The following is a 112500-nucleotide window of genomic DNA, read 5'->3' as shown; positions in this document are numbered from 1 at the left end:
TGCTTTTCAAGTCATTGCACCACTTTTGTGGAACACCCCCATTAGCGCTGCAATCTGTGGAATCCTGTCATTCTTTTAAAAGCCAGCTTAAAACATGCTTTCAAGACAGGCTTTTAATGAATGGCATCAGTGATCATTATTGTATCTATTATCATGTGTGTGGCCATGTCTTTCTGTCCTGTTTCAGCTTGTTGCAATCTGTTCTTACTTGATATTGTTAGCTACTGTGTTGCTTTTTGCTTTTAATTCTGTGAAGCACCTTGTGATTTTGTATCTGTGAAAGGTGCTATACAAATAAACTTTACTTACTTACTTACTTTTTGGAGTGCCATCCTTGAGTGATTCTATGATACTGAAAGAGGACGCGGTCTAATCAACAGTCTTTTCTGACTTCTACTGCAATGCATGGGGTTTAATTTTTAAAAAGAACTCCTCCTCTGGTTCTGTTGGAGCCGGGACCTCCAGGAGGCGAGTCTGGAGCGGGACAAAGGGACACTGTGGCAGTTTGCTGCTGTCTACGGTTTGCTTTTTTTATTTGTTTTTGTTGCTTGACAATCCCATTTTACTGCAATAAAAGTGATTGGAATGAGGTGAACAGACTGTAATTGTTATTTTATTAGATAAAGCAGATGATGTATATATATTTTTATTGCAGATTGTAACAAAGTTTTCCATTGGGGACATAATTAATAGTTAATAATAATCAAGTTACGGTCAGTGTGTGTTAAAGAGGCACTATGCAATTTGTTGTACATTGTTTCATGTACAATTGTCCGGTTTGTGATGCACATTAAAGAATCTGATAAGCTTTCACGTAAATTCTGTGAATAAATACATAATTCCTGCTTTTTGCCTTTGTATCAGTATTTTTTCTTCTTCAGTTACACAGATATTGTGACGTATTGTAGATGACATTTCTCACAATATATTGATTATCGCAGATATCGTGTATCGTTATCGAGGGCCAAATCCGTGAGTTACTTCATCATCCCACCCCTAGTCTACGGTTTCAGGAACATCAAGACCCTGGTCCACCGCATGAGGAAGGGGCGCGTGGCGTACCAACTAGTCGCGGTGCCATCCTGCCCTATTAGTGACATTCTAATTAATTTTCCATTTATCTAACCTTTACTCAACCCAGTGATCCCATTGGGGATTGTACACCTGAAAGAGTTAAATAACCTTCCATCCCTCTGCCGTGTCTCTCCTCAGGCTGTGTTCAGGCTGAGAAGGAGGTGGCAGGTCAGGTGGACAAGGTCCTGGTTCATAAGATGGAGCTCTTATTTGCAGCTATTAGAGCTAATTAAACAGACTATCTGAATGTATGGGAGGCTACTGTGTTCCAAATGAAAATGTGCAACATGGAAACACACTGTCCTAATCATATTGCCTTAAAGGCCATATCTGTAATCTAAACGTTAATAAATGTTAACCGCCAGAAGAAAAAGAAAAAATATGAGCAGAGAAATGCTTTCATTCTCTAGTCGATAGAGGACTAACATTACCATAGACAACAGAATTTATTTTTAAATTGGTCTGGATAATGTTTGTTTAGGCATTGGTAATGTTTGTAAAATCTTTGTTTGTAAACATCCCTATTACCTGATTACATGTGATGAGAAAACACATCCTTCAAATCAAACTATTCAAAGTTATAACCTTTTTTTGTTTTTTAGGAGGGGGTCATGGCTGAAGTAGCATTGAATTAGTGATTACCTCTTCCTCTCGGTGTCGAGACTGAAAACACCTGTTCTCCTGTCTGCATCTTACCTGTACAACTGTATAGGTTAAAGTAATGTCACATCGTACCTGTACAGCTATATAGGTTAAAGTAATGTCACATCTTACCTGTGCAACGGTATAGGTTAAAGTAATGTTATCTTAGCTGTACAACTATATAGGTTAAAGTAATGTCACCTGTACAACTATATAGGTTAAAGTAATGTCACATCGTACCTGTACAACTATATAGGTTAAAGTAATGTTACATCTTAGCTGTACAACTATATAGATTAAAGTACGGTAGTCACATCTTACCTGTGCAACTGTATAGGTTAAATAAAGTAACGTCATCTTACCTGTGCAACAGTATAGGTTAAAGTGATGTCACATCTTACCTGTGCAACTGTATAGGTTAAATAAAGTAATGTCATCTTACCTGTGCAACGGTATAGGTTAAAGTGATGTCACATCTTACCTGTGCAACTGTATAGGTTAAATAAAGTAATGTCATCTTACCTGTGCAACGGTATAGGTTAAAGTAATGTCACGTCTTACCTGTGCAACTGTATAGGTTAAAGTAATGTCACGTCTTACCTGTGCAACGGTATAGGTTAACACATGATGATACCACACCACTTTTACATGTTTTTATGTGTCTATGTGATGTGTTGTGATGTCACATGTCTTTACGATGTCTGTATGATGCATGTCTGAACACTTCGTTCCCCTCCCCCCTACAAGGACCTCAATGGAAATAAGCTCTGAGATGTTTTGTGTCTATCCTTGGCAGTATTCCAGACTGTGCTTCTGTCACATGTTACGTCAAAATAAAATCAATTAATCAAGGAAGTATGTGAATATACAACACATCATGGTAAAATAAATAAATAAAGCTGGATTGGGAAATCAACCATAATATGTAAACATGGAGGAATGTACCTACTGAACGTTTTGTTTCAGATTTGTACATTGTTGTATATATATATATATATATATATATATATATATATACAACAATGTACAAATCTGAAACATATATATTGTTTTTTTTATAAACATATAACAGGGATATTACCCTAGTACATATATTTATACATAGACGTTGTGCAAAAAAGCTCATGTTACATCTATAAATAATTGTTTTGTATACAGGTCCAACACATAATATGTCCATAATCTATCATTATTACACTAAAGCAATGTCATAGAGCTTAAAAACAATTGAAAAGGAAATAATGCACATTTTGACTAGTTGGTTATTTTATTCTTTCAGCATTTGAATGGATGGCTTAGCTGCAGGAGGAGTGGGAGACGTGCTGCTGCTGAGTCAACATGAACCAGGAAGTGAAATCTTCAGCAGCGCCACCCACTGATAACGCGTTTGCGAATAACCTGTTGACTATTACAACCACGCAAGTATATTATCTTTGGTGTATTTGCCATATTTCAATTCATAAATATTTGCTGAAACTTCAAGTAATGGCGCGCCCCATTTGTGCGCGCGTATCTGCATTATATATGGAGCTAAGACTATTTCCTGGAACTACCAACACAGTTAATACCTACAGTCTGCTAAGTGTTCAAATAAATCGCATTGTACACGAATAGCTGCTTAAACGTTTTACTAATTAGAACTCGGTGCACCTCAGTCAGATTTGAATTTACAAGCAATGCAAATAACTATTCTGTTCCAGTTAATAGTCCCGTTCAAAGTATAACTGGATGCTAGCCAGCTATAGCGTTAGCATGATGCATATTTCTCCCATTACAGAACCAGTGGGCTTTCTATGGAGCAGAGAAGCAGCTGGATGTTGACAGGCGCCACTGTAGCTTGTGTCGCCGCGATCTATGTGCCCTGCGTGCAGAAAGCCGTCCCCGGAGGCGATTCAGGTTGGTGCTTGTTGTTACTGTAGCTACTGTAAGCTAACGTTACGTGGTTTCCATGAGCCATGTGGCTTTGTTATGGACCGGAGAGCCAATCATGTGGCGCAATTACAATACTGGTGCTGTCCATGGTCCTGTTCTATTTAGGAGCGTACCGGTGTTGTGCAACCTGAAATTAATGTTGTAAAAATGTATTGTTCTGACAGCCATAATTTCTTTTGATTGCAAACAGCGCTTGACATGTAATGGGTCATGGGACATGGGTCATTCACTATGAATTGAAAATGGGGGACCCTGATGTAAACAAGACAAACGTCTTTCTCTGGTCTGCACCCGCTTAACAATTGTATGTATTGAGCCGTACTGTATTGTACCCATTCTGCAATCTGTTAAATAAAATGTTCATTCATTCATTCATTCATTCACTTTGAGTGTTGACTGATTGATTTCCCATAGAGCCGAATGGAAGTAGTCTCTAGGTAGCTATTACTCAGTTCACACACCAATACCCTGTGATTTTGAGCTATCCATTTCTAACTATGGCCAGGAAACTGAACGCAGGCTCTTAGGTATTACCATACCTTTGAGAACATTCATGATTGACCTTATAGTAGAAATGCATTTTATTAGTTGACTAGTAGGAGTATACACACATTGTTTAAAGTTAGTTCAGACAAGGGTCTCTTTTGAAATGTAAAGTTGTAGTAGTGTGTTCGTCAGGCAGAAGTGTCTCTGCCTGCTGATGAGGACTTGGTGTCAGCCAGGAGGATTAGTGACACATACTGGAAGGGGAACTTGTCTGGTCTTAATTGTCAAAACCACCCCATCAATATTCAAATAATTTGTGACGCCCAGAACCACCTTCTTAACGTGGTTAAGGTATATTATATTACAGGTATATATATATATGGTGTTGTGGCGATAAGAAAATGGCGAGCCAGAGACGTAGTTTGAGTCGAGGTATTTTCTCTTATCACTACACATAGCATTTACAATAACAACAACCCCTCAACCCGGAACCGGAAGTGGTATTTCCCCTTTCCCCTAAACAGTAAACCCCGCTCTTAAAGGCACAAGCCCACCTTAGTGAATGTCTCTTACATATGGGTCACCACAGTGTATATACAGCATCATTGTACATTATCATACAGAATATCATGTGGAAAGCCAACATTGGTGGTGCACCGGCCAGTAAACGCAGACTGTTGCAAGGAGTAGAACATAAGCGTGACATCTTATTTAGTAGTGTCAATACGGGGTACAAGGCCACCCAAAAAAATAGAGGGACGAGATAACGGGTGAGGTTAATGTGGTGTAGTCTGGAGAGGGGTGCACAGTGGCTGAAGTGAAAAAGAAATGGGATGATGTGAAATCGGAGGCCAAAAAAAAGATCACAAGACACAGGAGAGAGATGCTGGCCACTGGAGGAGGAACAGCGGGCTCAGGGCTGTCTGAGGTAGACCAGCACATCAGGCCATCATGGGCACCACAGCAGTTGCCAGTGTGCCAGCTGCTGCGTCCAAACACATCCAGTGTCTTTTCAGCAAAGTAAAACGTTCCTACATCCTGAACGATAGATAATTGATGTTGAATGGGCCATAGTAATGTCAATTTAGCAATACAATTTAAAAAGTTATAGCCCTGCAAAGAAGGTGAACATCTCCATAGACAAATAGAGCTGGCAGAGGATGGTTTAGCATGGGTACAATGCCCGGCGGAGAATGGGTTAAGAAGGTGGTTCTGGGCGTCGCAAATTATTTGAATGTTTTTTCTTTTTTTTTTGATTTTTCTCCCATCCCACCCTTCCTGATTGTTGCGCACTTTCCCCTACTGTTGGTCCGAGAGGCCGGAGACTGTCACATGCTTTCCTCCGACGCATGTGCAGCCTGCCGGCAGCCAGCCTGGCCGCGCAGATTCTCACTTGGGAGAGTGTAACGTGTGGGAGGCCGCACTAACTCTCACCAGATCCTACCCTCGCTGAGCAGGCGCCCCGACCGAACTGTAGGGGTCGCTGTCCACAACGCCCAGGACCCACCCGCCAGCTTTCCCACCCTCTAATACTGCCAATTGTATTAGTGTGAACGGCCAGCCAAGCTGGTGACAACGCCGGGAGCTGGATTCGAACACGCGAACCCAGCATCTCCGGCGTTGGTGACGAACGCAATCTCCGCTACGCCACCTGACCGCCCTAAAAATTATTTGAATGTTGATGGAGTGGTATTGCTTTCTGTTGAGATATGGAAAGGAAACGCATCTGGGGTGGTTGTGCAGTCAATTCCGCCGATGGTATTGGGCAGAACAGCAATGGCATGGAATGCTCTCTTGACTGGGATCTGTTCAGTATATGGGAATTGGATGTATTGTGTGGCCAATTGTATGATTCCATCCATGACTCGCTAGAGGCCACGGCTGATGAATGGTGGTGATATGCCCACCCTGTCTCCTAGCTCCCCCTGGAATGTCCCAGTGGCTAAAAAGCCCAAGGTGGACAGTACCTGGACGTGTGGTGGCACAGGGTTTGAATGTTTGGTCCGGCTCCTCAGTGCTGGCTCCAGGGTATTGCACAGCTCCATTAGGACAGGTCTTGGTAGCCTGAAGCCTTCCACTAGGTACTCATCGCTCTCTGCGAATAGGTCTGCTTGGTCGCGGTACTGGTGCTCCCTCCTCAGCACACCATCAGAGATATCTTCCAGCAGCAGTATATATGCCATATTGTGTGTGTAGGCCTAGGGTGCAGACTTGGCCCTTTTAAATAGTGCGATTGATCATTGATTATTGGATGGCATGGTTCAATTTACATGAATGATGTTCAAGTCTACGTACAAGTTTAAGGTTTTATTTGTCACATCCAACATCATACCAGTAAGATGAGCAGTGGAATGTTTCTCCACTGGCTCTTAAAATGTGCACACTAAGCAAGGAAATAAAAATTAAACCAACAATAAAAAATAACAACATATTATATGAACTATTAATACAAAATGGCAAATATATAGCCTACATGAAAGGAATGGGATGTTCCGAGAGCAGAATGTAGATGTGTCCACTGTCCACTCTATTTCACTATGGCTATATCCACGCGATTGACTTTAGTGCTTATTTATTTATTGCCATTTTCAGTGTTTGTGTAGTGCTTTTATTTATTTTAGGACATCACAATGCCTCGTAGAATCATGACTATGAATGTGAAACATAATTGTTAATGATACAAATATTCTTGTATTTATTATCATTATAATTATTAAAATCTGAGGATGTCTGTAGAATTGATGTGAACGCAATCACCAATGATTTCTCACAAATTGAGCCCTTAGGAACATGGGCACACTCCAATCTGGCCTATATACGACTGATTTTCCATGTTCTTAAATCATGTTCTTAGCTAAGAACGAATCCCAAATAAGAAACCATTCAGGAATGCCAGAATTGTCCCGGGAACTTTGTAAGTGGAGTTGAGAAGAAATCTCTTTGTAACTTAAAAAAGGTGGTAATTCTGACCATTGTGCTGTAGGACAAGTGAAAAATTGCAAACATTTTGGGTGCATTTGAAACAAAAATGAAGAAATTGTGAATAAACATGCCAGGCTAGAGAAATCCAATGACCCTAAGTTGGAGATGCCTGGATGTTTTCTTGACTGTGTTTGAGAGGAAATCTTTCAAGTAGAGATCCATCCATCTCATTCTGAATGTAGAAACTCTAACCTCCTCAAAACTCAATGGCTGTAAAAAATTGTCCAAGTGAGTTCCTGTCCAATTAGGCCAAAAAAAACAAACACATTTAATGTAAATAAATGGAACAAGACTATTCCTTTAATTACAAATCACTCAAATCATCATCATCACGGAGGCTAGTCCATATAGGAGTATTGTAATTACTACTGCAATTTCTAACTAAAATACTCCATAATACTTCTATGGGTCTCATCGTCAGGAACGACAGTAGGCCGCCGCCTAACTATATTTAGCCTCAGACCTACTCCTATCCGAGCTCCGGGAGGGTCATCAAAGAGAAGTCGCCTATTCTCAATCCTTGCCCCACAATGGTGGAATGAACTACCCACCCCAGTTAGGACAGCCGAAACCCGTCCAATATTTCGCCGTCGACTAAAGACGCACTTCTTCAACCATTATCTGAAATAATGAAAAAAAATATATATAAATTCAAATCTAACCCTAACTAACCTTACTGTCATGCACTTGTCCTAATAAACTAACCTACACTGTAGCACTCAACACTTTGATGAACATTGTTACTCAGCTGATAGAGTTGTGCCCTTCCTGATGACTTGTCGTACAGAACTTGTAAGTCGCTTTGGATAAAAGCGTCAGCTAAATGACTAAATGTAAAATGTAATGTGTCTCACTATGTGTGGTAGGTCACTGTGAGTCTTTGGCGACATTCATTTGATGCAGTTCACGAAGTAATGCCTCCCTTGTACAGCGACACACGCTATTTAGCAAGATAGCTCAGCTGCCGACCGGAGGGCATGAGAATGCTCCGCTCAATGGGTTTGTACCGGCTGGCCTGGCATACAAACCACAAGACAGAATGCACATTTAGCAGAAGGAAAGCATCCGGAAACCTGGACCAGAGACGGAGAGAGAGAGAGAGAGAGAGAGTTAGAGAGAGAGGGGGAGAGAGGGGGGGGGGGAGAGAGAGAGGCAAATAGAAGGCTGAGTAGCTGTGCCGCTTGTGCCGAGGCCTAGTGAGCGGGGGCCTTTGAAAAAATGGCCAGCCCCTTCGCCACAGTGTTTAGGGATGGTGCAGGATGCCCACTCCGATAGTGCCAGCTGAACACCCCGTCTCTGTGGCCTAATCTCTTTTAGGTGTGATGTGCCCTGGAGAGGCTTGAGCGCAGCCCCACGGGAATGCTGTTGTCTAGGAATGTGGAGTGTGGAAATGATGGGGATTACGGGAAGACTGGTGTGGGTGCCCATGCTCCTGCTATCACAAAGACTCTTGGCGCCTGCGCCCGCTACCCTGTCGACTCCATATTCTCCCTTTTTAGTAATGGGGCGCTGCAGCTCCGTGGCACTGAGACTGATGTTTTGGCCGTGTATCCGTTTGAGTTTTTTTTTTTTATGTCGGAGGGAAAGTGCACGGCTGCTGGTGAGGAGAAACAAGAGAAGTGGAGGAAGTGATAAAGGAGGAGAAACGAGAGAAGTGGAGGAAGTGATTAAGGAGGAGAAACAAGAGAAGTGGAGGAAGTGATAAAGGAGGAGAAACGAGAGAAGTGGAGGAAGTGATGAAGGAGGAGAAACAAGAGGAGTGGAGGAAGTGATGAAGGAGGAGAAACAAGAGAAGTGGAGGAAGTGATGAAGGAGGAGAAACAAGAGGGGTGGAGAAGGTGATGAAGGAGGATAAACAAGAGAAGTGGAGGAAGTGATGAAGGAGGAGAAACAAGAGGAGTGGAGGAAGTTATGAAGGAGGAGAAACAAGAGGAGTGGAGGAAGTGATGAAGGAGGAGAAACAAGAGGAGTGGAGGAAGTGATGAAGGAGGAGAAACAAGAGGAGTGGAGGAAGTGATTAAGGAGGAGAAACAAGAGGAGTGGAGGAAGTGATGAAGGAGGAGAAACAAGAGGAGTGGAGGAAGTGATGAAGGAGGAGAAACAAGAGGAGTGGAGGAAGTGATGAAGGAGGAGAAACAAGAGGAGTGGAGGAAGTGATGAAGGAGGAGAAACGAGAGAAGTGGAGGAAGTGATGAAGGAGGAGAAACAAGAGGAGTGGAGGAAGTGATGAAGGAGGAGAAACAAGAGGAGTGGAGGAAGTGATGAAGGAGGAGAAACGAGAGGAGTGGAGGAAGTGATGAAGGAGGAGAAACGAGAGGAGTGGAGGAAGTGATGAAGGAGGAGAAACGAGAGAAGTGGAGGAAGTGATGAAGGAGGAGAAACGAGAGAAGTGGAGGAAGTGATGAAGGAGGAGAAACAAGAGAGGTGGAGGAAGTGATTAAGGAGGAGAAACAAGAGAAGTGGAGGAAGTGATGAAGGAGGAGAAACAAGAGAAGTAGACGAAGTGATGAAGGAGGAGAAACAAGAGAAGTGGAGGAAGTGATGAAGGAGGATAAAGTTGATATAGAGCTATGGCAGGCAGCTGGGCGCCTCACGACGAGGTGAGATGGAGCTGTGCAGCGGGAAGGAGTTCCGGCTTCATGGTCCGTTAGGCCGATAAGAGAGAGTCCTCCACGTGCGGCGGGGAACTCGGGCATCATAATCTACTGCATCCGCAGCAAGGTTCAATGCAGAAAAGTTAATAAGTCAGCCTGATGCCGTTGCAAACTCGACTGTAATGGTTTGTCATTTTTCCATCAAGTCAGGCCCTGAATTCTTGCTGCTTAAAAGGAGCTAGTTCTATTTATTCTGCATATTATAACTCTACAGACTATGTCTTAATTGATTCTTATTTATAAGCTTTGATTTACAGTTATTTATAACACTGCAATGTAATTAAGTCTAGCATATATAAATTCTTGTTATTATTATATACTATTTTTATAATATTATATAATATTATTATATAATATATCTCATTGTTCCTTGGGTTACAGTATATTTAGTAATAATGTTGGATAAAGAAGAATGAGGCCGCTATCCCATCGACTGTAGGCTTGGGGAGAGAGAGGAGGTGCAGACCTACTCATCCAATACCAGTAGAGGGTGCTGTGTTGAATTCAAACATTTATCAATGTCATTTCATCTGAGCCAAATTTCAATTTTCATGAGTGGGAGATGCAAACATTGGGTGAGAAATCAGTCTAATTTGAAACGCTCTGGGTGTATTCTGGCACTAATGGGTTTGTGGTGCCCAGATGCATTTAGACAGCCACAAATAGCTTTTAGTTTTTTCCTTTTTTCCTCTTCAGCTTTTGCAGCACCCCCCACACAGCAGTTTCCCTGCCTACCTCATCCTATGACTGTGTCACCAACACTGTTTTCTACAACACTGGGACTATAGACAGTATATTCTCAGATCGGTATATGTGAGTGTTTGTGTGACATGGCTCTGAAGAGGGAATCTAATGGTGTCTGTGTGTCTGTCTGTCTGTCTGTGTGTGTGTGCGTGTCTGTGTGTCTGTGTGTGTGTATGTATGTATGTAAATGGTAAATGGACTGCGTTACAACGTATACCTCACATTCATCCATTCACTCACAACATTCACACACACCGTAGGCAGAGGCAACCATGCAAGGTGCCGACCTGCTCATCGGGAGCAGTTGGAGGTTAAGCGTCTTGCTCAAGGACACTTCGAAACGCTGCCGGGAGGAGCTGGAATGGAGCCGCGAACCTTCCCATTACCAGTCGGCCGCTCTACCTCCTGAGCCACTGTCGCCCCATGTGTGTGTGTGTCTGTGTGTGTGTGCAGGATGAGGGGAGTGAGGAAGCAGGGGAGGAGGGAGGAGAGATGAAGAGAATAAGCGTGCCGCTTAGGAAATGTCACACTGGGAAGATTTGTAGGTTTTGATCCTGGCAAATTAATGTAAAACCCCAGTGCAAGTATTTGATTTGGGAAAACTTTGGCAGACTTGCCTCTTAATAATAATTATTGGGTTTACATTAATTTCCTCCCCTATTCTCTTCCACAGGAGAGCTGATCACCACTGCTTGTGAGCTGGGGGTAAGTATTAGCCGTATTGTTTAATCAATTCACTCATTAACTCTTATAAGCATTAAGGAAGTTTAATTAAGCACGGGCAGAAAGAAGATTAATTTACTTTCAGTCCACAGGTTTTTTTCCCCTCTTCCTTTCTATACACTATTTTACTGAGTTAGAAGTAGAGAATGCTATAATTTGCAACCCATTTTTCAAATCCAATTAAAGTCAATGGTAAGGCGATGGCTTTTGTAGGCTTTGCCTTATGTACGGTATAAGGCTTATTATATCCACCCCTCTTTTTTGTGTGTGTGTGTAAGCCGCGAAGAATGAACTAAATCGGGTTAACAGTTATAATAAGTTTTATTATTTAATAAAGTTTATTACGCCGCTGTGATCCTTTTAGGGAGGCTGTGTCGGTGTCACTACGCCAGTAATCCTGCCGTTAGTGCCGCAGTCCGTGTGGCCTGCCTGTCTGCCTGTCAGGCTTCCCCAGGGTTGGTGGGCCCTCCCTGGGCCTGAGGCCTCCGGCCCTCCCCTCTGATCCCTAGAGCTCTGGAGCTCTCGCTCCTTCTGCCCCCTGTGGCCCGTGTCCCTCAGGTGTCCTCTAGCTGTTAGTCTGCCCTTCCATGTCTGCCACACAAACCTCTCTGCAGGTCCTCTTACCTCATTCAGCATGGTAGAGCTACCCGTCTGCCAAACAGTCTGACTGTTTGGTCTCTCTCTCTCTCTCTCTCTCTCCCTGTCTGTCTCCCTGTCTGTCTGTCTGTCTGTCTGTCTGTCTGTCTGTCTGTCTGTCTGTCTGTCTGTCTGTCTGTCTGTCTGTCTGTCTGTCTGTCTGTCTGTCTGTCTGTCTGTCTGTCTGTCTGTTTATTGGTCCGTCTGTCTGTCTCTACTCCTCTCTCTTTGTAACTCAACCTTCACCTCTCTGTCTCCCCCTGCTGCTCCTCCTCCCCTCCACCTTCCGTCTCCTACCTACGAGGCCAGTGTGTCCTCTCTCAGACAGGACCGTGGATCCTCCACCCCGGTGTCTGAGATGACCGGTGGGGGGGGGGGGGGGCGGGGGGGGGGGGTGATGTCACTCCTTCACCTCTCAACGCTGCCGTATCCATGTGAAGAGCTGCCCCCTCCCTTTTTCTCTCCCCGGGTTGACTGGTGTTATCAGTGCCAGGGAATGAGTCTGCGTTTAATGACTGTGCCCTTATCAGGCTGTAGGAGACTTAGCAGCTAATTGCCGGGATCCCCCAGGCTCGGAGTGGCTGTAGCTCAGAGATGGTTCGGGGGCCAGGGCTGGCGGGCACCACGTGCTGCAGCGCGAGCCCCAGGGAGGTGCGCTGTCCTTGGGAAGTGGATGGAGGGAAAGTAGGGGTGGGGGAGGGGGGTGGTCGAGGAAGAAGGAGGAGGAGGAGAGGAAGTGGAATGAGGGCTCCTGTATCATAACAGTTAGGGGTCAGGCACCACCAGGCTGTCTGTTCTGGCTCTATATCACTGCAGCAGTATCACAGCCCAGCAGTAATGGCACTCGGGGTAGAAGGCGACTGGTAAAGAGGGAGAGTGGAACTGTCGTGGAATTAAATGGTCTTTATTATCCACGTTTGGCCCGAATCCAGTAACAGTTTGCGTTGGCGTCAAATGCAGTTGCGTAGCAAAAAAAAAAAAAAAAAAGCATTTTGCATGTAGAGGATGCAGAAGAAATGTCATGAATATGTATATTCAGGCGTGTCGATGGTGAGTCGCAGGAATGTAGGAGGAGATCCTTAAAATGACTCGAATGACTGCCTGCGTGTGATCTACTCAACCATGTGATCTACTAAAGTTTAAACCATGTGATCTACTAAACCACAAAGTGTGAACTTGGAACTTTTCATCATGTGTCAAATACGGCTTCTTTTGTGTTCTGCCGTCGCTTTTAACGTTTCCTATCAATGAAAAGTGGAGCAACATATTCCCACATGGATCTTTCACAAGAAATGCTGCCGATTTCTTATTCAATATTAGATCAACCCCATAGGAAACATATTAATTGCTAAAGCAGACTATATTTTATCCTGTATTTATTCTATAGCCAAGTCCAACTCTAGGTTTAAAAAAAATTGAATTGATTAATAATAATAAATAAATAAAAATACATTGGCCTATTACATTATATGAACTTTTGAATAGTGCTTTAGTTTTAGTTTTTTGACAGGAGGTAAATGCTCATGTGGAGACTTCACATAATACAGTATAAGTCTTCATTAACCTATAGGTCTATAATACATTATAATAAAACATACTGTATATTAGCCTCTCCGTTTACCTATAGACATATAATACATTATAATAACACATACTGTATATTAGCCTCTCCGTTTACCTATAGACATATAATACATTATAATAACACATACTGTATATTAGCCTCTCCGTTTACCTATAGACCTATAATACATTATAATAACACATACTATATATTAGCCTCTTCATTAACCTATAGGTCTAAAATAAATTATTATAATACATACTATATATTAGCCTCTTCATTAACCTATAGGTCTAAAATAAATCATTATAATACATAGAAGCGGCACGGTGGTGTAGTGGTTAACACTGTCGCCTCACAGCAAGAAGGTCCAGGGTTCGTATCCCGCTTGGGGACCAGGTTTCCATGATGCCAGTTACCCAGGTGGGGTATCTCCCAGGCCTTTCTGTGTGGAGTTTGCATGTTCTCCCCGTGCTCGCAAGGGTTTCCCCCCCCGATAAGATAAACCCAATGGAAAAACATGCACAACAACAAGATCGCTAACGCTGTGGCGTCCTTGACGAAGACGGACAGGAGCACTTGGATTGGTCCCCTGGCGCGGCTCACGTGGCGCCTGTCTGCTCCCGGCTGCCCTTGGGGGGGAAGGACGACGGGATGGGTTAATCGCAGATACGCATTGTATGCATGGTTCGCATGTATGCCAAATGATGACCTCGGAGCAGGTCCTAAATTATTATTATTATTATTATACTATATATTAGCCTCTCCATTACCCTATATGCCTATAATACATTATAATAATACATACTGTACTATATATTAGCCTCTCCATTAACTTATAGGCCTATAATACATTATAATAATACATACTGTACTATATATTAGCCTCTCCATTAACCTATAGGCCTATAATACATTTAATAATACATACTACAGTATTAGCCTCTCCATTAACCTATATGCCTATAATATAATACATTATAATTATACATACTATATATTAGCCTCTCCATTAACCTATAGACCTATAATACATTAGCAACTACTGATGTAGTCTATAGTTGGAATATGCACTGCCAATCACCAAATGAGCCTTGCGAGCAATTCCTGCCTTTTAAATATGGAGGTGCATGAGCTTGTATTAAAACAGGAGTACTGGGAGCGTTCCTCTCCGTTGCACATGCAAATAATTTGTTTAATCTCCGTTTCTTTCTCGCTCAGCCTCTTGCCATCTACATATATTTTCCTTCTGGCTTTTATGCACTTCCTTCAAACTTTCCACGTTCCACTTCTAATGTCTATTTTTTGTGCTGTTCTCTCACTCTGTGGTCACATCTCCTGCTTTACTGTTGTTGTTGTTGTTGTGTGTCTAGGTGGCTCATCCCCCTGGCTACCCTCTCTTCACCCTGCTAGCTCGCCTGGCTCTGTCCCTGCTCCCCTCCCTCTCTCCAGCCCACCGTATCAACCTGATGAGCAGTCTGCTGGGGGCTGCCGCCAGCGGGAGCCTCTGCTTCACCGTGTGCAGGTAGGAGGGCACCTCAGAGCACCGTGTAGAGGTTCACAGCAGTCTATATAGTAGGGGTGGGCATTTCCAGTCATTGACCTATCTCAATTTATTGTATTTTTAATCAATGGAGTTACCCTTTCAGATATGAGTTTCTTTTGGGGAATGTGTTTGGCCTTCAATCATTCATCTTCAATGTTGAGTATACATTTTTTATTTCCTTTATGGTTTCCTTTATGATATATTCTATTACTAATTACACACTTTATTTGTATTCTGTTATATCATATTCCTGTGAGGACCCCAGGAAGACCAGCGGTCATTAATTTGACAGTTAACACATTGGACGCTAGACCCGAGTATAGTCGGGTTAACTCGCCGACACTCGAGCGCCAATCACGAGTATAGTCGGGTTTTAATCGTTATTTCTTTTATTAGCGATATCCATTCATTTTCATCCATCCAACCTGATGTTATCGTTGTGAATGGGTCTGAGCTCGCAAAAGGGCAAATACCGCCGCCTATCGTCTCCCGGATGGCACATCATTGGATTGGATTGGCTGGGACTGTGCATCAAAAAAAAAAAGTCCGGTCCAGGTTTTCCTTCTCGGACATGCAGTATCGTTATACCACATTGACTGGGGACACTGAGCAGCGTGGATTATGTGTTTTGGATATATAACGTTGGATCAATAAACGCAATCAATATTTGGAATGGCGATCAGGAATTGGATAAATATTTTTTTGCAGGACTTCAGATGTGAGGTAAGGACTCTATCTTACCAATCTTGGGTTAATCAGATGTTTCTTTCACAGCGATCACAATGTGTCTGTGTGTGTGTGTGTGTGTGTGTGTGTGCGTGCCGTTGGCGCCGACCAATGCACGGATAAGCGATTTTTCAGCCTGTTTCTGTATCGTGCATGAGGACACATATACTATCGATAATCTAGCGTTTATTTGAAAACGATTCATAAATCAGCCGAAAAATTACAACGTGTTTTGTGTATTCCACTAAAGGGCTATTATCGCGTCTTTCTCTGGAATTACTAGAAATCACCAAAACTATACTTGTATTCAAAACGGTATAAAACGGAAATGTACCGATGAAAAAACAATCCGTTTTGTACATGTTGACTGCAAGCAACTCATTGATAAGCGACGGGTGTTTTAGACCCATAGCCATAATTTAAGATATATTTTAAGCACTCGCAAATCTCCCCGTCCTCCCATTGATTAAAGCGGTGGCCATCTAGACCTATATTCGCCATATAGCTCCGGCGCTGAATGTGTTAATGGGGATCCCAACAAGACATAAACATAAAACCTTGCCCTCTTTTCTTCATCCTCCAATCACAGTTGTGATTGGAGGATGAAGAAAAGAGGGCAGGGTTTGAGATAAGTCAATCGAGTAGTCCAGTCAAAAACTAGTACTCGAGCACTTGGAAAAATAAAAGGAACATTTGTCCGGACGCCATACTGCGCTGCACGTCTTCAACAGAAAAGGTACAGCGTGTTGACAGTGCAGCCACAGGAATTCAACTGTAACTCCAACCGTTAGTGTAAAACCAGTTCAATTTCAGACAAAACTTAAGGCCGTAAGCAAATCTTGATTAGTAAAATATCAGTGGAGTAGGTGGCAATAAGTCTCTCCCGGGGTGGTTTCTGTAGGGCTTCTCATGCAGTATCCCTGTCCTGCTGTGTCAGTATTCTGTATTCTGTGGGGTGACAGTGGCTCCCCACTCCTCCCGGGCAGTGTGTCGAAGTGTCCTTGAGCAAGACACTTAACCCCTAATTGCTCCCGATGAGCAGGTTGGCACCTTGAATGGTTGCCTCCGCCGTCGGTGTGTAAATGTGTGAGTGAATGTGAGGACCAAAAATTGTAAAGTGCTTTTGATAAAAGCGCTATATAAAATGCACCATTTTCCATTTATTCTATTGACCTATCTCAAACCCGCCCTCTTTTCCCGATCCTCCAATCACAACTGTCGATTAGATATGCACAAATCTGTCACTATTGATCTAACTAAAATTGTGCCCTCTTTTCCCGATCCTCAGAATAGTGACAGATTTGTGCCTATCTAATGTAACCTATATAATTAGAACTCTAGGTTAAATAATGGTTAAAAGCACCTGAATAGCCGAGCAGTGTTTCACGGTGCACTTCTCTAACCCTCAAACATTTTTCCTCGTGACTTTGTGTGTCTTGCTGCCGTCTGGAACGGCGAGTGATATTTTTGGGTCCTGACTGACTGGCAGCGGCGTTCCTGATCCCCTGTTCAGTATTCCAGAGCGGAGTCGAGGCACCCCCCCACCCCCACCTACATGCCCAGGCTGTTTACCCATCGGCCCCCCTGTCGAGAGTGTGCGTGTGTGTGTGTATGTTATGTGTGTCACAATTATGGTACGACCCCCCCTCTCCCTCCGTCTCCTCCAAGTCCCTGTACCCCCCCACTGCCCAGCGTGCTCCCAATCCTGACATGGCACGATTTCTAATCCCCCCCCCCCCCTCCCACCCATTCCTCTGGCCTCCTGGGTCTGAGAGGAGCAGGATCACTAACTCCTCTCCTCCCCTTTTCTCCTCTCCTCTCTCCTCCTCTCCTCTCTTCTCTTCTCCTTTCCTCTCCTTTCTCCTCTCCTCTCCCTACTCACCCCTCACTCAATCAGGAGTTGCGAGTGTATTCCTGTGTTACTACTCTCCATCCTCTCGTCTTACCACCCTGCTGCTGACCGCGTCATATGAAGAGTATTTCTCTCCTTTATGTGTATTTTTTATCTCCCACGGTTGGCTGGAGTGCCTTACATCACCTGTTTGCTGATCTCTGTTATTCCCCACATTGCACCGCTGGTGGCCGCTTAGTGCAAGATTTCCCCCTTTTGTCATCGCTGAAGCTATTTATGTGCACTGTGGCATTTTTTCAAACACACTGTACCTTATATCTTTTTTTATTAATATAATTTTTTATAATGTAGAGTTCCAGTGTAGGAAATGTGATGTAATGTTTTCCTACTGTGTCCCTTCTAGTTTCATTAAGCTGTTTGCACCCAGTGATGGCAGGTGAAAACAGGGTTGCTGGGCCAGTGTGTGCTCCCGGGGGGGCCCCTCAGTGTTTCCTGTGCGTTGGCCGGGTGGCAGGTGGGCCGGAGGGGGTCAGGGTACAGGGTCAGGCCTGCCGGAGCAGGACGGGGGCCGGGGAGGAAGTGCTCTTCCCAGGAGACTGGCCCTCGGCCCGGACTGCAGCAGCCTCGGCCCCTGCCCTGCCTTGCACTCGTCAGAGCTGACTCAGGACCCGCACCGTGGCTCGGACACTGAGCGATCTAGAGAGCGAGGGAACGGAAAGAGGACAGACGGGGAGTGAACGTTCTCTACTTGAGCTGTGTGTGTGTGTGTGTGTGTGTGTGCGCGTGCGTAGCTACTCCCTCTGTGGGACTATTGGAGTTTATCTCCCTCCTGACCCCCAGTCTTAATGCATTTGATGAATTACCAGTCAATTGGAGTATTGGACTCAGCTCCTGGCCAGACATTTCCATATGGTTATTTTGAGGCCAGAAAATATCCATGTGGTCGGGAGATATTTGGATCACTGTGCATGTTAACTGCAGCCCCCGTCTGTAATCTCTGGGGATTTAGATCCAATGTTGGATTATGGTTAAGTGAAAAGTCATTATGAGGACCCCCCCCCCCCCACACACACACACACAACACATGGGGCTGATGGGCACTGAGGACTTCAGCCAGAGCAACACAGTCACACCCTGTAAGCTCTTAAGTATGAATGTATAATCTACGGTTTTCAATTTGAAAAATAAGCATAAAAGGTTTTAGTCATTATCTGTCTGAGGCCTGGTTTGAGTTGAGCTTGTGCCTGTCGGACCCGTTGGCAGACTTGGCTTGGTGAGGCTCGAGGGGTGGAGGAGGGGGTACTTGAGAGGGCAACAGAGGGGAGGCTGGAGCCGGAGAGAGGGAGCTTCCGGGCCGGTCAAGGCCTCCTCCGTGGTTCCGGACGGTACACGGGGCGTTGGGTGTCTCGCCCACACCCAGTAGGGAGGCAGGGCCGGCGTGCCACAGCCCAGCGGGGGCTCCTCCAGCCAGGCCTGGCCCTCCGAGGAAATGCCAAGACTGACCCACCTGTCCTTGCAGTGACACCGATTGCTCGGCTGCATCAGAGTCTCGTAGATCTGGAAAAGTATGGACATTTCTTGTTGTTTTGATAACTTGGAAAAGTTCAGGAAATATAATATTTTATATGGAAATTATATAGTTATTGTTATGGAGAATAATCTTGAGAGTTGTATAGATGTCGGCATTCATATTGCCCAGCTAATATAAGAAATTTTTCCAAAAAAGTAACGTATGGACGAAGAATTCATTTAGAATTTGAAAACGTGAAGGAACCTTTTTGTATTTTTTAACATCATCAGCTACAGCTAGCAGTGTTCTTCCTTGGGTCCATTTGAGACCCAGCAGTTCCGCATCACTGGTTATTTTGAAGTCACGTCTCCACTGAGTAACGGACGGCTTCTCCCCCAAATGAATCGTCACTGTATCATTTTTGAAATGATGAATTGCATTGCAGTTATTACGGGGACATTTTCTTTTTCTTTTTTTGTAGACTTGAAGGCAGTTTCTCCTAAATAGTAAATTGTTAAGACCTTGAAATTTCGTCTGGAATATTCCCACCATGGCAAAGCCTTTGATGTATCAATTTAAATTAGTCTGCCAGATTTCCGTGTTTTATGTGGAGGAATGTGAGTTGATAGGCTTGGAAGACGCTTCTCTCTTGCATACGTTAAAATGTAGCACTTACCCTCCCTTTGATTTGTCAGTTACAGTCCTCTAGTTTGATCACATGGTTTGATGGCCAAATTGCATGTCTTGTTATGTTTGCACACCAAGGCCTTGAGGCTAGTGGCCGCAGTGATAATTATTATCGATTGCACGTTGAAAGTTGCATAGAAACGGCGCTTGGCCCCACAAATCCCAAAGTCCTCCAGCGTCAATCAGAGGAATGAGAATATGCAAGCTCTTCATAGAAGGATAATCCACGTGGCTCTGTATCCTGTGCGCCTTCATTTCACAGTTTATCTGCTAAAGCTGCTCTGAATCTGTGCTACCTGAAAGAAGAATGTCTCTCTCTGTTCCCAGGCTTATCCCGACGGCAGACACGCGAGCACACGACAGCCCTCAGACTGTGTGGGAAACACAACACGAGCCGCGCCTCAGTGATCAGCACTTTTCACACTTTGTCTGATCGCATGGTTACATAAGAGGACCGCTGAGGCGCACCAAATGTGTCCCCTCCCCTCCCCTGGCTGTCAAACCCCCGAAAACGCACACCTGCGAGAGGCTCGACAGGCCAAGAGCAGGCCCGTGTAGACCAGCTGATACCTCTATGGGCTGGAGGGTGGGCGCGGTGCCACCCCCGTGCCTCGGTGCTGTGTTCCTCACTCCTTATAAGGGCCTCCACCATATGGTCCTGATGGTGTGCTCTCCCCCCCCCGCTCCCCACTGGCAGCTTGTGTCGGCCTGTTTTTCCACTGGGGTGGGGTTGCTGGACGGCTACCCGTGCGTGTCGGGGTCATCGCTGGAGCAGTGTGTGTGTGGGGGGGGGGGGACATTTTGTGTTAATTTTGACGATGAGTAAGATGTCTTGGAAAACGGCTGAATAGTTGAGTTGGATGAAGTACTCGTCCCCTCTCCCTGCTGGTGGCAACACTGCCCCTCCCTCTCACATCTGCTGTGGTCGCAATCAGTGATGCCACAGATTACTTGTAAAAGTAATCTGATTACTGATTACTCCTTTAAAAAGTAATCTAAGTTACTTTACTGATTACTTGATTATCAGAGTAACTTAGTTACTTTGAAAGTAACTAGGTTACGAAGTCGTCGTCGTTCCCCCAACAGTTTTTTTTTAAACGCTTTATTGAAAGTGCATAAATTGTTTTTAACTTGTTTCTCTGCACATAACGTAAATTGTTAAACTAGTGCTTCAGCTTCTGTACCATCAAGTATGGTAAAGCAACAGTCTATGATGCTCACAGCATTAGAGCAGCCAGCCAGTGGTTTTACAAAACCAGTGTATCACATCTAACAAATGCAGGCTGAACTATTCAATTATATCAACTGTAACTATTAAATTGTTTTTATAAATGTCTCTCTATAAACATACAATCAGTCTCTCTTTAACATGTAAATTAACTGTAAATCTGGCAAATAAGAGCTTTTGCTCTGCCACCATCAACCCTCCTGTACCTAGTCGAAGCGTCGGCTAGTGTTGTGATTCCAGATGCTTTCAATGCAATTGGATGTGGTGTTTTTAGCGCCGGTAGACAGTATTTTGTTTCCTCCGCCGTGAAGTAGTGACTGAGGCTACGTTTAGACGAGCGTTTTGGGGTGGAATTCTGAACAGAAACCGCAAAAGTCATCTTGCGGTTTCACTTTTAATTTTGCCAAGCGTTTTGGGGTGGAATTCTCCGACGACGGAGCCCTGCTGTCACACGATTGGCGCATATGTCACATGACGTGCTGTGAAGACCCGCCCTACTCTGCCTCTGATTCGCAGACTGTGGATGGGGAATGTGATTGAACCAAAGCAGAGTCACTCACAGACAGAGGGACCAGTCACGCCGCGGGACACATTCTTGTATTTAACCCTTTCACTGCCACACCACGTCACTCCCAAATAAGAAAAACAGCTCAAAATGTATTTTTGACTGTCGAAAACGAAATAAAATACTGCATTCCGCCTGCATTATGAATTTATGATGAGATGGTAACGAAATAGTAATGCACAGCCACTTGGACAAGTAACTGCAATCAGATTACTGGCTTTTAAAGATTAACGCGTTAGATTACTATTTTCGGGGAAAAGTAATCGGATTACAATAACGCGTTACTTAGTAACGCGTTACTGGCATCACTGGTCGCAATACAATCTTCATCCTAAGGACTGATTTAGAGACCTAGGCTCTTCTTCATCAGACTATTGGCCATTATCCACACACAGCGGCCATTATTCACACAGCGGCCATTATTCACACAGCGGCCATTATTCACACAGCGGCCATTATCCACACACAGCGGCCATTATCCACACACAGCGGCCATTATTCACACAGCGGCCATTATTCACACAGCGGCCATTTTGCTCTTATGTCATGCTCAGGCTGGGTTCCTTTCCATCCCGTTCCCGGGTGGGAACCCAACCTGAGCTTGACATAAGAGTGAAAAATGGCCGCTGTGTGAATATATGGTCCATACAGGACTCGGCAGTACAGTTTTATTTATGTTTGCCTGTTTGAAAGCCCTCTATCCCTGGACTTTTTCGCTATTTTGCATAGTATCTCTCCCATAGTATAGTAGGCCGGCAGCCCCCCCCCCCCCGTCTCACCCCACCCCAGCATGACAAATGGTCCCCCCAGGACTCATCCAGTAATACAGTTAAACAGATGTCTAATGAAGATGTTATTTCCTCATTACTGGCTATGGGATGTGGGGTAGAGGGAGAGTGAGGGGGAGATAGACAGCAGAATACTGTACCAGTTTAATATTCCTGTTAGCCCGTGGGCCTGAGATTGTGTCTTCGTCCGGACCTCAATATTACATTCCTCAGCCACCACAGGCAGTCATAATAAGGCACCCCGGTGCAGAGAGGGGGATCAGCCTCGGCAATTACAATTCACCCAGAATTAGTTAATGGAATCTATACATAGACATTTATATATCACTGGTGTGTGCCTAATGACTTTGTTGAGAAAGCAGCAATAAAAAAGAATTCCGTGAATTGCATAAACACAGGATTTTTGTAAATAGTTTTTTTTTCTTTTCTTTTCTTTCTGTAATTTTTTTTGTGTTGGGTGGAGATTAAGATGGCATTCTGGGAGAAATTGTCATGTCAGTGGCTGCATTGTTTGAGCGGGATTGTGGTGATTAATTTTGCATGCGCACTTGGAGCAGCGGAGAGCTCTCCTGGAGCAGGGTGTCTAGGTCCTTATTTACCCTGGTTCCTCTGCAGCCAGGCAGGCTGTAACTCCCTCACTCTCCACCCTCTCTGGAAGGGGAAGGAAAACCAGGAGACAAAATATACGTCTGCCGGCCTAGATTTGGGCTCCGGGACCCGATATCAAACGTTCCCTTTTGAAAACCACCGCCCAGGAATAGGATGCACGCAGTGTACTCCCTTTCAGGATAGGTATTAGTGGATTATATCATTCGATAGCTTACATTTGTGTACCAACAACAGACAGCGCTGTGGTTTCCCCTCCCCGCCTGGCTCATGATTTCAGCACAATGCCACAGAGCACTTAGCGGCGGTGTATAATAGGAGCGTGCCGAGTGTCCTGGCCAGAGGAAAGCCCTGGGGTCGCCTGGCGAAGGCCAGCTGGATCCCAGAGCCCGGTCCAGTCGGGCCAGGCCATCTCCTCCATGGGCTATCAACCCTCCTCAGGAATGTGTGATTCTTTTCCAGCCCCGCTACCCCCAAACCACCAGTCGGTTTTGGAGAACAGTGGAGGGCTGATCCACGATGGCTCGGCTGTGACATCGTCTGGTCCCTGGGGTGGTGTGTGGCTGCTGGCTCCCCTGGCCGGCTCCATTGTGAAGCCTCATTCGCTACCAGAGAGTGCTGGTATTGGATGTTTTTTTGTGTTGTTATTTAGCACAGGAGGCTGGTGCTGCTGGCAGACCCCTGATCCACACTGTAGGAGTGAGAGGGTAACGGAGGCAGGTTCTGTCGGGACACTTCAAAGCTCTAGCGCTGTGTCCTTGTGGAGGGGGGGGCATTGAGAGGCTCTTTGTCTCTTACCGTCCCCCCTCCAGGTCCCCTGTTTGCCTTTGCTTTAGACTCCTTTATCTTTTAGAATTAACAGTATATAAAAATTCCAATGTTTCCCCCCCGATGTCGTTTACTGTATATAAATATTTGGACGCCATTAATGGATCCAAAAATCTTGGCGAGTTCCAAGTTTTTAAATGATGAACATAGAAAACGTTGTACATTGTGCTTGCTGAGGCATTTCCCCGCCACGTCCCAGCGTGAAATACATTGTGTTTTTTGTTTTTCAGCCTTTATGCATATTTTGTCTCCGAGTGTCTTTGTCATGCCGCTAATCGCCCAAAGTGATGACACAGACATTTCTGGCAGCGCCGGATCAGTCCAGGATGGAATTGTCTCATTGTCGGCCATGTCACTCCACCCGCCGTGACTCTCAACCAGGCAGCCGCTGTCACCGAGCCACGGCATTACGGCACAGCGGCGCCCTGCGCCGCACTGAGCCGTGATAACGGGGAACATGGCCACAGCGCTTGTCGAGAGTCTCTCCTGCTTTATCTGGCTGCCCTGGGAGCAGCCAGTCTGGAGAACGAGCCACAGAGAGAGAGAGAGTGAGAGGCTAATGGGGGGGGGACGGGGGGATGAGGGCGGGGGGTCCCAGGTGGTCCTTTAGCAGACTGACGGGTCATTTACAGCAGCAGCGGCGTACACACACACACACACACGCATACACACACCACTGCCTCTCACTGACTGACGAGGCTTTAACAGAGAGACGTGTCAGCCACTCACAGGGAATAAAGGAGTTGAAGAACAGGAATTGTGTGCGTGTGTGTGTGTGTGTGTGTGTGTGTGTGTGTGTGTGTGTGTGTGTGAGATGGTGTGGTGCATGGCTGTCAGACAGAGCTTCCAGAAGTCAAGAGTAGTGTTGGTGTAATATTCTCTTCCCTGGACCCCCACTACCGCTCAGCACCCTGCACCCTGCACCCCCCCCCCCCCCCCCCCCCCACTGAGCATGCGAGGCCCTGGGTTAATTGTCATGCAGGGGGGTGGCATTGCGGGTGCGGGGGGTCCCTGCACCTCAACAAAAAGTCCCCTCAACACCCCCCCCCCCCCCCCCTTCTTTCTCTATCCTTCCTTCAAGTTACAGCTCATTCCTGGAGCGGTGCTGCGAGAAAGACGCTGCTATATCTTATTAAGACCCACTCACAGACTCTACACACACACACGCACACACACGCGCACACACACACACACACACACACACACACACACACACACCAAGCCTGTCTCACATTGAGCACGGCAGAAAAAAGAGCAGAGGAAAGGAGAGAAAACCCATAAAAAAGGGGAAGTAGTCGGCAAGCAAGAGGTTTTTTCCCCCCGACTCTCTCTCTCTCCTCTTTTTTCCTGATTTACCGCGCTCTTCCTCAGAAAGCTCCATTGTTCCCCTCGCCTAAGTCTCATCAGGCCTTTTGTGGCCGACTATCACAGCGGCAGGCAGAGAGCTGGAAATGTATAAATGGTATCATGCCTCGTGATTAATGGCGGTGCTTACGAGTCAGGTCTGATAACGGGCGCTGCTCTCTACTCCAATTTCAGATACCGTTAATGGAATCTGTCTTCCGCGATTGTAATGTGAGAGGCGCCTAATTTGCCACGGAGCTTGAAGCTGTCACCGGCGCGGGATTGTGGGGTCATGAGGGACCTGGCAGCCCGTTGGCCTGCAGCTTGTATCTGCGGCGCTGAATAGAGCAGCTCTCTGCCTGTCAGTTAGCTGATAGGCTGATGAGGAGTCTAAGCCACACCACACAATGGCGGAGAGGGCCCTACTGCCTGACTTCCCTAATTGTCGAAGCCTGCACTCGTATTTCAGAGCCAGCGTGCCGGGGAACCGGGCTGCCTCCCTTCTTCTCTTTACCCCCCCTCTTCCTCTTCTTCTTCTTCTTCTTCTTCTTCTTCTTCTTCTTCTTCTTCTTCTTCTTCTTCTTCTTCTTCTTCTTCTTCTTCTTCTTCTTCTTCTTCTTCTTCTTCTTCTTCTTCTTCTTCTTCTTCTTCTTCTTCCTCTTCCTCTTCCTCTTCCTCTTCCTCTTCCTCTTCAGCTTTTTTTTCTTCTCCCTTCTCTTTCTGAGCTTTTTTTCTTAATTTCATCCTCGGTCCTCATGCTCTCTCTTTCTCTCCTCTCTCCTCTCTATTTCTCTCACTCTCTGCCTCTTTCTCTCTGCCTCTTTCTCTCTGTCTCTTTCTCTCTGCCTCTTTCTCTCTCTGCCTCTCTTTCTCTCTCTCTGCCTCTCTCTCTCTGCCTCTTTCTCTCTGCCTCTCTCTCTGCCTCTTTCTCTCTCCTTTCTCTCTCTTTCTCTCTCCGCCTCTCTTTCTCTCTCCTCTCCTCTCTCTATCCATCTCTGCCTCTTTCTCTCTCTCCTCTCTCTTTCTCTCTCCTCTCTCCTCACTGATTTTATGTTTCTTCCCCCCTCTTCTCCTCCTCCTCACCATCATCATTTTGTCGCCACCCCCCCCCCCCCCCCCTTTCTCTCTGTCTAAATTTTTTTTAGTAAGCGGTGGGTCTTAGCGTATGACAGATTATCCCAAGTTTGCTTCAATTATCACTAAAGAGATGGAGACGGTACAGGAGTGAGGGTGGGGGGGGGGGGACTTTTGTCCACACATTATATTTAAGAGGCTGAGGATAAAGTCATATCTATCTCTCGCCACTGCGGTTTCTGTGCCAGTCTGCTGCACATCAATGCAATTGAGGGACTTCTCATGGTGTGGGAACGGCCAATTTCACCAAGTTACTTGGCCAGGACTCAAACTTGGGTCAAAGGAAGTTTAAACGGGTTTGTACGTTATTTTGGGGAAATTGGCGGCTGTTTTTTGTCAGGACAATTACAATTTTGGATAAGGGTACCGGCTATGTTGTGTTGCCTTTTCATGCCCCTTTAACGTGAGGTTAGGCTAAGGAAGATACTAAAGGCTAGTGGACTCGTAGGCTAAATACAGTGTTACATTTTATTCTATTTATTTTTGGGCTTTCTGTATTTTTCACCCATCCCAATTTAGTCGTTATACCAATTCCCTTCCTGGTCGTTGCGCTCATTGCCCCACTGTCGGCCTGGGGAGGGTGTAGAACTACCACATGCCTCCTCCGATACATGTGGAGTCGCCAGCCACTTCTTCTTTTCACCTGACAGCGAGGAGTTTCACTGGGGGAGCGTAACGTGTGTGGAGGTTCACGCTATTTCCTGCTGAACAGGCGCCCCGACCGACCAGTAGGAGTCGCAGTTTACAACGACCAGGACACACACCACCGGCTTCCCACCCGCTAACACTGCCAATTGTGTTAGTAGGGACCAAGCCGGAGGTACCACTGACAGCTGGATTCAATCCCAGAGTCTCTGCGGTGGTAGGCGAGTGCTTAGTCCACTGCGCTACCCAGCCTTACCCTTCAATATTTATTTTAACCCAAACAATGGTGTCATGGTTGCTATAAACCATATTCTAAATATGAAACCATTATATATGTCCTTGAAGTGGAAATGTCATTCTTTATCGGTCCTGAAAGTTCCCAGAGAATGGCTTTGATCATAAGGGCAATGCATCCAATAACTGTAGTCTCTATATCACGGTGAGATAAACAGTAAGAAGTCGTATTGCTTGCTGGTTGTGCCAGACACACTGTCGGCCCGAGCATCAATAGGAAGCGTTGCAGCAGAAGAAGAGCTGCCACGGGAGAAGAAGAGAAGAAGAGCTGCCACAGGAGAAGAAGAGAAGAAGAGCTGCCACGGGAGAAGAGGAGGATAAGAGAAGAAGAGCTGCCACGGGAGAAGAAGAGAAGAAGAGCTGCCACAGGAGAAGAGAAGAAGAGCTGCCACGGGAGAAGAAGAGCTGCCACAGGAGAAGAAGAGAAGAAGAGCTGCCACAGGAGAAGCAGAGAAGAAGAGCTGCCACAGGAGAAGAAGAGCTGCCACGGGAGAAGAGGAGGATAAGAGAAGAAGAGCTGCCACGGGAGAAGAAGAGAAGAAGAGCTGCCACGGGAGAAGAGGAGGATAAGAGAAGAAGAGCTGCCACAGGAGAAGAGGAGGATAAGAGAAGAGCTGCCACAGGAGAAGAGGAGGAGAAGAGAAGAAGAGCTGCCACAGAAGAAGAGGAGGATAAGAGAAGAAGAGCTGCCACAGAAGAAGAGGAGGATAAGAGAAGAAGAGCTGCCACAGAAGAAGAGGAGGATAAGAGAAGAAGAGCTGCCACGGGAGAAGAGGAGGATAAGAGAAGAAGAGCTGCCACAGGAGAAGAAGAGAAGAAGAGCTGCCACAGGAGAAGAAGAGAAGAAGAGCTGCCACAGGAGAAGAAGAGAAGAAGAGCTGCCACAGGAGAAGAAGAGCTGCCACAGGAGAAGAAGAGAAGAAGAGCTGCCACGGGAGAAGAAGAGAAGAAGAGCTGCCACAGGAGAAGAAGAGAAGAAGAGCTGCCACAGGAGAAGAAGAGAAGAAGAGCTGCCACGGGAGAAGAAGAGCTGCCACGGGAGAAGAAGAGAAGAAGAGCTGCCACGGGAGAAGAAGAGGATAAGAGAAGAGCTGCCACGGGAGAAGAAGAGAAGAAGAGCTGCCACGGGAGAAGAAGAGCTGCCACGGGAGAAGAGGAGGATAAGAGAAGAAGAGCTACCACAGGAGAAGAGGAGGATAAGAGAAGAGCTGCCACAGGAGAAGAGAAGAAGAAGAGAAGTAGAGCTGCCACAGGAGAAGAGGAGGATAAGAGAAGAAGAGCTGCCACAGGAGAAGAGGAGGATAAGAGAAGAAGAGCTGCCACAGGAGAAGAGGAGGATAAGAGAAGAAGAGCTGCCACAGGAGAAGAGAAGAAGAATAGAAGTAGAGCTGCCACAGGAGAAGAAGAGCTGCCATGGGAGAAGAAGAGAAGATGAGCTACAAGTAGAGTTTATTTATTTAAAATCTTATGTATTAAAACTACAGTTTTCTTCTCTGGAAGGCTGGACGGGGAGGCTGGAAATAGGACAGTGGTGTGAAGTGTCACTGGGCGGAATGTCAGTGAGCACTGGCATAGAAAATAATAGGAGCTGCTGTTTTGACACAGGCCAGTCACAGTGTATTTTGGCCTTCAGTCAGCCAGTCAGTCAGCCAGTCAGTCAGTCAGTCAGTCAGTCAGTTGGCCATTCATGGTTAGCCACTCTTCCCCTAGTGGCCCTGTGAAGAAATGTACCTCTGTGCTTCCACCCCTTTACCCTGTCAGGTTGTCGGGGCCAGGACCAGGAGCGCTGCTGTCCGGAGGGCTGCTTGCTGTGTCCAGACTCGGCTGGCAGTGGTCCATGGTGGCGGAGGTCTTCACCCTCAACAACCTCTTCATTGGTCTGCTCTTCTCCTTGGCCGCCTGCTTCCACTGTGCTGACAGCGCCCCCCAGAGGAGGAAGGTAAACCTGCTGCCTCACACCTCCATCCTCGCACGGCCAACACCTGAACCTGCCGCGTGAATACTTTGGGCAGCCGAAGAGTGTTTCCGCGTCTCTGATTGGCCAGGTCATTTCTGGTCATGTGACATGTACGCCCAATCGTGGGACCGCAAGTTTCTACACTGGTTAGGCTTAGGCGCTCGTTCGAAGTTGGTTAAGGTTAGAGTTTGTCTTAGAGCATGGCGATAGAACGCCTGCCCTGATTCCGACGGTTAAGCTTAGGCACTCTTTCGAAGTTGGTTAAGGTTAGAGTTTGTCTTAGAGCATGGCGATAGAACGCCAGGTAGTTTGCAGGCTGTTAGACCCGGAAATAGGCGCAGAACTTGCTGTCCCACGATTGGCGCACATGTCACATGACCTGGCCAATCAGAGCGCAAAACTCGAACGCGGAAGCACTCTTCGGCTGCCCAAAGTATTCACGCGAACCTGCCACCTTCTGTTATTGATGCACTGGTAACACTTTTTCACTGCTGATACCAAGTCTGAGTAGAAGATGATAATGAGTTCTGATCCGTTAGCGTTACTGAACAGTATAGACTTAGACCATTTGTTTGTGGTGTTGGGGAAACTCTTTCGATAACGATACTAGGGATGTGCGCAGGTTAATTTTTTCAATGTTCGGTTAGGTGGTGGGTGGTCTGAAAGAATAACGCTTGTGCACATTTTGCAATGGCTAGAATAGATGACTGATAAAAGAGAAAATAATTCTCATTATCTTATCTTATTATCTAACTTATGTTCACCATGCTAGGCTATTTTGATTAACTAAGTCCATTGTCCTCACTTGTAGCATAATGTTCAACAGATTTAAACAGGTTTTTGATGAGTTGGCCTTGTGGACATTGTGCCACGGTAGGTCCACATATCCCACACTAGAGTTTCATGAAATGTTCCCGACGTTTACCACAGAGCTACGTTGCAGCCAGTTACTGAGCCAAGGAAGAATTAACCACAGTGCATGCAGGCCAGAGGCCAGGCAGGAACAGCTCTAAGTTAATGACACAACACTCCCTCCTACTGGTTGATATTGAAAAATGCTTTTCACGATACACCAATGGAATTCTCAATAACCTGCATTATTAGTATTTTATGACCCATCCCTAACCGATACCCTGCTTTAGCCTGGTATCCAACTCCAGTATCGATATGGTGCATCTCTAGTCTAGTTATATATCTGCTCTATTGGAACTATCCCTTTATCCAATCTAATAATGAATAATTTTCTCCACATGCACACACCCATCCGCCTGGCCACACCCACATCCGCTCCTCTACATAAGCGGGGTCGTGGCCACACCATCAGCTCCTTCCCTATTTTCACCACCGAAAAGTGTCTGTAACACACCACTTTAAGTTTAGTGCCGAAATAGTTGTTGGAAAGGAGCTACGTTGACATTGTATCTTTGTTTTTTCTCTCTCGCAAATTTACGAAAAAACTAAGAGATAATGTCTTCGCCGTCGGAGGGTCTAGACCAGGGGTGCCTAACCTTTTTTGAACCAAGATCTACTTTTTAATTTACCACTTAGCCGAGAGCTACCAGCCAAAATTGTATATTGTAAGCAGTCATTTGAGGCTTTATAAAAGCAGCATAATGAACACAAATCTGTCAGTGCAGAGTCCAACCTCATCTTAAATAACAAACAGCATTGCTTGTTGTAGTTAACAAGGAGAGGCAAAGTTGATTTAAAAAAAAGAAATAAAAAATTATAATCAAATTTTATTAATCGAGATCTACTTGAAATCAGCCCGCAATCTACCTGACGATCGCGATCGACTGGTTGGGCACCACTGGTCTAGACGCTCACGTTACCCTCCACCAGCGCTTCACTATCGCAGCGTCCTCCGTGCGTCGTGGGGCGTCTCTGGCTCCGCGGTCGTGGCAGCCAGGTGTGCCTGGGCGGCGCCCGGTGGTGAGTTTGCCTCGCCGAGGGGCCGTTGAACCTCCATCTCCTGTGAGATGGCCGGGTTCCGGCCCTGGTTCCCCCGCCAGTGGACAGTCGGCCGATAGGCCGACAGCACCTCTGGTGGCCGAGGATTTGCGTCGCAGACTCTTCGCCTCGGCTCGCTCTCGTCGTAAGGCAGCGAGCAGCAGGGGTGAACGGCCTGGTTTTAGTGTTGTGCTGGAGCCGAGCGAGAGTTCTCTTGCCTCTTCTCCATTTCCGATGGAAACTGAGGATTACATGGAGGGGGCGGGAGCTCTCTTGTTCGAAGCCCCAGTGGAGACGTATCACTCTCCCCCCCGGGGAGTGGCAGGGGGTGCTGCGTCTCCTTGTGGTTCCTTGTACTCCGGGACTGGGTTAGAACCTCCAACCCCGAGACAAGATGCCCAGCTATCTGCCGCGTCGGACGTTGGCGGCCGAGGCAGCCTCCCGTACGCAAGGGACGCGAGTGACGTGGAGGAAGGTATGCAAGGGGAGTTGCTTGCCTTGTTCCCCGAGCTCATGGCGGCCACCGCAGCTGCTAATGGCGTGGCGTTGCCGCAGCCACTGCCGGCACCTGTTCCTGATGACATGATAGGTCATCTCTGGCAACGTCGTCCTGTGAGAGAGACGGGCGTTGTCTGCCCATTCTTCCCAGCAATGGAGTCTTACGTGGCACAGGGACAGGTAATATCCCACATCATTGGCCTTACCCCCGCCTACGTGCCAGTCACGCGGGTGGTGGGTTTGGTCCAGGGGCTTAAGGACGAGGTGCCTCGGCTTGATAGCCCGATGGCAGCCATACTTTGCCCCGAAATGGTGTGGGAGCCGTTAAGGAAGCCGGTTCCCCAGGGGAAATCGGCTAGGCAGTTGACATCGTGGAGTGACCAGGTGTACATTGCCTCGACACAGAGCCTGGCTGCGACCTCCAACATCGCGCAGCTGGTGCGCTACATGTCGGTGCTGATGGCGGGCGGGTCGGTACTGGATGACCATCAACGATACCTTCACGCCCAGGCGGCTGGAGCCATCCTGCACCATACCCAGCTGCAGGCGATAGCCGCCAGGAAGGAGCGCGCCCTGGCCACTCTCATCCATCGCCACCTTTGGCTGGAGCAGGCGTGGGTGCCGGACCAGAGGAGGATTCCGCTGCTCACAGCCCCCCTCTCCGATGCTGGATTATTCGGGTCGGCCATGCAGCAGATGACGGCAGCCTGCAGGGAGATGGAGGAGGAGCGCTCCGTGCTCCAGCCCCATTTCCCCCGACCCGATGCCACCGGTGATGTCCGGAAGAAGCAACGCCGGCAGAGGGCTGCGACCGTTGCCTCCGCCGCCGCTGCTGGGCCTTCCGCCAAGAAGGCCAGGAGTGGAGGGAGTGCCGCGACCGCTGCAGCCAGTCGTCCCACGCCCGGAAGGTACGGTAGGGATCGACGTGACCAGGAGCCTCCCCAGCACCGTCCCTCCGGGCCGGCTCCCCATGGGGGCAAACGGTGCTCTGCACGCGACAGGTGGCACTAGTGACTCCCCTGTTTACCCCTGCCCCCCCCCCCCCCCAACATAGAATTTTGTTATTAAATAAAAAGTCCCTCCTGGTGAGGTAGGGGTGGACGGTATAAACGGTATACGGTATAAACGGTATGAATTTGCTCTACGGTATGGATTTTGACTATACCGTGTAACCGGTAGGGCAGCTCTAAAATAGCAATGACGTCATGTAACCACAGCGCGACTATTTCACTCGCATTTGCCCCTAAAAATAGATAGAATTAGTCATAGATAATAGATATGTGCGAACTGGAAAAAGTTATTTAGGAGGCTTCGCGCAGTGGGCGTGCCAGCCCCTACCGCACGCATGTAAACACGGGTCTAGTAGTCTAGTGGGACGGGAATGAATGAATGAATGAATGAAAACTTTATTTAACAGATTGCAGAATGGGTACAATACAGTACGGCTCAATACATACAATTGTTAAGGGGATGCAGACCTGAGAAAGACGTTTGTCTTGTTTCCATCAGGGTCCCCCATTTTCAATTCATATAGTAACGTATAGACACGGGAAGACGGCGGCGTCTCCCTGAGCTAACGTTAGCTTAGCTACCGTTACAAAATGACCCAGTCAACTATTCACTTTTAGTTTAATACATGATGAGGCATTGTCTAACCGAACGGTATCTAGTCGGCCAGCTACCGATAGCTCCTGACATCAACAAACGCTCCACAAAGTCTAGTAGAGAGACGTGTATGCTACCTGTTAGCTCACGTTAGCGCAAGTTAGTTCACCGTTCAAAACGAAATGTCCCATTGAACTAAATAATTCACTGAGGCGTTGTATTAACGTTATATATCCGGCTAGCAGTAGCTACAGATAGCTCCTGATATCAATGTCTTATAACACTGATTCGATGCGTATTCGTACTACATTCTGTTGTGGAAGGACAGCTCATTCACTGAGAGACTTACACTGCATCAGGGTAAGACATTTTAAGTCATTTAGTAATATCTTTAAACTGAGACTTGATTGCTGACTTGACCAGCTGACTTGATTAAGGGGCGTGTTTAAAGCGGCCATTTTGTTTCCTTAAGTGCCCCATTAAAACCTGCTTCCTGCTTAAAGACAGCACTTGTGTACTGAGTGTGATCTCAGAGCCCTGTCACTGCTTAAAAGCAGAACCTCAGCCTCTCCTGGAATCACTCTGTACTACATTCTGTTGTGGAAGGACAGCTCATTCACTGAGAGACTTACACTGCATCAGGGTAAGACATTTTAAGTCATTTAGTAATATCTTTAAACTGAGACTTGATTGCTGACTTGACCAGCTGACTTGATTAAGGGGCGTGTTTAAAGCGGCCATTTTGTTTCCTTAAGTGCCCCATTAAAACCTGCTTCCTGCTTAAAGACAGCACTTGTGTACTGAGTGTGATCTCAGAGCCCTGTCACTGCTTAAAAGCAGAACCTCAGCCTCTCCTGGAATCACTCTGTACTACATTCTGTTGTGGAAGGACAGCTCATTCACTGAGAGACTTACACTGCATCAGGGTAAGACATTTTAAGTCATTTAGTAATATCTTTAAACTGAGACTTGATTGCTGACTTGACCAGCTGACTTGATTAAGGGGCGTGTTTAAAGCGGCCATTTTGTTTCCTTAAGTGCCCCATTAAAACCTGCTTCCTGCTTAAAGACAGCACTTGTGTACTGAGTGTGATCTCAGAGCCCTGTCACTGCTTAAAAGCAGAACCTCAGCCTCTCCTGGAATCACTCTGTACTACATTCTGTTGTGGAAGGACAGCTCATTCACTGAGAGACTTACACTGCATCAGGGTAAGACATTTTAAGTCATTTAGTAATATCTTTAAACTGAGACTTGATTGCTGACTTGACCAGCTGACTTGATTAAGGGGCGTGTTTAAAGCGGCCATTTTGTTTCCTTAAGTGACCCATTAAGGGCCAGGTGTTAGAAAGCACTAATTAGTGATAGGGATTTAAAGGCCTGCTGGCTTAGCGTCAGCGAAGCGTCGAGAAACGAAGAGGGACAAAGAGGAGTTCCTGGAGTTATTCACAGAGGAATCCAGGGATCCACCCAGTGCTAAGTACATCATAATCCTATCTTACACTCCACTCTGAAAAATCTCCCTTTCCCTCCCACTCTGCCATTTCTCTACTTCCTCCCTGCCACTCTTGACACCACAATGTGTCTCATATCCACAATCTGCTCCCCCAGAACAGACTCAACCCACCCACGGCAGTTTGCCTCTCCTCTGTCCTGATTCTCCTAGATCTATCTGCAGCCTTCGACACAGTCAACCACCAGATCCTCCTCGCGGCCCTCGCAGGAATGGGAGTGGCTGGCTCTGCGCTGACATGGTTGTCATCATACCTCAATGACCGCTCCTACCAAGTGTCATGGAGAGGGACCCTGTCGGCCACCCGCCCCCTGCGGACGGGTGTCCCCCAGGGCTCGGTTTTAGGACCCCTTCTCTTCTCCCTCTACACTAAATCACTGGGTAACATTATCACGTCTCATGGCTTCTCCTACCACTGTTATGCCGACGATACTCAACTCTTCCTCTCCTTCCCTCCCTCAGATATCCACGTCTCTGAGCGGATCTCGGCCTGTCTGTCCGACATCTCCGCCTGGATGACGACCAACCACCTCAAACTGAACCTAAGCAAAACAGAATTGCTCCACCTGCCGGCCAAATCCTCCCCCCTGACCGACCTTTCCATCACAGTCGAGAATGCAGCTGTGACCGCGTCCCCGACCGCCAAGAACCTTGGTGTTGTCCTCGACGACCAGTTGAACTTCTCTGCTCACATCGCAGCGACAACCAGAACCTGCCGATTCCTCCTGAGCAACGTCAGAAGGATACGCCCCTTCCTGACAAAAGAAGCCACCCAACTCCTCGTCCAATCAACAGTCATCTCCCGCCTCGACTACTGCAACGCACTGCTCGCTGGCCTCCCGGCCACTGCCACTAAGCCTCTTCAACTCATTCAGAACGCAGCGGCCCGCCTGATCTCAAACCTACCGAAGTCGGCCCATGTCACCCCACTTCTTAGGGACCTGCACTGGCTCCCCATTGCTGCACGAATCCGCTTCAAGGCCCTCGACCTAGCATACCGTGCGGCAAAGGGAACTGCTCCCGCCTACCTCCGGTCAATGGTCTCTAACTACACACCCTCAAGACCCCTACGCTCTGCATCTTCTGGCCGCCTCAGACCTACTCCTATCCAAGCTCCGGGAGGGTCATCAAAGAGAAGTCGCCTATTCTCAGTCCTTGCCCCACAATGGTGGAATGAACTACCCACCCCAGTTAGGACAGCCGAAACACGTCCAATCTTTCGCCGTCGACTAAAGACGCACTTCTTCAACCATTATCTGAATTAAAAAAAAATAAAAAATCTAACCCTAACTAACCATACTGTCATGCACTTGTCCTAATAAACTAACCTACACTGTAGCACTCAACACTTTGATGAACATTGTTACTCAGCTGATAGAGTTGTGCTCTTCCTGATGGCTTGTCGTACAGAACTTGTAAGTCGCTTTGGATAAAAGCGTCAGCTAAATGACTAAATGTAAATGTAAATGTATTCGAGCTGAGGGCTTGCTGAGCACAGTTAAGTAACGTTATGCCAATAGGGTCCAGGTGCAGCGCCGGAGAATCCTGGCCGTAGCTCTGCTCGAGGCTACTCGAGTATAGGTCCAGGTGCAGCTCCAGAGAATCCTGGCCGTAGCTGGAGGCTACTAGAGTACACACAGACAGTGGAGCTTGTTGCGTGGTGGCGATGTCTCGCAGATAATACAAGTACAAGTCTAATTATATAATATATATATTTTATAAAAAAATAAAAAATTATATAAAATAATTATTTTTTTAATCAAAAACGATGATACCGTGATATATACCGTTACCGTCTATGCTTCAAATTATATTGTGATATAAATTTTAGACCATACCGTCCACCCCTATGGTGAGGGAATGTTTTTTGTTACAAAACGTGTATGTTTTTCACTATATATTTGGGATACGATGTATAACCCTCACCTAGCTGTGAGGTTGTGTGCTTGCTTAGGGAGTGGGGCAGTTTTCTTTGAAAATTGTTTTCTGGTCGCTATATATGTGTGCTTAGCAAGGCCTGTGGCTAGCACTCGGTCGAAAGACTTGTCTTCTCTCATCATAAAAGATGCCATTCTTATTGCAGTAGTAAGAGTGAACTTTACCTTTTTTATCTGAGGGGGTTGTGTGTATTCTGTTACGTTTGGGAAACGTGGCATCGAGTCCACAACTAGGTTGAGTGTTAGCCTACAGAAGTAATCACATATGTAGCTTTGTACCGAGGTCTTTGGACCCTCTCTTTAACGTCTGTTGTTTTTTTCTTTACTTGGTAAAGGTATAAAAATGCGGGTGGCGAGTTCGCACATGAGCCTAAAGCCTTGTATAAAAACTAGAGCTGGGCCGTTAATGGCGCTAACGTGCTGCGTTAACGCGATACTAGTATCGCGCGATAATATAATTGACGCAGTTAATCTAATTTTTTTTTTTTGGCTTTTTTTTTTTTACCTTTTATTTACCCAGGGTAGGTTCGCTGAGCACAGATGCTCTTTTTCAGGAACGCCCTGCTTCACATTCACACAGTTCCATTCACACCTGGGAGCTGCCCAGTACAACCACAGTTGACACCATTGGCCACTGAGCAACTCCACTGGAGCAGTTGATTTGCATTGGCAGGGTTTGGCCCTGTCTGGCACCCAACTGGGAAAAATATTATAGGCACTATAAGTAGACACCGCTACATAAAACAAGCTGGTCTGCCTGAGTGACTGGTGGAAGAAGGAGAAATAGAGATTGGACTGATTGAGTCAAGCCATGTCACATAGTTCAAGTTTGAAATGCTTCTTTCTGTTTTGCTCCTGAGAGTGTGCTAGATACTGTACTGTACTGGTAATATTATTTATTTGTGTTAACTTCTGAATAAAACAACTTATTAAACACAAGTACATTTTATTGAACATTATTTTGATATTTCATTACCAATTATCATAGCAAAGCAGCTTTTTCAAACAGTCTGTAATGCATTTTGGAAACGGGAGATGGGCTCATGGTGTAATGGGCCACCTGGTCTGAGAAAGTAAGGACTTACTTCTGGTCATTATTTGGGTAGAACCAGTGGCGGTTCGTCCATAGTGGGCTCTAGAGCGCCACCCTCCCTGGTTAAAAGAGAGAAGAAGAAGATATTTTTTTATTTATTTATATATTTTTTAGAGCCCTAGAAATAAAATAAACATGTTTTAAAATGAATAATATTTACTCATTTTAAGTGTTTGTGTTTCCAATGCACAATATAACGTTAATATATCAAATATAAATAATAGTTTTTCATTCACAGGAAGTCACTAGTAACTACCTCTCAGGCCGGGGCGAGACATATCGTGCACGGCAGGGCGTGCACTGGTTTCATCGCTGTATCCTTGCAGCCAATCAAATAGGTCAACGCACGTAACGCACTGTGCGTTGAAATATGATGTAATATGATGGAAGCCGGGCGCGTTTTCAAGCGAACTATATCATCTAAGCAAGCAGCGTCTATACTTTCCGTAGCCGCATTTCTCGGAGACGCTCTCTGATTGGCCGATGTCAGTTTCTACACTGGTTAGGCTTAGTTACTCTTCGAAGTTGGTTAAGGTTAGAGTTTGTCTTAGAGCATGACGGCAAGTTCTTTCGACGGTTAAGCTTAGGCACTCTTTCAAAGTTGGTTAAGGTTAGAGTTTGTCTTAGAGCAGGGCGATAGAACGCCAGGTAGTTTGCAGGCTGTTCAACGTGGAAATGGGCAAAGACACAGCTCATCACAGTACTTGTGTACTAACTTGGCTAACAAGAAGCTATTTGGCTAGCTGGATGCAGTCTGGACAGTGGATATACATCAACAGTCTGGGACTGTGGGACAGTGGACATATACACTTTATCAAGCCCTCCTGGACCACGTTTCAACTAAACAAAGTGAGTTAATGCGGTCTCTCGCTCTCTCTCTCTCTCTCTTGCTCTCGCTCTCTCTCTCTCGCTCTCTCAACACAGCGTGTTGTTGTTGAACTATAACATTTAATTTCGCCGCGGGTGACGCATAATGGATGAATGAATGAATGGTAACTTGTTTAAAATGACAAGATATATATATGTGTTCATTATTGGATTGATCATACGTGTACTAGTGTTGGAAACGGGGTAACGTTATGTCGAGTCAGTATTCGCTTGGTCAGCTGTCCGCTTGCCCCCCCCTTCACCCCCCCCCCCGCGCCCACCCAAATGTAGTTCACACCGGCCGCCACTGGGTAGAACACACATATTTTGAATGCCTTTGAGCCATTTTAATCTAGATTAATCTAGATTAAATCCAGGATTGCAGATAGATTAATCTAGATTAAAAAAATTTATCTATGCCCACCTCTAATAAAAACCTGTTTTTTACATAAACGAGTTTATCGTCTGTGGCTGGCGTGCAACTGTTAAGCTTTATCCTAGAGGTATATACGCTTTTTCATGTAGCATGCTAGACAACTGGTGTCATGCGCTGCTTGTTATTTTCATCGTATCCGGGGTGTGGGGTCATAGGGGGTGAACTGATAAACCCCTCCCCCTTTTACTGATTGGCCAGGGGGTTGGACCTCCTGTTCGTTGGTCTTCCTGTCACGCTGTGGGGTCAGCGCGTCACAGGGAGGGGAAAGGGGGGGGGGTCCCTGGTCCTACGCCATATTAGGATAGGGGGGTCACAGGATTTCCCCGGCCATAGAATACGTCACTGGGCGTGAGTTCTTTCAGGCTCCATACTACGGACCACTGTCATTGTCAAGGTTGGGTGATGCGATGCGTTGGAAACTGTTTGTTTTCTGCTCTGCTCTCTATTTGAATATGTATTGGGCTTTTTGTCACGTGGCTCAATGTTTACATATATCTTTTCAATTGTTACTCACGTGGAAGGTCTCTCTGGGGGATTCCCTGTCTTCCCTCTTGTATACAGAGCGGTGTTGACAGGGTTTTTTCCCTTGGACGCGTCATATGGGACCCATATCTGTGTCTCGTTTGGCCAGCTTCCTGCCGCTCGTCCCAGACAGCATGGAGGGAACATTGTCTGGTTTCTTTTTTTTTTTATCCACTTTTTCTCCCATTTTCTATATTTTCTCCCATCCCAATTTCGTATCATCCAATTCAACCCTCCCCTGTCACGAACGCTGTTTCTTGCCTCCCACAAGCCGGCTGCAATGTGGACTAAGTCATACATAGCACAAGTCCCCTCCGGTACTTGAGGTAACAGCAGTCGCATCATGTTTTCACCTGCACAGCTCGATCTCTCAGTGTCGAGGAGTAACGCGTGGGAGGCTCACGCTGCCCCGACACTTCCTGATTCTACTGCGCAGGCGCACCAACCGACCTGTAGGAGTCGCTGTCCACAACGCCCGATCCCCACCCATTAGTTTCCCACCCCCTAATACGGCCAATGTGTATTAGTATGAACGACCAGCTAAACTGAAAGCAATGTGGAGCGCTGGGCTCGAACAGGCAAGCCCAGCGTCTCCGTCATTCGTGGCGAGCGCCTTGCCCACTACGCCACGTAGCCGCCCTACATTGTCTGGTTTCTTATTAGAATTACCATTGATGTGTTTTTTGGGTCTCGACGTGTACATAGCACTGGCCCTGGGTGCTTTCGGTATGGAACCACGTCATGGGCTGGCGCGCCTTGGTTGCCCATTCATAGAAACTGCGTTTTTTTATGCGAGCGACTGGGAAGGAGATTTTTTATCTCTACCGAGCGCCAGTGTACTAGGTTAGACTCGACGACTTACGTTTATCTCCGGGGGGAGATGACGGAGTAGATCAAAGCATTGGCGGAGGGGTCTCACGCCCGTGGGGTGGGCCACCAGGTGCAGTGCATTCACGTACTGACCATCTTGGTGGCACCCTCTGTGATGTTTTGGATCGACACGTGTACCTACCCCCCTCTTAGGACTGGGGATGGCGGCGTGACTAGGACACGGGACTGGTTCTGGTCGCGCCGGACCAGGTCAGTTAACCCGTTGTCCGCCGGGGCGCAGATCTGCTGTTCTGGTACCCCGAAGGACTTTGTGCTTTTCCGGGGGGAAAATGCCGGGTCGGCCCGGCCGTCGCCGGGATTGATATCATGGATGTGTGTGTCATATGTATGCCACTACGAGTTGCCCTTCACAGTGATGTGCTTGGTCCATATTGTGTTGTACCTTGCGCTGTGTTAAGGGGCCTGGTCCTTCTCCATTTGTTTTCATCCCTTCCTCCCCCTGCTGGGCAGGGATTGGAGGGGGCTGTCGAGGAGCTTTTTCTATTGAACCCCTCTGGCATCCCTGTATAGGTGGAGTGCTTCAGGGCGGCGTGCCAAAGGGGGGAAGGGCCTGCTCTTGGATTGGGCCCTGTCCGATACGCTGGCGATGTGGGGGGTGGTGTCACCAGTGACCGTCTAGTGGGGTCCCGATGCTACGGCATCGTTGGCCTCACCGGGCCCCCTTTTTGGGGGGTCCTGGCCCTCAGGCTGGGGCTGGGTCCTCCTCCGCTGCTACGGCCTTGCCACGGGGTTGGGTTCTTGACCTTTGACCCTGTGATGTTGGGGGCTGTGACGAGGGTGTTTTGCTTCCCGTCCGTTCCCTGGTGGCATGTGGGATGCGCGCCTGAGTGGACGCGGGTCCTTCTGTGTGAAGGTAAGTCCCACGGTCTGCTCACCATGTGCGTTTTGAGGTGCTAAACCCTCTTCACACAGTCGGATCTGATTCCCTCCCGTCCCCCTCTAGGGAGGTCCAGGGGGCTCGGGTCCTCCCCGGTTCTGTGGTTGTGGGGGGCCTCAGCGGGTACATCTGTCGAGCTTCCACTCTGCTCAGCTCCTGTGTTCCAATAGAGCAGAGCGTAAGCTATACGATATATAACGTAAGCTTATTCTATAACCCTAGTTATATGAGTATAGCGAGCTCGCTCTGCTCTGACTCACTGAGGACCCCGTGGTCTTCACCTTCGGTGGTGAAAGACTTTGGAAGGAGCTGATGGTGTGGCCACGACCCGCTTATGTAGAGGAGCGGATGTGGGTGTGGCCAGGCGGATGGGTGTTTGCATGTGGAGTAAATGATTCATTATTAGATTGGATAAAGGGATAGTTCCAATAGAGCAGAGCGCTCGCTATACTCTTATAACTAGGGTTATAGAATAACCTTACGTTTCTGGTACATGAATCAGCTGAGAGAAGTGTGAAATGAACCCCTGTTGTCCTGTCTCTGTCAGCTTGCCCATTGGGGAGCTCTCTGCTGTGGCTTGGGGCTGTGTAACCAGCACACTCTGGTTCTGTATGTGCTGGTCATCATTCCCTGGGTCCTGTACACACTCTACTCCCATAAGGTAAGTTCTCCTCTACATTAATCTGTCCTACTTGTTGTTTTTCTGCCGGACGATACTATCCTCTACTCCAGTTGTGTAGATCAGCTGAATCAGGGCGAAATACACAGAATAATGCCTCTGAATGCTCCGAAAAAAAACCTGAAATTGGGATTATGCTGTGTGAAAAATGCCCATAGAAATATTATTTCTAAAGGATATACTTTTTGTTTGATCTGGTAGATCGATATGTCCATTGACTGATGATGAATCCCCTTATTGCATAGTGAAATCCGCAATCCAAAACGTATCCCGTGCAACAGACAATAGACCACCGCAACACTTCCGGGATTCTGAAATCGGGGAGGAGATTGCGGGGGGGGGGCAAATGAATGAATGTGGATGAGAGCCTTGACATTAAGTGATTGCAGATACGGCTGCGGGGGTGCTAGAGACATGATCGAATAGACTTGTGTGCGCCTGAATCTCCTGAACACGGCGCGAGACATTCCTAATCGATCAGAACTAAATCGGCAGCGAAAAATACCATTTTTAAGCATCGATTCCCCATGCACATGCGCAGATTGGCCACGGAGTGTGACGCAACGCACATCCACCCTGGAATGTTCCATTAGAGGGGGTGTTGTGTTGTGAGAATGATAAGATAGAATAAAATATACAGTAAAAGGAATACAGTACAAATATACAGAAGTCTACAGTAAGTGTAATATTGCACAGTGTTGTGCATTTATAATCAGTAGCTTAGGCTACATAGTAGGCTAATGACAGCCTATTCTAGTCTAGCAGGTGCTGGTATAGACGTATAATATATGACATATATGACATATATGACATTTTTTGCCTACAAAAAATGTCATAGATGACTGAAAATCAACATTACTAGTCTATACCTGGAGACTCGATCAGGTAATTGTAGATGTCGCCATAAGACACGTCTGGCCATTGAGTGGGATCGTTTTTCCATTCTCCTGTTCTGCTGAAAGGACATTGGCCACCAAAGCAGGCAATTTTGTTCAAATACCGGCACTTTTCAGCAGCTGGCAAGGTACTCATATAGCTAGCCATTTTTTAAATATCGTAACCTGCCGCTCACATTCTCACAACACAACACCCCCTCTAATGGAACATTCCAGGGTGGATGTGCGTTGCGTCACACTCCGTGGCCAATCTGCGCATGTGCATGGGGAATCGATGCTTAAAAACAGTCTTTTTCGCTGCCGATTTAGTTCTGATCGATTAGGAATGTCTCGCGCCGTGTTCAGGAGATTCAGGCGCATACAAGTCTATTCGATCATGTCTCTAGCACCCCCACAGCCGTATCTGCAATCACTTAATGTCAAGGCTCTCATCCACATTCATTCATTTGCCCCCCCCCCCCCCCCCCTCCCGCAATCTCCTCCCCAATTTCAATGTAACGCGGAAGTGTAGTGGTCTATAGCTATCGCTTCAGATGAGTAGAAAACTACATTAGAGATCCAAAAAAAAAAAAGACAACTTCTGCCACAGGGAACACTCTATTATCGCGATAGCGCCCCTAAGAGGATCTGGCCGGTATTGCACTTTGGCGAATTCAAAGAGTAGGGTACATCTGCAGTGCAGCTCCGCGACCTTGAATAGGTTATTAAAATGGAATAAAAGCCAAAACAACTTGCCACGGATATATCCGTGCTTCTGTCCACAACGGGTGGAATCGAAACACGTATATATCCGTTGTTCATCCCCATTGTGTTAATGCTGAGAAATGCCTCTCAAAATTAGTTCTAGAGGGCAAAAAGAAAAAGTTAATTTCCCACATTGATGCAACAGCTTGATGCAATACGAACAACAGCCGGGTTATTCTATGCATGTAATATTATTTACACAGAATAACCCAGCTGTTCATATTCCAGGTATGGTCTTCTATGGGTTTAGCTGTTCCACATTTGATACCCTGCGTTTGAGTCCCTGTTTCTGTGAATAAACCATTGAATATGATTTAATAATGTTATTGAATATTGCTGTTGACTTGATGTGGTGTTCCTGCCCACAGATGGAACGGTCCGTTGGTAACAATATGCTGATCTCAAAATGACCCGTGATCACTGAACTATGACCCTGTGTGAGGCCGGCAAGCTTGTGCCGACATGCCACAGTAACCCGTTTAGTATCAGTAGTAAGCCAGGGTTTTCTTATTCTCTATTACTATTCCAGGTTTCTCATAACCGTGATAGTAGCTTAACTGGTTTCTCGTAGCTAGTTTACATGCATCTACCTTAAAACCAGGTTACTTGAGTAGCCGTGTAGAACAGAATTCATCTGTGCATGTAAGCGTGGCCAGTGATGTTCCATGTGACTGACAGGAGCTGTCAGTGTGGTTCCTGCTGCGCCTGGGAGGGTGTTTCCTCGGAGGCTTTTTGCCCTACATCTACCTGCCCGTCTCCTCCTACCTCAACACGGCCCGCTGGAGCTGGGGCGACCAGACCTCCCTCTCTGGCCTCCTGACCCACCTACTGAGGGCTGAATACGGCACCTTCAGCCTGGTACACACACACACACACACACACACACACACACACACACACACACACACACACACACACACACACACACACACACACACACACACACACACACACACACACACACACACACACACACACACACACACACACACACACACACACACACACACACATTAATACTTTATTTGGTTCCACAAATAAACAGGGAATCAAATGTATCGGGGCCAAGCAGCACTGAACACTTAAGGGTACACATAGCACCTCCTTCTCCACGTGGCTAAGCTGCCAATAATAGCTGAGACAGAGCAATATTTGGCAATTTGTTTGGCTTTTCTTTTAGACATTGCAGCAATTCTCAGACCGGTCATGGTGCATTTGTGTACATGGCCAAGACCTCTGAACACAAGTACACTATATCTACACCTATACCCAAGGTCAGCCATCACACTGAGCAGTGGTTGGTATTTGATATACTTGTCCCGGAAGGCCTGGTCCATGTACAGATCAAAGGTACAGCCTACTTATATGACCAGCACCTCTCCGTGGCTGGTGTCAACAAAAACAACGTCCGGTGTATTGGGTATGTTAGCAAAAACATCGTTGGTAAGGCCAAACCACTCTGGTTTCACTTTGGCATGTTTGTACATTGCTGCACTAGATGGTGATATGTTCCGTACCACATCAGACACAATGTCCACAATACGGTCATGACGAGCGATGTACAGGTGTTTGTATGCATTACATCCGTTTGTTATGTGTGCAATGGATTCTAGGTGTTGTGAATCCTGATGGTTTAAACAGAATGGACTGTGAGTTTGAGGATACCAAGAGGACAGATTGTATTGAGTGGGTAATACCTGCAGTCTTGCTTTGATGGTAAATTTTAAAACATCCTCACCAACAGCGGCGTTCTTATACACTGAGTGTGAGACACACACACACACACACACACACACACACACACACACACACACACACACACACACACACACACGGAATTATTTTCAGTCTTGTAGTTGTATTCTACAGGTCTTTGGTATCTTATCTTTTATTTTTTCTCTGTGTGACTCAGGCGAAGACGGAGACCTCTGTGAGCTTGGCTACGTTGCTGAAGTGAGTACGCCGTCCTAGTGCCTTATTTATTTATTTATTTATTTATTTGCAAATGTATTCATTGAGCAATTGGTTACAGACAGGACAATATACATATACTTTTTTCAAAAGTAAAATAACCAGCCCCCTTAGGGCCCTTACCCACCCATATCCCTCTTAGGTCTTTTGTCCCACAAAACATTTGGGATCCATTAGTTTGCCTTGTTTCCTGTTCTAAGACACAGTATCATATAGAAAATCCTTATGGAATTAAGTTTCTAAGACACAGTACCATATAGAAAGTTATTATGGGATTAAGTTTCTAAGACACAGTACCATATAGAAAATCCTCAAAGAATTAAGTTTATAAGACACAGTACCATATCCTTATGGAATTGTGTTTTCAATATCTGAATCTGATAAAGTGTGTATATTTAAAAGGATAAAAAGAATACAGTAAAAAGGTAATACAAATAATTAATAAATAAATAAATATAAAAAGAAGAACCTGAACGTATTGGTGGTATGCAGGGCAGGAGGGGGAACCCGAATGAAAGATGGATAACACATCACATTGACAGCGTTAAGAGATGTCTGGACGTTTTTTCCGTTTGTCAAAGTAAGTTAGTATGGGGCCCCAGGTCTCAGGTCTGCTAGATGACCCTCTCAGGTTGAACTTCCTCAAGATATAGCATGACGTCTTTCAGCCAGAGGTCTGGGTCAGGGGGGAAATAGTGATGTCCAGTCTAGTAGGCTTCTCCAGAGCCTCGTGTATCTGATCTGCTGCTTGGCCTCCTCTCATATCTCCTGTTTGATTTGACTTCAACTCTTTACCCGTTTTAAACACTAGTTAGGCGGCCTCATAATCATATAATCTGATGGTTTTATGAATGAAATGCAACTGTTTATATGAATTACTTGATTTAGTTGTCCAAGTCACTCTTCTGGTCCATCTCCAGTAAGAGAGCGTGGTCCTCCTCCTAGTCGCGATGCTTCAGACAGACCACAGGTTTAACCGCAGACAAGCGGATCTGTTCTGAGAGTCCACATCTTGTGGAGGAGCCGGTGGAGGAGCTCTCTCTCTCTCTCCTCCTATCCTCAGCAGCTTTTGTTCTTCTCACCCCTCTCCCCTCCCTCGCCTCTCTTCTCCCATCAAAGCAGAACTGAACCTGCTTAGCGGACAAATCTCTGTGTTCTGTTTCTCCAGCAGTTTGAAATGATCACTCAGCTCTGCTGTATAAAGCGTGACAAGCTGTGATGACAGACGCTGCAAAATAGCTGGAGAAATGGTGTTTTTCTTCTCCAACAAAACCCCCCACCACCACCCCCTCCGTCTCCATCTCTACCTCCATCCTACTCCCTCTCCTTCTTTTCTTCCACCCCACCCCCCACTCCCACAGTCATCCCATGGTGGGTGTCTTTCTCCAGCTGACGGGTAGGAGGGGAGGGAAGCGTATACGTCTTAGGACCCCCCACCACTACCCCTGTCCCCCGTCCCTCTTTCCCATCAACCCCCGCAGCTTGATGGACAAGCACACCTTCAAGACGAGGAAGAGAGGCGAACATGACAGCCATGTCACATCAGAGCCGTAAACCCCGCTCGAGAAGCTGACACAGTCTCCCCGCACGCACATGCAAACGTAGCCACACACACACACACACACACACACACACACACACACACACACACACACTGTACATTGAGAGATATAGAGACTCAATAAGCTGTCAAATAGAGAGGGGTATTAAGGAAGAGGCAAGGAACTATTTTTTCTGCTCTGGGAAAAGTGCTCCGTGATTGACAGGCACTGCGACGGGTCCGGGGCTGTGGTTAGTGGGGGTGGGGTGGTTGTGGAGAACACAGTCATTGGTGTCTTGTCAATCCGATTGAAAGGGGGAAGCAGTTCACTCCTAGCAGTTTGTTGATAGACAGAGGGCATCTCAGCTTTATGAGTGGGAGCCACGGAGGGCATTTAGTAATTGGTGTCCTTGAGCTTGACATGGGTGGTCCTTGGTGTCCATGTCCATCACGTGTGTGTGTGTGTGTGTGTGTGTGTGTGTGTGTGTGTGTGTGTGTGTGTGTGTGTGTGTGTGTGTGTGTGTGTGTGTGTGTGTGTGTGTGTGTGTGTGTGTGTGTGTGTGTGTGTGTGTGTGTGTGTGTGTGTGTGTGTGTGTGTGTGTGTGTGTGTGTGTGTGTGTGTGTGTGTGTGTGTGTGTGTGTGTGTGGTGCGTGTGTGTGTGCGTGCGTTAGGGCCCAACTGGACCATTCCGTAGCAGACCTCTCTCTCCCTGTGTTGGTGCTGGCCGTGCTGGGACTGCTGCTCTCCCTGGGGGACAGGTAAGATACCACGCCTACTGTTGTCACCAGACGCTACCATCCTAAATCTAATCCTGAGGGAGTAAAGGCAGCGAAACAAAACCACTGTGACAATGCTGATCCTAAAAGAGAAGACTCATAAACCCAACGAGGCTCCGCGCTGTTGTTGTACTGCCGCTCCCCAGTCAAGTGGAGGGGTTGATTTTTTTGGATCTTCAAAAACACATTTTATGTGTACTAGCAAATTGGGACGTGTCTGTATCTGTGTGTGACAGGGTTGTGTGATCCTTTGCTGGGGTCTGTGGGGTGGCGCTGATAAGGCCTGGTGGAGCCCTGGGGCAGGGAAACCCAGGATCGGGGCTGCCTCTGGGGGCACTGGCCACCCCTTGCATACCCCTCCCCTAGGGTGCACTTTGATAAAAACCTGGCTATACACACATAAAAATACACACACACACACAGATATATACAGAGGGAGAGAGAGGTCATCCCATGAGATATCAAAAGGAAGCCATGGAAATGATATCCTTATTTATTTTATGCTTAATGGGAACATTCGACTGTAGAATGTAGTGTACTGTAACATTTCAATAATGATCAATCAATATGTATTGTATTGGCCCGAATATAAGACCACCCCGATTAATAGACAACCCCTCCTTATAAAAATGTTTAAAGATCAAAGAAAATAATTATATCTCCTTTTTTCCTGAATGTCCCCAAGGGGATCAATAAAAGAATATCTTATCTCTCCAAAATGGACCAGTAATTTACATTTATTATAATTATATTCTTATTTACTATTATAATAATATTATATTATTCACATTATTTATTATGCTATGGCTAACCAAGGCTAACTATTTGTCTTTCGGAGGCTGTAGCAGGCTCAGTTTTTAAGCTAGCGCGAAGATCGTAATATCACATGGAACTAGAGATTGGTATCTAGGATGCGGTAGAATCGTACTATCTTACAGAGAAAGAGGCTAAATATTGCTCTGAGGATAAGCCTTCTTTTCCATCGCCTCTCAATCTCTAGTCTATGAATATAGACCTCTTCCGAAGAATTCTGTTGCTAGGGGAACAGCTTGGGCCCAAGTGTATTTCCTGTCAGTTATTGTATTAGCAGACACTACAGAATGTTTACGTTGTCATGTTTGAAAAAGTCTATTAGACGACTGCACCTTTTCAGGTGTAATGGCGCGTTATGACTCGGCATTAGAAAATCAAGCATGCTGCTTTGAACCGGAAGGGCCATAGATTTGCTATTGGGCTGGTGAACACTTAACACATTCCCTGCCATAACTTATATCCATCAATATAGCCAGTCTGCCACCACTGTAAGCCTATGGAGATGTTCACCTTCTTTGCAGGGCTATAACTTTTTTAATTGTATTGCTAAATTGACATTACTATGGCCCATTCAACATCGATTATCTATCGTTCAGGATGTAGGAACGTTATACTTTTTCATTCAAACATTCATACAAAAATACCTTCTAGAATATAAGTATGTTTTTATCGTTTTCTGCAGTAATTCCTGGAACGTGAGTTATAGGCCTAAACGCATATATAGATTATCGATTGCCGTTTATTCCCAATACACGCTATATTAAAAAATTCAACTGTATATGATCCTATACGTCATGCGTCATCATGCGCAGAGGAAAGGGGGGGGGGGGGTCGTTTATAATTCCGTGATCGTCAGTAAATGCTTTATGTAGTATGGGTGATATATTGATCAGATCGGTTTGCCGTGAAATGAATAAACAATTGGGCTGAAAATAACGTTAGTGTCCCCTTACCGTTTGCCGATGAGACTGGCGGTGAAATATCCCAAGTATAGGACGTTGATCGCCTAGGTCCATTTCCGGTTTGTATGTCGCAATAAACGGCGAAATCATATCGATTATTAAGTTTATAAAGCGATCCATTATGTACATAGTGTCTGTCGGGAGCCTTGCGACAATGTCTGACGGCCGGATGAATTTAATCCTGTTGTTCCGAGTGTAACTGTCCGAAACTGTCCGAAACTGTCCGAACACAACCCCCTCCAATGTACAGTAAATTACCAAGTATGGTCTTGTCAATAATCCAATGTACAGTGTTGTTTGTACAGTTGTACAGTGTCCCCCACCCACCCCTCCTACCCACCCCCCCCCCCCCACCCACCCAACCACCTCCAATGTACAGTCCCCACCCACCCCTCCTACCCAACCCCCCCCACTCCTACCCAACCCCCCCCCCACTCCTACCCCCCCCCCCCCCCCCCAACCACCTCCAATGTACAGTCCCACCCCCACCTACCCAATCCAATGTACAGTTTCTACGCCTAATGTATATACTCTTTTCTTTCTGGACTCTTTTTGTATCACAAATACAGTACTGTAATTGCAAATCTGGTATGTCATAAATGTATAGATGTATAGATGTAGCAGTACTGTCTATCTGTATGTCATGTATGTCATATATGTTACGATGAATTGGAAATGGGGGACCCTGGTGTAAACAAGACGAAAGTCTTTCTCTGGTCTGCATCCCCTTAACAATTGTATGTATTGAGCTGTACTGCACTGTACCCATTCTGCAATCTGTTAATAAAGTTTTCATTCATTCATTCATTCATTCATTCATTCAACTCGCCCGACCATCCACCAGGCGGCGGTATTGAGCCGTCGTTGTATTGAGCCGTAGGGTCCAGCTGCAGCGCCGGAGGTGTATATATGAATTATGAATGCCATGGCGAAAAAATGAAATATTGACCTCAATATCGCTGTACAGCGTGGTCTGGCGGTCAAAGCATGGCGGGCAATAACGTGTTACAGCGTGAATGGCGGTGGATGTGTTAAGGGCTAGATCCACAAAGAATGGATTGCACGGAGCAAGTTGCACCCTTACTTACAATTCATTATGAATTGAAAATGGGGGACCCTGATGTAAACAAGACGAAAGTCTTTCTCTGGTCTGCATCCCCTTAACAATTGTGTGTATTGGGGGCGGCTAGGTGGTGCAAGGCACTCACCACCAATGCTGGAGACACTGGGTTCGCGTGTTCGAATCCAGCTCTCCACATTGTTTTCAGTTTGGCTGGTCGTCCGTACTAATACAATTGGCAGTATTAGAGGGTGGGAAAGCTGATGGGTGGGTCCTGGGCGTTGTAAACAGAAAAATACTCCTACAGTTCGGTCGGGGGGCCTGCTCAGCGAAGGAAGGATCTGGAGGGAGGTAGTGTGACCTTCCACACGTTACACTCTCCCAGTGAGAATCTGAGCTGCCAGGCTGGCTGCCGGCTGGCTGCGCATGTGTCGGAGGATAGCATGTGATAGTCTCCGGCCTCTCGGACCAACAGTAGGGGGGGTGCGCAACAACCGGGAAGGGAGTTGGGAATTGGCATAACGACTAACAGTGGGATGGGAGAAAAATCGGAAAAAGAGGAGGGGGAAAAAAGATAACAAAAAAAACAAAAAACAAAGAATTTTGTGTATTGAGCCATACTGTATTGTACCCATTCTACAATCTGTTAATAGAATGTTCATTCAATCGATCATCGTGCAGATTGATTGATTGAATGAAAGTTTTATTAACAGATTGCAGAATGGGTACAATACAGTATGGCTCAATACACACAATTGTTAAGGGGATGCAGACCAGAGAGAGACTTTGGTCTTGTTTACATCAGGGTCCCCCATTTTCAATTCATAATGAATTGTAAGTAAGGGTGCAACTTGCTCCGTGCAATCCATTCTTTGTGGATCTAGCCCTTAATGTTTGATGCACTGCAAAGGAAACGGCTTTTATCGCTGAGATGAATGTATGTACATTGTATGTATGTACTGTAGCTTGCTTGCAGCCTGATGGTGGTTCCTGTCCTATAGGAGGCGCTGTGTTGTTCCCTGGCTGCTGACTGCCATGCTGCTGCTCTACTCACTGTTCTTCGCCTGGAGAGCCAACCTGGATATCAGCAAACCTCTACTGCTGGGAGTGGTGCGCTATGGGTCTGAGAGGGGGACGTTTATTGTTGGAAACCCTGCCCCCTTTTCTTAATCCTCTAATCACAAGTGTTGTTTCCTATTGGAGGAGCAAGAAAAGAGGGCGGGTTTGAGATAGGTCAGTTAAGCTACCGCTGCATCATCTCGCCGAGCTCAAGTGTGTGTGTGGCAGTTTTTTGTACCCATGAGATGTCTCATAATCATGTGGAACCTCTATTAATATTTGATATCTTATCTCTGTAAATATGTGATATCTTGCGTAGGGCTGGCCGATATGGCCAAAAATGATATTGCGATAACGATATCGATAACAATAAAAAGAAAATCCCAAAAAATAATCGAATATATAATTTTTTTAAACAGATGTATGTTTATTTTGCAGCTATTCTTTGTCGTTGCCGCCATCTTTAGTGTTACATCCCCTCACACTCCAGTTCTCAGGCTGCAGCTGATTTGAAAGCGAAAGTAAACCGGCTTCTCTGCTGGCTGTGGCTCCAGGGGAGTTGAACAGTTCTGGCTCTGCTAGTTTCTTTTCTATCTTTTGGCGATTTTTTGGTGGACAAACCACTGCACATGTGCACCGTGACTCATGACTGGAGACTAGCTCTGCTAGCACACATAGCCTACTGTGTACAGACGGTTTCAAACTGTACATAATCCCCAGGCCATCAGGCTGCTAAACGAACAATGAACACTACACAACAACAACCATCAAACACACATAGCACACACATCCACACGCACACACTCACTTTAAACAAACACACTGTAGCACCCACTCCACACACTTTATAGCACACACTCACTTTAAACAAACACACTGTAGCACCCACTCCCCACACTTTATATTTATTGATGAAGGATTGCACTACAACTCGTACACCTTACTGTAAATTGTACCTAAATTGTACCTCATCCCATTTCTGCTTTGCACTATATAGTACTGTACATTAGTACACTGCATAGTATTGTATATTATATGGTAACTCAGTTACGTCTATTCTGCATCGAACATTGTACATATGTCTATACTGAACACTGTGACCTCATTTTCTACTTCTAAATTACATGCTATACTATGTTATTTGATACTATCTTGTCTAGCACAGTCTCTGGAGCGTAACAGTAAGAAGCATTTTGTATGAAAGTATTCTGTACTTCTGTATGACAACTATTAAAGAAACTTGAAGAAACTTGAAACTTGAAACTATTTTAAATTAGAAAGCAAACAAAATAAAAGAGAAAAATAAATCTCAATTTGGTCAGTATTGTCATTTGGACAAGCAAAGCCATTACTTTAAGTTGCAGGCAAGAAAGACAAGTCTGTCCACTGTCTCTGGTTTTAAAACTGCCCTGTTGCAGGTCAGAAGATTTTTATTTTTTTTTTATATTTTTTTTCCCCGATATCGATTATTAAAATATATCGCGATAATTATCGTTATCGTTATATCGCCCAGCCCTAATCTTGCGTGTGCTGATTTGATGTGCTTTGGATTCAAATCGAGTATTTAAAATGTGTGGTGTGTCTGGTCTCCGGCAGGTGGAGCGGTTCTGGCTCCAGAGCGATGCTGTGGTGTGTGTGCTGGCAGGGCTGGGCCTGAGCTGGACGCTCTCAGGGCTGGAGACCAGGCTGGGCCGTGGTGGGCTGTGGAGGGCTGGGGGCTGGGCCCTCACCACGGCTCTCCTGGCCCACATGGTGCTCTCTAACCATAGGTGAGCAGACGGCTTGACTGTGAGATGGTGGTGCATGGAGCTCTGCGGTCATTAAAATGAACCCTGGGTTGATTCCACGACGGAAAAGGTTCAGGGCGTCAACTTGAACCCCCGCTTTAATGAACCTCAGAAACCTTCTGACATAATGAAGCTCATTTAAGCGATCAAGTCAACTGAGCACCCCTTCAGTGACCTTGTTTAGCCGTTGATCTGTTCGTTTGAAGTGCAAGCCCGCCATTGTAACCTCGGGTCGAATTTGACAGAAATACGGTTCCTGTCTTCCATTTTGAAAAGTAGGGACTTCTCTAGAAACGTATCCCGAGTTTATTTTAAAGAGTTCAGTGCGGTAACTTAAAAGGAAATTAAATAAAAACTCTCGTTCGAGTCCTTTCTTCTCCGTTGCGCTAGTCAACCCGATTTGTTCTTTCTCCGTGCTTCAAACCAGCAGCCTGAACTCCACATGTCAGTTCTTCCCCCCTCCGCTCACCCCCATGGTAGGGGCTAAAGAGTGGCACGGTTAGCACACGAGATTCCACCCGGAGAGCTCAGTCTTGAGATGTTAGCCGTCCGAGGAGGCAGATTACACCGGCGCAGCGCTGGGGAGCGCCAGGCAGCCATCACTGAGCGGCTTTGATCACGAGGGGGAGAGCGCGGCCCGCGCCGTCAGGCCCATCACACCTGTCTCCCCGCGATTATAGATGGGCGACGAGTGCAACACTACCGAGGGGATGGAGGCGGGGGGGCTGACAACTTACCCTCAGAGCACCTTGAAAGCATACCTACACACACACACACACACACACACACACACACACACACACACACACACACACACACACACACACACACACACACACACACACACATATACACACATACAGTTTTTCATGACATCCTCATACACAAACATTTCTAAGTAGGTGTGAGGATGTACCCAACCTCTGTTGAATGTAGAAGTAAATATACCAGATATATATAATGTCTCCGCTGTGTCCCTCCCCAGGGAGTGCGATCAGATATATATAATGTCTCCGCTGTGTCCCTCCCCAGGGAGTGCGATCAGATATATATAATGTCTCCGCTGTGTCCCTCCCCAGGGAGTGCGATCAGATATATATAATGTCTCCGCTGTGTCCCTCCCCAGGGAGTGCGATCAGATATATATAATGTCTCCGCTGTGTCCCTCCCCAGGGAGTGCGATCAGATATATATAATGTCTCCGCTGTGTCCCTCCCCAGGGAGTGCGATCAGAATATATATATAATGTCTCCGCTGTGTCCCTCCCCAGGGAGTGCGATCAGATATATATAATGTCTCCGCTGTGTCCCTCCCCAGGGAGTGCGATCAGATATATATAATGTCTCCGCTGTGTCCCTCCCCAGGGAGTGCGATCAGAGCAGGAACCGTGTGGTGGAGCGCTTTGGCCAGGAGCTTCTGGCCTCGGTGCCACTGGACTCCATCATCCTGACCAGAGGAGATCTGCCCGGCAACACCCTGCGCTACCTGCACTACTGCCAGGGGGCTCGGCCTGACGTCCGCCTGGTTGACCAGGAGGTGAGAGCTTGCCACCTTTTCCTCTTGCCCAGTTATAATAATTAATAATAATAATAATGAATTACATTTATATAGCGCTTCTCTAGACATTGCCTCCTTCACCACCACTGGTAGCACCCAACCTTGGGCTACGCAGGCTCAATGGCTGCCATACACTGGCACCCGGCACACATCACACTACACAATGGCTGAACGGCTCAGGAGACAGGGATTGATATCAGCCAATTAAGGGGGGAGGGATGATTAGGTGGCCTTGATGTCAGAGACCTGATTGGGAATTTGGTCAGGAATGTTGGGGAACCCCCTCCTCTTTACGATAGGCGTCCTGGGTTCGTTAATGACTGAGATTCAGTCAGGACCTCGCATTCGCAGCTATATGGTTTCTGTATCACCGTAACAGGGGCATTGTTACTGACTAGTCCAGAGAGGACAGAGTGCCCCCTGCTGGACAACAACACCACTTTCCGACAACGGCCTTGACTGGGGCTTGAACCGGTGATCTTCCGATCATGAGTCCGGAGCTCTACTCATGTAGCCACACAGTTATGTTTCCATAGTACTCTGTCTCTCCCTTCTCCTCCTCTTCCTCCTCCTCCTCAAGTACCTTAATGGTAGAATCTGTAATGTCTTCAAACAGTGACCTCTAGGCAAAAGAGCCCCACTTGGTATTGCACTTTATTTAAATGTTGATGTGTGGGTTGGAGGAGTGAGTATAGGGGAGTTGGGGAGAATACGTATATAATACCCACACATCAGACCAAAAAAAATGGAAAAATGGAAACAACATGCTCTTTTGCCTTAGGCCAGCAGGGGATTCTATCTTAGGCCAGCAGGGGATTCTATCTTAGGCCAGCAGGGGATTCTATCTTAGGCCAGCAGGGGATTCTATTTTAGGCCAGCAGGGGATTCTATCTTAGTCCAGCAGGGGATTCTATTTTAGGCCAGCAGGGGATTATATCTCAAGCCAGCAGGGGATTCTATCTTAGTCCAGCAGGGGATTCTATCTTAGGCCAGCAGGGGATTCTATCTTAGTCCAGCAGGGGATTCTATTTTAGGCCAGCAGGGGATTCTATCTTAGTCCAGCAGGGGATTCTATCTCAGGCCAGCAGGGGATTCTATCTCAGGCCAGCAGGGGATTCTATCTCAGGCCAGCAGGATTCATGTGGTTCAACTCACTACAACATGTTCATACACATGGAAGCTCTCTTATCTCTAACACTCCCTTACAAAACACCTGTTTTATCATCCAATACGTTCTAGATGACAAAAAGTCTGCGTTTTAGTGCAGTCGATTCAAATGGAATTTTCAGGTTCTCTCGCCCCTCCAGATGATGACGTACGCTTGGTACGTGGCCAAGCTGGGCCGGCACCACCCCGGGGTCCGGTACCCCGGTCGCTCGTGGGACCCGGTCCATCCCGAGGAGAAGGACACCTTCAGTCTGGAGCAGTTCCTCTCCCACAACACACAGTGAGTACTACGGGAGAGAACAAAGGCTATAATCTCTCTCTGGTTGAATAGAGGAGGAGAGAGAGGAGAGAGAGGGGAGAGAAGAGAGAGAGGAGAGAGAGAGAAGAAAAAGAGAGAGGAAGGAGAGAGAGAGGAGAGAGAGGGGAGAGAAGAGAGAGAGGAGAGAGAGAGAAGAGAGAAGAGAGAGAGAAGAGAGAGAGAGAGAGACAATGGGACGGAGACTGAAAGAGTGTGTGATATAATGAGGTTGAGGGAACAGTGGGGCGTTTGATACAGCGGTGAGTGCAGGAGGAAGATAAGCCAGTAGAACTGTTGCAGCCACAAGAGGAGTCTGATGAACTGCCCAAGTGGACTAATCTACTTTATTTGGTTAAATAATCATCTCCAGTAGAAGGATCGCTGCTCCTCTCTCTCCCTCTCTCTTTTTCCTCTGCTCTCACTCTTTTTAAAGGGAGGGGGTGTGAGACGTAGAGTCAGACCTGTTAATACCAAGCCCACCAGGGGGCAGTGTTTGCCTGGCCAACATGCCTGTCTCACAGAGGGGCAACACTGACCTGTGGGATTAACCCTGGAGGCAGTAGGGCTGGAAGGTGTTGGGATGTGAGGTGGGATGGATCTGGTACCGGCCCTCATTCTTCATACCTCTTCATATCAACGGTCACCTGGGGTGAGAGGCGGAGAGGTGTTTGAAGGGAGATAGTTGGGGGTGTTTTACCTCCTACGGCAATGGTTTTCCCTGATCAGTGTGAGACCCTGCTTGGCTGTGACTGTGTCTGCAGGAGGGCTGTGGTCGCCTGCATCGGGCTGCCTGACGGGGACCCCAGCTGGGAGAGGAGCTTCACTCGCTGGCCCCTGGGTGTGTGTGACCGCCTGGTGCCCGCGAACAAACACTTCCACCCAGAGGAGTGGGTTCACCAAACCCGCAACATCTACAACTGGAGTGAGCCACACAACAGGTACACGCACACCTGGGGCAGAACAGGTCACACCCTGCTTCCTGTGACTGTTAGAAATTGTTTATAGGAGACATTTTTACAATTCACTTTTTAAATGGTTTTATTTAGTTTTTGTGTTTTTTTTTTTATGCTCTTTTTATTTGATGCTTGCACAGTCTAGGAGGGGGGCTAGCAGAAGAAACATGTTATACATGCGTGACAATTAAAGTGACTTTGACTTCACCCCTGAGGTTTCATCCACCATCAGCAGCAGCTGCATACCACTAGCCGTGTGTGAGACTCTGTGCTACAGGGACGAGATACAGAGGCGGGAAGTGGTTCACTCGGATGGTAGAAACCCGCCTGGATGCACTTAATCTACTCCAATGTTCTCCAAAAACTCACCATGGACAAATCTTTTTCCCAAACACAGGTTTTTAGTCCATGATGAATTGTTTGTACACCCGCTCTGTGTTTCCGTGACCACACACTTCTAATTATATAATAACTATATATAATCGTTTTGTAAGGTGTAGAGGGCATTATTTCATCGTAGTGCGCCAAGTTGATCAGAAGCGTGTGGTCATGAAAATGCTGAGCTGGTGAACAAACAATTCATTATGGACTGAAAACTAAAGTTTTTGTGAAAAGGAGGCTTTGAACTGTCTGTGGTGAGTTTTTGGAGAATATTGGAATAGATGAAGTGCCTCCAGGCAAGACAAGTAGCTACCGTTTTTCCATTTGAACCAGATGAACATTTAGTGGATATTGGGAGTGGGCTAGCTGCTTACGTTCAACAGTTACCCTTTAACACTTTGAGTGCCGGCCTCCGTGTCCTATTTACCCCGTTGAATGCCGCCACCCACTTCAATGATAGAGCTCTCATATTTGCGAACGCATAAACTATATCTTAAATTATGGCTATGTGTCTAATATGGCCGTCGCTTGTCAATGACTTGTTTGCAGTCAACATTGTCGAAACAGATTGTTTTTTAATCGGTTTATTTCCGTTTTATACCATTTTGAAAAACGCTTGTTTCTTGAAACTTCCAGAAGATTTCAGAAGATTCTGTGATAAACGCCCTTTACTGGAATACACAAAACACGTTGTCATTTTTCGGCCTATTTATGAATCGTTTTAAAATAAACGCTAGATTATCGATAGTATATGTGTACTTATGCACGCTATAGAAGCGGGCTGAAAAATCTATTTTCTTATTTCCTGATCAGCTACACACACACAGCCACACACACACATATGGGACGCGTTGATATATAGGTGAAAACAGCTCTGATTATCCCAATACTGGTAAAATAGATTCCTTACCTCAGATCAGATGTTCTCCAAAAAGATTATTCTAATTCCTGATCGCCATTCCAAATATCGATCGCGTTTATTGATCCAACGCTGGGTACTGGAAATATATATTCCACGCTGTTCTGATGGTCCACAATGAGTCCAATCGGCTCTGGTTACTTGCCTGAGAAGTAAAATGTGGATTCCGGATTTTTCTTTTCTCATCTATTTTCATTGAGTCCATTCCAATGCGTGCATTACCATCCGGGAGACGATAGGGGGCGGTATTTTCCCAATTCGAGTTCAGACAGATCCCCACTGGTAACGTGAGGCTAGATTGATGAAAAATTTATGGAAATCGATCATTAAAAAAATAACGATTAAAAGCGGCATATCTCGTCGGCTGGCACTCAACGGTTGGCATGAAATAACGAATTATGCCGTGGCTGGCACTCAAAGTGTTAATGGGCTACCGGGCCGCATGCAAAACGTAGTCTATGTGGTCTTTTGGTCATTCTGGCACACGCTCCACAGAGCTTCCTGCAGCAAGGTTCTTCCTCTGTTCTCCGTGCTGTGATCCAGCTCTTTGTGAATTCAACCAGAGCAAGACATTAGGCCCTCAGCCATTTGAAATTAGACTGAAGATGAAACATAATGAGTTTCTTATTGCGTTTTGTCAATAAGTGTGTCAAAAGTGGAATTAGTCAAAGCTCCATATTCTGTTGCCTTCGCCAGCAGCCCCTCATTCACTCTGATATCCACGGCTGAATACTGTGACATTATTCCCCGCGCCCCTCACTCACAAGCGTGTCCGCTGATGCCCACAAGCCAAATATTAGCTTGGGAGCCCTGCTAAAATATTCTTTTGAAGAAGAGGTCAAGTGTTTATAGGCAACAAAATGGGGGGGGGGGGTGGCTGTGGTTTTGTCAATGTCTAATGTGCTAGCCGGTATTATTTGTTGCTCAGTCATTTAATGTTTATGCAGTAAATATCGACGTGTAGTTGGATGAAAACCTGCATCGTCGGGTTGAACAGTACATTCGCGTAAATAATTATTTATACGTGGTAGAACTCGGCATAAGGAAAGGCCCGGAGCTTTGTAGATAAAGTGTTTTCTTTTCTTGCTTTTTCTCTTTGCAAGTTTCCATCCTGGGTCCTGGGAGCGTATTGCCAACGAGGAGATGTGGCAAGCCAGGTACCAAGAACTCTTTGAACTACAGTATATATATATATATATATACACTGTCGTTTCAGCTGTGTCATGAAGCAACGCTAGTCTCGCTACAACATCTCCATAAAAGCAGCCTTGTGCGTTAGAGCATCTCCACGTACATTTTGTTGGGTTGCCATCTACATAAACCCACTCTATTGGACTGGTGCGTTTGGAGAGAGAGAGAGAGAGAGAGAGAGCGTGGATCTGCATGGCTCATCCATCCAGCACTTAGCCCTGCGTGCCTTTTTTGTTGCAGGATGAAGACGGCTTTCTTTCTGTTTGACCTGGCGGAAAGGATGCAGGGAGAGGGGAAGGCTCGCCTGTTTGAGCTCTCTTACACTGTGAGTCCCTGTTTGAGCTCTCTTACACCGTGAGTCCCTGTATGAGCTCTCTTACACTGAGTCCCTGTTTGAGCTCTCTTACACTGAGTCCCTGTTTGAGCTCTCTTACACTGAGTCTCTGTTTGAGCTCTCTTACACTATGAGTCCCTGTTTGAGCTCTCACTGAGTCCCTGTTTGAGCTCTCTTACACTGAGTCCCTGTTTGAGCTCTCTTACACTGTGAGTCCCTGTTTGAGCTCTCTTACACTATGAGTCCCTGTATGAGCTCTCTTACACTATGAGTCCCTGTTTGAGCTCTCTTACACTATGAGTCCCTGTTTGAGCTCTCTTACACTGAGTCCTTGTTTGAGCTCTCTTACACTGTGAGTCTCTGTTTGAGCTCTCTTACACTATGAGTCCCTGTATGAGCTCTCTTACACTGTGAGTCTCTGTTTGAGCTCTCTTACACTATGAGTCCCTGTATGAGCTCTCTTACACTGAGTCCCTGTATGAGCTCTCTTACACTGAGTCCCTGTTTGAGCTCTCTTACACTATGAGTCCCTGTTTGAGCTCTCTTACACTGAGTCCCTGTTTGAGCTCTCTTACACTGTGAGTCTCTGTTTGAGCTCTCTTACACTGAGTCCTTGTTTGAGCTCTCTTACACTGTGAGTCCCTGTTTGAGCTCTCTTACACGCTATGTGTAACTGAGGGGTACAATTCCCTGACTGTATTGATAAGTATGGTATCATTAAACCACTACCGCTTGATGTACTTTAACTTCTGGCCATCCAGTACACGATATCTAAGTATGATGAACACTTTCCCACATATGAAACCAGGTCCACACAAATATAACAGTCGAAGGTTTAATATAGCAAAAGGTATATACAACATTCACTTAATTACATTTATGATTTGAATGCACTTGTAAGGCAAATGAGTATTCGTAGGCAAATCAACACTGAATGTCCAATCTCTGGTTACGCAGGAAGCAAGTATACAACCTGGTTCTTTAGGGAAACTATAGCGATGGTACTTAAGGATTATAGCGGGATACTAAAGGGGTCCTGCTGGTTGTAAGTCAGTAAGGGGGGGGGGGGGGTTGGAAAGCCGTCAGCTGCATCCCATCTGGCCAACGATTCCTGGGGAGAATTCAGGTACAGAAAACAGTGCCCGCAGGATCTTGATCCACAGATGAATACACTTGGGCCCTCTTGTAGACGGTAGCTGTAGGTCCACAACGAAGGAGAAGCGAGGCGGCCTCGGTCTGGGTTGAGCGCCGTCTCACCTGGGCTCCTCTCGGGGGTAATTCCAACACTCACTGGCGTTGGCTGTTATCCGCTCCACAAATCAAAGCACCCAAAGCAAATAGATATTCCATGCCGTATAGGCTCAGCAGTCGTCCGGGTAGGTAATCCAATGTGCAGGTCCACTCGTCCTCGCCCAGAACTCCTCGGATGAAAGCACCACGCGTGGTCTGCCCAGCCTGGTTAAGACTCTAGATAACGCGAGGAACGATGGGGGTGCTGCTCACTTTAGAACTTTAACCGAACGATGCACCATACATAATAGACTATTATTACTTAATAGAAATACGTCCCACTCGACGGTACAGTGCCAAACTATGACAATTCAGCTATGAATTTACACGAGGTCTCAATGCCTATTCTGGGGCCAAAATAGGCCATACTGCACCACACGTGGGTCGTGGGTGAGGCTTCACGTCTGTTACTAGGTTGGAGGGTAAAGGACTAATGGACTAAAAGAAAGTTCTACTTTACTTGCGCCCTATTTATATGCACGGTGAACAAATAGTACCATTCGTATTTCGGTAGCCGTATTCCTACGCGGAACCGGGGCTAGTTGGGACATGTTCGTCGGCACTATTGAACTTGACTCAAGGGGCCTGTCTGCTGGCGCCAGGTTCTTGTCCAATGAGAGAATGAACTATTATGGGCTGTAGTAGACTAAAGGGATATTCAGTGTATATGTACAAAGAATATACAAGGGATATCAAACGATATACAAATACTATTAAATATATATCCATAAATAAATATATATATTCGGTTTAATCTGATCCTTCACAACAGCCGCCCCCTAATTAGTCCCACCTAATTAGCTAAGCAGAGACAGATTAACCGCACTGTCTACCACTCAAGGTCCGCTGTAAGGGTCAGTCAACTCACAAAGTCATGGGGTCATGGTCGTCATCGATAGTGTCTGGGAGTCTTGGCAGTTCTATTAGCCTCGCCACGGGTCGTGTGTAAGTTCGCCCTTGGACGAGCACTTCAGCTGCTCGGACCTTGCCATCGGCACCGGTGATCACTTTGCTTACGCGGCCAGCCGGCCACATAGCTCTGGGTAGTGACTGGTCGATAATCATGACGACTGTTCCTTCTGTCAAATTGTCTCTCTCTTTTACCCACTTCTGGCGGGTCTGTAGAGACGGTAGATAGTGGAGTAGGAAGCTATTCCAAAACTTGTCAGCCAGTACTTGACTGTACCTCCACATTCTTCGGCCGTTCGCTTCTTCAGGCCTGTACATTGTCTGGGGTAGCGCGGGGTCCAGCCGCCCCATCAAGAGTGTGTTGGGGGTGACTGGGTCGACATCTGCTACATCACTTGAGACGTAACCGAGGGGCTTGGAGTTCAATACTCCCTCGATCTCCGTGAGGACTGTCATTAGGACTTCTTCCGCCACAGTCTGGGCCCCAAGCACGGCGTACAGGGCTGTCTTTATAGAACGTACTTCTCGTTCCCAGGTTCCACCGAAGTGGGGTGCGTTCGGGGGATTAAACTGGAAGTCAATCTGGGATGGAGCGAGGTGGGTCTTAAGTTCTGGGCCCATAGCTTGGAAGCTCTCTCTCAGCTCTCTTTCTCCGCCTTTGAAGTTTGTCCCGTGATCAGACAACAATGTAGACGGTTTTCCTTTCCGCGATGTGAATCTTCGGAAGGCCATAAGGAATGAGTCTGTGCTCATGGTTGGAAGGAGTTCGATATGTATCGCTCTGGTGGTCATGCATTTGAATACAATACCCCACCGCTTCTCGGTTCCTCTTCCTTTCTTTATATACAACGGGCCAAAACAGTCCATGCCTGTGGAGTGAAAGGGCTTGTCGCCGAGTCGGAGGCGACAGGGAGGTAGGTCAGCCATCCGGGGTATGCTGGGCTGCGCGCGCCACTTTCGGCAGTCTAGACAGGTTCGCTGGAAGCGTCGCACTGCTTCTCTCCCTTGAAGTATCCAATAGCGACGTCTGATCTCCGCGAAGACTCTCTCTGCTCCTGCGTGGTGCACATCCTCGTCGTATTTCTTTATGATCAGCTCTGTGACCTTGTGTCGGCTGTTCAAGACTATCGGGTACTTAACGTCATCCGGTAGGTCGGGGGCTCTCCGCAGACGACCACCCACTCTGATGAGATTATGGGCGTCACTCTCGGGTGCCAGGTGGAGCAGTCTGCTGTCTGATGGGACGGGCTTTCCTCCCTGTAGACAGTCTAGCTCATCGGGGAACGAGTCTCTCTGGGCTCGTTGTAGTAGAAGAAGTTCTGCTTCTTCGTAGTCAGCTGCTGAAATGTCAGTGGTGGGCTGAATCTCTGGGTGGTGCCACAGGAATGTCTTTAGCTGCGCACTCTGTAGGGTGAGGCAATCATCTATGTTGGGGTCTGTGGAGGCGACTGTGCTCAATCCACAGAACATAGGTTTCTTGTTTTCAGCCTCCTCTTTACTCGCTTCCCGTGGGGTGGGCGTAGGCCACTCTTCTTCCGGGAGCTTGAGGAACTCTGGTCCGTCACTGTAGATGTTGTGACGGGTGAGGTCATCTAGGGACATTCCCCGGGTGATGACGTCAGCTGGGTTGTGTTTGGTGTCCACATACCGCCAGCTCGCTGCTTCTGTTAACTCTTGAATCTCTGTGACTCTGACTCCCACGAAGACCTTGTATCTGCATGAATCAGACTTGATCCATGTGAGTACTGTCGTAGAGTCTGACCACAAGATTGTTCTTTGCACCGGGATGGTGAGTTCACGTTGGATTAACGTGGCTAGATGCGCTCCTGCTAGGGCTGCGCAGAGCTCTAGACGCGGGATAGATTGTTGCTTTCGTGGGGCTATTCTTGAGCGAGCCAGGATGAAAGTGGTGTGTATCTCTCCTCCCTTCTCTTGGGCACGCAAGTAGGCCACAGATCCATAGGCTACTTCGGAGGCGTCGCTGAAGACGTGTAGATCCATCTTGCATGTCTCTGGCCTCACTGTGGGTGGGAAGTAGCTGCGGCGTATGTTGACGCCTGGGAGTGAGCGGAGTTCCGTCTCCCACTCTCTCCATGTGGAGGCAAGGTGTGCGGGTATTGGGTCGTCCCAGCCCTGGTCCTTGTCCCATAGTGCTCGTACAATCATCTTTGCCCTGGTGGTGTAAGGTAGAATACATCCCAACGGGTCATATTGTCTGGCGAGTGTTCTGTACACACTCCGTCTGGTGGTCGGTATCGCCGTCGACCTTCCCTGCTCCGTGGTCAGGGGTTTGTGTCTATAGTGGAGCGAGTCTGTTTTGAAGCGCCAGACTAGTCCTAGTGTCATTTCTTGGGCTTCTCCTGGGATGGTCGCCATCCAGGTCTCGCTACTGGCTGCCTTGTCCGCGGGGGAGAGGCTGCGCAATACTTGCGGGTCGCTGCTGGCCCACTGCCTGAGATCAAAGCCGCCTTTGATCAGGGAGGCGCGTAGCTTGAGTAGGAGAGCCTCGGCTTCTTCTTGGGTCGAAACGCTTTGTAAACAGTTGTCCACGTAGAAACTGTTCTTCACACTGTGTCGGACCTCTTCATCTGCTGCTGGGTCCTCTGCGATGTGTTTCTGCAGTGCAAATGTAGCACAGCACGGGCTGCATGTGGTTCCGAAGGGGAGGACTTCCCATTGGTAGATGGCTGGGTGCTCATCTCCGATCCTCTCTCTCCATAGGAACCGCAGTAGGGGCTTATCCTCCTCCACTAGTCTCACCTGCAGGAACATCCCTTTGATATCCCCGCTGATAGCCACCTTGTCCTGGCGGAAGCGTAGTAGCACGCCTAGTAGAGAGGGGCCGAGTGTGGGGCCGGGCAAGAGCTCTTTATTCAGATTCTGGGATCCGATCTGGTAGCTGCAGTTAAACACAATGCGATCCTTGCCGTTGTGGTGGACCTTGTGGTGCGGCACGTACCATGATTCGGTCGTCTGATCGGCCTCTTTAATGTCAATCTTCATTACGTGTCTCGCTGTGATTAGCTTCTCAATCTCAGCGCGGTACACACTCTCTTGAGCGGGGTCTTTGGCTAGGCGCCGCTCTGTGTTCAATAGATACCGCTCCGTAGCTTCTTTCGTGGCGTGAAAGGTGGGCATTCCCTCTCGCCTCAGGAGTGGAGTTGCGTATCTCATCACTCCGCCGACTGTGACTCTCTTTGTCCCTTGCTCGAGGAGGTTTATGGCGTAACTGGCTTCTTTAGAACGAATGTCTTTCTTTTCGTTCTTAAAGGGCATTGTCTCTAGTGTCCATAGCCTCTCGACATGCTGCAGGAGAGTGGTGTCTTCTTCTGTCACTCTGGAGTGGAGGCAGCTAGTGGCTGCTGTTCGGTTGAGAGATTTAGCGAGGGGGCCTTGTAGTGTCCATCCTAGGCGGGTCTCGACTGCTGCAGGACAGCCTCTGGGTCCTGTATGGACCCGGTCTATCGGGACTATGAGGTCTGCATGGTCGGAGCCTATCAGCAGGGTCGGGGTGGCGCCGTCTATGAGCGGGATAGGTAGTTGACGCAGGTGCACATATTTATCCATCAGCTTGGCGATGGGGTAGGTGTACTGTGATAGTCCTATTTCTTGGCTGGTGAAAGCATTTGTAATCCTATACCGTCTCTCTGGCTGCCCGCTTGCTGCGATAGTGAAGGAGACATTCTCGCCTTTTATCGTCTTTAAATCTCTTCTTATTGTCCGAATCGTCATCTGGTTCTCGCTCCCCCGCAGTCCCAGCTGGGCCGCAGCGGATGCGAGGAGAAGGGTCTTCTCTGACCCGTCATCAAGGACGGCGTAAGTGTCCATGACTTTATCTTGGTGGCTCAATGTTACACGGACTACCTTTAAGAGCACCTGGGCGCCGCTGCTGCTGGCGGGGTCAATGTACATGACACTTGCCTTTGTGCTGCTCGATGGTGCAGGTGCAGGCTTTCTTCTGTTACTGTCGTGTAGGACATCTAGGTGGGCTCCGTCACACCGACTGCACCTCTTCTTTAGGCGGCACTCGGCTGCCATGTGACTGCGCGCACATCGGTAACAGCGCCTGTTGGACTTTATCCATTGACTCACTTCTTCTGCATTCATCTTCTTGAACAGGTCACATTGTGACAGCCAGTGTTCCTTCTCGCAGTACGGGCACACCATCTTCCACTTCTCTTTTCTCGAGGGGGTACTGTGGTTCTTACTGCTCGGTACTGATTCTGATTGGTGCATGACAGTCACTGATCTTCTTCCATCGTTTACTCTCCTAGGTCCCTCTCTGGAGCTTGGTGTGCTCCGCACGAATGTATCCAAGCGTAGGCTGCTGACTTCTCTCGTCAGGAAGTCGGCTAAATCGAGGAGGGATGGTTCGGGACCGTTAGGATCACGGTGGTCTCTTTGCCGCCTAAAGCGATCTTGTCTGGCGGGCGGCAGCTTCTCTAAAATCCTCTCGACGTTAGAGTTGGCGTATAGCTCGTGCATACCCTTTTCTCGTTGCGCTCCCAGCATCCCTACCAGGGACTGCACTTTTATAGACAGGTCGTCTAGTGAGCGATTGTCTGTTGCTGGGGGTAGGCGGTCAATATGCCTTATCTCTTGGATTACGTAATCCCATATACGTCCATATCTCTGGTCCAGCGCTGCTAGAGCCGCGGTGTATGGGGTCGTAGAGGTGGCATAGGCTAGCGCTATATTGTGCGCTCGGGGTACTTTCAGGTGCTTCAGTAATATTGCATACTTGTGGCGTTCGTCAACGACATCCACCATCATTGTCTCTAAGCACATCCGGAGCTCCGTGTACTGTGCTCGATTCTCATGGGTGAAGTCTGGAAACGTCGGTGTGCCAATGTATGACGCCGTGGATGGCTGGCACATCGGTGAGCGTTGGGAGAGAGGCCTCCTAGGCGAGTCTCCTCTTGCGCCTCTCTGTGGGCTGGTACCGGCAGGGTACCATGGCCCGCTGGTCCAGGTGCTGTTCCTCGGGGCTGGTCGTGCGTCATGCTCACCCGTGAATAGAGTCGGGGGTCTGTAGCGCAGCGCCGCGGGGGTATAGCCTGGGCTGTACTGGACCTCCTGGTCCGGTGGAGTACTGTGCTGTCGTCGGGCTTGGTTCTCCTCCTCTCCCTCTTCTTCTGTCAGGTCCTCTAGATCCTGTAGTCGTTTATTTAGCCTCTCCGCAGTGTATGCTGCTCCTTCCTTGTAGCTGGGTCTCGCTTGGACCGGTCGGGGAAGGGGGTCTGCGGGGGGTATAGGCTCTCTCTGGTGGTCAAGTTCAGGGTCGCTTGGTCGGTTAGGGGATGCTGCCCTTGACTGTTGTCTCGACGAGGCCCTTGAACCCCTGGCGGAGGGAGAGGGTGTTGCCCTGGTGATCAGCTGCTCCATTAGCTGCGCTTGTAGTCTGTCGCGCTCGGCTTGTATTCTGTCGCGCTCGGCTTCGCGCTGGATGAGAGCGATGTCGCGCTCTGCTTCTCTTTGGGCACCGTCAGCGGCGCGCTGGGTGTTGGACCGGTCTCTTGCCATATTCTCTTCCGTCTGAAGGCGTCTCATCTCCAGGCGTATGTGCTCTTCTTTGCTCCGTTGCTGTGTTTGGAGTCGATCGCGTTCACCCTGAAGTCGATCGCGTTCACCCTGGAGTCGATCGCGTTCGGTAGAGGCTGTCAGGCTGACGAGGAACGCCTGTGACTGCATCCTCTCCGCCTCGCTGGGGGAAGACGCTTGTAGAGGTGAGCCGCTCCTGGCTGTCCTCGTTGGGGAGTCCTGGAGCTCTATCTCCTCGGCGCTCTCCTCATCTTGTTCCGTGCAGGGTTCCACCTCTGGAGGGTTGTCTTCCTCCCGGAGCTGGTCGGGGACTACTTCTTCGGTATTGGCGGGGGGTAAAGGCATGTCTGTTCCCTCCTGGTCCCCACCGTGAGCTTGGTCAGTTACATTAGAACCCACTAGGGCCTCTGTGGTCGGGGTAACCTGGTCGTTAAGGTCAGACATAATTTTACTTTCTACTTTTACCGCGTTTACCGTCTGTAGAAGGCTAGGTAGTTGACTGACAGCGTAATCCTCTAAGTACTGAGGTGTCTGTCGTCTGCGCCGCGGGCGTTCTACGTTAGGAGGACCGTTTCGTGGAGTGTTCATCATAGGCCATTTCAATATTAATAACACTATATTAATATTACACTAGTTACCCTCCGGCTCGAAGGACCAATTGTAACTGAGGGGTACAATTCCCTGACTGTATTGATAAGTATGGTATCATTAAACCACTACCGCTTGATGTACTTTAACTTCTGGCCATCCAGTACACGATATCTAAGTATGATGAACACTTTCCCACATATGAAACCAGGTCCACACAAATATAACAGTCGAAGGTTTAATATAGCAAAAGGTATATACAACATTCACTTAATTACATTTATGATTTGAATGCACTTGTAAGGCAAATGAGTATTCGTAGGCAAATCAACACTGAATGTCCAATCTCTGGTTACGCAGGAAGCAAGTATACAACCTGGTTCTTTAGGGAAACTATAGCGATGGTACTTAAGGATTATAGCGGGATACTAAAGGGGTCCTGCTGGTTGTAAGTCAGTAAGGGGGGGGGGGGTTTGGAGAGCCGTCAGCTGCATCCCATCTGGCCAACGATTCCTGGGGAGAATTCAGGTACAGAAAACAGTGCCCGCAGGATCTTGATCCACAGATGAATACACTTGGGCCCTCTTGTAGACGGTAGCTGTAGGTCCACAACGAAGGAGAAGCGAGGCGGCCTCGGTCTGGGTTGAGCGCCGTCTCACCTGGGCTCCTCTCGGGGGTAATTCCAACACTCACTGGCGTTGGCTGTTATCCGCTCCACAAATCAAAGCACCCAAAGCAAATAGATATTCCATGCCGTATAGGCTCAGCAGTCGTCCGGGTAGGTAATCCAATGTGCAGGTCCACTCGTCCTCGCCCAGAACTCCTCGGATGAAAGCACCACGCGTGGTCTGCCCAGCCTGGTTAAGACTCTAGATAACGCGAGGAACGATGGGGGTGCTGCTCACTTTAGAACTTTAACCGAACGATGCACCATACATAATAGACTGTTATTACTTAATAGAAATAAGTCCCACTCGACGGTACAGTGCCAAACTATGACAATTCAGCTATGAATTTACACGAGGTCTCAATGCCTATTCTGGGGCCAAAATAGGCCATACTGCACCACACGTGGGTCGTGGGTGAGGCTTCACGTCTGTTACTAGGTTGGAGGGTAAAGGACTAATGGACTAAAAGAAAGTTCTACTTTACTTGCGCCCTATTTATATGCACGGTGAACAAATAGTACCATTCGTATTTCGGTAGCCGTATTCCTACGCGGAACCGGGGCTAGTTGGGACATGTTCGTCGGCACTATTGAACTTGACTCAAGGGGCCTGTCTGCTGGCGCCAGGTTCTTGTCCAATGAGAGAATGAACTATTATGGGCTGTAGTAGACTAAAGGGATATTCAGTGTATATGTACAAAGAATATACAAGGGATATCAAACGATATACAAATACTATTAAATATATATCCATAAATAAATATATATATTCGGTTTAATCTGATCCTTCACAACACTATGAGTCCCTGTTTGAGCTCTCTTACACTGAGTCCCTGTTTGAGCTCTCTTACACTGAGTCCTTGTTTGAGCTCTCTTACACTGTGAGTCCCTGTTTGAGCTCTCTTACACGCTATGAGTCCCTGTTTGAGCTCTCTTACACTGAGTCCCTGTTTGAGCTCTCTTACACTGAGTCCCTGTTTGAGCTCTCTTACACTGCGAGTCTCTGTTTGAGCTCTCTTACACTGTGAGTCTCTGTTTGAGCTCTCTTACACTGAGTCCCTGTATGAGCTCTCTTACACTGAGTCCCTGTTTGAGCTCTCTTACACTGTGAGTCCCTGTTTGAGCTCTCTTACACTGAGTCCCTGTATGAGCTCTCTTACACTATGAGTCCCTGTTTGAGCTCTCTTACACTGAGAGTCCCTGTTTGAGCTCTCTTACACTGTGAGTCCCTGTTTGAGCTATCTTACACTCAGTCCCTGTTTGAACTCTACACTGCGACTCCCTGTTTGAGCTCTCTTTATCGTAACTGGGACAGATGAGATTGTTGTCACACACCACCTCACGGACTGACTTTTAACTGGCATTTATGACTAAGACATGAAGGAGTTGTTGTTGTTGTTATTGTTGTCGCCGTTAGGGCTGGGTATGTGCGTGGAATACCCGATACTGATTTGATCAAATTCGATATCAATTAAATTAGGCTCGATGGTACTGGTGCCAGTGGGCCAGCGCCTGCCATTGTTGTCAAAAGATGTCATTTTGTCAACTTGAGTTTCCGTAGTAGATAACTAGAGCAAAATAGAGACATCTGCAGGACAGGATGCGTGAATATCAAAGGCAACCAACTTGTGTTCGGCTTTTCTCTGATTGGCCCCGCCCCCACGCGCAGGCAAGCGCAGCCGTCCCACGTCCCAAATGAAATCCAGCGAGCAAGCGCGGGCAACCAACTTGTGTAGTGTTGGGCTGCTGTTCCAACGCACTTGTGTTGGGCTGCGGTAGCAGTGGAGCGCTGCTGACTGATTATTATGTTTCGCGTTTTTATACAGTTATGAAATAATAAACACTGTTAGGACTCGCAATAATAAACACTGTTACGACTGTCTGACTCTTAATAATAAACACTGTTAGGACTATCTGACTCTTACTAATAAACACTGTGTTAGGACTATAAACACTGTTAGGACTATCTGACTCTTAATAATAAACACTGTTACAGTGTTAGGACTATCTCGAGTCACGCGTCACTACTGTAACTAGAAACTCTGGGTGTCACTGTACATCAGTAACGTTATTTCGCGTTTTTAACGTCAGCGGGGCGATGCGGTGGTTTGTCCCCGGCTAACGTGCACCGCCGCCGGCTCTACTCGGTCCAGCTCCAGCAGCAGCGGCCGTTCCTCCGTTGTAGAACGAAGCCCTTCAATGACCGCTCTCTCATATTTTGCGAATGCATAAACTATATCTTAAATTATGGCTATGTGTCTAATATGGCTGTCGCTTATCAATGACTTCGCGACAGCCATATTAGACACATAGCCATAATTTAAGATATAGTTTATGCATTCGCAAATATGAGAGCTCTGTCATTGAAGTGGGTGGTGGCAGCTTACTAACAGTAGCGATTTTTATTGTTTTGTCATGACCAAACATAATCCCAACATAGATAGGAGGTGTACTGTATGTCAAATGTCGGTCATGTGGTGGAAGAGTTTAGCACAGTCGCACAACAGAACACCAGTGTTTCTAGTAGATATGTTTATACATATATATATACATACATATATGCGCATGCGCAGCCACTCTGCCGCGTCTCTCTTGTCTCTCTTGCCGCAAGGCCGCGTGCTAGTGGATTGATTGATTGGCCGTGTGGCCAATCAGAGAAACGCTGAACGAAAAGCTGAACACAAGTTGGTTGCCTTTAATATTCACGCGGACAGGATGTGCACTAGAAATAATGTAGCAAAAATCACACATCCACTGAAAGAAGGCATAGATTAAAAGATCAATCTCAGTATTTTAAGAATCAATATCATGTTGTTCAAATGAAACAATGCCATTTTTCTGTATTTTTACCCTATATTTGATCAAATCTGCCTTTGTGTGTGTATGTGTGTGTTTGATGGGCAGCTGTATAAGGAGATAGTGGAGGCCCACTCGGACTACCCTCCCAACTGGGACAAGAACTTGGGCTTGGCCTGTGAGAGGCTCCTCCGCTCCGGCCAGCGGGGCCACGATCCGGACACTCTGTTGACCTGCAGCGTCCACCACTTCCGCCTCTACCTGGAGAAGGACCCGATGGACCCCCAGGCCCCCGCCATCCGCTCCGCCGTCGTACACCTGCTCCAGGAGAGAGACCGGCTCCGACAGAGCCAGGGGCAGGCCCTGTGACCGGGCACGGTTGGGCGTACGTGGGAACGTGCACGCTCAGGCTGAGCGCGCCTCCAACCTGAGCCAAGTGCAAAGCGTGCAGGACAGTGAGAGGAGTTCTATCTCCGAGGCTGGCTTCTAGGTGGCTCTCCAAGGGGAATGGTGGTTGTATAGTTTGGTTTGGCTAATATATCGCAATCAAGGGAATATCAAGGGAGTTGACACTTTGGAGGAGATACTGTATATCTCTATAGATCTCTATACGCGGTGAAGGGAGAGTCACAGGAATGACTCGTGCTGTTTTCATGGGACACAATCAACTACATTACAATTTTAGTTTCCCAACCTTAGGCTCAGGACCCGGCGTGGGGTCCCCTGATAGGAACACGGGGCCACTGTGAAAGCCACGCGACTTGCCTTTGAACAAATGCAGTTTTGCACTCCCATCAAAGAGTAGCCATCGATAGCCCGACAATATGAAACATTGTCATGTGTTGTAAATGTTGGGGTCGCAATACGTTTTTGGATTGGGAACCTCTGGGTTAAGTGGGACCCCTGGGGGGAATCTGACACGATAAGGGCAGGCGGGCCTGTGAGCCGCGCTGCGTTGGATGAATGTTTACCGTTAACTCGTCCGAGTGTCCTGCGGGGACAGCGGCTTGACATCTGAAGCCTCCACTGACCCCAATCAGCTTGTTCATGTTCCCCTTTTAAACTCGCTCATTCATTTCCTCTATCTGTCGTTCCATCTCGTTCTGTGCCCCACCCCCCACCCCCCTCCTACTCTCACGGCTTTTAATGTGATGATTATTTGGCCTCAGCCTCCTGCTGCTCTACAGTAGCCCCCCCCCCCCCCCTCTTCTCACATTAGGAGGACGGCACCGCCCTGAGATTGAGGGAAACCCAATTTGGGGGTAGAAATGGGGGATTAGAGCGTCTGTTTAATCTGGGACAGACTTGTGGCGTTGGGTTGCCACACTGTCTCTTAACACCGCCCCCCCCCCCCCCCCACCCCCCTTTCTAGCACTGCCCTCCCATCCCTCCATCCGCCCAACTAACCATCAGTCTATCTTAGATGGTCCTTTAAACATTAAAATCTAATGGATTCCATGAGTGCCCCCCCCCCCCCCTTCCTTCCTGGTGGCAGGGCTATAATCCCTCATGGATTTAAATGAAATATGAAATGTCACAAAGCCAGGGACCCTTTTAGAAGGTGTGTGTGTGTGTGTGTGTGTGTGTGTGTGTGTGTGTGTGTGTGTGTGTGTGTGTGTGTGTGTGTGTGTGTGTGTGTGTGTGTGTGTGTGTGTGTGTGTGTGTGTGTGTGTGTGTGTGTGTGTGTGTGTGTGTGTGTGTGTGTGTGTGTGTGTGTGTGTGTGTGTGTGTGTGTGTGTGTGTGTGTGTGTGTGTGTGTGTGTGTGTGTGTACTTAATTCGAAGACCCTTCTGCTTCTACGAAACAGATATGCATGCACCCAGTAAATAAACAAACACGCAGTGAGAAGTGTATGTGTAGTGCTTTCATCTTCAGAGAGGAACTAAGTCACGCAAACTCTCAGAGACACCAGACACATGCAATAAGACCCCAGACCGCGCGTCTCCCAGACAGACGGGAGTCGTAGGGCCACCCGAGGGACACGGGGACATGAAGACACAGTGAAAAGACTTGACGACGGCCTCAGATCTCTCTCTTTCCGTCTCCTCTTGTTCCTCCCAGTCTTAAGACCTCAGTCACAGTATCTATGAGGGGTCAGCAGGGGGGGGGGGGGGGTAATGTTTTCTATACTGATTACTTTTTATTGATGGTGGCATTAGTTTTAATGACCCTGGAACTAAGGCTGGCCAATATAGGTATGTTGATGTTGATATTGATATTAGGGTTGCACGATACACTGATAATAGAAAAGTATTGCGATATCCATATTGGTATATTAGTATCGATACTTTTATAATAATAGCCTGATGCTGTATTTTCTATGAGTTGAGTGGATGCGTGACCGGAGCAGTGTGTGTGAGAGAGCGCACGCTTTGCGTAGTGGGCGTGTCAAGAGTGTCGGCACTGTTTATAAATAATGAAGAATTTCCATGTTCTGTCTAATCTAATATTATATTCCATTACTTTTCCTAATATTTTTTGCCATGGTATCGTCTTAGAACCGGTATTGTGATACTTAGGCTGGTATTGGTATTGAAGTAAAAATGTTGGTATTGTGACAACACTAATTGATAGTGATGACCTAAATTAATATCATGTCAGAGTTCTCGTAAAATGATTTCTGAAATATCTGAGGATGTCAATAGTATCCTACTTTCCCATTACCATACAGTCCGGCGTGATGAACATCGATTGGATTATCCAACTGTGATTTTCCGTACCTAAGAAGACATGGTGATTTATATGAAAAAGTCCTGAAAGTTGTGATATTTGTATTTTCCCATATTGCCACATCAGAGACCACAGGGGTTGATAAACAAGAGGTCCAGCTGAGGTGGAACACTAGTGAGCTGAGGTGGAACACTAGTGAGCTGAGGTGGAACACTAGTGAGCTGAGGTGGAACAATAGTGAGCTGAGGGCAGTGGAAGTGCTTCTCTCTGTACACACACCTGCTAGTGGCTGTCTGCTAGCAGGCTGGCAGGCAGCTGAGACTGGGTCCAGCTCCACACATCATTTGCTTTCTGGTAAAAAAAAAATTGAAGTGTCACGCGGCTCACTACAGATTAAAGGTTTACTCTTAAAAAAAGAAATGTAAAGGCTGCACTTTTTATATTTGTGTCTAAAGCTGAGAATCTTGTTTACATTCCTTTGGGAATGTTCCACAAACGTACCAAAATAATGTAGGATAATTACTTGAATGTAAAGTTTTGTTATTAAAAACATTGTTTTAATTTCACTTTGTGTTTATTGTGACCCCGTGTTTCTCTCATCAGTATCATTTGTCTTCTCTCCTCTTGTGTCCTCCGTCTTGTTTTCCTCTCTCCCTGTCCTCCCTCCCTCCTGTCCCACCTCTCTAACCCCCCTCCGCTCCTCCGCTCCTCCTGTCTCTCCGAGAGTCAGTTGCCCACCCTAAATCAGCAAGCTGCCGAGGATTGTGGGAACCCGTGGAATCGCCATGACCAGGGATGCAGGCAGGGAGCCACGGCAACGCTGGAATGTGGGGCGTCTGAGGAGATAAGAGCTGTGAGCCCAGCCAGGGAGAAGGGGAGGGATGGCGAATGGGGGGAGAGAGGCAGAGAGGGAGGGGGTGAGAGAGAGAGAGAGCGAGAGAGAGGGAGAGGCAAGTCTGTGAATGGGAGACAGAAACACAACATTATAAACAACCAGATAGGGAGAGACAGAGAGGCAGAGTGGGGGGGGGGGGGGACTTAGGCGGGGGCACACACTGGAGATGGGAAGCCTGCCTTATTCCTCTTTGCATTTCATTTACATCCCTGGCCGTATCGACCAATCGGATTGGGAGCAAAGCCCAGGGTTTAGGAGGGGAATAAAAAGACAAAATGCCTTTGCTGCTCTCATCCCTCCCTGATAATACCCCTTCTGTTTTCCTTTTCTCTCCTACTCCCGTCTATAAGTAGATACTGTCCGAAATGCCAGCGGAAAAAGCGACACCTCCGCTCGCTGTGTATCTCAGATAGACTGAGCAGGGAGCAGGGGGCTGAAAAGACAGCTTTAGCAGCTGGGCCTATCTCCTCTCTGGCTGGATGGAGGCTTGGAGAGGAGGGAGGGAGGTTGGGGGGAGATGCAGGGTGTTGGTTAGTGTTTCGGAAGAGAATAGAGGGTGTGAGAAGCATGATATACTGAGCTGGCCACAGATTTTGCAGAATCTTACAGTCTGCAAAACTTTGCCCGCAGATCCCTTTTCCTAAGCAGGGGAAACCTGTTTCAAGGATGTTTACGAGGTGCCACCCTCACATCTTTGTTAGCGGTGCTGGTGCCCACAGTCCAACTCCACATGTGTATTTTTAGCACAGGATTGTTATTCCTACACACGAAGTTGCAGGTTTATCTAACTGAGCAACTCTTGTCATTTTGTGTGTTTACCTCTTCGATAAGAGTGGACCTTGTAAGGTATTTCATCCAAATTGTGAAATAATCCTCATTTATAAATAGTCAAATAATCCAGTCGGGTCTTCACCCAAATTGACTCGTATATCTGACTATATTCAATATCCAAATTGTCATGGTCAATCATATCCAATAATTAAAGGTAGAACATCTTTCAATGGTTTTATTCCAAGAAGTGAATCAGCATAAGTTACAGACAGGTATACAATACGTTGAAATGTGGTCATTTTCAATGGGCAGACATTCTAGGTTCTGCCAGGAGCAGAAAGTAACAAGTGATTTATATCTCGTCCATTAGCCAATGGAAATGCATCTTCAGAAATAGGATCAGAGAAACGAGACCAAATAAAGAAATGGGTATTGGTCAGCTAGGTAGGATTGGATTACAACTGAGCTCAACATTATTAGAACAGACTCTCTGGTGCCTGTTCAGTTGTATAGGTCCAAAGGAATGTATGACATTTTACATAGGCACACATAGTGTCATATATTCAATTCACATAGAATCAGTTTTAACACAGTAGATAAGTACATTGTAGGCACTGTTTAAGTCATTTACAATAGATGGAATTTATAAATAGATATGGTAGAATTTATAGATATGCTAGATTATAGATACTGTAGATACTTTTATGGATAGTCTTATATTAGCATAAAACCTGCAATATTCTAACAACCTTCAGCACACACGGGTGCCAGGGCCGGGGAGATGTCTCTGCACACCGTAACCTAATTATTTCACAGCCTCCGGAAAACAATGACTGAGCACAGAAAGCATTAGGCTAAATGGAGGATGTTGTCCCACTAAAGACGTGAATGTGTATTGGGTCAAATTAGGCTCTTTTAACGTCCGTCTGTTGACTTGACTTCACGTGTGGCCTTCGGTCTCTGCTTGAGTTTGCCGTTACCTTGACGAACGCGTGCTCCTCTGTGTGTGGCGGCCACTGTTTGCGCGGCTGCAGAGCAGGCAGGTACAGTGCGTTTGCAGGTTTACTGGGTGTATTTGCACAGATGTTTGCAGGACCCAGTGTTGCGTTTACGTTTGTCTTTGGTTTGTTTGGCTCCCATTGTGCCCAAATGCACAATGTGTTTCCTTTGCTTGCAAGTGCCTTTCCTGTATTTAATGGAGTATCTACAGTATACCATTGTCCTGGTGCTCATCTGTGTAGGCGCACCAGGCCCATTGTGTCACGTTGTCAACCGGACCTGCTGTTGGCATCACAGCTGATGTAGAAGCTTATCGAGAGGGATTGTTGAAGCACCAACTAGAGGCTTCGGCAGGGGGTCCGCAGCGCAGCATTCAGACATACAGAGGGCCCGTTCCTCACTGCCACCAGACGCTCGGTGGAGATAAAGTCACCTCGGAACCCAGGGTGGAGCCACCTCTACCTGCACAGTGTCCTCATCCTCCCCAGCCTCTTCATCGCCACCTTTCCAATAAAGCAGCCCAACAATGGAGGCTGATATGGGAGGGATTAGGGGTCAGGTGGGGGGAGGGTGCCACCATCATCTCCATTTCCAGGATCCATCTTCAGCCCTCGCTAATCCCTGGCCCCAGGCCCCACATACCTACACTGGTCTGCCTGGGTGAGAGATGGCGTTGCCAGACTGTGTGCTGTGTTGGTACTCACTGTGTGGGTGTATGGGGGGTGGGGTGGGGGCGGCTGATAAGGAGCTGTGATTGTGTGTGTGTGTGTGTGTGTGTGTGTGTATGCATGCATGAGAGCGTTTGAACTAGTATGTGTGTGTACGTTCACTTGCTAAGTACATTTTTTATCTATTAACATTTTCCAGTATTTTTTCAGTACTTCTCTCTCAACAAGCCTGAATTGTATCCCCAAGTCACTGTTGTTATCTTGTGTACACACATTTGTTTATTTGATACAGCCCCCTCTCCACCACAGCACTTCTGTGTATCAAAGACGCCAGTGCAGAGCATAATTGAAAATGGCTACCATGGTGAAAGGTCTCTCTCTCCCTCCCTGCTTTGACTACGGAGTGAGGAGAAAAAGACCCATTCTCCGCTCTCCTTAGATCTATTTAAATAATTGAGGAGTAAACTGACAAATTAGGCACCTTTATGGACGCCCCTGGGCCCTCTCTGGGGTCTCTCTGCTTCCCCCCACTGGGCACAGGATAATATCTCTCCATGCTTTTGAGGGTGGGTTTTGCCAATCAAGCAGGCCACACTGCTCCCCCAGGTTCTAATTTTGTGCCACATTAAAGAGCTCTGCCTCCATTTAGGACACAGAGAGGCATTTTCATAATTTGCCGCGTCTCTCGACTAGCTCGGGGTGCCTCTCCTCCTCTCTCTCCTTCTCCTTCTCTCTCTCTCCTCTCTCTCTCTCTCTCCTCTCTCTCTCTCTCTCTCTCACGCTCCGTGTCTGAATGGAAGGCCTGGGGAGGCTGAGGGGTAATTCATTCCCCTCCTTTCAATCCACTGCCTTCGATTCTGCATAATGTTGCCACTAGGTGTGCATAGCAGCAGCCGATGTTCATCTCTGTAATCATTCACCATTAGACCCGAATAGGATTTGCTAGATCCAAGCTAATGCAGTTTAATATCAGGTATATACAAAATATTGTTATTATGTCACTATATTAATGCCTGTATCCCATGCACTGCTTTAGTCTAGTGCTAAAGCACCTTCCCTTGAAAGGAGTCAAGAACTGTGCTTAATGCTTAATCTATGTCCAACAAAAACTAAAACAATGATGGCTGGATTAACAGCACATGTAATTCATAAATACACAGCAGTGCATTATTCCAGGTTAAAGTTGCTTGATTTCCTTTTGCCCCGGCGCGGTTCATTCAGACACTGCAGCGTGCGTAAGCATTGATTCATTCGTGATTGGTCACATAATTCATAGTCTCAGGGGGCATTTCATTGCTGACAGACAAGCTAATCTAAAATCCCCCCAATTTACAAATGAAAATCCCACCATCCAATTGAGCTAATAGGGGGACTTGAATGGGATAATAAGATGTGGTGTAATACTGTGTAAAAAGCCTGTAATGTTGTGTTGGTGTATGAGCCTGTGTGACTGGCTGTTTGACTGTTTGCAGTGATTAACCATGGGCCTGCGGGCCTGGCGGTGGCTCCGTGGCTGGGACAGGGAGCTCCTCTCTGGGCTACGAGATACGCCTGTCTGCCCCCTTCCACGCTGGAACCCTAGGTACTGGGACCAGGAGCTCAAGAGAGGAGAGCACCCCCTGTGAGCTCTCTTTCTCTCTCCTCTCTGTCTCTCTCTCGCTCTCTCTCTCCTCTACCGCTGCAGCGCTTGCAGATGTGCACAAACAAGGGGGGATTAAAGCAAAACGAATCTAAACAGACAAACGGAATTAGAGTGATGGGTGTCGGTGGGCTGGTACAGAGTGATAAACATAATGATGCTGTGGTGTGTGCACGCATGTGTTTCTGTGTGTGTGTGTGCATGTGTTTCTGTGTGTGTGTGTTCCCATGTCTAGGGGATTATCAGTAGTTAGGTGTGTGGTGTGTATGGCTGGGTGACTGCTTCTGGGTGTCTTTGCGTGTTTGCCTATCCGTCTGTGTTTTTGTAATTACGTGTGTGTATATTTACTTGGCCCCTACTTGTGTGTGTGATAAATGTGTTACCACACGTTGCCTCACAAAAAGAACGAGCCTGCGCGCCCTCTGCATGTGTGCATGTGGACGTGTTTGTTATTGTTTGTTTGGTTCATATTTCCCTTCTTGTTTATCACAGTGTCTGTTTGTGTTTGTGGGCAGCTGTTAAACTAAGCCTCTGTGGCTCCAGCGGACATATCAAAAGTATTCCCCTAATATTGACATACATACATACATACTGTACCTAGTGAGATGATATCAACACTGTGAATGTCTGGAATATCAAGGTTTTATATATGTATATATATATATATATATATATATATATATATATATATATATATACACACACACACACACACTGATCTTGCTCATCTACTGTGCCTCAGAGTGGTGTGTGAATGTTATCTCTGGTTTTCTTCATTCAGTGTGTGTGTGTGCTGAGGAGGTCTAAGGAGACAGTGGGGGTTGTGATCAGTAGTCTGGGGCTCCCCTGCCGAGGGGCTCTGGGATTAAAACCTGGGATTAGGGTAACCCTAGCCCCGACAGATGGGGACCAACATTACCACACATCCTAACATCACACACCACCATTACCACACATCCTAACATCACACACCACCACAACCACACATCCTAATATCACACACCACCACCACACATCCTAATATCACACACCACCACACATCCTAATATCACACATCACACACCATCACCACACATCTCCAACATCACACACCACCACCATCTCCACAACCACCACCATCACACATCTCCATCATCACACACCATCACCACACATCCCCAACATCACACACCACCACCATCTCCACAACCACCACCATCACACATCTCCATCATCACACACCATCACCACACATCCCCAACATCACACACCACCACCATCACCACACATCCCCAACATCGCACACCACCACCATCACACCCACTAGGACTACACCCATCCTTGCACTGCCTTCTGAGGACATTTCTGTGGAGGGATCCGCCCTATTATTACTATTCAGAGATATAAAGTCATAATAATCCCAGGAATTACTGTGTTAAAACGACCATGTTAAAACGACCAGGTTACTGTGCTTCAAATGACACCTGCAGCTTCTCATTTAGTCTGTTTAGTCTTTTCCACTACTCAAATGAGTGTACTATTTTAAAACATTAAAAAAAAAAGATATATATATATATATGCAAAACAAAAAAAGCAAAAACTATATGTGTAAAACATGAAAGAAATAAAAAAGTTTACTGCTATACCCTGAATATATATGCCTACTTGATTGATTGATTGATTGATTGATTGATTGATTGATTGATTGATTGATTGAAAATTGTATTAACAGATTGCAGAATGGGTACAATACAGTACAGCTCAATATACACAATTGTTAAGGGGATGCAGACCAGAGAAAGACTTTTGTCTTGTTTACATCAGGGTCCCCCATTTTCAATTCATCATAACATATATGACACACATGACATACAGATAGACAGTACTGCTACATCTATACATTTATGACATACCAGATTTACAAATACAGTACTGTTTGTGATACAAAAATAGTCTAAAAAAGAGAGTATATACATTTGATGAAGAAACTACATTGGAGGAGGTTGGGTAGGTGAGGTGGGGTTGGGGGGGGGAACTGTACATTGGAGGTGGTTGGGTGGGTGGGGGGGGGGATTGGGTAGGCAGGTGGGGGGGGGGAACTGTACATTGGACATATCAACCGTATATAAATCAGTAAGCTAGAGGCAGTGTGTTAGTCAAAAGTTGCCACGTTGGTGAATGTATGATTATCTCTTCGTGGGTCCCCAGAGAGAGGTGTCAGATCAGATGATGAGGTACTACTCTTCAAAGTGTCAGCTAGTGTCAGGCTCAGGAGAGAGTGGGGCCTGCAAAACTCTCTGGCCTGCAAGTAAAACTCACACGTTGTTTAATTGTGCGTTTTAAGAGCCAGAGGCAACACAGACATGATGAAGCTGTGTGTGTGTGTGTGTGTGTGTGTGTGTATAGGTGTGTGTGCGCTGGCTGGCTGGCTGGCTGGCTGGCTGGCTGGCTGGCTGGCTGGCTGGCTGGCTGGCTGGCTGGCTCAGGATGCAGCACCTTGTTGATTGCTTCTGACTGTAGACACGCACGACTTGTACAGAATAACAAATGCTCAAATTTGGTGGCGGTGGTGGGTTTTAATTTTTTTTTTTTTTAAACACTCAATTGCGATTGATATGGCCTTGTTATAAGTCATTCCTGGGCACGAGACAGTGATATAACCTGGCTTAAATCATGGTGGTATTCCAGATACCTGGATCTCTTATCCACGGGCTCCCTACAGCATGTCTTAGGAAAATCTTCTCTGTATTACCAGAAAGCAGATTACACCAGACAAGTGTACAAACAAATGCAAGATTACAGGCTTGTGAACATGCTCAGTCTAATGCCCTTTCAACAAGCAGTGCTCAGCAACAATGCCCGTCTCTCCCCAAGCTAGATTCGGACCCCCCTCCCCACCCCCCACCCTCTTCAGTTGGTACAGTAGGCCCTGCTGGCCAGCCATGTGCTCCAGCAAGAACACCACCTCTGTAATGACAGTGTTCCACGTGACTGGTCTGTCTCCTCCGCTGGTATTAGTTAAGGCTTTGGAGTTCAAGTGACTATGGGGGTTTAAATGGGGGGGATTTTTTAAAGGGGGGGGGGGGGGACTCACTGTTGTTCTTGAAAAGCTGTGTTTATCCAGGATTAGAGACACTAACATGTTAATAATTGTTTCTCACAGAACTGCAAAGAAGCACTTTCCTGTAATCCCCTAATCAGGCATTAACGGAACGTAAACCAATCCCGGTCACCCTCTTTATCTGGGAACGCCCAAACCCAACTTCGGTCACGCCCCATCTTGCGCGGCATTCTGGATCTTTCCTCACAGCCCCACCAGATTTTCACGTCGAAAGGTAGGTGATATGAAATCATACTTATTTTAGAGTATATATATCAAATTTCATGAGTATTCATCTATATTTAGTCATCTAAAGACTACTAGATGTGAACGTTTGTACCACTGCAACGTTATAATTGTTCGAATGTGTTCGGGGCGACGCTGATTTCCAAGTAAAAGTAGCTTCCTGTTCCTTAAACACGAACTCCCACTCGCCCCAAGATGAAGTCAGATTGTTTGGTTATGTTGCTAGCATATATAGCCAGTGTTTTGTCCGACGAAATGTGTTGTACATTTGTAATCTTAATAAGAGATCTAAGTTTGTCTGAACGAGTGATGAACTGAGGTTGCGCGAAAATAATCGAAGGGAGAACAATAATTTTCGCGGGGAAAATAATGAACTGGTTTTCTCTCTCTCTCTCTCTCAATCTCTGTATAAAAAAACATCTGAAGCAGTGACAAAGTCAGACAGCAGACACGGTAGGTTTGTGTGTGCTTGTTTGTTTCTCTACAGGTGAATGGAGGTGTGTGTGTGTGTGTGTGAGGCTGCCATGCTGAACTGGGTGAAGGTAAGGTTGTGTGTGTGTTTGCATGTCTGGTAATATTTCAGCATAATCATTTTGGTTTCATGCTCATTCATATTCAAGTTCATTAACAAAAGGCAAGATGTTCTTGATACCTTCCATTGTTCTGCATCTTTTCATCAGAATTTCACTCATATCCAACAAACCATAGCAATAAACTAAATTCATCATTGAGGTCAACAACCTCCTTATCCATATTCAAAAAAACAATTCAAATCTAATTTAATTTCATCATAAATCACTCACATAAGTTCCCTCCTAGCACTGTTTTTTTTAAATAATGTGCTAAATAAATCAAATAAAATAAACTCGTCAGTCATACAATAATAATAAAGTTCATATTATTTTACTTTCTTGTTTAAAATATTTTTGTGTGTTTGCAGAGCATGCCTAATATCCGGCAAATGCGGAAGAGGGAGAGGAAGGTGCGTCTGTGGACCCAGGAGGCCATGGATCAGGCCATTGCAGAGGTCAGAGCAGGCAGGTGGAGTGCGAGGCGGGCAGCCACGTTGTTCGAGGTCCCTAAGTCCAGCCTGATCGACCGACTCAGCGGAAAGGTGTCTCTGGCCTGCAACATCGGCCGGGGCACCTATCTGACCCCTGAAGATGAGAGTTCCCTGGTGGAGTACTGCTTGTACTCTGCCAGTTATGGGTTTCCGCTGACGAGGTCGCAGGTCCTGGCCCACGCCCTGGCCATCTATAACCTCCGTCACCCAGGGAACCTAAAAACATCCCTTGGCCAGGGGTGGTGGATCAATTTTAGGGAGAGGCAACACCATCGCCTCACGATCAGTACACTGATAGACTGTTCATAGCGCAATATTTACCAAACCAAACAAAATAATTTTTTTGAGTGGTGCTCCCTTTTTGTGTCTGCAGCCTCCTGTATTCCTGGACCAACAGGAGCATCGACATCCTCCTCCTCCCACGCCAGACCCACGACACCCATCGGCATGTTACTTATGTTTTTTGAGTTTGTCAGGGCAAACTTATGAATTGTTATTTATTTTGTAAAAAATTTGCTGATTTTATACAAATTGCTGTGGGGCACTTTGAACTGTGGTCCATGTGTGAAAAGTACTATATAGATAGTTATTCATATTTATTACATGGCGTTTTCACATTCGCCGAAATGCTTGCTTGTGATTGGTCAATAGCCCGTGTCAGAGGTCCGTTATCACACAATAATGACCGCTGTGGGACAATAATGACCGCTGTGCGCAGCTGTTCGCAATCAAGCCCACTACAACACTGTATCAGTGCTGCTCAGCATATGCACAGCTGCACTCAGTCATGCAATCAGACCAGAGACCTGCCGGCTGCCGATAATAATAATCACTTTATTTGGGCTGACAGAGCCACAGAACAACTGCGTCTTCATTTGATCTAGTCTTGTCGATGAATTAGGTATATTGTTAGTAAGTTAGCCATGTAATAAGCGGGATAATGTATAGCTTTACTCGATCATTGTCGCAAAATAATTGACCTTCACTGACGTTTAAAACACCTCAGCGCTGCGCCTCGGTATTTTAAACTCCGTGTCGGTCAATTATTTTGCGACAATGACCTCGTAGCTATACATTATCCCTTACTTATTATTGGACCTTGGTATATTGTAATCAAGCAGCGTCATAATAATAAATTTCTTTTTAACTGCAGGTCACACCACCAAGAGGCAGAAGCTGGGGATCTGGCGGTGTGGCCGGTGTAAAAAGGCGAACCCCCCTGTGGACTCTGAGGGTTTGGTGTCGTGGGTCCAGTGTGACAACTGTCACAAATGGTTCCACACCATGTGTGTCCAGTGGGAGGAGGAGGAGGACGAAGATGCTAGTTTCTGGTGTTACTGGTGTTTGGATGAATGAGTGTATGAATGAGTGAGCGAATGAAAAAATTTATAAATATGTATGGTGTGCTGTAAATAGTTATTGTTCTAAGTTATGTTTATTGTATTTTTTATATAATGTTTATAAAATTTTATGAAGTGCTGGCTGTTGTGTTAAATTTGTCATATTTTTGTTGAAAACACATGTACTCACAAATGTTAATGTGACAAGTGATTGTGATTAATATTTTGTTTGTTAGACAAATAAAATGGGGATGTTGTTTGCTCCTGAGATGAGATGGTAGACAAACGACACTACCTTCCAGCTGACAGTAGATGGCAGCATTGATTTTAAAGGATGAAAACAGGTTCAAACAAAAGAACTCCATTTTCCAAGACCTTTTTTCACAGTTCACAGGTCAGCAGGTCGGTAAAAGTTGATGAAAATGCGATCTGAACACAGGAGCGTTAAACTATGAATGCGCCCTCACGTCACCTCAGTACAGTGACCGTGAATGGCCACCTAATTATCATAATTAAAGTGCATCATTAGCATTATGTTTGTTGTCTAAAGGGAACTAAAATGGTAAAATTTAAGTTTTTAAATGATATCCGCATATATAGGACAAATAAAACAGCGTTGTTTTGTAAAAAACTCCAATGAAAATGGCTGGCTGGCTCAGGATGCAGCACCTTGTTGATTGCTTCTGACTGTAGACACGCACGACTTGTACAGAATAACAAATGCTCAAATTTGGTGGCGGTGGTGGGTTTTAATTTTTTTTTTTTTTAAACACTCAATTGCGATTGATATGGCCTTGTTATAAGTCATTCCTGGGCACGAGACAGTGATATAACCTGGCTTAAATCATGGTGGTATTCCAGATACCTGGATCTCTTATCCACGGGCTCCCTACAGCATGTCTTAGGAAAATCTTCTCTGTATTACCAGAGCAGATTACACCAGACAAGTGTACAAACAAATGCAAGATTACAGGCTTGTGAACATGCTCAGTCTAATGCCCTTTCAACAAGCAGTGCTCAGCAACAATGCCCGTCTCTCCCCAAGCTAGATTCGGACCCCCCTCCCCACCCCCCACCCTCTTCAGTTGGTACAGTAGGCCCTGCTGGCCAGCCATGTGCTCCAGCAAGAACACCACCTCTGTAATGACAGTGTTCCACGTGACTGGTCTGTCTCCTCCGCTGGTATTAGTTAAGGCTTTGGAGTTCAAGTGACTATGGGGGTTTAAATGGGGGGGATTTTTTAAAGGGGGGGGGGGGGGGGGGGGACTCACTGTTGTTCTTGAAAAGCTGTGTTTATCCAGGATTAGAGACACTAACATGTTAATAATTGTTTCTCACAGAACTGCAAAGAAGCACTTTCCTGTAATCCCCTAATCAGGCATTACACCTCTGAGGGAAGCCACGACGCAGGCGCCCCCACGCTACAGTATGTAACACCCGCGTCTGCCCCGCACGCCCCGTACCCACAGACTACGTACACCTGCTTTATTCTCATTCCTTCCAATCCATCATCCACTCACACCGTGTGTCCATTTAGTGAGTAAAATAGATTGTGGAAAATGCGTTTCGTCTGTTTTTCACCGACATCGATGCATTGTCTTCCAGATATGTGTATTCCATTCCATTTATAAACTGGTGACAAACGTGGAGAGACTATGTCTTTTTGGGCTTCCACAGACGAACACAAGCGCCTCGTGACGCCTGACGGACACGGCGGCCGACCCACCGCGGTCTGTGATGATGAACTACATGAACAACACAGTCCCCCTGGTATTCAGTGGGGTGGTGTGTGGTGTGTAGTAATCATAGAAGGTCATGACCTCAGGCAATCTTAGACATGTCTGTCTTCCAAACATTTGACCTCACTGTGTGTGTGTGGAATCCAGACCTGCAGCTCTTACATTTCTGTTTATGAGGCTGAATAGAAGCAGCTACAGACTGTAGCGTGCAGCCTCTTGTGTATTTACACCTACCCAGTTCCACAGCAGTTGCGTTTGCTTTGAAAGACTCACATTTGAGATGTTTATTACAACTTACATCCCCTCCAGTCCATATGATTACAAATGTTAGATCATATGTTCTCATGACAGTATGCATGAATGAAGGGCCACATTTCTATACCGATTTTCTAGTACCAGGACACAAATCGCTTCAGAATGGAATGACTGCATAGACTTTTAAAGATGCTGTAAGTGTTAAATACCTCCACATTCTGACAGCCATCACTGATATAGAGTGTTTGGTCAGTGACATGGGTCTCCCCCAGTCCCTCCGCTCTGCAGTAAACAGCCATCACTGATATAGTGTGTTTGGTCAGTGACATGGGTCTCCCAGTCCCTCCGCTCTGCAGTAAACGGAAAATAAATGTTCTGGTATCTGTTGCGGACATTTTGTTTTAAGTCCGGTGAGCTTAAGAAAAACTCTTCCCACTTCATCCAATCGAGAGAGAGAGAGTCCAAGATATTTCTACTTATTTCAAGAAATCTTGCCAAGCCAAATTTGCTGGCAGATTATTTTACTTGTTTCAAGCACTTGTTTTTATTTCTTATTTTTGTCTGACCATTTTTGCAGTAGGGCAGAGTGCAGAGTGGAGGGACTGGGAGACTCACGTTACTGACCAAACACTCAATATCAGTGATGGCTGTCGGAATGTAGAGATATTATGTAGACCACTTATGTTAACAAAGAAAATACCACTTACAGCACCTGTGTGCGTGGCCCCGAGTGGGGATGGAACCCCCTACTTGCCGGACTCAGAGCACCAAGCACTCGACCCATTCAGCTGCACAGGACCACATGAAAATCGTCTCAAAGCAGGTTATCTTTTTAGAGGCCTGTTCTGAAAATCACAGTCCACTCTCTTGATAATAGGACGGGTTTCTCATTTGAGGCGAAGGTGTAATTTAACACCCGTTGTCATGGCGACAAAGGTCACATAGCTTTACCAGTCTTGGTCAGCATGTCTGCTGCTGTCCTCTCTGGTACAGTGGTACAGGGTCAGACGTGAGGCCACTCTGCATGCTGGGATGATGACAGGGCCAAGGCCAATGCTAAAGAACACAGTGTCGCCTCACAGCCAGGGAACGCAGAGGGAACATGCACATGACAGGTTGTGAATACCAGCAGGTACCACCCTGGCCATTATCTGCAATGAGGCGCACAAAATGCTTTAGTCAGTAAACAGTGAAGAAGAAAAAAAGAAGAAGAAGTAACTGCCAAAAATCTTTTGAAACCGACGACAAAGCATGTGTTTTTAGTTGATGCCAGTGAATGTTCTACATCTATGATGATGTGGTACCCAATACTTTGGTCATTTTAGCATGTTTATAAAAAAGTGTTTCTCTGTGGTCTCTCCATGCTCCATACAAATCCTTGTTTGTCATGTTGTTTAAACTACCCCCCCCCCTTCTATTGTTTCAGGTTGTTGCTGTTTTTGTCTTTTGGTTTTTTTAGTTTCTGTGCCCATTGTTAGTGTTGAATGTTTCTTGTTTGCTGTCTCTCCCTCCGCCTCCCTCTCCTTGCAGGGCCTGGCTGGAGAGTGTGATGAGGGGATTAACCTGGGGAATTTAATTAGTGGAGCTGTCGTCCTGCCCTTAACATTTCAATCTCCCTGGGCTGGAGCTGGGGCTGGGGCTGGGCCTATGAAGACTGGGAGCTGGGGGTGGTGTTCGGGAGGGAGGGGGGGTGGAAAGATGGGGAGGGGGGCAGATGCAAGACACACGTTTGACAAACCGATTAGTCCAGGCGCCTTAGTGGCCCTGATGGAGGGAGGAGGTGTAGTATTGGGGGGGGGGGGCTCCCTGGTGGTGTACCTGACATCATGGTGGAGGGTGGTGTATAGTGGTGTCCTACGACCTCCAGGGCCAGGACTGGTGATGGTGACTGGGTGGGGGGTGGGCGGGGTCGAGGGTGGTAGACAGTGTGAGCTTGGGGTAATCGCTACTCAGTCCCGAAGCCACCAATGTTGCATTGTAATCCTGATGCTAAGCTCCGCATTAACCCATCTGGGACCCTCTTCCCTATGCCCCACCCCACCCCACCCCACCCCAAACACACACACATACGCAAACACATGCGCTGTGGTTGTGTGCTAGAAGTGTGCCTGTCCTGTTAGCACCTGCTAGGGGGTGGGTCATGTCCAGAAAATTAAGGACCTGCTGTAGGGACGTCACCAGCCCCCAGCCCCCCCCCCCCCGGCCTGACCTCACTGGTACACTGGTGATCCCCTGTTAATATTCCACACACACCGCTGGCTCTGGGGACCGGTACGAGCTGCATCCTATGGGACCGCTGATAATTCGAGCCAAACATCATGTCTCTTGTTTGACACACATTTAAAACCTTTCAATCAGAGGTGCTAGGTAGAGTCTATCGCCCTCGACCGCTATCCATGTCACAGCCTTTGCAGAACATAATCAATTTAGTTTTTAATCGAGTTCCTCGTGCCAAAAAACATTGATTGTCTCCATGAATCAAGTATAAGTGGGCTTTGAATTCTGATGAGGTTTAGGTTTGGTGTGTGAGGTACATGGATAGTGCTTAGAAAAAGATGGCTGTAGGCTCCTTGTTGACGTGTTTTCCCACCAGCCCCCCCTCCTCCCCCTCCCACTCCCCAGTCGACCCCTCCTGGTGCACGGCTGGCCTGTGTCAGTGTGTCACTAATTAAGGGCTCTTCGAGAGCTATGGACCGCACTCATTAGCAAACTGTAGCATCCTTACTGTCCAGGGAGGGAGGGAGGGGGTGGGGGGCTCACCAGATGATTCAGCTGGGGGACCTGCTGTCCCTGTGGCCCGCAGTGCTGTTGGTGCCCAGGAGGTCAGAGCGGGCCTGAGTTAAAAAACTAAATGTGTTATCATTTTGATATTATAATATTGGGAAGCTGATTGTGATGTGTGTTTTTTACAGGAATGGAGCCAGAGAAGTTGTGTGGTGTATTGTATTAGTTTGCCTTCTCATTCTGTTATCTTGTACTCAATAGTTAATTAGTGTGCCTTACAGTCAACTATCAGACTATCAGAAAGCGGGGGTCATTTGAATGTTCGTATGGTTGCTTGTCCATTTGTTTGGGCATTGTTTTCCACTATTGTTTGTGTAGTTGTTGTTTTTTAGAGTGTTAAGAGGTTGTTCAGCTCAGCCCCCCCCCCCACACACACACCCAACCACTACCACCAGAAAATAAAACGCTTGAGCTGCACCCCCCCCCCCCCCCCCCCCCACACATACACATTTGGCACTTGTTTATTCCATTTTCATGGAAATGAAAAACAAAACAAATGGGCATGTTTGTCTTAATGAAAGTAGGCCAAACAACTGCTGAAAAACAAGAGGGGGAGTTGTAGGTCAGAGCAGCACAAGCCGCGTGGCGCTGGCGCCCGGAGAGCAGCACACAATGACCAGCATGCACCCCTGCAGGATGATGTAACACCGTCTAGACTGAACAGCAACACATGCACACGCTCGCGCCCATATAGTCAGGCCAGACACATTACTATCAGGTCCCATTTAAATATTCTGCACCTGCCATATTATAGAAAGATGTATGACACTATGGCACTGTGGGTTGGGGTATACCTTGAAGTCGTCAAGGAGACTTTTAAATGTAATGTTTTAAGTTCAAGAGACTTTATTTTATGATTATTTTGGCAAATAAAAAGGTTGTTGGCTTAAATAACCCAAGGAATAGCCGACGACCGCTACCGCTGTGTCCTCGAGCCCTCGCTCACGCCGCTACGTGACTTGTGTTCGCTATGTTGGTTAATTTCCCTGGTGACCCGGGGGTTAAGATCCTCTGGGTCCGGACAGACATCACTTGACCTGACCTTGGTAACCTAGAGCTGCTGTTGAGAGTTCACCCCAATAACCTGCAGTGTCTATATACACTTCATAAATCTCACGGAAGCACAGGCATCTGAATAAGCAGCCTGTAGCAAGAGCTGACCAAGAATGAACATATAGTATAACTGTAATGACTCCATAATGAGGTGGGTTGTGTTTGTGTCCATTTTCCCTACTACCCAATCATAGTAAATATTAGTCTCGTTTTATATGTAGTGACATATCAGGAGGTGTAGTTGGTTGTGATGTCATTATAGGTCGTGTGCAGAAGCCATTTTACCTTTGGCCATAAAGGGAAGCAAAGATCTATTTACAAATATATTTAACTATACGTTGTATATGTATAACTACTAGCAGCCAGCAGTCCTTGGGACACTGGCCATGAATAAGGGCTGAATACCCTGAGCCACAGAACAGGACCAGATAATACTAACATTGAATTAAAAGTGTTGGAGGACTGTGTCGTTGTTGTTGTTGTTGTTGTTGTTGTTGTTGTTGTTGTTGTTGTTGTTGTTGTTGTTGTTGTTGTTGTTGTTGTTGTTGTTTTTATATTTTATATTCATGCTTTGTCTTTAGATAACATCTAAAGCTAATTGGTTATTGGTTCTTATTAACCTACAATGCTGCATTTCTCTTACATACAGCAGTCCGTTACTAGCATATGTTATGAAACAGTATGCTTTAAATACTCCATTATGAATTTCAATAGCAGCAGAAGTTGACCTCTCATTAGTTTGCAACGAGACCACAATGCATTTAAGTGTAGAGCCCATTTAATTATAATAGATACAATTGTTTTTAAGTATATACCCCCCGCCCCCCCCATGACACTCTTTGTCCCCTGTGCCCCCTCCTCTCCTGTACACCAAATGGCATAATACTTCAGGTTACGCACACACACACACACGCACACACACACACGCACACCAGATGCCCTCTGACGCTCATGCACACAAGCGGGCACGTGACGGAGGACCCTGAGGCAAGGGGGCTGCCAGCCTCATGCCATTGTGTTCCCCTTGGGCAGGCAGCCGGCCTCCCTAAATACCCCCTTTGTCTTGGGTGGGATAATAAGCGATGGCCAAGCCACTGGTATGGCACGCGCGCGGCTACTCGTCACTCGTCTGTGACCCAAACAGGTGGATGGGAGAGGGGCGGGTGGTGGTGGGTGGGTGGAGGGGGTTGGAGAAGAGGCTGCATCTGTCCCCAGACCCCAACGACTCCCTGGGCCAATCGCAGCTCCATATGCTGTCAGGAGAACCAACTCAGACTAACAGGTGGAGGGGGGAGGGGCGAGGGGGATTAAAAAGAGGTAGAATTTGATCAGACGAGAATTGAGGGATTTTGGAAAACTGTCAAATTAGCCCTATAAGAGAGAGATTTGACTCTCCCAGTGAGGTTTCACTTGGGAGTGGAAACTTTTTCCCTGTTAAACCATATTAACTGTTTGGCCTGGTGCAGCATGGGAAGAATTATGTGTCATATTGACTGCCCGAGCCCGAGAGTGTCCTCTTTTCCACAGTCAGGTCGACTGGTGCTGCTTCTGAGTGGGAAAATAACTGGCTCTGTTCTGGAGCCAAAACCACAACATTTTCATGTTGTGAGACTGAATTGAGGTCACCACCCCTTGGACAGTGAATCATCTCAGTGTATTGTATATCTGTGTATAACCAAAAAGAATTCCAAAGTTGTTGATCCTGCATGAGCTGCTCTGTCTACTGAAGTGCAGGATATGCATAAAGGTAGTAGTAGCATTAGTGTTTTGGTAAATCTATAATGGTATAGAGTGCATTTCCGCAGTTGGTTTTGGCATCCATTAGTGGTCAATATTAATATTGAGATTACATTTTCAAGTTTATTTGTCACATCCCGGATTTTCTACAGTAGAGGAGTGAAATAATTGTTTCCTTGGCTCCTCGGCCTAGCAACAAAATCACACAGTAATACAGACAATAAGAATAATGTAAACAATAAAAACAATTTAAAATGAGAGAGCAGCATCGAGACACAGCAGTATTCACAGAGTGGCCCGCTCAGCCGAACGCACAAGTGGAGGGGGGCTTCCCACCCTGGGGCTTCCCACCCTCCAGGGCATTTACAACAAGCGGTGCATGGGCAAGGCTAAGAGAATTATCAAAGACTCGAGCCACCCAAACAACTGCCTCTTTGAACTGCTGCGGTCAGGCAAGCGATACCGGAGTCTCATGGCAAGCACAGAGAGACTAAGAAGAAGCCTCTATCCTCAGGCCATCATGATGCTCAACGAACAATAACACTATATGTAACAACCATCAAATGCACTCACAGCACACACACGCACACACTCACTTTAAACATACAACTCACTGCAGCACCCACTTTAACCACTTTAGTACACCTAAGCACACTTTATATTTATCGGTAAAGAATTTGCACTACAACCCATACCTCATTACACCTTACTGTAAATTATATTGTACCTAAATTGTACCTCATCCCACTTCTGCTTTGCACTGTATAGTATATTGTATGGTAACTCAGTTACTTCTACTCTACATAGAGCATTGTATATATTATGTATATATTGAACATTTTTGTTTACGTACTTGACTTCTATTTTATACTTGCTATACTTATTTTATTATCTATTTTTGCCTAGCACAGTCTCTGGAGCGAAACAGAAAGAAGCATTTTGTATAAAAGTATTCTGTACTTCTGTATGACAACTAATAATGAAACTTGAAACTATTCTTTTCATTTACTTTAACGGGATAGTTCACAATTTTTGAACTCCAGCCCTATTTCCTACTTGCCAGCGATGATGTCAATTGGTCTCAGCCCATGGTGTTCTTCATACTGGATACCTGCAGCTCTGCGTAGTTAGCCACAAACAAATGCAAAGTCAATGGGGACAAGCTTCCGACTGTACAAACTGACTGAATGTAACATAAATCTATTTTCTGTACACTGTGTGGAGTAGGTTTCAGTTAGTTTCAGTCAGTTTGTACAGACAGGAGCTTGTCCCCATCAACTTTGCATTTGTTTGTGTGGCTAACTAAGCAGAGCTGTGGGTATCCAGTATGAAGAGCATGAACTCTACCCACTAACAACATCATTGGAAAGTAGAGAATAGGGCTAGGGTCCCAAAGTTGTGAACTATCCCTTTAATGTAGTCCTTCTTAGGTTCAGTCTGGTGGGCCTGTGTGACTGTTTGAATACCCTGACCCTACTCTAAACATACATTTAGATATTACTCTAAAAGTCGAGCTGAAACAATATTTTGAGAGTATCTAACAATAACTTCCATATTGTGACGTATTTCTGAGCGAAATAGGATAGGCAGGTGGGACATAACATTGGGGGGAATTTGATTTGAAAACTTTGGGGTCAAGTCACGATATTATTTGTTTGTGCAAGCCTACGTAAGCACATGTCATATTTTGTTTTACAGGAAGAAAACATGATTGGATTTTTATCCAATCCAGAATATAAAGAAATTGATTTCTTGTATATTTTATGGGCATATATTGTTTAATTATGTGCACAATATGACCGGGAATTGATCTAAAAGGGTTCAAATGTATGGCAGGGCACCAATGGAAACATACAGGTACATACTATTTAGAATGTGAACATTATCCATCAAGTAAAAATACCACACAACCTCTCTTTACTATGAATGAACACAAAAAGAATACGGACCTTTGAGTCTTTAATTATAAGGTTTTAAAAGATCAGTGCACCTTAAGATTTACAATGGACTTGTGTGAATCGTCCATCCGAAGGATTCAAATGGTGAATCCTATCTGGCCTTGGGACCGGGTGGCATAATATCAACGTGATTCATTCATTCATTGAAACAAGTGCCTCATATCCAGCCTCGGCTAGACATAATGAGGGGGTGTGTAAACGGGTTGCTACCTTTTCACTGAGGAACCACACTTTTCTCCTTCTGAGGGCTGAAAGTTTGAAGTACCACCTTAGAGAAAATGGACCAAAGAGCGAGATTACTCTTAAGGGCAGCCTTCATAATGACAGAGATAACCATTACCTCTCTCAAGGGAGCCTCTCAGACACTTAACTGGAGACAAAGTGAAAAGGCTTTGCCGTGGGTTTAAAAAGTAGATTTTGAGGACAAAAAAGGGTGTTTCCTGGAAGTATGTTTAGAACATGTGTGAAAAAGATGCCTGCTTACATTTTATTCAAAGCATGTTGGATGAGGGCATACATTTGTGCGCCATGAATTCTAAAGGCTTAGCTTTCTGTCCGATGACACCCCGAAACAGTTCATTGATGTATAACACTCAATGAAATATTGAAATAAGCTAAGAGATTCTTGCCTCTGGGGTGATTTGCCTGCTCTCGCTCTGTCTCTCTCTCTCTCCCCCTCTCTCAGCCTGGTAGTCTAACTGCTGTCCATCCAGGGGGGTCTCTAAGCTATAATCTGTCGGTTGCAGCTAATTAATTTCTGGTTCCTGGTATAGGCCTACTGTCTCACAAGAGAATCTTGTTTGCGGGAGATTAAGAGATAGAGAGTTCGTGAGAAAGGTGTAAATGATCAGAGAGGCGTCATCCCGGGCACCTGCCTAATTGTCATAATGAGGGGTCTCGTGGGCCCCGTGGGCTGGTGGTAATGGGGAGAGAAGTGGGGCTCTCACAGGTAGGCAGGGCCCTGTGTACTTTATATACTTGAAATACACTGCAAAACATGTTGCGGTGAAATTAATGAGCAATTAGCTAAAGCTATATTGCAAGACTGGAATACCTTTTATACTAGATGGTTTGCCTATTATGAATTAATTTACAGATTAATATAGGTTCATATTATATGTTGTATGTTTTTAGCAATTATGTTGCAATTATGTTTTAACTTTTTCTCTATATATAGTCTTTGTTTGGATGATAGATTGAAGTTTGACTTTTTTACCATAATTTCCAGTAGCCTATATATCAGGATGTAAGCTATTGGTTCCATCCATCCATGATACATGTATATCTGTCCAATGTCCAGCCAGTATCCCCCAATTTCAGATAACATAAATATTGTGGCAAATAAACATCATGTGAATTAGATTTATGCAAAGTATATTTTGGTCACATGCCAAAGTTCCAATAAATAACCGTTCAGTGTAGAATGCATTGATTACAACACAAGCATAGCTAGCCATATCACTGAAGAAGGACATTGTCCGAAACATGTCTGCTATCCATTCAGGCTGCCATTAAAAACATTGAAACTGAGAGTGCTGGTCCGGCTACCCTGCTTTTTGATATACTGAACTTTATGGGATTGCAGCACCCAGTGTGAGAACTTGTGAGCGCGGTCTAACTTGACTATATTACAACACAAGCAAAAATATGAAAGATTTTAAGAAAAAAATCAATAGCTGACTATTTTACCTCCATACAGTATAATACTGTATATAAATATTTATATGAGAATACAAATGTCTTTATTTTGTATTTTTCTTTACAGTAAAAAGACACAATTTGGCCTATGTATGCTCTGCCTGAAACATAACAATAACAAAAGAAACAACATTACCTTTTAGTACAGCAGTTGCTTTCCAACGCCATGTAGTGGTGCTCCAATCATGCAGCCTTCAGTGTCCAAATAGGCTGTCGGAAATCAAGGACTTTGTGGCTTCAGCAGTGGCCATTAGTTATCAGTTCTGGGAATATGTTGTTCGCATGATTACAATTTAACATTTGAGCACTTTGCTCTTCACCATGCAGACTTGTGTCATCATCATGCACACTTAATCCACCAGAAAAGTATTTCCATTTGCCTCTTAAAAATATTTTGTATTAATGGTCTAGGAATCAAAGGGGACTGATAAATGATAAATTGTGGAATAGACCCCCCCCCCCCCCCTAATCCAATGAGTTTTAAAGACCCACAGGCTTAAAGGGGAATTCCACTCAATTTCAGATTTTAAATAATATGCTATTCATTATGTCCTGGGAGAGTTTTTTTTGTAAACAGTATCAAACTTCAAATCACTACTGTATTCCATAGAGAAAAAGGGACATAAAAACACATCAACATCACATCAACATACTGTACAACTCCCCTGAACTGAACAGATGGAGATGGAGAGGGTGACTGTGATTATATTCATGATTTTCTATAAATTGTGGGTATATTTTCAGAACTCGTAGCACTATATTGTATAATGTAAACTCATTTGGACATGTAACGTTGTATTAACCCATGAAGTCCATGGAGATGCCCCCTGTATATACGTATATGATTATGTATGTAGGCTACATCTGACATCACAGTTGATATATTTGGTCACAGGATATTATTAATGTTAATTAATACTGATTTGATTGTCCATTAGTACAGCATACATTTTTTAATTGAGCAGTATTCCCATTTAAAGCGCTAGTCTGTTTAGTGCTAACTAGTAGGTGGGTATTAACTAACTATTAGCTTGACCCATAAGCAGAATAACGTATTGTTGTTTCTTTAACATATGCTGAGATCTGGTAATCTTTTTATGGATTTGAGTTTTTCTACCCCTCTGAATAGCTTAAATGATCCCCCTCCCTCCACCTATACTGTAACTTAGGCCATCAAGTGCTAATGAACTGATAAGCTCTCTATGTCCTATGAGGGCTTATGGACATTATAAGCTATAGTGTTTAAGCATATGTGGTTTAAAAAATAAAAAATATTTATAGTAAAAATCATTACCTCTCTGGGAAAAACAAACATCCAAACCTCATAGTCACATCCGTATGAGTGCATGCTGTTTTGATGCATAAAGGTGCAGTTAAGGCTGTATATGGAATGTATATACCTATTTTCCAAGGTATTAATAGGTATACTCGCCTATAAGCCTATAATTACAATTGGAAGGGAGGTTGCTGTCTTTCAGTATTATATTATACTCTCCTCCTCAGCTATTTGCACTGTACAGAAAGCAGGTTGTGGGATGTTGAGTGAGATGTTTTGGTTATAGACAGTAATTTGGGGTATAGAACCAATGTGTGGCCCTGTATATGATCAGATCTCCAGCTAGTCAAGCTGTATAGCATTATCAGTTATGATCTCTGTAAATACATGGATTTGTGTGAGGAGTCTGAGAAATTAAAGTAACATGCTTTTTTTTAGTATGCTTATACTTTCAAATCTCTTTAGACATTTTAAAAACATCTAAATGGGTTATTATAGGCACACACCCCTTTTAATTTAATCTTTGACAAGATTATCAAATTCACGATGTCATGAACATAATATATTCAGAAAAGTTCCAGTAAGCCTGGATAAATAGATTTTCAAGCGATACTACATGGATTAATTTAAAAAGTTATTATTATTATTATTATTATTATTATTATTATTATTATTATTATTATTATTATTATTATTATTATTATTATTATTATTATTATTATTATTATTATTATTATTATTATTATTATTATTATTATTATTATTATTATTATTATTATTATTATTATTATTATTATTATTATTATTATTATTATTATTATTATTATTATTTGATTATTTTATTATTTTATTTATTGTGGTTGAATACCTTTAACCTTTTAATTAGCACACATGCAATAATTTCAATATTGGTTATAAAACATGTTGTGATTTTAGCCTGAAATAAGAACTTCCTACATTACTGTGATGTTGAATTGGTGATGATTTTTGCAGTTTTGACCAAACGTTCCCATTCATAATCCCTCTTAAAAGTATTTTCTCTCTCTCTCTCTCTCTCTCTCTCTCTCTCTCTCTCTCTCTCTCTCTCTCGTTCTCGTTCTCTCTCTCTCTCTCTCTCTCTCTCTCTCTCTCTCTCTCTCTCTCTCTCTCTCTCTCTCTCTCTCTCTCTCTCTCTCTCTCTCTCTCTCTCTCGTTCTCTCACTCTGTTTCTTTCTCTCTCTCTTTCTATCTTAAATCCATTCCCTATAGAGCAATGAGAGCTTTTTGATGATGCGCTTCATTTCTAAACTCGTGGCCAGGCCTTTGTTTTCATGATCATCATGTCCGAATATATGATGAAATATAAATATTTGGATTATAGCCTATAGCCTTTCTTTCCTCTCTTTTGTTTTGTTGCGAGAAATATATTCTTGTGATGGAGTATAGCAAGCAATTCTATTTCCAATGCTATTGTATTATTCTTTGCTGAATAACATCAATGCAGAAGTTATTTATCTTCCTTTTGCACACTGCAACGGCTGTCAATTGCTTTGACTAAATAGGTCTATGCTACTTATTTTTGCCCGCTATGTGCAGCAACCTGTAGATTATCAGTGCAACGATGGGCAATATTTGTGAGTGAATGTATGGATAGCAACAAGACAAGAGGTGCTTAATATATTGTTTGACAACGAAGGGGGATTAATACAGCGTCTGTTGGTCCCATATGCTCCTTGGCGCTGCTCGGTCTTGATTAATACTCATATTCATTGAGTAGCCCGTTCTGTGCGACCCAGTACTGACGCGTGCGATATGAATACTGTACATGATACCTCAAAATGATTATATTAACCCCGAATTAACCTATTATGTCCCTATATGAATCAATGAATCTTGTTAAGCATACGTGCATTGTTTCGACTAGAGGTCCAACTTCTCAGAAAAAAATTAAAAGTTATTTTAAGCAGCTCATTTAATCAGATAAAGATGATGGTGGCTCCGTGGTGTAGACCCCCCCCCCCACACACACACACACATGTACATACACAGCCCCAGCCCAGCCCCACCACCACCCCTTTCTCTTGGGTTATTATTGGGTTAAAATAACTGTGCAGCTGATGCAAGAGTTCTTCAACCCAACATATTCAACTTTGAATTGGCCTTTATCATTTATATTGAGTTATGCTTACGTTTGAAAGGGACCTTGAGTCTGTAGTCGTATTGGCAGCAAAGTGCATGTGGAGACGCATCTCATTTATCATTCTTTTTTTTCTTACAAGTTTCATTCTTTATTGCCCTTTTTTTCTTCTCTTTTCTTATTATTTTAATTTTAAATCTCGCAATGTCTTATTATATTGCATCATTTGTTTTTATTAGCTATACGCCATATATTTAAATAGTATTATTTTAAGACTATATTCGGCTACAACATATTAGACAGATATATGCAAATAGAATAATGATGAATATGATTTCTTCTTCTTTCATTCTAGAATGTTGGTAATAATTATTTTGTAATAAATCTGACCTTATATGCAGACACACACGCGCACGCACGCACACACACACACACACACACACACACGACACACACACACACACACACACACACACCCACACACACGCACACACCTAATTTCTGACCACGCAGGAGAATCAAAGTCGCTCTCCTCTCTAACGCTTCAGTTATTTCAAGCAACGCTTTTAATTAGTATGCTCCTTTAGAGAAGACCGGAATGAAAGAGAGATTATTGGCAATGTCAAGGATGCTAATTGAATGTGGGACTTCTAACAATAGAGACCTTGCCTGGAATGTTTGTGTAGTTCTCTTTCTTCCAGCATGGTTGCCTGCATAGCAACCATTGTTTTGTACATTATGGAAGAGACGGTTGTGCATGTGTAGATAAATGAGAATTATATAAACAAAAACATAATAATGTGGTGTCTTATTGATAAACAAGTCACAGTATAGTAACATCAAGCTTTTCCAGTGTGCACACATGGGCTTTTTTTTAGGTTACCTTATAATGGTTAGCCATGGAAGGAACTACACAAACATTCCGTGCAAGAGCCATGTCGAGTCATTAAAGATTCGATTGCCTGTCTGACTTTGGCTCTTATAGCCAACTTGACAATAACGTTGCACTTCAGTTTCAGAAATAACCTCGAGCCTCGAGGCTAAATCCCGTTCCGCTCTCCTTTATTTAACCGTCAGATTTCGTTTTGTTTAAATTCACCATTGAGCCCCACTTCGATAGGCTACCAATTGTTCTCACATAAAGAGCGCCCATAAGGAGCGGATAAATAAAATTACTTTGCAATGTTCTGACTGCGTTTCATAGAACTTGTTATATTACGATTAACCTATATATCATAACTATAGGGTATTCGTTGTAGCCATTCTTTTTAACCGTTTTAAACCTGCAGCCTATCCGGTTTACCTGTTTGCTCACTGCTTCGTGACCACATTTCGGAGATTTGAATACGCTTTGAATAGCGGGTTTTATTAAATTCATGTCCCAGGAGACAAAAAAAAGGCAACCGTGTTTGTTTAGGGGTTTGCTGCAAATGAAATGGTGCGGGACAGACCCTGCATGCGGAGTTGGGGAGCCCAGAATCATGCGGAGGGTTTGAATGAGACCACGTTACGCATGTGCCCCACAGAAACCCCGCCAGTAAAATATTGGGATTAGCATCTCTTTGAGGCTGGGATTAACACTGCTTTCTCAAAACGCACATTCCTTTTATTGCGATTATCTGTATTGAACTACCGGAAACTAAGAAAAAGTTAATTCCACCATTTGAGTATAGCCTCTATTGAGAGGGGGGAAAGCCCGGCCCTGAGTAATATGAGCCATTAACAACTATTCACACAATGCACGCGCAGAAATCGCTCCTCATGCCGCGTTTAATTTGGGAAATAAAAAACTATTTAAACTATATAGGTTATAGACAGTTTATAGGCTAATCTGTCTGTTGGAACGGGGCACAGAGTGGGGAGGCGGTTGAGAGGTATTTCAATTTGTAGGCTATAATTACTCGCTAAGATGGTAATTATTGACCTAATTAACACAACCATTGAAACATGTTGCAGTCTGTTAGTAAAAAAAAAGTAAGCATGACGGAACGCCCATCAACACAATGCTGACAGTTTTATGTTGAGGATGACGTCCCTCCGAAATTCATTTTAAAAGTTTTTTTCTTCGAATTATATAACCATTATCTCAAAGAGACTATCAACATATCCAAGTTAATATACCTTTTTACTTGTTTTTTAAGATATATTTAATAAGTATCATCACAAAATACATTTTGAAACTTCAAATTAATTTGTAGAATTTGTTTGAATAAACTGCCCTCAAAATATAATTATTTTTTTGCATGAGGGTGGCTACAGTAAACGGTGGTGGTTTGACATATAGTTATGCAGTGCACACATCTCCTTGGTTCATTTTCGTTCTAATTTTCTTCATACCCCCCCCCCCCACACACACACACACACACACACCACACACACACACACACACACACACACACACACACACACACACACACACACACACACACACACACACACACACACACACACACACACACACACACACACACAGATTAAATGTCTTGATGAATAAGTGGGGTCGGCTCACAGGACCTTTATTCATGTATTTTCAACGGTGGGGTCACACCATTTCTGGAGCCAGTAAGGATCCATAATCACCGTGTGGGAGATAAATGGAGGGGAGTCGCGCGCGCAAGTGTGGAGCTCGCGGCCATCGAGAGTCTTTTCCAGTATGGCTATCCCTTGTATATATGATATATCTACCATGTGTTTGGAAAGTCGTGTTTTTTTTCCTTTGTTTGCAGTGCTAATTATTTAACCATTAGCATTTCTTCTCTTCAAAAAAGTTAGAAATCTATTAAAATCACAGCAGAGAGTCTGATGCGAGGGGCTCACAAATTGCATACAATACAACAGATCACAGTTTCGAAGGCTAGCACAGATAAAAAACACATATGTACCATTTATATAAGACACACACTGATTGTCTCTTAGAAACTACATATTGATTCCTTATAAACACTTTTTCTTAAATAAAGTAGTGCATCCATGTCGCCTCGGGGGCGCGCAGTCCACACACCGTCCTCATCGACGTGTATCTTTGCCAATAGGTCGCAAGGTCGGCAAAGTTGTATAAGAAGCTTAAAGGAGGCCTGTCCATCCCAAGCATTTCACCAAAAATATTGGCTTCTCTCTAGCAGTTTCGTTCTCGGACGAACATGTTCCGTGGCTGTGACGTCACGTATGGTACTTTAATTAAGAGTCCAGTCTGAGTTGTCCTCAGATTAACCAACAGGTGTTTTACGCATAGAGGCACACACTGACAGACACATAGATGAGGGGCTACAACCTGTAAATGAAAAAGAAAATCTCTTTGCCAGTGCTAAAATAAATTAAACGTCTCCTCTATAAGGGACCAAACACCATCATGCCAAAAACTCGAGGCCACCGAGAGCCCTGCCTCGCCGACGACACACATTAGTCTTTTACGCATTTATCTTATTGAAGGATGGCAGGGCTAGATGTTTAAATATCGTCATTGTTTGTGTTTTTTTTGGACAGATGATTGTTCATTTCACAGGACTTGGAATTTCCATGAAGAAGTTTGATCCTTGTAATCCAAGCAATCGGCATTGAAGTTCAGCTTCCACGACGCCGCTTGGTCCTTATAATCCAAGCAGTCTGCTGTGGAGTTGAAGCCCAGTCCCGATGTCCCATAGCCCTGCGGCGTGGGGAGGGACGCTGGGGACTGGTTCAGATGGCTTGTGACGGCGTTTGTGCCCATTGGACTGAGAGTCGACCCGGGCCCCGACAATTGGTGGTGCATCGGAGTGAGGTAAGACCCGCAGTCCATGCCGCCAAAGTAGGACGTTGACCCGGCATAGCCTTGGCTGTAACCCGAGGCTTGAGTGTAGGTCATTGGGTATGACCTTTGCATGCAGGAAGAGGAGGTAGAGAGAGGGTCAGAGATTGGAGAGATGGAAGCGGGGCTCCAGATCGACACTGGTGCGGTGCTGGTTGAAATGGCTGGGGCTGTAGTGGTACTGGTGGGGGGTGTGAACTGGCCACTGGCCCCGCTCTCCGAGCTGACTTCTCTGGCTGGTGAACTTTTCTTTTTGGCCGGCCGCACCTTATTCTGGCCTCCATTCTGCTGCTGCTGTTGCTGCTGGCGACACTTAGCCCTCCGGTTCTTAAACCAGACCTATAGAATAACAAATATACTTAAGCACATAGCTCAATTGTTCCTATTATGTCTGTCAAATAAATTATAGCACAGCCCAAATAGTTTCTGTTTTAAATTATTCATATTTTTGTTTGACTTATTCAACCATTTATTTTAGGCATTCCTAAATTTAGCAACGATGATAGCTTCTTTGTGTAATTTACTCACCTGTACTCGAGATTCTGGTAGGTTAATTTTTAGCGCCACCTCTTCGCGCATGAAGATATCAGGGTAACGAGTCTTGCCAAACAGTGCCTCCAAAATGTCAAGCTGGGCACGCGTGAAAGTAGTTCTTTCTCGTCTTTGCTTGCGTGGCGTAGCTGCAAAGAAAAGCAAATGGGGCAAATACTTGGTTATTGCACCATATACGATACCAATAAGGACTAAAGAAAATAAATTAAATTAATTGTGAAAAGCGAGTTTTTTTTAATCTAATCTAGTTTCATTAATTAATTCATAACTTTTGAACAATAGATGCTATTTCTAATCTGTCAGATGTTCTATATTGCCAACAAGATTGTCTACATTCCATTCCATACACATTTAAAAGTACAAGTAAGGAAAGTGCTTGAAAATTACTACTAAAATAAAACTAGGCTACATATGAATCATAATAATAAAAATTATGATGATAATCACACGCATATTTTATATCATTGGAAAGCCCCAGTTGTTAGCTTCAAAATGGTACCAAATATGAAATACCCATAACTAATAATCTATCACAAACCGATGCAAGTTCATGTTCAGGGATTTCCTAAATGGGCCAGTGGACCCCGAAGAGTTTTAAAGGTCGATCTGTTTTAGGTTTTATGTTGTGTGCGTAATTACGCACGAGTAGTGTGGCATCATTAAACACTTTGTCACTATATTCAATCCATGAAGCCCTTCTTACCTCGCATTCTGTAATGGTATATTCAGAATATTTCACGATTCCTCATTATTTATTGCAAAAATGTTTTAAACCAACCTGGGTAGCCCACTGATGGATGCAGGAGGTCCATTCCGGAAGTCGTTAAACTCAGCCCATTGACTGTGTAAGGTGGTTGCTTGAGATATGACATCATGCTAATGTTTGTCTGGGGGGTGAAGTTGGAGAAAATTTTGAAAACGGATGAAGCCCCAGAGATGTGCTTGGTGTCCTATAATCCTCGTGTTGTCCAACTTGCTGGATACCTGTTCCAAAAAACCACAACACAAAATAATTTAGTCAACTATGCACATCGCTTAAGGCTTTTATTTGCTTATTGTTGCGGGCAAAAGTCCGCTCCACAGCACGGTGCTCTTTAGCAACTATCTTCCTCCAGCTGTCCTCATAGAGAGAAAGCGCCTCTCAAACTTTACCCCCTCCCCTCCCCATCCTAGAACCCCACACACACACACACACACACACACACACGCACGCACGCACACACACACACGCACACACACGCACGCACGCACGCACGCACGCACTCACGCACACACACACACACACACACACACACACACACACACACACACACACACACACACACACACACACACACACACACACACACACACACACACTCACACACACACACACCCACCCCCGGGGCGAAAATGCAACATATAATTGCAACAAGTCATCTGAAAGAACAAAACGACGACACAAATTGGAACCTATCAAAATGAAAACACAGCCCATGCTGTCTCAACTATTAATAGAGAATTGATTGGGGGCATTTGCTGAAACAAAGCCGCTTGAAAATCTAAAAAGACAGACAACAAACCCCAAACCCCCCGTTGGCAAAATGCAGCCAACTTAACCGGAACAGTAGCCAGTTCACTAACTGACGCTTTTCACATAATCACTTTGTTTTGTTGCCAGCGGTAATTTGATATAAATATAACTGGGGAAGTCATTGAAATGTGAAAGAGGACCCGTGTAGATTTTGCGTTTGCATTTGCGTTTAGAGTTTTGCTCACTATACGATTCGCTTTTAATAACAGCCAGTCCCGTTCCTATAAGGTCTCTACAATCGGGCTTAAAGATTCAAGGTGTTAAACTTATAGAACCTTTACCCTGGGGCAGAGAACACCTTAGCTTCCACAGCCTATTGGACATAATGCCTAAATTGGGCCTAGTTGTATTATAGGCTGTGCCTACATCAACTTTAACTGATAAATTAATTCATAGCCATATGAAGGAAGTTGATGCAGCATCCATAGGCCTAACACAAATAAAACCTATAGAGTGAAACATGCACTGATTTTCTAAATCCACTTTTTTTTTAAATGTATAGTATTAGTGCTTATGTAATTCATGTGGTGTCATATTCAACTCTTTGACCCTCAGACCTCACCCCCTCTTGATTAGGCTACTCGGACCCAGTTGCATTTTTTTTAATATCCAACGGTTATTTCCCCACTCAGCTCAATCTGTCGCACTTAAAACAGACCCCGTCTATACAGTTGCACACCCACCCGCTCAATAATAATTACCCTGTCCAATAATGAATTATGATAAATGTTTTTTCTTGATGAATTAACGAGATAATCCGAGTGGCATCATCGCACTTCCTAATTGGAGCTGCGGCCAGCCGGCCACACACGGTTGATAGTTCAGGATGACCACAAACAAATAAATAAATACAGCCTAATCAAACGATTACTTTTTTCCCCTCTTCGCATTTAAATACATGTATTCATGATTACGTTTATAATATTTCGTTCTAATTGACTTGTAGTGTAATTGACTTAGGCCTATACACATTACAAGCAATTCGGTTATAGTGAGTTTAATAACTAATTATACCTTCTGATCTCATCGAGGACAAATATAAAATCAATTCTAAAATTACAATTAGATAGAATTGATTTTGAACGACCATATTAAATATACGTTATTATATGTATAGGCTATGAGTAGAGTATCCTTCCCTGGATGTTAAAATTCACGTTATTCTGTTTAGGAGGACTGAGCGAGTATAGGCCTGTGCGTCATTTAGCATCAGGCAAGAGATAACCCAACACAACAAGGAACAAGCCTGCTTTGAGTGTGAACATTTTTCGATGGTATAGAGACCTCAAATGTGTCTCGTCCAGCGAGCCCGCTTACTTTTCCTTTCTGCGGGTTTTAGCATAATAGCCTACTGCGGGCAACCCGCACGCCTCCTTGATTATCCTCTTTTGTTAGCATGCGTTCACCTCGAGAGGTTGTTCAGTGGAATGCAGACCGAGGGAAAGTATGGAATATAAATGTATGCAAACGATCGGATCGAAATGGTTGAGTTTGAAGTCAATCAATCCAGACTTCCTTCCTTGGATTGCAGGTCAGCCTGTACAGTAATATGCTACACGGGCTTTACTGCAGCACAGCCTGTATGTACACTGGTGCCTCAGCTCAGCGTTTCTTTAATGAGTCCTAATCAGTTCACTAACAGAGGCTATACATCAACACGTCAACTTCATTGTTTTGAGAGTAGCAGCAGATTATATATGAGAACAGAGTTGAAGATTTGCCTTGCACTCTTGATTTATTACACATGCAGGCGTAAATGTGAGTTTTTAGGATGTTACTGGTTTTATTATTTTGTAGATATGAGACTATCAGCGTTATTATTTCTAAATAATAATAATAATAATAATAATAATAACAATAACAATAACAATAACAATAACAATAACAATAATAATAGTAATAATAATAAAAGCTACTTACTCTGACATATGACGAGTGGAAAGTTCTTTGTCCGGTTCTTTTCCTCCGAAGAAATAGGTTAAATCAGTAGGCTACTGCATGTGTGTCCTAGAAAAACCCTCTAAAGCAGAATAAAAAGTACCGAGGAAGGTATAATCTTAAGCACTTGCTTCAATGTTTCGAGAAGTGCGACGGCGTTGGTATAAAGAGGCTACACACGTTAGGGTTTGTTAGTCTGTTCTGACTGAAGTCGCTTGAGTTGGATTTGTACAAACTGCTGGCCAATGGGAGCGGGAGGACTGAGCAGCGTGAGGCTCGCTGAGAAACAAATGTCGCCAGCAGCTACTTTTTGACGCAAACTCCTCAGCCAATGGCAGCGAGAGGGCGACTGACAACATCCTCATCTCACAACAGAGGGTAAACTGATAATAAACCCAACACACACAAGGAAGATTTTTCACGGAATAAAATTGCTGCTTTTGTATCAAGTAATATTTTAGTGTAACTTTAAATGCTATACTCTTTAAAAGCACAACTATTAGCGCGATTAAAATCGCAGAATAGAACCAGCGAATATAGCTATAATGGGTAGGTAGACTATAGTTTACGATTAATTACAATTCGAGCCATTATCATAACGCTGAGATACAGGTGGTAAGTTAAAGGTAAATCAAAATAGTTTTAAAAAAAAATAGGATAATCTTGGTCTGTGACAAAAGTCGCTTGGAGGAAAGCAGGCACGCTCCTCTCACATTCCATTGCATAGCAGAGGGGATTTAGAGAGACTTAGCTTATTTCCTAAAACTGTCCTCCCATCCCACAGAGTGAGTCAGTCTGCTTCGATCATGTTGATATAGGCCTACCGAAATCGGTTAGAATAGTCCGAAGGGAATTTCCACCTGATAGGCCATAGGTAGCCAAATATTGGGCCTCGAACAGTCTGATACCCACGTACGTGTAAATGCGCAAGGGAATACATTTGGTATAGGCTATCTTTTCTCAGATTGGTACCGAGTCTGTTTGACCTATAGGAGCCATGGCGACTATGAACACCAATATCAATCCACCGTTCATCTCGCTTAATTTTAAATCAATACTGCACAACGATCAAGGGGAGAGAAAATCAACACCAAGGTAGGCCTATTTCAATTCTGCTTTGATTTACACGACTGTACATATTAAAGTTGGTATAATTACATTATAATAGCATATGATTAGGCTAATCATAACAATAATAATAATCATAACAATAAGTAGAACAATAATAATAATTATTATTATAGTAGTATAGTGATAATATGGTGTTAATTATTTAGTTGTTTTTCAATTGTAAAAGTCTTCATGCTTGGTATTATTGTAGCAAACTGATTTTTTATTTATAAAGCACAAATAAGCCCAGTATACGTCATTTGGATTTTGAACCTGCATGCCCATCCCAAAATAATATGCCGAGGGTTTTGTCACGGCTTGGTAAATGTATCATCTTAAGAAGCTTTGAGGAACACCTACACACACACACACACACACACACACACACACACACACACACACACACACACACACACACACACACACACACACACACACACACACACACACACACACACACACACACACACACACACACACACACACACACACACACACGCTTGCACGGACACACCCGCTCACTTCAAACAGATTTGAATATTGATTTAGATTTATAAACAGACGCAGATGGGTTTTATGAATCGTCGTTTGCCTCTCAGTCTTACAAGGCCGCAGTGTCAAATGTGCATGGTGGGGAAACCTATATTTTACACAGTCGTACAATTAGCTATAAGAAATAATAGGCCTCCTGGAAAAAGTTATCTATACTAAGTTACTACTCAATATTACTAATTTTAATTTATTTGACCAGCTTTTGATCCACAGAAACATCAATGGATCACGCCCGCTGGATTTTTTTAAACAACAAAACAGAACTCATCAAACGTCAAGAGGTTTTTCTGGTTGTGTCTCCTCGGCTGTTTAAAAGAAGGAATGGACCAGCAGCCACAGGACGGCAGCAGCAGGTGCATATTCAGGTAGGATATCTCCGTTTGATTCTCATTACAACAGGCTAATACACATCAACCACTATGACAGCTTTATGTTATTAACAAACTCGTATACCGAAATAGATTATTTATGTAAACACTAACCGAGGCTGGTTTATGTAAATAAAATCTAGAATCCATGTTTATAGGCTGCTGAAAAGACGTCTGCAAAAGTTGAAGCCATACGCCCTCTGGACACTGGGCCTATGTTGGACTTCTCATTTTCGTTTGAGAGCACCTGTCCTGCAGCGTACACCATGCGAAATAGGAATTAGGCTATCAGTCGATAAATAAAATAAATATTTTTTTAAGTTCCCTATAGCAGCTGTATGGTAAATGAATAATATGTGGGAAAAGCATTATTGCTGATATTGTTATCCGTTGGATCTAGCCTGCTCCTCGCCGTTTAAATTGCTAAATTATTTATTAAATTCTAAATCCTAGTCTTCCTCGGGGATTTTCTATCTTAAAAGGACGTTTAAAGGGGGAACGAGTTAACGCCTCTGGCTATCAGCGCTCCCCCTGACTCGGCTAATTGACGACAACTCTGTCTTTTATCTTTGCCTCTGGTAAGTGAACCTAAGGGGAGATTTCGATAGGCATACATCATCAACCTGCCATTTTGTTTTTATTTAACACGTATCTATTTCCTCACAAAACATAAATAGGCATAGATTTATGTCCGATCTTATAGAGCCTAAATAAAATTATGTTCCATAAGAAATGCAGGATCACCCCCTCCCTCTCTCTCTCTTTCACTCTCTCTCTATCTCTCTTTCCCCTACACGCACGCAGAGTAAATAAAAAATCGAAATAGGCTATATTGGAAAAAATAAAGAAGGTGTTCTTTCTTATACCAAATGCAGAGCGCTAACAGCCTACAGTGTGGGAGCTCTTCTCACGTGTACTTTCTCGGCCGACTTGGACAATTTTCCTGGGCTTATTGTTTGATATTCGCATGACAGAATCAGTGGAATGTTGGTGGAATTATTCTGAGCTAAAATCCTTTCCAACGAAACCAATTCTTCTAAAAATGGGCATCCTTTAAGATCTTACTTTTTTCTCAACATCTTCCACTACTTCACGGTCTCAAAGGAATTACACCCTGACATAGTCTTCTTGCAATAAATCTAAAATAAATAGCACTCTATTTAAGATGCTATGCTCAAAAGTAACATTTAAATATTGCCAATTTGGAATTATTTTCCACTTTCTCTTATCCACCACGTGCAGAACAAGCACTTGTCTAGTATAGGCTGTGCAAGACAAATAATAGACCTACTAGGTTTTTACATTTATTTTCTGAATGTCTACATTGCTGCTACATTGTTTAGTAAAGAAATACTCATTTTGTATTTGGCTTATTATTGTGATTGTACATTTCTTGCCCACAAATTGTCATACAAATGACTGAGCACAATCATAATAATAATGTAATTAAGTTCATTATCATTTTATAGGGTCAACATTTGTATGTATGGCGTCAAGTGATGTTGAGGAAATGACTGGTTACAATCCTTCATTTAACATGGATGTAAACAGTAATTATTGTGTGTAGATTATTGTGTGTGTGTGTGTGTGTGTGTGTTGTGTGTGTGTGTGTGGTGTGTGTGGTGTGAGAGAGAGAGAGAGAGAGAGAGAGAGAGAGAGAGTAGAGGAGATGAGAGAGAGGAGAGAGTAGATGAGAGAAGAGAGAGAGAGAGAGTGAGATGAGAGGAGAGTAGAGAGTGAGAGAGGAGAGAGAGAGAGTGAGAGAGAGAGAGAGAGAGAGAGATGATGAGAGAGAGAGAGAGAGAGAGAGAGAGCAGAGAGAGCATAGAGCGCGTGCTAGAGAGAGATGAGCTGAAAGAGGATAATCACAAGCTGTATTTATTAGCACGGCTGTTTGATGGATATGTTACTACCGCTGTGGTAGAAAGGTGTGTAGCACTCTGCGTAGTGAGTGGAGATACCATATAGCAGAGGGCTTCCCACCATGCTATTTCCCTTATCACAAAGGAGCTAAAACCTTTGTGTATGTAACATGTAACTGACCCTAGAGGTCATAAAAACACATTCAAAGTCTTCCCCAGGGATTAAAAGGGAGAAGTTCCATTCAGTGTCATTTTGGGGGGAGTGTACTGACACTCCAAAGCAGAGGTGCTCAGACAGAAATACACAGACTGCATTCTTATTTCATGTTCATTGGAACTATTCACAATAACAAATATAGAAAGTATACAGCTGTGATAGTTTTACTGCTTAACAGGTTATACCTCTGGAATTAAATGCTGATATTGTTGAGTGACTCTGAACTGTCCTGCCGTCTATGTCACTATACTAATACTGCCATGGTTTTACGAGTTTATGTATGTAGTTTTGATTTGAACACTATACTGCATATGGTCTTAATACATGCTTAGTGCACAGTGTGAT

The 112500-nt window shown here is 45.4% G+C and overlaps 2 protein-coding genes and 1 long non-coding RNA gene across 3 annotated transcripts; 2 read left to right on the top strand and 1 right to left on the bottom strand.

The window, feature by feature from the left end:
* Window positions 1-3053: 3053 nt before the first annotated feature.
* On the top strand, window positions 3054-73430 carry tmem260 (transmembrane protein 260). Its single transcript, XM_084310702.1, has 17 exons — window positions 3054-3138; window positions 3494-3612; window positions 11188-11219; window positions 14811-14962; window positions 28952-29129; window positions 41882-41995; window positions 44332-44511; window positions 45566-45606; window positions 47837-47923; window positions 51778-51886; window positions 53432-53604; window positions 54987-55158; window positions 56487-56626; window positions 57406-57582; window positions 60001-60054; window positions 60329-60413; window positions 72322-73430. Exons 2-17 carry the CDS (start codon window positions 3510-3512, stop codon window positions 72580-72582), a joined length of 2058 nt encoding a protein of 685 aa, XP_084166828.1. The 5' UTR covers window positions 3054-3138; window positions 3494-3509; the 3' UTR covers window positions 72583-73430.
* A 9612-nt stretch (window positions 73431-83042) lies between these two features.
* On the top strand, window positions 83043-84568 carry LOC311224704. The gene is made up of 3 exons (XR_014619462.1): window positions 83043-83169; window positions 83607-83633; window positions 84121-84568. It is a non-coding gene; the product is annotated as an uncharacterized lncRNA (long non-coding RNA).
* Window positions 84569-103695: 19127 nt separating this feature from the next.
* Window positions 103696-105410, bottom strand: otx2b (orthodenticle homeobox 2b; the record flags this gene model as incomplete). Its single annotated transcript, XM_084310652.1, has 3 exons — window positions 103696-104322; window positions 104512-104663; window positions 105314-105410. 3 exons carry the CDS (start codon window positions 105408-105410, stop codon window positions 103696-103698), a joined length of 876 nt encoding a protein of 291 aa, XP_084166778.1.
* Window positions 105411-112500: the final 7090 nt, after the last annotated feature.

The sequence above is a fragment of the Notolepis coatsorum genome, assembly GCF_963971535.1.
Source record: "Notolepis coatsorum genome assembly, chromosome: 3".
NCBI lineage: Eukaryota > Metazoa > Chordata > Actinopteri > Aulopiformes > Paralepididae > Notolepis > Notolepis coatsorum.
Note: the sequence above shows the minus strand (reverse complement) of the source record. Positions and strands in the feature narration are given on the sequence as shown.

Excerpts from the sequence above, each read along its gene's own strand:
- tmem260 (XM_084310702.1), top strand. The coding sequence starts at position 3,510 with ATGGAGCAGAGAAGCAGCTGGATGTTGACAGGCGCCACTGTAGCTTGT. Across the intron at positions 41,996-44,331 it reads ACACACTCTACTCCCATAAG|GAGCTGTCAGTGTGGTTCCT; the intron begins GTAAGTTCTCCT and ends TGTGACTGACAG. Across the intron at positions 60,055-60,328 it reads GAGGAGATGTGGCAAGCCAG|GATGAAGACGGCTTTCTTTC; the intron begins GTACCAAGAACT and ends TTTTTGTTGCAG.